The sequence below is a fragment of the Primulina eburnea genome, chromosome 15 (genome assembly GCF_022965805.1).
Source record: "Primulina eburnea isolate SZY01 chromosome 15, ASM2296580v1, whole genome shotgun sequence".
NCBI classification, from domain to species: domain Eukaryota; kingdom Viridiplantae; phylum Streptophyta; class Magnoliopsida; order Lamiales; family Gesneriaceae; genus Primulina; species Primulina eburnea.
In genome coordinates, this window is record NC_133115.1 from 15,866,969 (window position 1) to 16,011,147 (window position 144,179).

At 35.2% G+C, this 144,179-nt stretch overlaps 2 non-coding genes and 2 pseudogenes across 2 annotated transcripts; 2 read left to right on the forward strand and 2 right to left on the reverse strand.

Annotated features, from left to right (window-relative positions):
* Nucleotides 1-27,134: 27,134 nt before the first annotated feature.
* Nucleotides 27,135-51,801, forward strand: LOC140815490 (uncharacterized; annotated as a pseudogene).
* On the reverse strand, nt 48,168-48,276 carry LOC140815787 (small nucleolar RNA R71). The gene has a single exon (XR_012114432.1). It is a non-coding gene; the product is annotated as a small nucleolar RNA R71 (small nucleolar RNA).
* Nucleotides 51,802-59,342: 7,541 nt separating the features above from the next.
* On the forward strand, nt 59,343-95,376 carry LOC140815492 (uncharacterized; annotated as a pseudogene).
* Nucleotides 88,982-89,090, reverse strand: LOC140815788 (small nucleolar RNA R71). Its single transcript, XR_012114433.1, has one exon. It is a non-coding gene; the product is annotated as a small nucleolar RNA R71 (small nucleolar RNA).
* Nucleotides 95,377-144,179: the final 48,803 nt, after the last annotated feature.

The following is a 144,179-nucleotide window of genomic DNA, read 5'->3' on the forward strand; positions in this document are numbered from 1 at the left end:
CTATAAGCCTTGGGGCAGCCATGATCAGTTCATATCCCTTTGACAGCAAAACTGAATTTTCGAAGACTCAAGTGGCAAGAATGGAACGTTGCTGTCATTTTCGTGTTTTCCGGCGTTCATGGGGTTGAATGAGTGGACCAACATGATCCTAATGCATCCTATTACATGTCTAGATGTCGCCTTGGGAGCCTGGAATCGAACCAATACCTGAAACCATGGAAACAAAAGAAACCATGAAGCTTTTCATGGAACCAAAAATTCTGCATGTTAAATTTTCTGAAAATTGTTGGTACATTTCGGTTTTAGCATGAAAGTGATGATCATGACATGTAAAAATAATGATAATAGGACTTGATTGAAGAGTCAAAGAAGAATATATGCATGCCTGGTTTCGTTTTGAAAGAAAACGAAAGAACGAAACGATCAGGTGCGGAGGAGGTGGAGCGCTTTCTTTCCTAGTTTCTTCACTCGATTTCCTCTTTTTTCTAGCTATGAAACCCACGATATTTCTACTGAACTGGCTCTCAGATTTCGGTGGATAGGGGAGGAGAATATAGGTTATGGGAATAAGGGAATGGGTGCAAAATATAGGGAACCAAATCAAGACCAAGTCTCCACCATTTTGAATTTTGAATTGTTGGTTGCTATCAAATATTTGTTGGATGACTCTAGAAGGTGGTGGCCAAAATCCTCATGCTTTCTAGACTAGGATAATGGTCATTAATTAATTAATTAAGGTGGATCAAGAATTAAAAAGATTAGTATGCTAACTCAACAAAGAATGGGTCAAAGGTGAGTTGGCATTTCCCTGTTTAATCTATTAAGGGGGGGTGGCCGAATTCTTCAAAAAAAATGAAGGGAGGAATGTTGATTGTTTACTAAATTTATAACCCTTAAAAGCCTCACCTATCTTTTAAATAATTTAGTGAATTAATCCCTTAATTATGGAACTTAAATTTATTTTCTACTCACATCAAGTAACTAAATAATTCCTTAGACTTCCTTTTTAACTTAAATGAACTTACTTGCTAGCTAAAATAAATTCTGGAAATGTTTTCTAAAATCTTAAATTTTATCTCTAAACTCCAACTCCAGTCCGGCCTCACTGAAATAACTAAAATGATAAAAATCAAATTGCTGCATGAAATAATTAACTTAAGGAAAATCATTTAAATGCTCATGAAATAAAATCGTTTAAAATACTAGAATTATACATGGCTTATACGTAGTCTAAGTTACGGGTTCTACATATATAATTCTCTTCCTTAATGTCAACATTAAGGAATGTATTTTTTACATCCATCTATCATATTTCATAGTCATATCATGTTGTTATGGCTAACAGTATCCTAATAGACTTGAACGTTGCGACCGAAAAAAATGTTTCCTTATAGTCAATACATTTCCTTTGAGTATATCTTTTTGTTACCAATATTGTTTTGAAAGGCGTTAACTTCCATCTGTCCCAAGTTTCCATTTGTAAATCTATTTGCTTCCTAAGGGAACAATTCCTTCAGGTGAATCTACTAAGGATCATATTTGGTTTGAATACAGCGAGTCCATCTTGGACCACATGGCTTCAAGGCGTTTTGATGAATCAACATCTGATGATGCTTCTTTGAAGTTTTTTGGATCATATCTATGAATGAGTTCTTCTTAGATCTATTCAAAAAGCATGCTCGTCCTCTTAGGTGGCATTGAGACCCTTTTCAATCTCCTAGGAGCTCGTATATCTTCAACTAGCTATTGGGGTGTGAGTTATACTATTTTAGGAGTAGGTGCTTTTTGTATCTACTTGTGTTCTATCATCGCAGCTTTTATATCTAATAGAAACTTATTAACCAAGAAGTTGACATTACTTGAAACAAATATATTTGTTTCTTTGAGATCATAGAAATAATATCTAGCAAAAAATTTTGGATATCCCACAAAGTAGCACAAATTTGCTCATTTATCAAAAATCTCCCACTGCCTGCTTCAATTAAGCAGGACATCCTCATATTATTAAGAAAGAATATTTGAGAGGATTTTCTTCCATATCTTATATGAAGTTTAATCTAATGCCTTTGTACTGACTTGACTCGAAAACATTTCCGTAGTCTCAAGAGCAAATCTCCAAAAATATGGCGGCAATTCAGTGAATCCCATTGTAGAATGAACCATATCCATCAATGTCCGATTAAGACGTTCTGACACACCACTCAATTAAGGTGTGGCATATGGGGTCCACTATGCAAGAATCTCATTCTTCTTAAGAATTCTAAAAATTTATTACTTAAGTATTCTCCACCTCGATCAGATCAGAGTGTTTAATATTCTTTCCTAATTTTTTCTCTATTTTAACGCTGAATTCTTTGAACTTTTCAAAAGCTTCAAACTTATATTTCATTAAATACACATACTCATACATCGAGAAGTCATCAGTAACGATAATAAACTAATATTGCTCATATCTTGTTCTAACACTTAAAAGAACACATACATCTGTATGAATCAAATCAATTATGTCATGTGAACGCTCCACTTTCCGTAGAAAAATGGCTTTGGTCATCTTTCTTTTCAAACATGACTCATATGTTCAAAACAGTTTATGTCTAACATGTCAAGCATTCCCTCTCCCACTAAGTTGTGCATTCTTATTTGAAAATATGTCCTAGCCTAGCGTACCACAAGTGTGCTTTACTTAGACTACCTTTTTATTCTTTTGTTTTTTGTTGAAATGATGTCATTAGTTGAAATATCTTTCATATTTAAGTTATAGAGTTCGTTTTGTAAATTTCGTTTTCTAATTAAATGTTCTTTCTAGTCAATATTGAAAATACTTTTAGCAAATAAACTATCTTTATCAAGCATAGAAATAGAAAAAATATTTTTGACCAAGTCAGGAACATATAAAACATCTCTTAAAAGTAATTTAAAGTTATTGTTTAATAATAAGTAAATGTCACATATGGGCTTCATAGCGATCCTTGCTCTGCTGCCCATCCTTAGAAAGGTGTCACCATCACCTAGTCTTTTACTTCTTGTCATCACTTGCAAATCAGTGCATAGATGATAATCACATCTAGTTCTAATAGCCAAAATTTGAATTAATTGATATATTTACTTCAATAAAAAAACATACTTTTGACAGAACTCTTATGTGCTAGATATTCCTTGCGGCTGTGCTTCCAATGTCCAGACTTCTTACGACGAAAACAAACATCTTCTTTCTTGTCGAGATTTGTGGGCCCTAAAGAAGTGTTTGGAGCTCACTTCTTGGTGGGTTTGTGTTTCTTGGAAGGAGCAGAATGTTTCTTTATCTTCCTTTGCGAGCCTTTCTTCATCCCATATGACAAGCACACTAGGAAAACATGTTTTTCCTTTTTTTATGGTGACTTCATATGTAGTAAGCATATTGACAAACTTTTCAAAGGTGGCCTCTTGCTTTTGCATATTAAAATTTACCACAAACCCATCAAACGATGAAATCAATGACAATAGTAGAATGTTTGTGATCAATTCGTTTGGGATTACAAGGTTCAGGTCCACTAACTTCTCGATGAGCAACCATCCTCACAATGCTCATGGAATAATACCCCTTCTCGTAGGTGTGATTTCATTAGATCCTTGATAGTAACATGCCTTAATGGACGTGTTAGTGCACCTTACAAATTTTGCAGGTGACCTTAAATGTCAGTAGCATTTACAGCTTCCTCAAATTGCCTCTGCAATTCTTTTGACATAAAGCTAACACATAGTTCCTAGCTTGCAAGTGATAGTCCTACCATTTGCCAAGCTTAGAAAATTCCTCAGTATAGAGATTGGCAGTAACCTATTTTGAAAGCGCCTTTTTGAGAACATATATTATTTTCTCTGAATTTAAAACAATGCTTAAATTCCTCAGCCGTCTTGTTTATTTGGTCAAGTCAGTTTATTTTGATTGAGTATAGCAGATAGAGGATTCGTAACAATATCGTAAATATACTGAAAAAAATACAAAATAAATGTTACTAACAGTTTTAAAATATATTAAGACTTAAAATATTTTTTTTATTAATTGTTTTCCACTATTTTGATATTTTCACCATCCTTTGATAAAAACGAGAAATCTAATTTTCTTAGTGAGTATAGCCATTTGCTAAATTGTAATGGCCGAGATTTAATTATTATAATCAGACGTTGATTAATTGTCATGATAGAACTCAAATGACGAGGCCGGGCGTAGGTGCAAGAAAAATAAGATTTTGTACAGAACTCGTGGCGCCCGAGCGCCAATGCACCATAAATATGGATTTTGGACAGAAAGTCTGGCGCCCGAGCGGCAGAAAGTTACCGCCCGAGCGCCAGTGTTCCATAAGAATATCCTTCGGACAGAACTTGTGGCGCCCGAGTGGCAGAAATTTACCGCTCGAGCGCCAGTGTGTAAATCGCCGAGGCTTGGACAGAAGGCTCCGAGCTCGAGCGGTAAAGATTGACCGCTCGAGCGCGAATCATGCAAAACGAGATTTCGCCACTTGCCTTCTTGCATGCATCGTATGTGTGTATATATATATATATGTATACTTCGAGATTTCTTCAGAAAGAAGAACGAAGGATTCGAGAAAGGTTCCGGAATAGGGTTGAAAATCCTTACGCCTTTTGTGAGAAATCCGCCCGTCTGATTTTAGATCCGACTTCGGTACCGTGTTCCTATCAACACAGGCTACAACTGGACGTAAGTTTTATTACGTTTAGACATGAGTTGAATTTATGATGTTGTAAGAATTGAATAGAATTCATATATGATGTTATTGTCATGTTAGACATCATAGAATCAAAGTCAGATCGGGGAATAGACTGTTTATACAATTGTTAGGATTTTCAGAAGATATTGATTGAGATCAAACACTAGATTTGTATTGTTCTTGATTGAAGAATGAATAGATGATTATTCTTGTATGTCTGGATAGATTATTCAGTAGATATGTGAAGTCAGATCAAAGAAAGAATATCGTATGTCGATGTTTTGTATTTCAGCATCTCTGAGGATGTATTTGTTAGATATTCATATGCTGGAACAGATTAATCAGATTCAGATATGATTTAGATTATATCGGGATATTATTGATACGACTCAGATTGTATCTTGTTCAGACATTGATCAGATTGTATACTGAATTGAGTATTGATCAGAACAGATTTTGAATTGAGCTACACAGTGATACAATGTATTTGATTTTGTCATTTCAGATCGGATATGGACAGACTGGACTTCAAGACTTCGTCTTCCTCGGACGGGGACGACAAAGGTATAATTCATGTGATATTCGGGAAGAAACAACTCAATTGATATCACCATTTGAGTTGCCCAATAAATCACATACTATATTCTTGTTTATAGATTTGTTTATAGAACTTGTATGCAAATCTTGCTATGCTTTGTTTACAGATCATGTTGCATTGCATTAAAATGATTATGCTTGTTTACAGATTGTGTATTCATGCATTAAGATAGGAAAGTCTGCGAGATCATCCAGACTTCTAGACGTTCGGCGATATCACAGCTTAGGGGAAGATCACCGCCCCTATTGTAGATGCGGATACAGATCAGGCCGAAGTCTAGGAATAAGACGCACCGTCACCCCGATTGGAGAGTAGGTGATAGATCGTCTTATTCACTCCGGGATCCCTAGAGTTATAGATCGAGTCAAGTCTAGACATGATTTGATTAGGACTTCATGCTTATATGGATGTGGCTCCTAGATCATGGGACCCATCGTTATTGCTTTCAGTTGTGCTAGCATGTTTTTATGATTTAGATTGTTTATATGCATGTTTATCTGATTTGAGTTGCATGCTTAATTTCATAGATTATGAAATATATTGTGTTTATACATGATCGCATGTTTTATGAATTAGTTTGTTTATATACATGCTTACCATGTTTTATACTGGGATTTATTCTCACCGGAGTTATCCGGCTGTTGTCGTGTTTTGTATGTGTGCATGACAACAGGTGGGGCTGGATCAGGGTCGAGAAGATGACGAGAGAAGACGAGTTTAGCGTGGTGATTCCGGACTTACAGTAAATTGGATTTTACTACTAGAATTTTAGTAGTGAACCCTAGATTAGGATGTTGTACATTATTGTATTTTTAATACTGAATTGTATTTTATATACAGACATGTATAGTATTTAGATTCCATTACCTTCCGCAGTTATATAATTTAAAAAGAAAAATTTTAGACCCCGTTTTATAATTGATTAATTAGTCCCAATGATGATTAAGAACCTGATTAGCGTCCGGGTCCCCACAACAGGTGGTATCAGAGCCTTAGGTTCCAGAACAGTAGGTTCTAGAGCCGTAGGTTCTGTAGACTGAGAGAGAAGAGAATGAGCGGGGTAGATTGAATTTTCTTCCTTGCATGTGATTGCTAGCATGAGATTTATTTTAATGTTGATTGACATTGTGTGCTAGCATGAGACTATGTGTTTCTGATTTGAGATACATGTTTCCCTGATTATTTGATTTGAATGGGTATTATGTATTCTTGAATATAAATCAGATCTGATTCCTAATCAGCAGTAAGATGATCAGAGAAAGATTAGAACAGATTGGTTGTACTGGATTACTAATGTTTTGGTAATCAGATATAGCTCCCCGAAGGATTCCTGAAAAAGGCAGTACTTCGTATGATCAGATGGATAGATCAGAATCTCAGATAGATGTGTCAGAAACTCCAATGGAAACGAAGTTGAGGGAATTTCAGTTACTTCAGCCACCGATTCTGAGTGGTATTGAGACATCGGAAGATTGTCAGAACTGGTTGGATGACATAGAAATACTGGTCGATTTACTGGATTGTACCGATGAACAGAAAGTTAAATTGGTAGTTTATCAGTTACGGGAGGCTGCCAGAAATTGGTGGATTACGATCAGAGGCATCTTAAAACTACGTGGTATTGTGATCACGTGGGAAGTCTTCAAAGCTGGATTCTATCAAAGATTTTTCTCAGTTTATATCAGGAGGACAAAAGAGCGGAATTTGAGAATTTGAGACAAGGTCAACTTAATGTTGAAGAATATGTTGCGAAATTCTCTACGCTACTGCATTTTGCTCCTCATTTGGCTGGAAATGACGAAACTGTAGTGAATCAGTTCGTCAGAGGATTGAATTCAGAAATAGTTGCATTGATGAACATGCACAACCTTATCAATTTGCTGATGCTTTGAGTAAAACAAGGAGGGCGGAGGCGAGTCTGATTAGACAATTGGGAAGATTGAGCGTGAAGCAATCCCAGACACAGCAATCCCCTCTCCGATTTGAACGTGGCAGCACGAGTGGAAAGCAAGAGTTGCTTAAAGCTCGAAAGAAACCGTTCAAGAAATTAGGAGGTGGTTCCTCTAGTTCCAGCGGTTCTAGCCCGAGCTATACTGGGGTGTATTGCAGAACTTGTGGGGGAAGACATCCCACAGAGCAATGCCAGGGAGTGACTGGTACTTGTCATATCTGTAGACAACAGGGACACTTTGCTAGAGTCTGTCCCCAGAAGGGTCCTCGAAGATTTTAGAGAGCAGAGTCATTGGGGATAATGACAGAAGAACAGACCCAGAACATCATAGGTACTATTTCTTTATGATTATATTGCATATGTATTGATATGTACTAATGCATCGTTACGAGTATCTGTGACTGAGTTGCATGGATGATATGCTGTAATTGTTGGGTTTGTTGTACTGTAGTATAGATTCATTGCTTATGGGGAAAATGTTGATATTTGAGATTTCTGTAACATGTTATATACTACAGTAAGAGGAGAATGAGGTCGAGTTAGACTAGATTGTACTTGTGTTTTCAGATTTGATTGCATTATTGATATAAATATTGCTGAACAAGTACAGAACTGTTATAGATTCCTTTCAGGAGAGTATAAGATTCAGACCAGATTTAGCTGACAAACGGAGATTTTCCGATAAGGATTCTAGATGCAGAATTCCTTGGATATTCGTACGGTCTATGACTCGATTTTATAGAAAAGAACAGATGGTATCCTTATGTATTCAGTAGATGTACTGAAATCGAGTCTAGCACTGGCAGATTTGCCAGTAATGTATGAATTGGCTGATATTTTCCAGATAAGATTTCAGATTTGTTTTATACCCGGAAAATAGATTCCAGAATTGAATCTAGATTAGCTACTGTTTGTTTTATTAGAATTCAGTACAAAATGATATTGCGTGTACTGAATGACACAGAATGGATTGAAAGAGCAGTAGAAGAGTACTGACCAAGAGTTACATCTGATGTAGTGTTTTCTTTGGCATATGTCAGTATCTTCAGAGATGTTCTGATGATTCTATGCTCATTGTATCTATGAGATTTTGATATAATGGCAGCATTTGATTGATTGAATAGAATATCTGAAGATTGTATTGAATATTCTGAGAACTGCAATTATCGTATACAGAAATTATTCAGATAAGAACCCTGCTTGAAACAGTTTGTATTCAGAGTATGCGTTATCTGAAGTTAGTATACAGATTGATTTTGATATAGTTGAGGTTGTGATCAGTGACAGAGCATGATATCGATGTCAGAAAGATCAAAATTTCAGAAATGCCAGAAAGATTAGAAATTTATTTTATCTGCTTGAGTATTATTGATTCTAGATCAGTATTTAATACAGATGGTATTGTTGGGGAGCATATCTTAATTGCAGATGGAATATGGCAGTTAATCAGAATGACATGAAGATAGTGACCAGAAATCGTTATTTTATGAGTTTTCTTCAACTCACTAGATCTGTGTAGGTTCTTTCTGTTCTGAATCTGTGTAATATTACTGTTATTGTGAATCAATGTTGATACAGTATATTGTAACCAGTTGAGTGTACATCAGTTCAGAAATCAGAAGGTGCAGAATGGTATTTTGCGACTCAGAACAGAACATTAATCAGATTAACAGATATGTGATTGGTGTTGTATCAGATTGATTTTTTTTATGATATCAGATGTTTCAGAATTGGTTACAGATTTTGATATTGATAGTCAGAGCCGAATACCAGGTAGGTATTTCTTCTTTATTTTATGTTATTAACTGATTGTTTATACAGAACGGTTCGAATCTGAATTCACAGATAACGTCAGAACCGAACAGTTATGGATTCAGTTTTCATGCAGATAGTTGAGAATGTATGATATTCGAACAGACAGTCGTGATATAAACAGATTAGATCAGTGTAACAGAATTTGTACAGAAATGTTGGCAGAAAGTGTACTGATAAGTCTGAATTGCTAACAGAAGAAGACAAAAAGATAGAAATCAGAAGATTATTACAGATTTTGTATAGTTCTGAATAGAAATGGGAGTACATTTCTATGGCTTTCGTAATGAAATTACCGCCATTTTCATTAGATTATGATATGATATGATTATGATTGACAGATTATTCAATCTATATCTATCAGTTTGTACCAGATTACGTACAAACAGAACCAGATGACATAGATCAATGTCAAAGAAATAGTCAGATTGACGAGAATGCAAGAATTAGATGATATCAGATTGTGATTTGATGGAGTTGTACTTGTGATAGATTATATCATAAGCTCTCTTGTGCAGATTTATTACAGATTGACAGATAGTCAGAGTATATTATCAGATATTGACAGATAATTGTAGAGCTTTGGTACTGAATGTTAGTACTAGTTGATATAGATTATTGTCATTGTGTAACTTACTGTATGACAATAGCTATCAAGATAGTTCAGAGTGGATAGATTTAAGAAACCAATGTCGGATGATGACAATTAGTATTGGAAGATGAAGATTGAATATGTCCTAGATTAGGATACACCTATGGGATAACAACTACAAATAGTATTGTTTTGTTATAGATTGCAGATGGTCATATACGGATGTTGTATAGCCAGTAATGCGGGATTGATTCGACTAGAACGAATTGAAGAAGGATTATGATATTATAATTCTTAACTTCTGATTCCAGACCAGAATCAGAGCTTGATCAAAGAAAAATACCTCAGAATGACGTTAGTAAAACGAGTTTGGATGTTAAACTCTGTTATTTATTTCATCTATTAGATTGGGATTGATTGCTTGTGAGTTCGAGGACGAACTCAGATCTAAGAGGGGGAGAAATGTAATGGCCGAGATTTAATTATTATAATCAGACGTTGATTAATTGTCATGATAGAACTCAAATGACGAGGCCGGGCGTAGGTGCAAGAAAAATAAGATTTTGTACAGAACTCGTGGCGCCCGAGCGGTAGAAAGAGACCGCCCGAGCGCCAATGCACCATAAATATGGATTTTGGACAGAAAGTCTGGCGCCCGAGCGGCAGAAAGTTACCGCCCGAGCGCCTGTGTTCCATAAGAACATCCTTCGGACAGAACTTGTGGCGCCCGAGCGGCAGAAATTTACCGCTCGAGCGCCAGTGTGTAAATCGCCGAGGCGTGGACAGAAGGCTCCGCGCTCGAGCGGTAAAGATTGACCGCTCGAGCGCGAATCATGCAAAACGAGATTTCGCCACTTGCCTTCTTGCATGCATCGTATGTGTGTGTATATATATATGTATACTTCGAGATTTCTTCAGAAAGAAGAACGAAGGATTCGAGAAAGGTTCCGGAATAGGGTTGAAAATCCTTACGCCTTTTGTGAGAAATCCGCCCGTCTGATTTTAGATCCGACTTCGGTACCGTGTTCCTATCAACACAGGCTACAACTGGACGTAAGTTTTATTACGTTTAGACATGAGTTGAATTTATGATGTTGTAAGAATTGAATAGAATTCATATATGATGTTATTGTCATGTTAGACATCATAGAATCAAAGTCAGATCGAGGAATAGACTGTTTATACAATTGTTAGGATTTTCAGAAGATATTGATTGAGATCAAACACTAGATTTGTATTGTTCTTGATTGAAGAATGAATAGATGATTATTCTTGTATGTCTGGATAGATTATTCAGTAGATATGTGAAGTCAGATCAAAGAAAGAATATCGTATGTCGGTGTTTTGTATTTCAGCATCTCTGAGGATGTATTTGTTAGATATTCATATGCTGGAACAGATTAATCAGATTCAGATATGATTTAGATTATATCGGGATATTATTAATACGACTCAGATTGTATCTTGTTCAGACATTGATCAGATTGTATACTGAATTGAGTATTGATCAGAACAGATTGTGAATTGAGCTACACAGTGATACAGTGTATTTGATTTTGTCATTTCAGATCGGATATGGATAGACTGGACTTCAAGACTTCGTCTTCCTCGGACGGGGACGACAAAGGTATAATTCATGTGATATTCGGGAAGAAACAACTCAATTGAGATCACCATTTGAGTTGCCCAATAAATCACATACTATATTCTTGTTTATAGATTTGTTTATAGAACTTGTATGCAAATCTTACTATGCTTTGTTTACAGATCATGTTGCATTGCATTAAGATGATTATGCTTGTTTACAGATTGTGTATTCATGCATTAAGATAGGAAAGTCTGCGAGATCATCCAGACTTCTAGACGTTCGGCGATATCACAGCTTGGGGAAGATCACCGCCCCTATTGTAGATGCGGATACAGATCAGGCCGAAGTCTAGGAATAAGACGCACCGTCACCCCGATTGGAGAGTAGGTGATAGATTGTCTTATTCACCCCGGGATCCCTAGAGTTATAGATCGAGTCAAGTCTAGACATGATTTGATTAGGACTTCATGCTTATATGGATGTGGCTCCTAGATCATGGGACCCATCGTTATTGCTTTCAGTTGTGCTAGCATGTTTTTATGATTTAGATTGTTTATATGCATGTTTATCTGATTTGAGTTGCATGCTTAATTTCATAGATTATGAAATATATTGTTTTTATACATGATCGCATGTTTTATGAATTAGTTTGTTTATATACATGCTTACCATGTTTTATACTGGGATTTATTCTCACCGCAGTTATCCGGCTGTTGTCGTGTTTTGTATGTGTGCATGACAACAGGTGGGGCTGGATCAGGGTCGAGAAGATGACGAGAGAAGACGAGTTTAGCGTGGTGATTCCGGACTTACAGTAAATTGGATTTTACTACTAGAATTTTAGTAGTGAACCCTAGATTAGGATGTTGTACATTATTGTATTTTTAATACTGAATTGTATTTTATATACAGACATGTATAGTATTTAGATTCCATTACCCTCCGCAGTTATATAATTTAAAAAGAAAAATTTTAGACCCCGTTTTATAATTGATTAATTAGTCCCAATGATGATTAAGAACCTGATTAGCGTCCGGGTCCCCACATAAATTATGATCCCAAATAATATCAGTCAATCATAATTTTCAAAAGGTAGAGCCAAATTTCAACCTCTTGCATCCCTCATGTATTTGCCTCTTGTTGATGAGAGCCCAATAATATGATGTCATTTCTCTTCAAGTGTCGAGCTCAACCCATCACATGTTTTAGTCATCCAGAACTCCCCAATAACATAAGCCACACACTGACCATGAGTAGCTTTCATCATTCAATCATCGTTGATGGAAGGCAAGGAAAATTTAAGCTCTATTTAATTTTTTAATGGGCTTGATATAAATTTTAAATTTTATCCAAAGTGAGGGATTTTAATTTTGAAAATTTAACTTTTCATTAATTTTAAAATCTCGTGCCACTTTTGTTTGTATGTTTACCGGATTAATGCAAAACTTGTTATTATTAATAATAACACACATACTAATTATTTATAATATATCACATGCATTATACATAATAGAGGATGATCGATCACATTCATTCAATCATCGTTGATGGAAGGCAAGGAAAATACTGCTTTGCATTTACCAAATTATTCTTGTCTCTCGATCATCTTTGTTGGGGATCGATGTAGAGTTTAGATGGGAGGGAGAGGGGGGGGGGGGGGGGGGGGGGGTTAAACTCATTCCTTTCTTTGACGTTTTTGAAATGATGATATAATCTTATTAGACATTATAGCTTATCTTGTTCAAATATATTTCTAGCAGATCACAATAACTTGTGCGGAAACGATCTGATGGTTTGAGATGAAAACAATAAAACAATAGGCAGTAAACAGTAGTTTTTCTGAAAGTTCTAAGATGAAATCTTCTATGTCTCTCCTTCTTCTGTTTCCAGAAGGTATCACTAAAAGACTTTGGTTTTTACAGTACAACTCTTGTACCCATCCCCTTCAATAGGACTTACCCTTCGCCTACTGAAACTCTTAGTTTCACAACACAAAATAATGAACACAACAAGGTTCTGGAAAATACTCTTTTCCAGATTACAAACTCTTCTTAATAAAATATAGTAAAGTGAATAGCTTGTTAAGAGTTAACAAAACAGCATCACAAGATGATCTCAGAAGATCGGATATCTGCTATAAAGAGTGTGTTGTTTTTCTGTATATTTGAGCTTGAAAATAAAGAGTGGTTCTTGATTGCTCAAAAAAACGGTGGATAGAGAATGTGTTCTTTGATAATGATAATCGTTATTTTGAGCAATCAAGAACCACTATTTAATATATAGAAACCTTGAATCTAACATCTATAAACAAAACGACTTCTTTGACTTCTGAGTAAATCAGTTATATCACCGACAAAGGGTCATGAAAAAAGTTTCAGAATAATCACTCTTAGTTTTATACCAAAAATATAAGGCCCTTTAAATGTCTTCGTACAACATTAAATGATGCAATTAATATTAGTACTATATAAAGTAACGGTAACATTTAAGACTTGTAACGTTCAAACGAAAGACTTTAAGTTATGCTTCTTCTTAAGCTATGTTCTGCTTCTGCTTTTACAAGCCATTCAGTATTCGATAAGTACTTCTTCTGTTTTAGCCATATGAGTGATTTTGCTAATTATGTTGTCTTCTGTTTTTAATATCACGGCCTACTGGTTTTGACTCTCATCACCAAAATTAAATTAACTCTAACAATTTCCCTCTTTGTGGTGATGCCAAAACCTAGATGTTAGTGAAGATAAAGATCAACAGTTATAACAAAAAGCAGATAGAGTTTATAACAAGATAATCGATAATCAATTTAACCAAAAAGATTTTAATTGTCAGTGCCAATATCTCTGAACAAATTTTCCTCGTTCTGAGGATCTTCATTTCTGAAAGACAACTCTGCATGATGTCTGCCATCTCCAGTTCTGCCTTCTGAGGGTCTGCCATCTCCAGTTCTGTCTTCTGATTCCCCTTTTTTGGCATCACTAGCCAGAATTCGAGTGACCAAATCATCCACCCGGCCAGTAAGAGTATGAATTCCATTATTCAGCATCTCCATATATGATGCTTGATTGGAAACTAGTTCATTAAGAGCATGAAGAGATACTCAATCTTGGTATCAATAAGTTCGAGTTTCGAATCTATAGCTGCAACGTTGTTGGAGATTGAGCGAATAGATGAATCATGATCAGAGACAATTCTAGTTAACTCAGCTTGAACTGAGCAAGATGTTACTTTCACTTGTGAAAATAGATTGCCTGAAGATACTGGTTTCAACATTCATCTTGGCCAAAGATTATGTCGTGCGTGTGACTTCTAGAGATGCAGTCACAGAAGAATTTGGTAGCACTTACTTCACCAGAATGTTCAAGAGACAACTGTTTTACTATCTCCGTGAGATTTTCAAGATTTCTTTTCAGAACATCTATCTCAAATTCAAGGTCAAACTCTTCTTGTAGGGATGGAGATCTTTCTTGAAGACGCTACATGATATCTGCAATATGAGCAATGTGTGCAGCTGAACCAGAAGGAGGGACAATGTAATGCCCGGTTACTCGTACAAATAATAATAATGAGTTTATGTCATTTAAGATGTAGTTATTTAGCTCATTATGTTTTACATGTTGATTGAGGTATCGATATTGAGATTGAATATGATTTCTAGCTTGTCCATGGTGTATTGAGAATAAATATGTGTCTAAATAGTGATAGTAAGATGTGTAAGTAGAAATAATTTAATGAAATTGGTAGGAAATGAGATGAAAATATGGCAGTTTTTACGGGTTTTAGCATAATGATTTGAATATTGATCCAAATTATTTGAAGCCATAACCATTGGAAATCTAAGATGTAATGCTACAACTTTCATGTTTTGGGTTTTGTCAAAATCATTGTGGAAGACAAGCCAAAATTGCCCCGAAGTGTGTCGTGTATATCGTCATTCTTTCACTGACACATATTGGGAGAATAAACATAACGTTTTACTCAGACCTACAAATCACATGAAACCAGAATGTTTTACTCAGACCTCCAAATCACATGAAACCAGTTGGAGATTCAAGCCAAGACATAGGGCTACAACTTTCATCTTTACCACTTTTTCGGATTATGAAAGGAAGAAACGTTTTTGGAGCGTTTTTTTTATGAAACAGTGTGCAAGGCCGAAAGTTGCCCGTCCGGGCGGACCAAAAATTTTACCGAGAGTTCCTCGCCCAGGCGGTAAAAGACGTCCGGCCGGGCGCCGGCTCATGTATAAAAGATAAGTTTTGACTTTTCCAAGCAAATCCAACCATTCTTACCTTCTCTAACAACAAAAGCACAAAGGAAAACAAGGATTCTTCTCCCAAAAGCTCCCTTCTTCATTTCTTTCATCATTTTGAAGTTAGAATTAAGTTATACATCACATGAACTTCCTAAGGGTGTAACTTTTCATCTCTTTTGATTGTTATACAAGTAGAGGACATTAAAGGAGTGTTTGTCTCCTAGTATATACATAGTGATTGGTTTATAGATGTATTTGACAGTATAGGAGCGAGAAACATCGTCTCAAACCAGTAGTCGTACACTTGGACTGTAAGTTGGCATGTTCTTGAAGTAATACATGAGTAATATTATGATTTCAAATACTTCCCATTGATTATTGCTATATGTACATTGTTAGTATCTTATTGATGAAAACATAGCACCATATTCCATTGTCATGTATTAAATATGGAAGATGAGATGTTATGAGTATGAACATGAACATGAAAGGAAAATGACTGATTTTTACATGATATAAAGCTTGTTGACATCATGGGTGGTTTTAAGTCTACCAAACCTATTGGCCAATATATGTTCATGGGGCGTGGGGTTGCCAAAGGTGCTGCCTGACGTCCAACACAGTAGTAGCTATATGATAAAGCAAGCACGGTAGTACAGGTCAATTAATGAGGCTCAAGTACAAAAATGAACATGAATATATGCTATAGTATGACATGGTTTAAAGATTCATCGTTGATCACGACTTGATATGTATGTTCCTTCTACGCATATTGATAGGTATAAGTGCCAACTTATTGAGTTTTATAAACTCACGTAGCTCATGTATTACAGGATCAGGTAATGAAGATATATAGGATGCCGGTTCGCCAATGGATGCTTGTGACGTGCCTCACCTCGACAAGAACCGGGATGCCTTATTGTATAGCTTTCGCATATGTATTTTATGAATTTAATGTCAGGGTTTAAAACAAATTTTACAAGGTATATGTCTATGTGTATAATGATACAGAATATATTTGTATATAAGGATAAGATTATATGTACATATTGTTATTATTGCTTGAGTTTTGGTGTATTAAAAATTGTTATTGTTGCTTGAGTGTTGGTGTATTCAAAATATAGAGACATCATGCCAAATTTTTTTATAAACCGTCAAATTGATGCCTCTTGTGTAAATTGCTTCATTATATAGATATATCATTCAAATCATATTTTGATTACTAGTATAGAGTAAGGGTGTGACAGACAATCAGTGCAGTAGAAGGGACATCTTCTGGTTGATCAGTAGATAGAACTATTGTTTGTGCTGCAGAAGTGCCTTCAGGTGCAGTAGATTGTTCAAGTGCTGTTCCTTCTTCTGGTTCAGCTGTTTCGGTGGTTTCCATGGGCTCAACACATTGTTCAAGTGTTGTTCTTTCTTCTGGTTTGGCTGTTTCGGTGGTTTCCATGGGCTCAACAGCTGTATTTGATTCAGATGGAATATCTAACAGAGCTTCCATTTCTGCTTTATTTTCAGCAGAAAAGTTATTCAAATCTGGCAGTGAAGATGTATGAGCAGCATCTGATTTTTTCAAAGATTGTACTGCTTGTTAAACTTCTGGATTTCCTTTTGGAACCACGTCAACAACCTGAGATGCTTCTGGTGCAGTAGAAGCATGAACAATCGATTGAATTACTTGATCAACAGACGCCAAGTCATGAACAAAAATAAGTGATGAAGATTTAGAAGGCAATGTCGGAGATGCAGGAGTACTGGAGACTTTAGCTTCAGAAGGAAGCTGTAGTTTGTTCCTCAACTGGCTTTAACATGAGAATGTCTGGGACAAGACCTACTCTGTACTGCAAAGGCTGTGCAAAAGCCTGTTCCTGAGCAAGAAGTTTCTCATTCAGTACTCTCAATTGGTCAGTCAAAAGTTGAATCACATCTTGATCCTGAGCAGAAGTAGGATTCGTTGAGTCAAAATTTGACTTAAGAGTCTTCAAAACGGAATCCAGCTTCTGAAGCTTGAGCTGATCAAGAATGAAGCTTCTTCTGTTAATAGCTTCAATCACATTTTTTGTCTTAGCAGAAGAAAATACTCGCTTCTCATTTTTCACCTTTTTCCGTAAGAACCTGGAGTTCTTAAATATGTGATTGGATGGAAAAATCTAACATTGAGCCAATCATCAAAGAAAGTTATATTCTCACTAGAAGATTTTTCAGTTTCATTCAAGTGAGGATCAAATGCGGTTTGAACAGATGTCTTGGCACCAAGATCTTTTGATTCTTCAATGAGTTTTCCTTTGCCTTTGTCTGATGAGGAGGCAGGTTGCACGGGTCTAAAAGCAGAAGACCATGTGAGAGGCTCTCTAATGACAATTGGAGATGAGGGACTGAGGGTCTGAAAAGAGGAAGTGGTTGCAGGAAGGATGACTGCTGGTTTTGAGGAGGGGATAGATACTGGTTTGGACGAGGTGACTGCGGGAAAAACTTGTCTCAATGGAACAGTATCAAGATCAGCAATGGCTGCTGTCTTCTTGATACGGATCGTGGTTCTTGGTTTCTTTTTGGTCGGAGTGGCTGGAAGTGAGGCTTTGGTGGGGGCAGCAGATTCTTCAGATATGGTTTATCTGAATCAGTGAAGGAAACAATTCTTTTTCTCTTGACTTTCTTCTGAGGTTCTTGAGCCTCAGTTTGAGCATCACGATCTCCTTTTTGATTGCAACAAATTCTGCCACAGCTGGTTTTGGCCTTAAAGCAAGTACGTTGTCAGCATCGGCCATGGTGATTTGATCAGCAAAACCAGTACCTTTCCTTAAATCATGTATGATTTTGAACAAGAAGCAACTTCAATCAACTTTAGCGTCAGAAGTAATGTCCATCATCACTTGGACCTTTTCTTTGGTCAATCTATCGAAAGTGCCACCCTTGACCAGAATAGCCTTTGCAACAATATCAGCGAGTACTTGGTACTCCATTTTCAGAAGTTTCTTGAAACAAGAGAGAGAGATTTCCTCTCCAGAAGCTGAGAATGTGGTAAGAGCAGTAGACATCTCCTCCTTAGTAATAACCGAACATTCAAAGTTACCTGAGAATGGAAGAAAGAAAGTTGATCCCAGAAGTGCAGCATCGATGGTTATGGATGCATCTCCCTAAGAGTATATGATCTTTCCATCCTCAATGGTTTCCTTTGCATTGAAATCCAGGAGGGTGGTCTTGTAAATGATTGCGGCTGCTTCCAGAAATTTTCGTAGACCATATTTCTATTGTTGGGATTGGTTAGGGGAATCATCAACTACAATAGCTTGGTTCTTGAAATATTGAACACCGATGAATTAAATCGAGTTTGGTTTTCCAGCCAAGCAGAAGACACTCGAAATAATATTTCGTAGAAACCAATTAAACATTTTGTAAAGCATTTAAAATATATGCAAGTTGAATGAGTAAAAATATTTTGGTTGAAGCATTTTATCAAACACTTGGTATGCGATATTTTGGTATTTGAAGAACACATAAAATGCTTCAACAATGCTTCTTTGAAAACAGTGGAAATGAACAATAATGCAATAAACAAATAGACACGAATTTGTTTATGGATGTTCGGAGACTTCAAATGCTCCTACGTAACCCCTTCTTCCCCTTGGGAAGGTATCACTAGAAAACTTTGATTTATACAACTCTTTGTAAAAACTCACTCAGTTAGGACTTACACTAATGCCTAACTGAACTCCTAGCACTCAAGATTGTAGGAAGCACATCACAATCAGCATATTGTTTAGTGTCTCATATGCGAAGACTACAAACACATTGTTTTATGTCTTTGTGTAAAGAGTCACTCAACTAATCTTTGAAGCTCGACACTCTTGTATATGTGTGAGTGATTGTGTGTGAAGAATTTGTCATTTACAATGTACATCTCAAATGTATCCTCACACAAGGGCTTGTGCTTTCAACTAGCTGATTTCTTCATGCTAATTGTCCATGCTTTGAATCCACTTCAAAAGATCTTGTTTGATCTTCAAGATGTTGTATTTATAAGCTCCAACAATGATATATACGTTAGCCACAAGATATGAACGTTTGGAAAGTTTTTGTACTGTTTCTGAAATTGCAACGGTCAAATTCGCCTTGCTGGACATTTTCCCGACTGGTAAAATCAACTGGTCGTTCAGTTCAACTGGTCAGCACATGGTTCTGTTCAGTTGGTTAGCTGCTGGTTCGGTTCAGTTCAGCTGGTCTGGTTTAGTTGGTCAGCAGCTGTTTCAGTTCGGTTGGCCGGGTTCAGTTTCAGCTGGTGTGCTGAAATCAGCCTAACTGATTTCAGTTTGTTCAGAGCCAGTAGCTTCATCGTCATTTATCAGCATCTTAAACTTCGATTCAGACTTTGACTTTTGAAGATGATTTGTAGACCATCGTCTTATCTTTCCAACGCATACTAAATCGCTTCATTTCGATAAACGAGATGAGAGATATGATGAAAATTCCGAACTGCTCAAACCCAACTGATTGCTGCTTTCGTGCAATCAGTTCGTTATTTCAGTGATCAGTTAGACCTTGATAACATCCGAATTTGCCCAATTGACGTGAAATACGACTTGTCCCAAATTGAGTTATTTTCTGATCCTTTGTGTTGGCCGGATTGTCATTTGTATCATCTAGTTGAGAGATATAATCAAAATACCAAAGTTTGACAGAAATTCAGTTTGTGCACAATTCAGTTTCGGTTTGCTTCTTGTGTTAATAACTTCACACTATTCACTTTACTATATCTTATTGAGAAGAGTTTGTAATCTGGAAAAGAGTATTTTCCAGAACCTTGTTTTGTAAATTATTTTGTATTGTGAAACTAAGAGTTTTAGTAGGCGAACTGTTCTAGGCATCATTTTTTCTTTTTTGGTTTTTAACTTTTTTTAGGGACTACATTTTTATGAAAAAATTCTTAAGTAGTTAAAAATAATTAAACTTAAAATAATTTAAAACAAAATAACATAAAATAATAAGATAGAGAAAAGTAAGCTATGATATCACTACTGGAATCTCGTTTTCTCTTTCTCGACGAGGAGCGAAAGTTTTAAAAAATTTGTTTTGACATTTAAAACATTCCTTGGGCGTCTATTCAGGTCCACGATCAGAAAACAAATTTCTCTTATAAATCACACTTGACATCTAAATGAAATTTGCGCGAGTGTTGATCGCTGAAATTTCAGAAATTCGATGAGATGGCGGCTATACTGCAGCAGTTGGGCGGCGACATCACGACAATGATGTGGTGGAATATGGTCGGCTGAATCCTTTTGTGAGAAAGAAGAGAGAGCGTTTTTGTGTTGTCAATTTCGAGGACAAAATTTGGTGTACAAAAACTTATGTATAAAAGTTATGTGTATAATTAAACTATTGATTGCACATATATAAAAGTCTCTTTCACATATAATCAAAACTCTCTTTTTATCATGATACTGGTTTTCATTATTCAAAAACATTCATGTTTATTTTTTAAACTCTTGAGAATATAATTCATCATTTAATTATTATCAGCTTTTGATAATACAATATACTATATACATACATACACATATATGCATATATTATATTTTAAATTAAATAAATTTTATTTAATTACTCAAGTTATTATTAATTTATTTATTTATTCTAGACATTTCTAGAATGTTTCACGAGAATTTTGCATTTATTAGTCACTACTACTAATTTATTATTTAATTAGTATACTATAAATTTTCTAAGTAAATAATTATGACCGTTATAATCTCAGTCGATGATCAGACAACGTCGATGTATCGGTGGTACAAATCTTGTTCACAAAACTAAAATTTAGAAGGAAAAAATTTCCACTAATTTATTTTTAGTAAGTGCCAGTTTTGTGAATTGCTTCATTAAAATATGCAGTTGCACTTTCTTCACTTAATTAGTAGTTAAGCTAACTTCCACAACTTATATTACATGATACCAATTTTTAGACTCCTTTATAAACAATATGTTTGATCTTCATTAAGTTTCAGTCACAAAATTCAATTATTTGAATTTTAATATCTCAATGGGAACACAAAATCCAATACTTGTATGACCTTCAATGGTTTAGGGATACAGCTGGCGTGGGTTCGCAATTTCACATGATTTATAACAACATTTGTTCATATTCGGGCTTAGCCTAATTTGCCTCATTTCTTCCATCAACCATTTGATAAAGAATGTCAGAACCTAAGTCGGATTAAATCATTTGGATCATGGTAAGAGTGATATGAATCCTCGTATGAAAGAAAGACAAACACGATTAATTGGAATCACAACCTCAATTCAATAACGTTTAAAAGATCCTTGTTGTGTTGTCCCGACCTTTTGAATCAAGTATTGCGTGATATTCTGTGAGGCCCGGGGCCGAAGAGGGCGGGGGGTGATTGCCGGTGCCATGAGGTTGCACGGACAATAAGCGGCTCCGGCAGGCTTCTAGGTGGAGGGAACATGAATGAACCGATCCTACACCGGAATGAGAGGGATTCCGAGACTGTTCAATGTAATGGACTGTACAGTTGAAGAGGGCTTAAAAGATTTGATATGTACTGTAGAGGTCCGTATTTCGTATTCATAATTTTGCGGAATTATTAAAATTTTTCTAAATAAATAAATTTATTGCCCAATTTATAAAATAAACATGTAAATAACATAACCTTAAAATAATAGCGGAAGTCAACATTGTATTTCAAACAGCAATTTAAAAATAATCCAACATGTTAAAAATCGAGTTTGAATGATAAAAGGTGCATAAACTAAATCATGAGGTCCTCGGGTTTTACTACTGTTGTTCCAAGATCGCTCACTGGTCTCCGCCCGCAGTCTCGACCTCATCAATACCTACAACAATCAAGTCTAGTGAGTCTAAAGACTCAACATGTATATGTCGTGAATAACAAGTAATTATATCTTAAAATCGTATGCAACTTAAAAACAAAGTAGCGTAAAGCGTACGGTGAAAATCGTATCATAAATAATTATAACTACGTGCATATCTGAAAATCATACGTAAAAGCTTTGCTCGATAGAGTTCTGTCATATCATATCATAATTTTCTGGTAGAGATAATGTTTCTAAGCAAGTGGCCCATAACATAGCGTAAGCGTCTGATCAGACTAAACCACAGTATACTGGGCGGTAGAGATCAATCACGGCCCTTGGACTGGATGTCCGTACCCATACATAATCATAAACCGGTCGTAAGTCACCGGGCGGAGAGGTCCTCGGTTGCGCCTACGGACTTCCAAACCCATAAGCATAAGGTGGCCACAAGACATATAGCATATATCTCAAAAATAAACATTTTATATTTTTATGCACGTAATATAATTATAATCTTATTTTTACCGGATGAGTTGGATCGTTCCCAGGCTTGCTGCGACTTACTTCTAATATGTGACACATGCAATAAATCTTATCTTTGACAAAATTTTAACAATAGAATCAAAAACGAGACGATTCGGACCAACAACTTGATTTTTAACCATGGCTTCGTACCAACTCGAACCAACATTAAACCGACGTTTAACCATGATTAAAAATACCCCAAACATACTGAAAGATATGCATTATAACTGTAAAACACGAAAATAGGTGAAAGGAGTCCAAAAACATAAAACGCTCTTTCGAGATTCATTTTGTCACCTTTCACCGTAAATTCTCGTACGACCTCTAAACTCGACCAAATCACGAACGGCCAAAAACATGACCTTCCTAAATCATTGAGGTACTGTCCAGTCCAAGGCCATGGGCTAAAAGCCAACCAAGAACTCGGAAAAACCTCCTGAACCGAAATGAAAGTTGCTGTCAAAATACAGCAGTAGCATTTTATGTGTTTGTGGAGTAAACTCTGAAAATAATGACCATGGGCTTGAACCATCGACCAGAGACTCATACCAACATCCTAAGGCATGGCTTGGACCATGGCTAAGGGCTAAAAGCCAATCACAAACCAATCAAACACTTAGGACAATGAAACATGACAACCGAGAATTTAAATTCTGTGCAGTGGTGTATCTTGAATTGTTTTGTTGTCTTGTATCGTTCCAATGGCCATTTGATTGACCATGGCTCGACCTAGACATGTTGGAGTGTTGTATGAACCGTGGCTATAGGTTAGAAGCCAGCCACAATCCATCCAAACACATAGAACCCGAAACTCATCACCCATACCAGAAAAATGAACCATGGGCCATGTGTGTGTTTTGTTTTAAAAATTCGATGGGACCATGAACCAAGCTTTGAAAGAACACCTTGGTCACGTCCTAGAAATGATAAGGAAGGGTTCTAACCATGGCTACAGTCCCTAGGACAAACATGATTCGAACTCCCATCCCAAACAACCAATTGACAGAATTTTTGACAAAATCTGCACTTAATGGAATTGTTGCTGTCCATTCTTTATACTGAGTGTATGGACTGAAACAAATGGACTGACAACACTCTAACACCCTCTGAAGCATGCCTATATGAAAGCCTTGACAGCCTGGAACCGAAGCAATCACCTGGACTCAGCAAAAACAACTCAACCGTGAAGATAAATACCAAAAGAGCATAGAAAATCTGTGCAGATTTTTTTGTTTTGAATGTTGCGTCCATAAATTCGTTTTGCCTCATGAATCTTGAACATATAATGTTTAAAAATATTTATAGGACTTGATTGAAGAGAAAAGAAACAACATATACATGCCTGGAAGTTGTTTTGAATAAAACAAACCAATACGACGAATACGAGCGGCGGCGGCGGAGTTGGATTTCCTTTCTTGTTCTTGTGCTGTTCTTAAACAATTTAAACTGCTGTTTTCTGATGTTTTTCGAAGGTAATAGTGTGGATTTTCTAGACACTGAATATGAGTGTTATAGGAGATGTTAAAGGTGCCATAATATATATTAAGTTGGGGGTTACAAGTCAAGAAGTTAAATGAGTTTTGAATTGCTTCTTGCTCCCTTAGGTTGGCCGATTCATCTTCTTATTTTTCTGCTGCATGTTCACGATTTTAGCAGCCAATTCTTTCTGATATTTTCGAGCCTATGGTGTAGGATATGTGGGTAATGAAGATGAATGTTATAAGTGGTGTTAAATGGGTCATAACATACATTAAAATGAAAGTTACAAGTGAAGGAGGTGAATGGTTTTTGTATGTCTTCTCATTCCTTGTTGCCTTGGTTTCTTTCTTATTCCTATTGCATGTGTACGTTAGTTTTGCTTAGAAAATGGTTTGAGGAGAATGATGTGGGTTCTAGTATTTAATTTACTAATATTTAGTGAATTACAAAAATGGGAAATGAATACACCATGAAGTGCAATTAGAGATGGTTTGACTTGAGAGTTACCAACCTTTGAAATATTTTAAATGTTGGACCCAAAATTATTATTACTAATTTTCATGGTATTTTATTGTTTAAATATTGTATTTTTAATTACTTAAAGTTTAGCACTCTCATTATATATTTTAGTGAATTTACACATTAAATTTTGGTTAGATTATTGCATGACATTCATGACCTCAAATTTAAATATTCAAAAGCTATGATTAATTTCTTGACTATATTATACCTAGATTAATTTATCCCTACTTGTTTACATATTTTAATTTAAGCTTTAATTAAATATTGAACCTAATAGGATTTATTTACTTACTTGACTCCAATTAATTTAATAAATCTTAAAACATTCTTTTTCTTTAAACTAAATTATTCCTTGATTTAAATTAAATTTAGGAATATTTTTCTTATTATTAATCTTAATTCTAATTTTCAAACTCCGGTCTGTCCTCGCGTATTTAACTGAAAAGATAAAACTAAACTTTTGCATTTAAAATAAATAGTTATGACTTGTCAAATATCAAAATGAATTAGACCCTTCATATATATATATATATATATATATAATAATTTTTAAATTTAAATAGTAATAATTATTCATGGCTTATACATAGTCTGATTTTCGGGTCGTTACATGTACTACTCATATCAAGAAGGTTTATCTTCTTTTCGATAGCTCATCACATAAGAACTCCAAAGTTAAGCGTGCTTGATTTGGGGTAATTTTGGGATGGGTGACCCCCTGGGAAGCTTCTCAGGGTGCGTGTGAGTGATGACATAAGCACGTTGGAAAGACCCGTCTTGAGACAGTAAGGACAATCGTCGAATCTGGGGCATTACAGTTGGTATCAGAGCCGACCTCTCTTAGTACGATGTGGTTCGGGGACGAACAAAGCGGAAATTGGTGGGCATGTGAGGCCCGAGGCCGAAGAGGGCGGGGGGTGATCGCTGGTGCCATGAGGTTGCACGGACAATGAGGGATTGTGAGGGATTCAGAGACTGTTCAATGTAATGGACTGTACAGTTGAAGAGGACTTAAAAGATTTGATATGTACTACTCATATCAAGAAGGTGCATCTTCTTTTCGGTAGCTCATCACACAAGAACTCCAAAGTTAAGCTTGCTTGATTGGAGGTAATTTTGGGATGGGTGACCCCCCTGGGAAGTTTCCCAGGGTGCGTGTGAGTGAGGACATAAGCACGCTGGAAAGACCCGTCTTGATACAGTGAGGACAGTCGTCGAATCTGGGGCGTTACATATTCACCTCTAAACAACGAAAAGCATAGCAACAAATAATCACATGAAAACAATCGACACTCGAACGAACCTTCAAAGAACTCATCTTTGACAATCCGCGTATGAACGATCAACAAACGCCACAAAGCATAAAATTTGATAAGTTTGATTTTTGATACAAAGCAAGAAACGTTTTTGTTGTTTGAGAGAAAACTCAAGAACAAGGTAATTAAATATTCAATAATCTGAAAAAGTGTGCAAAAATTCATCCAAATATTGCTTACAAAATGAAAAGATAAGTTCGCAAACTATCTAGGACTCAAACTAAGGTAAAACTATATTTTTCCGCATTCCGAGCGCCATTAGGCGCTGCCCCAACCGAAGGCTTAGCGCCTAGACGCCTGTCTGTAGCGCCTGGTGCTACAGGCACGCAAAGGTAGCGCCTAGGCGCTACAAGCCTTCTTCCTAGCGCTGCAGCGCTTCCCCGGCACTGGTCCACCCACATTACTCCGCACTTAATCGCATTCATTTGACCTTCAAGATCACTCGTATGCATCACGACTCCTTTGAAGCTTGGAACCTTGCTTGTAAGCTCCTCTCGATTGATTATAAATCCATGCGCTTCTTCCGGCAACTCTAAAGGATCCCACGCTTTCCTCGGAGCTTGACCTACCATGATCGCATCAAAGAGCGCCTAGTAGCATCACCCCATGATCCCCTATTATCATTAATAGTGTCTGCAAGAACCTTAAGTTATAATTAATATATAGTACGGTCCCATCAACTCATATACACCGATAAAATCTGCAACTATTGGTATATCGAGAGTTGTAAATAAATTTGACAACTATGTGGTATATCTTTGTGTAATAATAATAGTGCCATGATATGTGCAACTGAGGAACCATCTTTTCAAAATGCACATGTCTTACTATAGCTTGAGATTCTTTGTACTATTAAGTCATCGGATCACATAGGATATCTTCTTCTGTGGTGAGCGATGAATCCCCGACTATAATGCATTAAATCCTATATATTTCGAAACTACACCCAACTCCGCCACCTAATGTCCATCAATGGAGTCAGTAAGCGGATCAAAGGCATGATAATACGTAGAGACTCCAGGTTGTCCCAGGTCAAATGGCTAACGGTGTAAGACCATAACCACAGACTATTTCACTCCATAAGTGATAACCACTAGGAAAGTTCGATGGATGATTGTTTAATGCATCATCAAATAATCATTCATCCCTATGAATGAACATCTCCATGCCCTTACCAATGAAATATGACGTTTATATCACAGACGCTAGTCTCATTTTGACCAGTGACGAATTAGCTTGTAGGATGATCGATTGTGGTGTAGCTTCTGATTGATATATATGCTCTTAAGTATGGAGGGTCATATATTTTTATGTTTTTGAAAACTTGAAATTTTCAAATTTTATCCTTATTTATTTTTTAATGTTTGTGTTATTTGATTCATTGATTGATTTAATACAAGTAAAATTACAATAAAAATATCAACCATCTTTGTATGCTTAAACTCTTACTTGATCTGCTTAAACTTGTATGTTAAAATTTAGAGTTTAACCATAACATGTCACGCTTCAAGTTTTCGATAACTTGCTTGAAACCTAGGTCCGGATCTATCATAGTATCAGTTCAATACATGGGTCTAGACTATGTATTGAAAATTTTTACGAGACTGTCTCACATATTAATTTTGTGAGACATATTTTCAACTTGGTCCAATCTAAGAAATATTTTTTTTATGTCAAAACATTACTTTTAACTGTAATTATGAATCGGGTCGACTCTTTTAACAGATATAGATCTATGAGACCGTCACATAGAAAACTTACTTGATATTGATGTGCATAGACCTCACAAAAAATCCCACCAAGGTGTAAAATACTTTGTGGGGCATAGGGTTTCCTAATATGAAAATTTTAGGCAATACTGCCAAAAGATACATGTATATATATATATATATATATATATATATATATATATATATATATATATATATATATATGTACACATTCATTAATAGATCTATATTTTTTCCAATACATGGGTCGCGCTATATTTGCATACTGGATTATGTTGTATATGACATTGGGTAATATGAACTCCAGCCACACTTTTCCTAATTTAATTGGATCATTGTTTGTCTCTTACTTTGGTGCTAATTATGATTAGATAGATGACGATCACTTGGAGACGCAGTGGGTGATCTAACTTAAAGTAATCTTATTAAATTTACCAACAATTATTAGATATAGAAGATCAATCAATCAAATAACAATAAATGGTAAAAGGGCCGATTTGAAAATAAATGAACTACCAGTCATTGAATATTATTCTCCTCTGGCTTAAACTCGAACAAAATAGCAAGGGTCGGGTCGATTTTCTTCCCTTTCATCAAATTAAAATACTCCAAAATAAGGCTAATTAAGATCTCGATTTTATCCCCATTTTTTTATATAGGATTATTAAATTAAGACAAATTACATATATAATTTGATCTGATGGCTGGGCTAGTGGGCTTCCGTACAAAAAGTATTAGAAGCATCGAACACGTTTAAGCCCATCTTTGCCTTAGCCAATCACTTTTCAACACTCGTAAATTTCATAGTGATAATCATTGACTTTTCCACACATATATTTTTAATCATAAGAGTCGTATATATAATTTTGAAAAAACCTCTAAAATCAGTTAATTCAGTGGGTTTAAATGTTTAATTAATTGTGATTTTGTTCCTCCAAGGAAGACAGTCTTAATTTCATAATATATATTCTTCTAAAATTTTAAGTTTTATTTTTTCCTTGTGAGTATTGACCTCACGGTAGATATTGTTGACATAGCATCGTGTTAAATTATAATAATTGTTCCTGTTGAGAGAATGAACGAAACATATAATTTTAATTATTTAGGTTGAACAATTGTCACTAGTTATATTTTACACACCGAATATTGTTGACGTGTTTTATCCATATTATTCCAACGAAAAAGGATTAAACTCGCTAAAGAAACGAAATTATCGAATTAAAACTTAACATTAACTGGTTAGAGTATCAAAATCATACGGTTCCTAGTATTTTCATATGATTTAGCCACCCCATAAATTGTTAATCGAAGAGTTTGAGTCAGACTTGTAGTGCCCCTAATTTTACTCCGCGTGACCAAATTTCGAGCTTTTCTACGTTGATAGGCTACGGGTCAAGAAAGGTGGTCTCTTCTAAGTGAAACAAACTATTACTATTTAATAAAATATTGGAGTTTTTAATTATATTATACATAGAAATTGTCATTTTTTTAGCTGTCATATTTGAATAATTTGTTACCTAACGCTATAATAATGACACTTGTCATCTTTAAATAAATTTTTTGGTATCATATTACAGAGTAGAGGGAGTAATAAACTCTTCTGAAATTTTTTTTAGACTTTGAGCTCTTTTTAATAGTTTTAGGCTATTAAAAAACAATTAGCTTTGTTGGATCACTGGAAAGTGAATACGAAACTATCCGACTTGACTACTGATAAACTCTCTTTACAACTGACAATTAACAAGAAACAACTAGAAAATAGTATGAAAAAAGGTAAGGCGCGTAATGAAACAAAGAAAATATTTTATGGATGTTCGAAGATAATACTCTTTCGTGACATCTTCTTCTACATAGGAAGGATTACATCGAAAAACTTTGATTTTATGTAATGTAATAATTCATTTTAGCTATGACTTATCACTATCTAAACTGAAATTCTTAGTAATCACTTTACAAGATCTGTACGTTTAGAATAATCGATTCACCATAAAATAATACAAAATAAACCAATGGTCAGCTTGACGACTTTAGTTAGTGGTGTAACACATATTGATCTTTGAAGATATGATAAAATCTGGTAGGTGTGTTCTGTGTGAGCAACTAAAAATATAAAAACTTCGAGTGTGCTAGGAAATCTTGAATGAATAGAGGTTGAAAGATGCGTAAAAGTTTTTTATTTATTGATTTCACTTGATAAGTTTTTGTATCTATTATTAAAATGTTCCCATTACTTTTGTGATTTTAAGCTCCTAGCTTCTGAAAAAATTGATAGGTTATAGACGAAATATGTAATTTTCGGTCAATGAGAGCTGGTAATATATTATGTTATCATTCTATATCTGCTAGTTGTTGAACAACTTGACTTGCAATATTTTTTTCTCATATTTGACAAATTGCACTGTAGTTGGAGTTAAATGGTTTGAACATATATACTACGTATAGGACTTTGATCTATTAAGATTTACAAATGATATCTTGCAGCTAGAGTTCATAAGTAGTGCGTCTTAACTTCCTTTTTTGAATGGCTTAAAATCTTGATGTTGTTATTTGTCAATCATCAAAACTTAGGTTATACAAAATATTCTAAAAATTTCACCTTTTTGGTGATGGCAAAACCAAGCAGCAAGTTTATAAAAAAATTAAATGAAAAAGTTTAAACGAGATAGGATGAAAGGAATTAATTTCATTGATCAAAAGAAATGTAATTGTTACAAGCTAGTGTAAAGAAAATTCAAATACACCTACAACAAAAACAAATCTATAACCTTCCTTCGTTCTTCTTAGCCCTGTCTTTTTCTTTCTACAGCTCTTTTGGACTCTTCATACTTAGCACGCCTTTTCTGTTCTTTACGCTTCTTGTAATCAATCATTCCTCCTTTTTGGCATCACCCTTATGCATAAACTCTAGAATTTCTTGCATTTGGATGCCAGCGGTATTTTGAAGATGTTATATCCATTTATCCACATGATGTTGCATTAATTCTAGTGAAATGACCGGACATTTCAACATTTATATTCACTTATTCATGATTCTTTTATTTAAGCTGGTCGGCGGTTTGATTGTGACACTGTGTGCTGATGGCTTTAATATTAAATAATGTTAGAGTTCTGAAGCTATCAAATTCCACAGTATGTGCAAAGTGTTTGAATATTAAATGATATTAGAGTTCTGAAGCTATCAAATTCCACAGTATGTCCAAAGTGTTTGGATTATAGAGAGCACAGTGACTAGGCAACGATGCAATTGGCCCAATACTAGGTTTGATGAAACGTCTCATACTTTTTAACTTTAAAATCCTACTCTTTTTTTTTAAATACTTTCGAAATTCACCATTTCAAAAAATTTAACATTTTCATAAATCAAAATAATTTTATATTTAAAATATCAAGTGCATAAAATCCCTAAATCGTCAATTAAGAAAAATCCAACTTCCACCTTTTAACATGATCAAAACTAACTTCAAAATAAAGTATAAAAATCTCTAACAAATCATTAACATAATCCTTTAATAAATGTCTCTCAGGAGTGTACTGCCGGACTCGATCCACTCAAGCGTCATCTCCTCCCTCAATATCATCATCACCTCCTGCATTCAAACCTAGTCAGTCTAATGACTCAACACATTCTAAACATGAGTAAAAAATAATACATATACAAGCACATGCATTAAAATCATACTTTTATTTAAAATAAACTTTTAAGCATAAATAAATCATAAATCGTGAAATCGTAAAGCTTTCAATCATTTATTATTTTCGGTGAAGTTTGATCCTTGAAAGTGACTAGCCTTTATCCTCTAGTCGACTGATCAGTTTTAGCTCACCACTGAGCATGGGAACGAGCACTAGGCACCCATGTAAAATGAAAATACATTCGTTGGGTTCCCTCTAGAACCTTCTCCGGTAAACAGGCTCCCTCTGGGGCCTTCTCCCACACGATATTCTCAAAAATCATATATCGTATCCTCTTTGTCATAGTCAATTCACATTCTTAAAAATATTTTTCTTTTTTATTTTAATCACAAAACATCAACATTTGAAAAATATCATTGAAGAACCTAAAGGGGGGGTGAATAGGTTCTTTTAGGCCCTTTAGCGTTTTTAAAACGAGTTTGCAAAAATTGCAAGCGGAAGACTTGAGGGACAATCACAAATAAAATGAATGCGTAAAGTAAGTGCGTAAAATAAATGCGTAGTAAAGTAAATGCGTAAAGTAAAGAGGGATAGAGATGTTTATGGAAGTTCGACGAAGAATCGTCTACGTCTCCCCTTCTCGATGAGGATCGAGGTATCACTATATCGACTTGGCTTTAGGAGCTCCAAGCTAGCTTTTACAACCACGCCTCGATGCGTCTACTTGGCCTTGAGGGCTCCAAGGATAGCCACGAACTTTACAACCCACTCGAGAGTATTACTCTTTTTCTACAACTCTTTTGATATTACAACTCTTTTAATCAACGCACACAAGAGATAGTAGAAAGCTTTGTAAGAGACAAGAGAGAGTGGAGTGGGATGATTGAAAATGCATCCTCAAAGGCCTATTTATACTAGTCTTGGACGCCAAGGTTCGGATCTTCTGTTTATGCTTCGGAACGTCCGATGTGATTGAAATCAATTTGCGTAATTCTGGGATGACTTCGGATCGTCCGTTCTTGACTTCGTAGGGTCCGAACATATGCTTCGGAGGGACCGATCCAGCTTCGTTTCTTCCGAACAGTTCTTTCAGACAGTGTATGACAGCTTCGGAAGGTCCGAACTCAAGTTCGTACCGTCCGAACATTCCCGCGTTTCCAGAGATTTGAAATCTTCAACACTTCGTAGCGTCCGATCATGTCCTTCGTAGCGTCCGAAATCTTACTCAATCAACAGTCAGATCAATTTGTCTCCGCATTCAAGTGATTTGATTGCTTGTGTTCGGAACGTCCGATCACGTCTTCGGACCGTCCGAACTGGCTCCTCGCAGCTTCCGAACAGCTTCCACTTTGCTTCTGATCGACACCTTTTCGGAACGTCCGAACCAACTTCGGATCTTCCGAACGTAACTTTGTTCTTAATTTCCTGCATGCCTCAATATAAAACATTAGTACATTTTTAAGCCAAGTTTTGGTATCATCAAAACAAAAACTTTGGGATATGTTACAGCATTAAAAACATTAATCTCATCCTCGAGATTTGTATGCGTTTAAGGCGTAACAATCTCCCCCTTTTTGATGATCACAAAACTTGGTTAAAAATTGAGAAACAATAATCAACATAATCTAAATTATTATTAAATAACTCCCCCTTAATCAAATAACAAGTCTAAGAGGTTGAATTAAGGCGAATTTATTTAATAACCATTTAAAAGCAATTTTAACCAAATAAATTCTCCCCCTTTTTGTGATAAGCAAAAAGACATAAGCATAAAGAGAGACAAATAAACAGGTAAAATATCCACTAATAAATGCAAGTCTTTTATACAATGATGCATAAAGATAAAATAAACAAAAATAACAAAAACATAATCTAAGAATCCGCATCCCGCGACTCTCTATGTCTCCTCATCTCAGCCTCGATGGAATCAAGACGCGAGGAAGTCTCAGTATGATGACGCTCTAAGGTAGACTCCAAAAGGGAGAAACGAGTGTCGAAACGAGTCTCCAATCGCTCGAGATACTCGAAAATCCGATCGTAGGGTCCAGAGGGAGCAGGCGGAGTGAAGCCATGAGGAAGGTCATCCATGGTCATCAAAGGAGTACTAATAGGGTCGGGAACACGCTGATGGGATGAAGAGGGAATATCAACCGAAGGGGTAGGAGTGGTACCCGTAGTAGGGGGACCAGCGGGAAATCCTCTCGTCTGAACGTGAGGAGGAAGGAGACCGAAGGGAACATGAAAGTGTTCGGTCGGACGATAGGACGCAAAGATGCGATCCTTGTCGATGACCCAAGAGGATAAGACGGGATTCCAAGAGAGTCCCATCTTAACAACAGTATCATGGTCGATAGTCTCGCGAGGAGAAATAGATAAGGATTCTTCATCTGTAAAGTCAATGCCCAGATGGGCTAGAATCCGGTTAATGAACCGGCCAAATGGAAAAGAGACGCGAGTAGAAGAAGCCGCGTACTCCATGGCGTACATAAGAAAACGGGGAAGGTTAAAAGGACGCTGGGAGACTAAATAATAGAGAATGTACAGATCGAGATATTTGCAAGTGGAGAGGTCTCCACTGCGAGGAACAATAGAAGAAGTGATGAGCTTCAGAACAAGCTGAAGCTGAGGAGGAAGGTCCTTCGCATGAGGACGGTCATCGGCAGGAGTAGGCGGACGACCGAAGATGGTGGTCAAGGCAGTGACTCGATCAAAAGTAGGGTCATTCTCAGTCCAAGACTGAGAAAAGAACTCACTCGGTCCGTCTCGAGGAAGATCGAACCAAGTGGAGAGGTCGGCGGTAGAAAAAGAAATGAACCGACCCTGAACAATGGTAACAACACGAGTGTCATCACCACCAAGAACTAGGGAAAAGTTCGCATAGAACTGATGTATGAGAGAGGGGTAGATGAGATCGGGTACGGAAGGTAGAAAGAAGTTTCCCCAACGTTGAGACTCAATAAGAGTAATCAACGTAAAGGAATTTGCACGGAAGTATTCGGTGTGAAGGGTACGACCAGGCAGAATGTTACGGGTTTCGAATTCAGGTGGGGTCGGACGAGGATTGGGTGGTTGGGTAAGATCATGATGAAAGGCACCGTGACGAGGGCGAACATTTCGGCCAGCTGCGTTACGGCGCGGAGGCATAGTGAGTAGTGAGTGTTTTGTGTGGGGAAAGAAAGAGAGGAGTGAATGAGCAAGTAAATCAGAGGATCCGAACGCCTATTTATAGGCCATTTTCGGACGGTCCGAACATGAGTTCGGAAGGTCCGGAATTTGAACGGAACGGTTATCTGGCAGTCAGTTCGGACGATCCGATTCGCAATCGGAAAATCCGATCATAGAACGGAGGCTACGAAGCGTAAACAGAGGGTCCGAAGTCTGACAATCAGGCATGGGAAGGCGCGAACATTAAATGACATCGGAAGGAGTTCGGACGATCCGATGTTTGTTCGGATGGTCCGAAGAGGGAATCGGAGGTTCTGGAACCTATGGTCAGGTTCGGACGATCCGAACACGTTCGGTGGATCCGAGGTGAAACGGAGCATCCGAATAGGAGCGGTGATTCCGAAGTAGCCAAGATGAGGAACACCTAAAATTTAAAATATTTAGCACATAAATGAATGTTGAGCCATAATTATGGATAAATACAATTAATTTGTATTATCCGACATTATAATGCTCACATTAATAATACTCCCCCTCAATTTAACAAATATGTACGAGAGTATTCGACTAGTGTTTACAACTCAATCATGCCAAGTTCACCACGCAAACGAGTAAAAGTAGATTCATCTAGTGGTTTTGTAAAAATATCAGCAATTTGATTCTTGGTGTCAACATAGTGAAGTTCAACATCATTTTGCTCAATGTGATCACGAATGAAATGATGTCGAATGTCAATATGTTTAGTACGAGAATGTTGAACTGGATTCTTTGTTAGACATATGGTGCTTGTATTATCACAAAAGATTGGAATTTTTGAAAAAGTAACACCATAGTCGAGTAATTGATACTTCATCCAAAGAATTTGTGCACAACAACTACCGGCAGCCATATACTCGGCTTCGGTCGTTGAAAGTGCAACACAGTTTTGCTTTTTAGAAAACCATGACACCAAGCAATTTCCCAAAAAGAAACAAGTTCCACTAGTGCTCTTTCTATCCACCTTATATCCTCCAAAGTCGGCATCACAGTAAGCTTTTAAATCGAAAAATGAGTTCTTAGAATACCATAATCCGAGATTTGGAGTATTTGAAAGATATTTGAAAATGCGTTTTAAGGCGAATAAGTGTGATTCCTTTGGACATGATTGAAATCGTGCACACAAGCAAACACTAAACATAATGTCAGGTCTACTAGCAGTCGCATAGAGTAGGGAGCCAATCATGCTACGAAATAACTTTTGGTCAACAGGTTTACCTCCCTCATCTTTGTCGAGTCTGACTGTCGTGCTCATAGGTGTGGATGAGGCTTTGGAAGACTCCATCCCAAACTTTTTTAGCATCTCCTTGATGTACTTCCCTTGGTTGACAAAGAAACCATCCTTGCATTGCTTGATTTGGAGACCAAGGAAGTAGTTGAGTTCGCCCATCATGCTCATCTCAAAGTGATCCTGCATAAGCTTAGAAAAATCTCTACACAAGTGTTCATTAGTAGCACCAAAAATAATATCATCTACATATATTTGTACTATCAGCAAATCATTATTTTTAGTCAAGGTAAATAAGGTAATATCAACTTTACCCCTACAAAAACCATTAGACAGCAAAAAGGTAGATAATTTCTCATACCAAGCTCTAGGAGCTTGTTTCAAACCATACAAAGCCTTATCAAGTTTATACACATAATCAGATAAGTGCACATCTTCAAAACCAATAGGTTGCTCAACATACACTTCTTCTTTCAAATCACCATTAAGAAAAGCACTTTTAACATCCATTTGAAACAATTTAAAGTCTCTAGAGCAAGAAAAAGCAAGTAGCATGCGAATGGATTCTAGTCTAGCAACAGGGGCATAAGTCTCATCATAATCAATTCCCTCTTCTTGACTATATCCTTTAGCTACTAGCCTAGCTTTATTTCTAGTGATTGTACCATGCTCATCTAACTTGTTCCTAAATACCCATTTAGTTCCTATGACAGGTCTATCAGTGGGTCTAGGTACAAGATTCCAAACTTTATTCCTTCTAAATTCATTTAGTTCATCTTGCATAGCAATAATCCAAGAATCATCAAGTAAAGCTTCTTCTATGTTCTTAGGCTCTATGTGAGAAAGAAAAGCAAGATAATTGCACATATTAGAAGAGCGAGTAGATACTCCCTTCGATGGGCTACCAATGATGAGGTCCATGGGATGATCCTTGTGTGTAGTCCACTCCTTCGGAAGAGGTGCGTCCTCTTGATCTTTAGGAACATCATCTAGGCTTGTGGACTCCAACTTTTCGCCAAGGATATCTATATCATCATCATCAGAAACAACAGTTCTAGGCAAGCAAGGGTTAGTTTCATCAAATATGACATGAATAGATTCTTCAACTAGTAAAGTACGTTTATTAAAGACTCTATATGCTTTGCTAGAAGTAGAGTAACCAAGAAAGATACCTTTGTCCGATTTAGCATCGAACTTACCCAGGTTGTCCTTACCATTGTTGTGGATGAAGCATTTTGATCCAAAAGCGCGGAAGTAAGAAATGTTAGGCTTTCTCCCTCTCCATAGTTCGTATGGAGTTTTCTTGAGAATTGGCCTTATTGATACGCGATTGATGATGTAACAAGCAGAACTCATTGCTTCAGCCCAAAAATATTTTGGTAGAGAATGCTCACATAGCATGGTCCTTGCAATCTCTACTAGGGTCCTATTCTTCCTCTCAACGACACCGTTTTGTTGAGGAGTTCTAGGACAAGAAAAGTTGTGACCAATGCCTTTGCTTTGACAAAAAATTGAAAAATTTTCATTTTGAAATTCCGTTCCGTGGTCACTACGGATTTGTTTGATCAAAAGATTTTTCTCATTTTCAACCTTTTTGACAAAAATTTTGAAATGATCAAAGGCATCATTTTTGTGGGCTAAAAACAATGTCCAAGTAAAACATGAAAAATCATCTACAATGACAAAAGCATAAGATTTTCCTCCTAGACTAGTTGTCCTCGAGGGACCACATAAATCTAGGTGAAGTAATTCAAGGGGCATAGAAGTGGATACAAAATTTTTATTTTTAAAAGATTCATTTGTGTGTTTACCAAGTTGACAAGCATCACAAAAAGAATCTAATTTTAAATTCAGCTTTGGCATTCCGGAAACTAGGTCAAGTTTTAAAAGTTTTTTTATGGTGCTCATCCCAACATGACCAAGTCGTCTATGCCAAAGAATGTTGTCATCAACATTTAATGTTACAAGGCTTTTTATTTTTGAAAAAGATGAAATCTTTAAATCGACCTTGTAAACATTTTCACTTCTATAACCTTTGAAACTAATGGTTTTGTCAGTTGTGAGTGATACAGTGCAATCGTGTGGTGTGAATTTGACTTCATAACCCCTATCGCACAATTGACTAATGCTTAGGAGGTTATGTTTAAGCCCTTTCACAAGAAGTACATCATCAATAATAGTAGAGTTAGATATACCGATTGAGCCGATGCCTTCTATGATCCCTTTGCTGTTGTCTCCGAAGGTCACCGATCCCTTTTCTTTTGGTCGAATGGATTGTAGCAGCTTCTTTTCTCCCGTCATGTGTCGAGAGCATCCACTGTCAAGATACCAAGTGCTCGATGACTTGTCTCCCCTTTGTCCCTACAAGGTTGAGATACAGTTTGATAGTTGGTACCCGTTTCTTTGGGTCCTTTGGGGTTAGTAGTAGTTGGGGATTTGGGGATCCATTTCCAATAACTATTCTTGTTGTGTTGGTGTCTAAGTTTCTTGCATTTAGGTCTTATGTGGCCTATCTTACAACAGTAAGTGCATGTTGGTGGTGTTCTTGGTTTTGCCTTTGCGATAAGACTAGCGAAGTTGACTGATTTCTTTTCATATCCTAGACCTCCTTTGTCGAAGTTACACCTTTGCATGCTCAAGAGGTTTTCTAGTTTACCGCTACTCACATTGAACTTGTTGAAGGCTTTCTCTAAGTCTCTTAGGTTTGTCTTGAGCTTAGTGTTGTCATGCATCCTAGCTTCTAGTTCAGTTTTAAGTTGCTTATTCTCATTTCTAAGTGACTTAGCCTTATTGTACATACTAGTGTAAGCGGAGAGTAATTCATCGTAAGAGGGTACCTCGTCGTCATCCGAGTCGGTCAGATGATCTTCCTTCGCCATGAAGCATAGGGTAGACTCCTCTTCGTTGTCACTGTCGCTCCACGTGGCTAGAAGGGCCTTTTTCTTGTCTTTGCTGGCCTTCTTCTTGGAGGGACACTCGTTTGCATAGTGACCCTTTTGTTGACAGTTGTAGCAGGTCACTTCCTTCTCAAACTTTTTGTCTTTCTTGTTGAAGTTGGAACTCCGCATGAATCTTTTGAACTTTCTAGTGAGGAGTGCCATTTCTTCATCGTCGCTATCTTCAAGTTGACTGGTCAAGGCGATCCCTTTCTACTTTATCGTCATCTTTCTTTGTCTCCTTCCGGGTAGATACTTCAAGTTCATGGGTCTTTAGGGTCCCATGAAGTTGATCAAGGTCGTAGGATGCCGCATCTCCCTTGTTGGATTCAATGATAGCCGTGCGCTTTGCATCCCATTCCGCCGGTAATGCTCGAAGGGCTCTCCTCCACACTTGTTTAGTTGGGTAGTTCTCACCAAGTTGGGCAAGCTCATTGATGATTTGGGTGAGCCGCCGGAACATGGTGTCGATATCCTCCTTGGGTTCCATCTCAAAGGTCTCGTACTTGAGTTGGAGAAGGTCTATCTTCGTTTCTTTGACTTGATTGGTTCCCTCGTGGCAAATCTCCAATTTGTCCCAAATCTCTTTGGCGGAGGTGCAAGCCGAGATTCGGTTGTATTCATTCATATCTAGAGAACAATGAAGAATATTCATAGCTTTAGCATTTTGAGAGATAAGTTTCATATCGTCCTTGGTGAAGTCATCCATTCCCTTAGGAATTTCCTTATTATCCACCGTTTTCATGGGGATATAGGGACCTTTCACCGTTATTTTCCAAAGGTCGTAATCGACGGATTGGATGTATAGAGATATTCTATTTTTCCAATATCCGTAATTAGTACCATTGAAAAGAGGGGGACGATTTGTGGATTGTCCTTGGGCATACTCGCTTGCTAGATTGGCCATTTAAAAGATTTTGAAAAACCTGGCTCTGATACCACTTGAAGAACCTAAAGGGGGGGTGAATAGGTTCTTTTAGGCCCTTTAGCGTTTTTAAAACGAGTTTGCAAAAATTGCAAGCGGAAGACTTGAGGGACAATCACAAATAAAATGAATGCGTAAAGTAAGTGCGTAAAATAAATGCGTAGTAAAGTAAATGCGTAAAGTAAAGAGGGATAGAGATGTTTATGGAAGTTCGACGAAGAATCGTCTACGTCTCCCCTTCTCGATGAGGATCGAGGTATCACTATATCGACTTGGCTTTAGGAGCTCCAAGCTAGCTTTTACAACCACGCCTCGATGCGTCTACTTGGCCTTGAGGGCTCCAAGGATAGCCACGAACTTTACAACCCACTCGAGAGTATTACTCTTTTTCTACAACTCTTTTGATATTACAACTCTTTTAATCAACGCACACAAGAGATAGTAGAAAGCTTTGTAAGAGACAAGAGAGAGTGGAGTGGGATGATTGAAAATGCATCCTCAAAGGCCTATTTATACTAGTCTTGGACGCCAAGGTTCGGATCTTCTGTTTATGCTTCGGAACGTCCGATGTGATTGAAATCAATTTGCGTAATTCTGGGATGACTTCGGATCGTCCGTTCTTGACTTCGTAGGGTCCGAACATATGCTTCGGAGGGACCTGATCCAGCTTCGTTTCTTCCGAACAGTTCTTTCAGACAGTGTATGACAGCTTCGGAAGGTCCGAACTCAAGTTCGTACCGTCCGAACATTCCCGCGTTTCCAGAGATTTGAAATCTTCAACACTTCGTAGCATCCGATCATGTCCTTCGTAGCGTCCGAAATCTTACTCAATCAACAGTCAGATCAATTTGTCTCCGCATTCAAGTGATTTGATTGCTTGTGTTCGGAACGTCCGATCACGTCTTCGGACCGTCCGAACTGGCTCCTCGCAGCTTCCGAACAGCTTCCACTTTGCTTCTGATCGACACCTTTTCGGAACGTCCGAACCAACTTCGGATCTTCCGAACGTAACTTTGTTCTTAATTTCCTGCATGCCTCAATATAAAACATTAGTACATTTTTAAGCCAAGTTTTGGTATCATCAAAACAAAAACTTTGGGATATGTTACAGCATTAAAAACATTAATCTCATCCTCGAGATTTGTATGCGTTTAAGGCGTAACAATCATTTTAACAGTAAAAATTGCACAATTTTACCATAAATCATAAAATCTCATATTTTCATCATAAAGTTTTTAAAATATCATTTAACATATGTTATGATCCCTCGGGACACTGCCAACCCTTTTCGTCCTACCCAGGTGTAAAATGATTGTTTTGTCCTTGTATCCTAAAATTCTCGATTTTAAATTTTTTATCACTTTTATTGACTTGAGATTATTCCAAATAATTATTTAAGCTTAAATTTGACTTCTGACATTTGTATTTAACGTAAAATCGAGGATTTCGATTTAATTCCTTAATTACAAATTCGTAAAGCGTTTCAATTCCGAATTAATCCCAACTTTAATATTTTCTTTTCAAACTTTAAACATAAACTTTTTATTCCTAAAATACCCTCATGAACCATGAACTGATGCACGTGGACCATGGTTCGAGTCAACTCTTTTCCTAAGCCATAAACTGAACCCCCATACTTCCAACTCGAGCCACTGACCAAATTCATCGAGCCATGGCCGAGCCACCTTGAACCATACCCTGATCAGACCCCCTATGGACCCTACTGAACCCTCTTGGACCAGCACCGAGCCTCCCGGCCCTCAACCAAGCAGCACACACCCATGCGCGCAAGCCCTAGATCGCGACCCTCTTCTTCTCTTTTTTTCTTTTCTTCGATCCACCTTGAACCAGCAGCCCGGGAAACCAACTAGGACTCTACTGGACCCTATTGACCAACCCTAGCCAGCCCCCAACCAAGACGTGAGCTCCCTTGCATGTAGCTTCACCAAGCGCGCATAGGGAAGAGTCCTAGTTCACATGGACTATTCCCTAGCCGCTGCACTCGAGTCCTAGCCATGCTAGGACTCTTCCCAACCCTTGAACACGTCTAGCACGACCCCCTGCTCAAGCCCAAGTCAAGCCGCATGCTCTCCTTCCCTTAGCCGAACCATTACATGCCAAAATTCCATGAAAACCCTAGGATACTACCCCTCACCATGCACTACACCTTCTAGCTCTTTTTCAACCCTTGTCTCGGCCCTAAACGACACTTGTTCCAGCCCTTTAATGTACTATGTTGGCAGTGTACTCGTCGAAAACCATAACACATTCATATACACAAGAATCTTCAAAACCTTGAAAATAATCGTCAAAACGATATGAAATTTGAAATCAAATATTTTTCATGCAAAAATACATAAAACATGCATATTATGATTCGAATGATGCGTACAAAAAAATTTAGAAACGTGCCTTTGCATTTTAGAATGCTCGAATGTACGATCGTCGGCGTGGGGTGCGAAGAAGGACGAACAGACGACGAATAAATCCTTGTTTTCTCCTCCTCCTAATTTTCAAAACTTTTGTGTGTTTTCAACAGATAGCCCTCAAAAGACCTAGGATTTTTATTTCATAGATTTTAATTTGCATGATAATGAGCTTTGGGGTTTAGGAGAAATTGAGCCTACTAATCCTAGGTAAATTAGGTCTAATAACACATATTTAATTGAAAAATAAAAGTTTATAAAAATTAGTTTTCAAAAATAATACTTTTAATCTTTTAAAAATCCTTCGTTTGCACAAAACCGGCTTCCCGGATAAAATCCTCACTAGCTTGAGTATAGGTAATATCTTCATCTATTTCATATGTGAATTCTCCGGAGAGACTAGCAGTTCAAGCACTTCTTCCACAATTTCTGGTCCTGGTTGGACCTAATCAGTTTGAATTGTACCTGCACTATGGACAATTATTTCATTTTGGGTCAAAATTTCAGGAGAAGAAATCTCTCTCTGAGAGAAGTAATGGGAATTTGTTACAAATTGGGATTTTCTTTAGCATGCACACCTTAATTTGTGGTGGTTTGATATGGAATAATTGGAGCAAATGGGTGGAGCGTTAAATGATTAAATTAAAATTAGGACGAAAACCTTACCACTTCATTCACAGAGATTAAGGGAATCTCTAAGAGATCTTCAGAATGAGCCTAGTTGGTTGTGAAGTTGATGACTATTCTTCTGTCTGGATTCCCAACTCAAATTCATAGGCTTTAAGACAGGAAACAAGTCGTGCATCTTGAGTTTGTTGAGATATTTGGACTCCCTCATAGCCACCGTTTTTACATCTCAATTTATCTCATGACCTTCAAATCAATTTCCCGATTAGTGTATTATTTACCAAAAAATGTTAGTTCAATAAAAATACTGCTAAATCATTCATCAAACTCATTAGATGTCTCACCAGACTTCATTTTGGCATTATCAAATTTCTAGATCAAAATAGTTAGCTTGTTCTCTTCGGTTTGATCATTTTCCTCGCATATATATTTGGGTCATTTTCTCCCAGATTTATTTGGCGGTTGAACATGTCTTAATCTTGTGGAACATGTTCTTGTCGAGAGTTTTGTATATGATGTTTTTGATCAGATTGTGAAGTTTGACATTTTTTTTTATCTTCACCCGTCTATTCAGACATATGTTTTTCCACCATTTGTAAAGCACCATCGAATATGGTTATAGCTGTATTGGCTTTCAAAATCTTCATTGAACCATAGTATGACACACCACATATCATTATCTTGAGCCAATAAATGTGCATACGTTCGTATTTCCAATCGTCATAAAATTCTTTACAAAACATTGAAATTTTATTAAAAGATGTCAGTAAAAAAAAACATAAGAGTTCAATAAAAACCCTATATAATTCAACTTGTTGGGATTATATTAGAGTTTAGATGATGGGTGAATAAACTCTTTTAAATTTTTTAGAAACTTTGAGATGTTAGTAATAATTTTATACTGTTAAAAATTATTCTCGAACGACTAGCTTTATTAGACCGCTGGAAAATGAACAAGTGTGAAAATAGTCTTACTTGACTAGTGATAAACTATTTAATGAAATTGAAAGTTATTTAAGAAATGACTTGAAAAAGTCATATGCAAGAATGTAAAGTGCGTAATAAAATGATACATATATTTTATGGATGTTTGGAGATAACACTCTTACGTCACTTCTTTTTCTACTTAAGAAGGATTTTACTAAAAATACTTAGTTTTACGTCTTGTAACAACTCATTTCAGTTAGGACTTATCACAGCCTAGAGTTCAGAAGTACTGCGGCTTAACTTCCTTGCGTGAACAACTTAAATTCTTGATTTACTGTCTGAACATCTTGAAATGACCCAGCAGTCCGAAATCTGATATTACAATTAAAGAGCGGTTGGATAATGAAATAGCTTGATGCTATTATTTGTCAATCACCAAAAACTTAGGGTATAAGAAATATTCAAACAAAATATTAAATGAAATTATTTTCAAAAATATTATTAATTTTTATTTATTTTAAACAAAGTTAATGTTTCCCCAACACATGTGTCATTTTCCTCGCCAAAATTACTATTCTTACTTAATATTGATTAAAGTTGAGGCTATATATTACTAACTAATTTTAACTGGTTTGGTGCATTTTTATTTAAAATCATAGTTATACAGTCATTATATAATTTTATTGATAATTTTTTTGTTTTCCTAAAATAGTTTTTTTAAAATAGTTTAATTTTATCTATGTCTATATTTTTAAATTAAATCTATCTTTATCTATATTTTTTAAAAAAATTAATTTGAAAATAATAAACTATCATGTTTAGATTAGGGGTGGAAAAAAATATCGATAGTTTTAGTGCATCGTATTTACCGTACCGCAAAATAACACACATATTTAATTTAAAGGTATATCGACTATTTTGGTACGGTATGATATCGTAAAGAACTTTTCGGTATCGGCATCGGTATAGAATTTAAAAAATTTTGGTATTTTGGTATATACCGAAATAATGAATTTTTTTTATATCTACTTATATTAGAGTGTGAATTTGGGTTGCTTGGCCAGTTTTGGCCCGGTAACAGGTTAAGCCCAAACACGTGTCAAGGGATTTTTCTTCTACCAGACTACCACAACAGCAAAGACCGCACATTATAGTGAGGGCATAAGGTCCAAAATTAACACGACGTAATTCAACTGCCTGCAAATCTAGGGAAAATGGATAATAGCTAATTAAATTGTTTTAACTGCTTAAATTAATAACGTGTGATATGTTATATGGTTTTAAAGTAGTTTTCTACTTGATTGCTTAAAAATGTATTTTTTAATAATTGTTTTTAATTATTTAAAATAAGTTTGATGATTTTTGTTATTTTTGAAAATAAGGAGTTTTGAGGTGATTTTATACGTCGATACGTGATTTTTATCGATATTCGATTTTCATAAAAAATACGAACTTTTTAACAACTGGACTAATAATTTCACGAACTTTCCTAAACGAAATAATTTTTATATTGGGCTTATTGGGCCTTGTATAGCTTTTTAATGGTCCCAAGCTAGCACACTTATTATTTATCAAATAATAAAGCCCAAAACCCAACCCCTTTTTATTTAATATGCACGCCTCCCACCCCTAACCACACAAGACTCATAGCACTCTCAAACTTCATGGAACACAAGATTTTTACAAGAGGAAGGCATCGGTTTTTACAAAGAAATTTTAGCCAAGGTCGCATGTCGTCGTTCTTCGCATCGTCAACGTATTTTCGTTCGTTATATATGCAAAGTCACGTCATATTTATTCATTTTCTCATCTATCACACCCTAATATGTATTTAATTGTGATTTGCATGAAAAACAAGTTTCCCTTTTTAATTTATTTCTTTTTTATGCAAATACATGTGTTTAAAGTATGATTTTTGCATCAAAACATGATATATGTTTACATGAAGGGGCTGCCATGATTAGGGATCAATATGTAACATTTTTACACAAGTTAAGGGTCCTAGAATGCACGTTGATAGGAGGCACTTGAATTTAAAACAAGCTGGAAACCGAATTATTGCTTGTGTGTCAAAGGTTCGCATTTAAGGGAACGACCATGCATGGCTTGGCTTTGGCTCAACCAGGGCTGGGTTGGGACGTGGTTGGGTCATTAGAGGAGTTCTAGCCATGCTATGACTCGAGTGATAAACATAAAAATTGTATATTAATTAAATGTTTTATAATATAAATATATAGTTTTTGTTTTATTAAATGTTTAAATATTATATGTTTTATAATAAATTGTATAAAATATAAGTTGTTGTGTAATTATAAGTTTTTACTATTTTTACAGGTTCGATAAAAGAAGAATAAACTTGGCATTGCAAATGGGATTAAGATGATTCTTGGACCTGTAGAAAGTTGATGTTAATATCTACAATATTGATGGCAAGCATGAGATAAAAATCCTTTCACAATTGGGATCAAATTAAGCAACAATTAAAGTTACCAAATGAGTGGCAGTTTTACCATGCTCTAGTATTTTGACCATATCTCTCAAATTACTTGGTCAAATATTCTGAAAAAAATACCACAACTAGACAACTCAATTATCCACATGTTTCATTTTATGTGAAGAAGCAAATTCGAAGAAGAAGATCTTCAAAAGTGATGTGTAATATAATATTAATTTCTTGGAACACCAATGAAGACTTTTGTGTAAAAAATAATATTTTATTTGTAGTTGTCTCCCCAAATTTGGCTATAAATAGGGGTGTATTGTAATGTATTGGGATATCCCTCATTCTATGAACAAACCTTTGAGTTCATAATATTTCTCTCTATATTTTTCCTTTATTTCTTCATTTAAATACAATTAGCATGTTAATTTCATATTCAAAGTTTTACACTTTGAATAATGAATAGCTAACTTCCTAAAGTTGAGATGATAAGGTGAAACTCTTGGCATGATAATAAGGTTATTAAAAGGTAAGAATTTATGTTTTATATTATTTAATCATTATTTATTGTTTATGTTATATTTATTTCTTTAAGCATTTTTATACCCTATTTATAAGTGGGAGTTTTGATTTATTGTTGCTATATGTTACACTAAATTCTTGGAACCATTTAAATGTTAGTTTGGTATTACCAACCATTTAAAGTGGATGCCTTGATTTATTATATATAAATATATTATAATATTAAATTCTTGGAACCATTTAAATGTTAGTTTGGTTTTACCAACTATTTAACTTGGATTCCTTGATTTACTATATATAAATATATCATAATAATATTTTCTTGGTACCATTTAAATGTTAGTTTGGTTTTACCAACCATTTAAAGTGAGAACCTTGATTTAGTGTTTACAAATATATATAGCACAATAAATACTTGACCACATTTATAAGTTTTGATATATATACTTATAAGATAATAATATATAACATAATATAAATATGATTATTTAATATATTGGAACCATTTTATTAAGTGGATTTCAATATTGTTCATTAATGTTAATTTTATTAAAATGCCAAGAGTGGATCCTTTAATCTCAACTACTTAAATTAAAATTTGAACAATTAAAATTTACCCATTAAAGATTCAATTAAAATTAAAAAGAAACAAAAACAAAAACAAAAAGACATTGTAGTGGACTTGTAATTACCTTTGCTTCCCTGTGGATACGATATTCGGACTCACCGAATTATACTACTTGTGGACAACCTGCTCTTGGGAGTGCAATAATCAAAGTCGCAACAAGTTTTTGGCGCCGTTGCCGGGGAAGTATAATTTAATTTCAAGTCTATTTAATTTTGTTTATAGTTTATTTTTATTTATTTGAATATTTATTGCTTTTGTGTGTTTTTATTCTTTTGCATTTGCATTTGCATGAGCATTTGGTCACGTACACTTAGTGGTCGACTCATTCGAAATAACCCTTTATTTTTACAAAACATGGCGGAAGAACCCATCCAAGAAAATGAAGATGAAATTCAATCTCAACATGATCATGATAGACGAAGAACTCTTAGAGATCACATGAATCCTACACGTACTAGTGCACCTTCATGTCTAGTTTATCCCCCTGATGCATCTCATTTTAATTTTAAGCCTGGTATTATCCAACTTTTACCCAACTTTCATAGCTTAGATTCTGAAAATCCATACATGCATTTACGAGAGTTTGAAGAAGTGTGCAACACATATAATGATCTAAATTGTAGCATGAACACCATTCGACTTAAGCTTTTTCCTTTTTCTTTAAAAGATAAAGCTAAAACTTGGCTACAAAATTTTAGATCGGGATCCATTCGAACTTGGGATGAATTGCAACAACAATTTTTGAAAAAGTTTTTTCCATCTCATAGAACAAATTCTTTCAGAAGGCAAATCATCACTTTCACTCAAAAACAAGGAGAAACTTTTTATCAATGTTGGGATAGATACAAAGAATTGCTTAATCTTTGTCCACATCATGGTTTTGAAATTTGGAGAGTTGTTTCTCAATTTTATGAAGGCTTAACACCTAAAGATAGGCAAATGGTTGAATTTATGTGTAATGGAACATTTGAAGATAAAGATCCAAACGAGGCAATTGAGTATCTTGATTCATTAGCTGAAAATGCTCAAAATTGGGACACTATAGGTACAATCGAACCATCAAACAAGATTCACTCTCCTACATCTGGTGGAGGTATGTACACTCTCAAAGATGAACATGATCTTCAAGCTAGATTTACTTCTTTGGCAAGAAAAGTTGAAGCACTTGAATTGAAAAAAAATGGTCAATTAAAATCTGTTCAAGAAATTGCGTGTCACATCTGTGATACAAGTGATCATTTTACAAAAGATTGTCCCACTTTGCCCTCTTTTAAAGAATGTCTCCATGAACAAGCCAATGTTTTGAACAATTTCAAAAGGCCAAATTTTGAACCATTTTCTCAAAATTACAATCCAGGTTGGCGAAACCATCCAAATTTTAGTTGGAGGAATGATAATGCTGCACAATTTCCGCAACCACATTTTCAAAATCAACAAAATTTTCAAAATTATGCACCTTATGTTCCTCCACCGAAAAGAAATTTGGAAGATACATTGAATTCTTTCACTGCAAAGCAAGAGTCTATCAATACTCAAACTGCTCAAACCATGACAGATTTGAAAGATACTCTTGCTAAATTTGCATCTGCACTTAATGTTCATGAGAAAGGTAAATTTCCTTCACAACCTTTGCCTAATCCCAAGGATCATCATTCACAAATTGGAACTTCTGGAACTCAACCGATGGATCAGGTAAAATCTGTTATTACCCTTCGAAGTGGTAAGGTTGTGGAAAAATCCATTCTTGAACCTTGTGAAGATGATGATAAATCAACTTCAAAGGGTAAGGAAGTGGAACCCATAACTTGCGAAGAGGAGGTTCAACAGACAGTGTCACCACCATTCCCTCATGCATTGAAAAATACAAAAAAATCAAATTTGAATTCTGATATATATGATATTTTTAAACAAGTAAAAGTTAATATTCCTTTATTAGATGCAATAAAACAGGTACCATCATATGCTAAATTTTTGAAAGACTTGTGCACTGTGAAAAGAAAATTGAATGTGAAAAAGAAAGCATTTTTAGCCGAACAAGTAAGTGCAATCATTCAAAATAATAATACTTTGAAATACAAAGACCCTGATTGTCCTACTATTTCATGTATTATTGGAGAACGAAAGATTAAAAAAGCCTTGCTTGATCTTGGAGCTAGTGTGAATTTACTTCCATATTCAGTTTATCAAGAACTCAATCTAGGCGAGTTAAAACCTACTTCGGTAACACTTTTACTTGCCGATAGATCTGTTAAAGTGCCAAGAGGTATGGTAGAAGACGTGTTGGTCCAAGTTGATAACTTTGTATATCCTGTCGATTTCATAGTTTTAGATACACAACCTATCGAAGCTTGTAATGCAATTCCTGTAATTTTGGGTCGTCCATTTTTAGCAACTTCTAATGCTCTTATAAATTGCAGGAATGGAATAATGAAGTTGTCATTTGGTAGCATGACCTTGGAGCTCAATGTTTTTAATCTTTGTAAGCAACCACATGACAAAAGAGATGAAAGTGAAGATGAAAATCTTATTGAAACTCTTGTGGAAGAAAACATTCAAGAAGGGAGTACTCGTGATCAATTAGATATTTGTTCAATTGAAACTGTTAAAGAAAATATTGAAATTGATCTTGATGATTTTATCAGGTATCACTCGTTAACAGGATCAGAGAAAGAATTTGAGGCGAAATATGAGAACAAAGACGAACCACCCATATTGGAGTTAAAACCCTTGCCAGAAGAATTGAAGTATGCATTTCTTGGAGAAGATGAAACATATCCAGTGGTAATTTCTTCCAAACTAGAAAGTGATCAAGAAGGTAAATTAGTTGATATGCTTAAAAGACATAAAAATGCAATTGGTTGGACACTGAAAGATCTCAAGGGCATTAATCCACTAATTTGCACACACAAAATTCATTTAGAAGAAAATGCTAAAACATCTCAACAACCACAAAGGAGATTAAATCCACACATGAAAGATGTTGTGAAAACTGAAGTTCTCAAACTACTTGATGTTGGGATTATCTACCCTATTTCTGATAGTAAGTGGGTAAGTCCAACACAAGTAGTTCCAAAAAAATCTGGCATCACAGTGAAAAAAAATGAAAAAGGTGAATTGTTAACAAGTAGAGTCCCATCTAGTTGGCGGATGTGTATTGACTATAGAAAATTAAATGATGCCACTAGAAAAGATCATTTTCCATTACCATTTTTGGATCAAATTTTAGAAAGAGTAGCTGGTCATCCCTACTACTGTTTTCTTGACGGATATTCAGGCTATTATCAAATTCCCATTGCACTCGAAGATCAAGATAAAACTACATTCACATGTCCTTTTGGAACATTTGCATTTAGAAGGATGCCATTTGGATTATGCAATGCCCCAGCAACATTTCAAAGATGTATGCTAAGCATTTTTTGCGACATGGTTGAAAATTGTTTGGAAATTTTCATGGATGATTTAACTGTCTTTGGGAATACATTTGATAATTGTCTTGAAAATTTGGAAAAAGTTTTAAAAAGATGCGAGGAAAAAGGTCTTATTTTAAATTGGGAAAAATGTCATTACATGATTACTTCTGGAATTGTTTTGGGACATGTCGTGTCATCTCATGGAATTGAAGTTGATAAAGCAAAAGTTGATGTCATTGCCAATTTACCCCCTCCAAAAATCATTAAAGAAATTCGATCATTTTTGGGACATGCTGGATTTTATAGGAGGTTTATAAAGGACTTTAGTTTAATCTCTAAACCCATTTGTAACCTCTTAACAAAAGACACTGCATTTGAGTGGACTCAAGAATGTCAAAATGCTTTTGATAAAATCATTCGACATTTAACATCAGCTCCTATCATGCAACCTCCTGACTGGTCTTTACCATTTGAAATCATGTGCGATGCGAGTGATTATGCAGTCGGTGCAGTACTGGGTCAAAGAAGAAACGGTAAGCCTTATGTGATATATTATGCAAGTAGAACTTTAAACAATGCTCAAATGAATTACTCCACAACTGAAAAAGAACTACTTGCTGTAATATTTGCATTAGATAAATTTCGTTCTTATTTGATTGGATCAACGACTTTTGTGTTTACTGATCATTCTGCTATTAGATATTTGTTGACGAAACAGGATGCAAAGCCACGACTGATACGATGGATTTTGTTGCTCCAAGAATTTGACATTGTGATCAAAGATAAAAAAAGAACCGAGAATGTCGTAGCCGATCATTTATCGAGACTAGTAACAGGATCATCTTGTGAAATGACACCAATTAATGATAATTTTCCTGATGAACATCTATTTTCAGTTACTACTACACCTTGGTTTGCTAATATAGTAAATTGTCTTGTGACAGGAAAAATGCCACCGCAATGGAGTTCCCAAGATAAGAGAAAATTTTTGAATGAGGTAAAAAACTTTTATTGGGATGATCCGTATCTGTTCAAGTACTGTCCAGATCAAATTTTTCGACGTTGCATACCCGACAATGAGGTAAGTAGTGTCATTAAATTTTGTCATTCAGAAGCATGCGGAGGACATTTTTCTTCAAAGAAAACGGCTGCAAAAATTTTGCAGTGTGGATTTTATTGGCCCACTTTGTTTAAAGACACCCACGAAATCTGTAAGATCTGTGAAAATTGTCAAAAATTGGGTGCAATTTCAAAAAGAAACATGATGCCTTTGAATCCTATCATTGAAATTGAAATCTTTGACTGTTGGGGAATTGATTTTATGGGACCTTTTCCACCGTCGTTTGGATACTTGTATATTTTAGTTGTAGTTGATTATGTTTCCAAATGGATAGAGGCAATTCCATGTCGAACAAATGATCATAAAATCGTCATCAAATTTTTGAAAGAAAATATTTTTAGTAGATTCGGAATTCCTCGAGCTATGATAAGTGATGGGGGAACTCACTTTGTTAATAAACCATTTGCTTCATTAATGAAAAAATATGGTATTACTCACAAAGTAACAACTCCTTATCATCCTCAAAAAAATGGACAAGTTGAATTAGCTAATAGGGAGATAAAGCAAATTTTGGAAAAAACTGTTAACTCAAATAGAAAAGATTGGTCTCTGCGACTTAATGATGCACTGTGGGCATATCGAACAGCTTTTAAAACATCATTGAATATGTTTCCCTATAGGTTGGTTTATGGAAAACATTGTCATTTGCCTGTGGAATTGGAACATAAAGCTTATTGGGCGATCAAAACTTTAAATTCAAGCATGGATGATGCCAACAAATTGCGTAAATTGCAACTTAATGAACTTGATGAACTCAGAAATGATGCGTATGAGAATTCAAGGATTTATAAAGCAAAAATCAAATCATTTCATGATAAAACAATTCTTAGAAAATCTTTTGAGATTGGTAAAAAAGTTTTGCTTTATAATTCTCGACTTCACATATTCCCAGGAAAATTACGATCAAGATGGACAGGCCCATATGTTGTAAAGCATGTGTATCCTTATGGAGCTGTGGATATTGAAAATCCTAAAAATGGTGATGTTTTTAAAGTGAATGGACAAAGGCTTAAACCATTTTTGGAAAATGAAATCTTTCAAGAAGAGTTTATTTCCCTTTCTGATCCTTAAATTTTTATGTTGCATTTAATTTTGTTTGTTTTTATTTCAGGTTTCCTTAATCTTTTTATTTTCCCGGTTAAATGGCGGATAATGGTACTCCGTGACTCTCATAGTCGGTGAAATCAGTTTCCCACAATTGCTGATACAAAAATAAAAAAAAATCATTTCTTTTCTTTTCAAAATGGATGAAATTCTCTCAAAAATTTGTAAATATTTTCCCTCTGTTTCTGAAAATGTTCTAAGAAAAATTTATGCAGGAAGGTGTGAAAGATTGAGATTGCTAATGCAAAAAGGAATTCCAGAAGATATTCGTCTTGTAATTGAATCTAAGGTCCGATTAGGAGGAGAAGTTCCACAATCATTGCTCATTCGGTATTTGCCTGGATTAGGAAAAAGCACTTATGCGAAAAAACGAAGGGCAAAAAGTTTAGGGGTTTGTCATAAGTGTGCAAGATGGACTTGTGACAAACGATGCAGATCTTTGGGATGTGTTTCCGATAACAGAGAAGATAAAATTGGTTTCATTAAGAATGGGCTGAGTAAGGAGTCTTTGGATAACATCTTATTGACTCTTGAGACGCATTCTAGTGGACATGTGCATATTGAACTTCTCCGTTTATGGAAACAATTTCAAGATAAGCGTCATAGTCTTGGGAATCTGACTAAAAAAGACCCTGTTTGCCAATTTATAAGAAAATTGGATGTGAAGCATATCCTCGACTCATAGAAGGCGTTGAAGCCGTTTCTGGACGTAAAACCAGAGGAAAATTGTGAGCCACAATCACACTACTGTTTATATGCATGTATGTCATTATTGTTTTTACTATTTATTCTGTTTACAGCTGTGACCCATAGTTTTGTCTTGATAACATATTACCCCTATAAAATCTCTCATCTTTCTCTCTATTTTCGCAGAAAAAAAAAGAAAGTAAAAACATGGCTGGATCCTCTGCACAAACATTGAAAAATATTTGTGTATTTTGTGGGTCGAGTCCTGGAAAAAATGAAGTGTTTGTAGAAGCAGCGAATAATCTTGGAAAGATATTGGCTGAGAGAAAAATTCACTTGGTATATGGGGGAGGTAATATTGGGTTAATGGGATCTGTTTCAACATCTGCTCATCTTGGAGGTAGTCAGGTTTTGGGTATTATTCCTATAGCTTTAGCTGAAGGAAATATTACAGGTGTTACGATTGGGGAGGAATTAAAAGTCTCTTCTATGTATGAAAGAATCACTCAAATGATTGAAAATTCTGATGCTTTTATCGCACTACCAGGTGGTTTTGGTACATTAGAAGAAATTTTTCACACTGTTTCTTGGGCACAACTTAATATCCATAATAAACCTGTGGGCTTGTTGAATATCAATAATTATTATGACAGTTTGTTGACATTTCTTGATAAAGCTGTGGAACAGAATTTCATTTCAGAAAATTCACGACGGATGCTCATCTGTGCTTCGACTGCCGATCAATTAATTGATGATTTGGAAGCTTTTGTTCATAAGCCAGATCCGATGATAACAAAGATCAATTGGTCGCAATCAAGCAGTAAGAAAAGGAAGTTGGATCATTGATTCAAAAGTCGTGGATTGGTTTGCATTTGTTTCAGTTTATTATCTTCAATAAAATTCCAGGTGATATCTCTTTCATTATGCACTCTTTATTACTAGTTATTTTGACATTAGGGACAATGTCATATTCTGATTGGGGGGAGAACAAACTTATATAAAAAACATTTAAAAAAAAATTAAAAAATTAAAAAAAATATATTATTTTAAAATAAAATCATGTTTATTGTTTGTATCTTAGTAATTTTTGCAAAAATGTTATACATTACATGTTTGAAAGATTTAAATTAGAATATGCATTAATCTATTTAAGAATGTTTAAATTTTTATTTGAAAAAAAAATGTCAATTTTAATATTCTGATCAATATAAAATGATTTATGAAATCTTTTTGAGTGATTAACCATTGTGATAAAATCAGGTATTAAAGTATATGGCCCAAGATATACCTTATAAGAGTGCCTAAAATTTTAAACTCACACATATTTTGTGAGTGAGTGGAGAGGACTGAGAAAACAGCTTTCGAGCCTTTATTGATCATGAGAGAGACTATCTACTGTTTAGATCTTGAGTTCTTATTTTGAAAAAAAAAATGATATTTCCTGAAAAAAAAAAGAAAAAAAAAGAGAAAAATACAAAAAGAAGATGTTGAAGATCTATGTAATTTTTAAGTTATATGCTGCGACCCATTTTTCTCTCATAAGAATAAAAAGAAAAAAGAAAAAAAAAAAGAAAGAGAGAAATACATTGTACAAATTAAATAAATATGTGGTCAAAAAGCATAAACTTAGTCTGATTCCATGATGTAAAAAAAAAAAAAAAATCAGGAAAAAGAAAATATATAATAAGAACAAATGGATTTTAACTCAATGGATTTTCTATCTTTTGATTAGTTTGGCTCGTTTGTCTGTCTGCATTCTGTAAACCATTTTCCTGAGCATTCATCTGTATTCCAACTCCATGAGAGAAATCGTTGCCATAAATAGAAACATTTATTAACCTGTAAGGATATGGAGTTGAAACTCTTACTAGGAATTTCTGAAGGCCGTGTACACTTAACTACCTGAAATAAGCTTTGAATTAATCATCTCAAATTATTCCATAAATTATAATTATGATGATCTTGATATAACTTTGACAGTTTTCAAATTTAATTTAAACACTTAGATAGTTTTGATTACATTTCTATTTAAATTAATCAATATGTTTTGTATTACTATTAACGCTCAAATTGCTAGGGACTAGCAATAAGCTGGTTGGGAGGTGTGATAAACATAAAAATTGTACATTAATTAAATGTTTTATAATATAAATATATAGTTTTTGTTTTATTAAATGTTTAAATATTATATGTTTTATAATAAATTGTATAAAATATAAGTTGTTGTGTAATTATAAGTTTTTACTATTTTTACAGGTTCGATAAAAGAAGAATAAACTTGGCATTGCAAATGGGATTAAGATGATTCTTGGACCTGTAGAAAGTTGATGTTAATATCTACAATATTGATGGCAAGCATGAGATAAAAATCCTTTCACAATTGGGATCAAATTAAGCAACAATTAAAGTTACCAAATGAGTGGCAGTTTTACCATGCTCTAGTATTTTGACCATATCTCTCAAATTACTTGGTCAAATATTCTGAAAAAAATACCACAACTAGACAACTCAATTATCCACATGTTTCATTTTATGTGAAGAAGCAAATTCGAAGAAGAAGACCTTCAAAAGTGATGTGTAATATAATATTAATTTCTTGGAACACCAATGAAGACTTTTGTGTAAAAAATAATATTTTATTTGTAGTTGTCTCCCCAAATTTGGCTATAAATAGGGGTGTATTGTAATGTATTGGGATATCCCTCATTCTATGAACAAACCTTTGAGTTCATAATATTTCTCTCTATATTTTTCCTTTATTTCTTCATTTAAATATAATTAGCATGTTAATTTCATATTCAAAGTTTTACACTTTGAATAATGAATAGCTAACTTCCTAAAGTTGAGATGATAAGGTGAAACTCTTGGCATGATAATAAGGTTATTAAAAGGTAAGAATTTATGTTTTATATTATTTAATCATTATTTATTGTTTATGTTATATTTATTTCTTTAAGCATTTTTATACCCTATTTATAAGTGGGAGTTTTGATTTATTGTTGCTATATGTTACACTAAATTCTTGGAACCATTTAAATGTTAGTTTGGTATTACCAACCATTTAAAGTGGATGCCTTGATTTATTATATATAAATATATTATAATATTAAATTCTTGGAACCATTTAAATGTTAGTTTGGTTTACCAACCATTTAACTTGGATTCCTTGATTTACTATATATAAATATATCATAATAATATTTTCTTGGTACCATTTAAATGTTAGTTTGGTTTTACCAACCATTTAAAGTGGGAACCTTGATTTAGTGTTTACAAATATATATAGCACAATAAATACTTGACCACATTTATAAGTTTTGGTATATATACTTATAAGATAATAATATATAACATAATATAAATATGATTATTTAATATATTGGAACCATTTTATTAAGTGGATTTCAATATTGTTCATTAATGTTAATTTTATTAAAATGCCAAGAGTGGATCCTTTAATCTCAACTACTTAAATTAAAATTTGAACAATTAAAATTTACCCATTAAAGATTCAATTAAAATTAAAAAGAAACAAAAACAAAAACAAAAAGACATTTTAGTGGACTTGTAATTACCTTTGCTTCCCTGTGGATACGATATTCGGACTCACCGAATTATACTACTTGTGGACAACCTGCTCTTGGGAGTGCAACAATCAAAGTCGCAACATCGAGCATAGTGGTTGGGAAGGATTCCTAGCAAGCTAGGACTCTACCCGTGGCTTATCTGGAGGCTCAGCTGTGCGCAAGGGAACAGGGCTCGGCCATGGTGGTCTAGGCTAGGCTAGGCTAGGTGTCTATGGTCCTGAGAGGGTTCACGAGGGTCTGGGCTTGGGGTTGACTCGAGGGTGAAGGTTCTAGCAATAGTTCGAATAGTCCTAGTTGGTTTTACTTCTCGCGCGGCTCGGGTCCTTCGCACCAAGGGCTGCAACGAGATAGGGTTGGTCCAGTGGGTCCATGAGGGTTCCTAAAGGGTCTCATCAGGGGTTGGCTCAAGGTGGCTCGGGCTTGGCTCGTGGAAACCGGGAATTGGCTCATGAGTTTTAGCTTATGGTTCGGCCTTGGGGTTTTTAAATGGTTAAGGTTTGAAACGTGGTTCAACGGGGGTCGAATCATGGTTCAGGAGGGCTAATTAAATATAAAAAGCCTATGTTTAAAATTTGGGAATTTTATAATAAAGTTTGAATTTAAGTCGGGATTAAAACGCATTACTAATTTATAATTAAGGAATAAATAAAAGCCATGGATTTAAGCTAAATAAAAATATGAGAAATTTAAATTAAGCCTAAATAATTATTTGGGATGGTTTAGAGTCAACGAAAATAATAAAAAATCAAAATCATGAAATTTTACATTTAAGGCTAAAACGGCATTTTACACATGTAAAATAGTAAACGTCGTGGAAGTATCCTGAATGCTGTAAAATATGTCAATATGATTATTTTAAATGTTTATGGAATTTTATGGTGAAACGTTAACGCTAAAAGATATGTTAACATTCTTGGTTTAAAAGAAAAACGATTCATACATGTTTAATTTTATAAAGTTATGAAATTATAAAATGTTGAAGGAAGTGAAGTAATTGTGACTAATACGATGATACAATTATACATAAGGCCAATGCTCAGTTGACGGGTGAGAGTGTCGCTGATATCCCCGTCGGCTAGTACTGTGGTTACATGTAGATGGATCCATCGACCCCTAATACGAATGTCACAATTAACGACTTGAATTCAAAGAAAAAAAGAATACGTAAATGTATATGATGAATATGAATATTTTTATGATGTTATGAAAAATATTTATGTTTGTATTTATGCATGATTATGAAAATGTTATTTTACGTAAAAGTATTTTCACTATCACACGTGAGTATATACGTAGTATTTGTTATCAAGAATATGGTTTGCTGAGTCGTAAGATTCACTAGGTGTGATCGATGCGTGTGAGTTTGATAATAATGATAGTGGAGGTTTTGATGGTTGATCTTGCTGAACGGAAGGTGCACATAACCCGAGGACCAGTACTAGATTTTCCGCATTTATGATTATGACTTATGATTTTAAGTTTAAGTTAAAGATACTTTGACGAATTTTATTATTCTTTTGAGTGGGTTTTGATAGGTTGCTAGTTTTAGCTTTATTGCTAAGTTAGGATTTACAAACGTTTGACGATTTTATGTTTTGAACTATTTCCTTTGGATTTTTAAATATAGTTGGATGTTTATTTTTAAAATGGTGTCAAAAATATTTTAAGTAAATATATATGTATTTCGGCCGAGATAATTGAGCATAAAAAAATTCTAGTACTTTTTAAGAAAACGAATAGTGGACGTTTCAGTTGGTATCAGAGCAATGTTCCTTTAAAGGGTTGTGCCACCATCAGTGCCGGGAAGCTCAGTCGTCAATCCTCAAATTTGTAAGTTTATATGCTTTATATGATTTTTATGTTGATACATTCATGATTACATGAATTATATGTTTATGTCACATGTTTAATAGCTTTATGAGAATATATGTTTTATATGCTTAAACTTGCTAAAATGAATTAGTATATGTTGTATGATTAGGAAATTTAGATTTAAATGCATGTTGGTTACATTATAATTTTGAAAACGTTCGGATATAATGCCTCCTAGACGCGCACCTAGTACTGATAGGCAGACAGAGAATGTTGAGGATCGTCATGTTAATGCACCCCCGCCTCCTCATGGAGATGCTGCTACGCGTGCACTGGAGGGCATGGCTCGTTTCTTTGAGTAGCAGTTTCAGCAGGCTCCTAGGCCACATCACGATATCTGTGATCAGTTCCGGAGACTAGGGCCGAAAGAATTTCTGCACCACTGACCCATTTGCTGTTGAGGCATGGATTCGAGCACTTGAGGTGCACTTTCGCTATTTGCATATGGGAGATGCTGATCGCGTGAGGTGTGTTACATATATGTTTAGGGATGATGCTTAGTTACTGCTGATGTTCGAGGACGCTTGAAGAGGGAATTCATGACTCTCCGTCATGGAGACACTTCTGTGGCTGTTTGTGAGGAAGTTCGATAGGTGCTGTCAATTTGTGCCCATCATTGCTAGGGATGCTGCTAAGAAGCTTAGACAGTTTCTGGATGTTCTATGACCTACCATACGTCGTGACGTGATGATGATGCGTCCCTTGAATTATGCTGCTGCTACTACCTATGCATTTCAAGCCGAGCAATCTTTGAAATACATTGATTTTGAGATGCAACGCAAAAGACAGCAACACCAGCAGAATTCTCAGCCAAGTAAAAAGCCATACACGGACTTCCTAGACCTCAAGGGCCACAAAAGCCCCAAGGTCAAGTTAAGAATCCAGGACCACTAAAGCCACCACAACGTGGAGCATCGAAACCTGCAGAGGGAGCACTGTGCAAGAAGTGCAATCGCGTACATTATGGACAATGCATGTGGGGAACTTTTAGATGCTTTATTTGCAAGGAGGAAAAGCATAAGGCTGCTGATTGCCAAAAAATAAAGCATCTACTGTGGGAAGAGCTTACGTTATGCATGCCTAGGAGGCTGGAGAGGAGGCAGACACGACCCTTATCACTGGTGACCTGGTTATTTAACGTTTTTATATTGTCTTTATTACATGAAATGTTAAATTGGTTATTAGAATTGATTTGGGATTATGGATAACCTAGTGGAAATTAGGTTTCATGCTCTACCTTAGTTGGAATTAAGGATGAAATGGAAATTGTAGAAATTGGATTTGATTTTGAGCCTTAATTTATGTAAATGATGTAATAATTCCAAATAAAAATTTATGGCCAAAAATTGAGAAAAATCATAACTGTGTGCGTGATTGGGTATTTCCGAAATTTTGGAAGGGCTAATATGTATTATCGAAAATTTTGGGGGCAATAATGAAAATTCTCGAAAATTTAAGGATCAAATTCAGATTTTCGAAATATAAGGACTGAAATGCAATTAACCGAAATCTAGGGGATAAATTTTAATTTCTGAAACTATAAGGACCAAAAAAGTGCAATTCCAAAATTGGAGGGTCCAAAATTGAAATTTCCGAAAAATTTAAGGGTCAATTTGTAATTTTCGAAAAACATTTCTCGAGACTAAAATGCAAATTTCGAAGAATTGAAAGGTCAAAATGCAATTAATCAGAAGTTATAAGGGGGAATTGTGATTTTTCCTAGAAACAATAGGATCCAATCAATCATATTCATGACATATTTGGGAAATTAATGACACATATTCCTTAAGCTTCAACACAACTAATCTAAAAACGCTTTCAACACATAGAGGATATACATTCTAGGTATAGCTACCTATGCACTATTAGACTCGGGGAGCTATACACTCTTTCATATCCGAGGCTTTGTTAAGCGACTGAATATTACACTGAGGATATGGGATTGGGTTTCATAGTTTCTATTCGTTCCGGTGACCAAATGATCACGTCTAGCATTGTGAAGAATCTGGAGCTTCGTTTATATGAAGATGTGGTTCGGGCAGATCTTATCGTACTCACTATGCCTGAATTTTACATCATACTTGGTATGGATTGGTTATCGACAAATGGAGCTTCGATTGATTTTCATCAGAGATCAGTGTCTATTCGACCGCCTAGTGGGAAATCTTTTTTCTTGAGGCGGCGAGGAACAAGCAAATGCTGCACATTATCTCTTGTCTGTGTGGGAGGAACTTATGAGACGAGGATGCCAACCTTTTAGCATTGTGTCAGTGATGTGAAAGGGGATCGGTTACGGTGACCGGAATGCGCAACGGAAGTTCAAAAAATCAAATTTTACACAAGAAATTTCGGGCCACCATGTTCTTTGTGTAGCAAAATACAATAAAACACAAAGATGACATTCATAGTGTGTTTAGAAATGTACCTATCAATCTTAAAAGATTGATGATGGCTACAACTTAGTTGATATACAACTAAGCTCTTCAATGGCAAGACAATCTTCAAGCTTCCTTTGAGCCCACCTTGCTCAAATATTAAGCCCACCACCAACTAGCTAGAGCCACTCTAATTTTGCACTAGAAAAATAGAGCATTTTTCAAAGAGAAGTATTTTTCATCCTCAACACTTGAAGAAGAAAAATTGAGAGAAAAACTTGGAGAGAATGTGTGTGTATATTTCGGCCATTGCATGTGGTAAATGGGGGAAGGGAGACTTGTCTTGGTCTTGCAAAAAGTAGAGACAAAAGTAGCATGCCAAGCCTTGATAGTTGCAAAAGTTGTCTCCAACCCTTCACCTCCCATGCATGCATATATTATATGGTTTTAACAAATTAAAAACCATGGACTAAATTTAATTATCTCAAACATATTGAGACTAATTAAACCTTACTTGAATTTACCCAAGTCCCACTAGTTAATAATAATTAAATTGAGCTCTACAAGACTCAATATGATTTAATTAATTCAACACTTGAATTAATTTAATTATTTGGACTATACTAGGTCCACTAGTATTTAATTAATTCAACGCTTGAATTAATTAATTTAGTCCATAATAATGTTTATGAAAATCACAATTTTCAATACATTATCACTTGGCAACTTTTAATTTAGGAACACTTCCATAAATTAAAATTTACATTTCTCTCATAGAAGTCATTACTTCTATTTTCCTTACACTTATAACTCATTTATAAGTCGTTCAACACATTGAACTAGTTTCTCCTTTATAGAAGTCATACTTCTAATTTTCCTTACGCTTATAAACTCCTTTATAATCCGTTCAACACATTGAACTAATTTTACTTCTCAACGGGATCTAGAAAAGCCAGCACTTGTGTGGCCCTCAATGGTTCATTGATACAAATAGCCGTGGGTTCACATCTCCATGTGATTCGGACTAAACATGTCCTTATATGAGCATACCCCAATTGCTCCATTCTTACTTATCAACCCCTTGATAACAAGAACGTCAGAACTCAAGTCTGATAGTACCCAACCAACCATGTTAAACGCCCTAGCAACATCGCTTACATGATTCCCTAGGTATCAAATGATAGTGCCTGCAAGAACCATTCAATTATGGTTAGCGTACAGTACGGTCCCTTCAACTCATATATCCCGACCGATTCGACAACCATTGGTTTATCGAGAGTTGTCAATGAATCGATACTATGTGTCATGTGGTAGTTGCATCGATGGTGTAATCTATGAAACCCCTTTCATAATTACCACCATACTCTAATCAGAGATTTAATCTACATACACATGAGAACACATAGGATATCCATACCCGAAGGTAAGCGGTGAATCCCCGACTACAATGCATCGACTCCTATATGTTTCGACAGAACACCCAACCTTGCCACCTGATGACCCTATGAGAGTCGGTAATCAAGCCAAAGTGTAATTCTAGCACATAGAGTCTCAATGTTGTCCTGGGTCATAAGGACTAATGGTGTACAACCATAAACTAGGACCTTTCCACTCGATAAGTGAGAACTACTTGGAAAGTCCTTTATGGAGGGTTGTTCAGTACACTCTACCTGAGTGATAGTAATATTTCATCATTCATATGGAATTCTCACGGAGGAGAGGGACTAGCAGTTCAAGCACTTTTCCACAATTTCTGTCCGGTTGGACCTAATCAGTTGAAATGTACCTGCACTATGGACAATTATTTCATTTGGGTCAAAATTTCAGGAGAAGAAATCTCTCTCTGAGAGAAGTAATGGGATTTGTTACAAATTGGGATTTTCTTTAGCAGCACACCTAATTTGTGGTGGTTTGATATGGAATAATTGGAGCAAATGGGTGGAGCTTAAATGATTAAATAAAATTAGGACGAAAAACCTTACCCACTTCATTCACAGAGATTAAGGGAATCTCTAAGAGATCTTCAGAATGAGCCTAGTTGGTTGTGAAGTTGATGACTATTCTTCTGTCTGGATTCCCAACTCAAATTCATAGGCTTTAAGACGGAAACAAGTCGTGCATTGAGTTTGGAGATATTTGGACTCCCTCATAGCCACCGTTTTACATTCAATTTATCTCATGACTTCAAATCAATTTCCCGATTAGTGTATATTTACCAAAAAATGTTAGTTCAATAAAAATACTGCAATCATTCATCAAACTCATTAGATGTTCTCACCAGAATTCATTTGGATTATCAAATTTCTAGATCAAATAGTTAGCTGTTCTCTTCGGTTTGATCATTTTCCTCGCATATATATTTGGGTCATTTTCTCCCAGATTTATTTGGCGGTTGAACATGTCTTAATCTTGTGGAACTGTTCTTGTCGAGAGTTTGTGATATGATGTTTTTGATCAGATTGTGAAGTTTGACATTTTTTTTATTCTTCACCCGTCTATTCAGACATATGTTTTTCCACCATTTGTAAAGCACCATCGAATATGGTTATAGCTGTATTGGCTTTAAAATCTTCATTGAACCATAGTATGGACACACCCATATCATTATCTTGAGCCAATAAATGTGCATACGTTCGTATTTCCAATCGTCATAAAATCTTTACAAAAACATTGAAATTTTATTAAAAGATGTCAGTAAAAAAAAACATAAGAGTTCAATAAAAACCCTATATAATTCAACTTGTTGGGATTTATTAGATTAGATGATGGGTGAATAAACTCTTTTAAATTTTTTAGCAACTTTGAGATGTTAGTAATAATTTTTATGTTAAAAATTATTCTCGAACACGACTAGATTTATTAGACCGCTGGAAAATGAACAGTGTGAAAATAGTCTTACATTGACTAGTGATAAACTATTTAATGAAATTGAAAGTTATTTAAGAAAGAACTTGAAAAACGTCATATGCAAGAATGTAAAGTGCGTAATAAAAATGATACATATATTTTATGGATGTTTGGAGATAACACTCTTACGTCACTTTTTTTCTACTTAAGAAGGATTTTACTAAAATACTTAGTTTTACGTCTGTAACACACTCATTTCAGTTAGGACTTATCACAGCTAGAGTTCAGAGTATGCGGCTTAACTTTCCTTGCGTGAACAACTTAAATTCTTGATTTACTGTCTGAACATCTGAAATGACCCAGCAGTCCGAAATCTGAATTACAATTAAAGAAGCGGTTGGATAATGAAATAGCTTGATGCTATATTTGTCAATCACCAAAAACTTAGGGTATAAGAAATATTCAAACAAAAATATTAAATGAAATTATTTTCAAAAATATTATTAATTTTTATTATTTTAAACAAAGTTAATGTTTCCCCAACACATGTGTCATTTTCCTCGCAAAATTACTTCTTACTTAATATTGAATTAAGTTGAGGCTATATATTACAACTAATTTTAAACTGGTTGGTGCATTTTTATTTAAATCCATAGTTATACAGTCATTATATAATTTTATTGATAATTTTTTTGTTTTCCTAAATAGTTTTTTTAAAAATAGTTTAATTTATCTATGTCTATATTTTTAAATTACACTACTTATCTATATTTTAAAAAAAATTAATTTGAAAAAATAAACTATCATGTTTAGATTAGGGGTGGAAAAAAATATCGATAGTTTAGTGCATCGTATTTACCGTACCGCAAAATAACACACATATTGAATTTAAAGGTATACGACTATTTGGTACGGTATGATATCGTAAAGAACTTTTCGGTTCGGCATCGGTATAGAATTTAAAAAATTTTGGTATTTTGGTATATACCGAAATAATGAATTTTTTTATACTATTATATTAGAGTGTGAATTTGGTTGCTTGGCCAGTTTTGGCCCGGTACAGGTTAAGCCCAAAACACGTGTCAAGGGATTTTTTTCTACCAGACTACCACAACAGCAAAGACCGCACATTATAGGGAGGGCATAAGGTCCAAAATTAAAACGACGTAATTCAACTGCCTGCAAATCTAGGGAAAATGGAGAATAGCTAATAATTGTTTTAACTGCTTAAAATTAATAACGTGTGATATGGTTATATGGTTTTAAAGTAGTTTTCTACTTGATTGCCTTAAAAATGTATTTTTTAATAATTGTTTTTATTATTTAAAATAAGTTTGATGATTTTGTTTTTTAAAATAAGGAGTTTTGAGGTGATTTTATACGTCGATACGTGATTTTTATCGATATTCGATTTTCATAAAAAATACGAACTTTTTAACAACATGGACTAATATTCACGAACTTTCCTAAACGAATAATTTTTATATGGGCTTATTTGGCCTGTATAGCTTTTTAATGTCCCAAGCTAGCACACTTATTATTTATCAAAAATAAAGCCCAAAACCCAACCCCTTTTTATTTAATATGCAGCCCCCCACCCTAACCACACAAGACTCATAGCACTCTCAAAATTCATGGAACACAAGATTTTTACAAGAGGAAGGCATCGGTTTTTACAAAGAAATTTTAGCCAAGGTCGCATGTCGTCGTTCTTCGCATCGTCAACGTATTTTCGTTCGTTATATATGCAAAGTCACGTCATATTTATTCATTTTCTCATCTATCACACCCTAATATGTATAATGGTTGTTGCATGAAAAACAAGTTTCCCTTTTTAATTTATTTCTTTTTTTGCAAATAATGTGTTTATTAAGTATGATTTTGCATCAAAACATGATATATGTTTACATGAAGGGGCTGCCATGATTAGGATCAATATGTAACATTTTTACACAAAGTTAAGGGTCCTAGAATGCACGTTGATAGGAGGCACTTGAATTTAAAACAAGCTGGAAACCGAAATTTTGCTTGGTGTCAAAGGTTCGCATTTAAGGGAACGACATGCATGCTTGGCTTTGGCTCAACAGGGCGGGTTGGGACGTGGTTGGGTCATTAGAGGAGTTCTAGCCATGCTATGACTCGAGTGATAAACATAAAAAATTGTAATTAATTAAATGTTTTATAATATAAATATATAGTTTTTTGTTTATAAATGTTTAAATAATATGTTTTATAAATTGTATAAAATATAAGTTGTTGTGTAATTATAAGTTTTTACTATTTTTACAGGTTCGATAAAAGAAGAATAAACTTGCATTGCAAATGGGATTAGATGATTCTTGGACCTGTAGAAAGTTGATGATTAAATCTACAATATTGATGGCAAGCATGAGATAAAAATCCTTTCACAATTGGGATCAAATTAAGCAACAATTAAAGTTACCAAATGAGTGGGCAGTTTACCATGCTCTAGTATTTTGACCATATCTCTCAAATTACTTGGTCAAATATCTGAAAAAAATACCACAACAGACAACTCAATTATCCACATGTTTCATTATGTGAGAAGCAAATTCGAAGAAGAAGATTTCAAAAGTGATGTAATATAATATAATTTCTTGGAAACACCAATGAAGACTTTTGTGTAAAAAATAATATTTTATTGTAGGTCTCCCAAATTTGGTATAAATAGGGGTGTATTGTAATGTATTGGATATCCCTCATTCTATGAAAAAAACCTTTGAGTTCATAATATTTCCTCTATATTTTTCCTTTATTCTTCATAAATACAATAGCATGTTAATTTCATATTCAAAGTTTTACACTTTGAATAATGATAGCTAACTCCTAAAGTTGAGATGATAAGGTGAAATCTTGGCATGATAATAGGTTATTAAAAGGTTAGAATTTATGTTTTATATTATTAATCATTTATTATTGTTTAGTTATATTTATTTCTTTAAGCATTTTTATACCCTATTTATAAGTGGGAGTTTTGATTTATTGTTGCTATATGTACCTAAATTTGGAACCATTTAAATGTTAGTTTGGTATTACCAACCATTTAAAGTGGATGCCTTGAATTATTATATTAAATATATTATAATATTAATTCTTGGAACCATTTAAATGTTAGTTTGGTTTTACCAACATATTAACTTGGATTCCTTGATTTACTATTATAAATATATCATAATAATATTTCTTGGTACCATTTAAAGTTAGTTTGGTTTTACCAACCATTTAAAGTGAGAACCTTGATTTAGTGTTTACAAATATATATAGCACAATAAATACTTGACCACATTATAAGTTTGATATATATACTTATAAGATAATATATATAACATAATATAAATATGATTATTTAATATATTGGAACCATTTTATTAAGGATTTCAATATTGTTCATTAATGTTAATTTATAAAATGCCAAGAGTGGATCCTTAATCTCACTACTTAATTAAAATTGAACAATTAAAATTACCCATTAAAGATTCAATTAAATTAAAAAGAAACAAAAACAAAAACAAAAAGACATTGTAGTGGACTTGTAATACCTTTGCTTCCCTTGTGATACGATATTGGACTCACGAATTAACTACTTGTGGACAACCTGCTCTTGGGAGTGCAAAATCAAAGTCGCAACAAGTTTTTGGCGCCGTTGCCGGGGGGAAGAGTATAATTATTTCAAGTCTATTTAATTTTGTTTATAGTTTATTTTATATTTGAATATTTATTGCTTGGTGTGTTTTATTCTTTTGCATTTGCATTTGCATGAGCATTTGGTCACGTACACTAGTGGTCGACTCATTCGAAATAACCCTTTATTTTTACAAACATGGCGGAAGAACCCATCCAAAGAAAATGAAGATGAAATTCAATCTCAACATGATCATGATAGACGAAGAACTCTTAGAGATCACATGAATCCTACACGTACTAGTGCACCTTCATGTCTAGTTTATCCCCCTGATGCATCTCATTTTAATTTAAGCCTGGTATTATCCAACTTTTACCCAACTTTCATAGCTTAGATCTTGAAAATCCATACATGCATTACGAGAGTTTGAAGAAGTGTGTGCAAACACCTAATGATCTAAATTGTAGCATGAACACCATTCGACTAAGCTTTTTCCTTTTTCTTTAAAAGATAAAGCTAAAACTTGGCTACAAAATTTTAGATCGGGATCCATTCGAACTTGGGATGAAATTGCAACCACAATTTTTGAAAAAGTTTTTTCCATCTCATAGAACAAATTCTTTCAGAAGGCAAATCATCACTTTCACCAAAAACAAGGAGAACTTTTTATCAATGTGGGATAGATACAAAGAATTGCTTAATCTTGTCACATCATGGTTTTGAAATTTGGAGAGTTGTTTCTCAATTTTATGAAGGCTTAACACCTAAGCTAGGCAAATGGTTGAATTATGTGTAATGGAACATTTGAAGATATAAGATCCAAACGAGGCAATGAGTCTTGATCATTAGCTGTGAAAATGCTCAAAATTGGGACACTATGGTACAATCGAACCATCAAACAAGATTCACTCTTACATCTGGTGGAGGTATGTACACTCTCAAAGATGAACATGATCTTCAAGCTAGATTACTTCTTGGCAAGAAAGTTGAAGCACTTGAATTGAAAAAAAATGTCAATTAAAACTGTTCAAGAAATTGCGTGTCACATCTGGATACAAGTGATCATTTTACAAAAGATTGTCCCAACTTTGCCCTCTTTTAAAGAATGTCTCCTATGAACAAGCCAATGTTTTGAACAATTTCAAAAGGCAAATTTTGAACCATTTTCAAAATTCAAATCAGGTTGGCGAAACCATCCAAATTTAGTTGAGGAATGTAATGCCTGCCACAATTTCCGCAACCACATTTTCAAAATCAACAAAATTTCAAAATATGCACCTTATGTTCCTCCACGAAAAGAAAATTGGAAGATACATTGAATTCTTTCACTGCAAAGCAAGAGTCTATCAATACTCAAACTGCTCAAACCATGACAGATTTGAAAGATACTCTTGTAAATTTGCATTGCACTTATGTTCATGAGAAGGTAAATTTCCTTCACAACCTTTGCCTAATCCCAAGGATCATCATTCACAAATTGGAACTTCTGGAAATCAACCGATGGATCAGGTAAAAATTATTACCCTTCGAAGTGGTAAGGTTGTGGAAAAATCCATTCTTGAACCTTGTGAAGATGATGATTAAATCAAACTCAAAGGGTAAGGAAGTGGAAACCATAACTTGCGAGAGGAGGAGTTCAACAGCAGTGTCACCACCATTCCCTCATGCATTGAAAATACAAAAAAATCAAAATTGAATCTGATATATATGATATTTTTAAACAAGTAAAAGTTAATATCCTTTATTAGATGCAATAAAACAGGTACCCATCAATATCTAAATTTTTGAAGAACTGTGCACTGTGAAAAGAAAATTGAATGTGAAAAAGAAAGCATTTTAGCCGAACAAGTAAGTGCAATCATTCAAACAAAAATACTTTGAAATACAAGACCCTTGTGTCCTACTATTTCATGTATTATTGGAGAACGAAAAAGATTAAAAAGCCTTGCTTGATCTTGGAGCTAGTGTGAATTTACTTCCATATTCAGTTTATCAGAACTCAATCTAGGCGAGTTAAAACCTACTTCGGTAACACTTTTCTTGCCGATAGTCTGTTAAAGTGCCAAGAGGTATGGTAGAAGACGTGTTGGTCCAAGTTGATAACTTTGTATATCCTGTCGATTTCATAGTTTTAGATACACAACCTATCGAAGCTGTAATGCAATTCTGTAATTTTGGGTCGTCCATTTTAGCAACTTCTATGCTCTTTAAATTGCAGGAATGGAATAATGAAGTTGTCATTTGGTAGCATGACCTTGGAGCTCAAGTTTTTTAATCTTTGTAAGCAACCCCATGACAAAAAGGAGATGAAAGTGAAGATGAAAATCTTATTGAAACTCTTGTGGAAGAAAACATTCAAAGAAGGGAGTACTCGTGATCAATTAGATATTTGTTCAATTGAAACTGTTAAAGAAAATATTGAAATTGATTTGATGATTTTATCAGGATCACGTTAACAGGATCAGAGAAAGAATTTGAGGCGAAATATGAGAACAAAGCGAACCACCCATATTGGAGTAAAACCCTTGCCGAAGAATTGAAGTATGCATTCTTGGAGATATTGAAACATATCCAGTGGTAATTTCTTCCAAACTAGAAAGTGATCAAGAAGGTAATAGTTGATATGCTAAAGACATAAAAATGCAATTGGTTGGACACTGAAAGATTCTCAAGGGCATTAATCCACTAATTGCACACACAAAATTCATTTAGAGAAAAATGCTAAAACATCTCAACAACCACAAAGGAGATTAAATCCACACATGAAAGATGTTGTGAAAACTGAAGTTCTCAAAACTACTTGATGTTGGGATTATTACCCTATTTCTGATAGTATAGTGGGTAAGTCCAACACAAGTAGTTCCAAAAAAATCTGGCATCACAGTGAAAAAAATGAAAAAGGTGAATTGTTAACAAGTAGAGTCCCATCTAGTGGCGGATGTGTATTGACTATAGAAAATAATGATGCCACTAGAAAAGATCATTTTCATTACATTTTTGGATCAAATTTTAGAAAGAGTAGCTGGTCATCCTACTACTGTTTTTCTTGACGGATATTCAGGCTATTATCAAAATTCCCATTGCACTCGAAGATCAAGATAAAACTAACATTCACATGTCCTTTTGGAACATTGCATTTAGAAGGATGCATTTGGATTATGCAATGCCCCAGCAACATTTCAAAGATGTATGTAAGCATTTTTTGCGAATGGTTGAAAATTGTTTGGAAATTTTCATGGATGATTTAACTGTCTTGGGAATACATTTGATAATTGTCTTGAAAATTGGAAAAATTTTAAAAAGATGCGAGGAAAAAGGTCTATTTAAATTGGGAAAAATGTCATTACATGATTACTTTGGAATGTTTTGGGACATGTCGTGTCATCTCATGGAATTGAAGTTGATAAAGCAAAAGTTGATGTCATGTCCATTTACCCCCCCAAAATCATTAAAGAAATTCGATCATTTTTGGGACATGCTGGATTTTAAGGAGGTTTATAAAGGACTTTAGTTTAATCTCTAAACCCATTGTAACCTTTAACAAAAGACACTGCATTTGAGTGGACTCAAGAATGTCAAAATGCTTTTGATAAAAATCATCGACATTTAACATCAGCTCCTATCATGCAACCTCCTGACTGGTCTTTACCATTTGAAACATGTGCGATGCGAGTGATTATGCAGTCGGTGCAGTACTGGGTCAAAGAAGAAACGGTAAGCCTTATGTGATATTATGCAAGTAGACTTAAACAATGCTCAAATGAATTACTCCACAACTGAAAAAGAACTACTTGCTGTAATATTGCATTAGATAAATTTCGTTCTTATTTGATTGGATCAACGACTTTTGGTTTAATGATCATTCTGCTATTGATATTTGTTGACGAAACAGGATGCAAAGCCACGACTGATACGATGGATTTTGTTTGCTCCAAGAATTTGAACTGTGATCAAGATAAAAAAAGAACCGAGAATGTCGTAGCCGATCATTATCGAGAATAGTAAACAGGATCATCTTGTGAATGACACCAATTAATGATAATTTTCCTGATGAACATCTATTTTCAGTTACTACTACAACTTGGTTTGCTAATTAGTAAATTGTGTGACAGGAAAAATGCCACCGCAATGGAGTCCCAAGATAGAGAAAATTTTGAATGAGGTAAAACTTTTATTGGGATGATCCGTATGTTCAAGTATGTCCAGATCAAATTTTTCGACGTTGCATTCCGACAAGAGGGAAGTAGTGTCATTAAATTTTGTCATTCAGAAGCATGCGGAGGACATTTTTCTTCAAAGAAAAACGGCTGCAAAAATTTGAGTGTGGTTTTATTGGCCCACTTGTTTAAAGACACCACGAAATCTGTAAGATCTGTGAAAATTGTCAAAAATTGGGTGCAATTTCAAAAAGAAACATGATGCTTTGAATCCTATCATTGAAATGAAATCTTTGACTGTTGGGGAATTGATTTTATGGGACCTTTTCCACCGTCGTTTGGATACTTGTAATTTTAGTTTCAGTTGATTATGTTTCCAAATGGATAGAGGCAATCCATGTCGAACAAATGATCATAAAATCGTCATCAAATTTTTGAAAGAAAATATTTTTTAGTAGTTCGGAATTCCTCGAGCTATGATAGTGATGGGGAACTCACTTGTTAATAAACAATTTGCTTCATTAATGAAAAAATATGGTATTACTCACAACGTAACAACTCCTGATCATCCTCAAAAAAATGGAACAAGTTGAATTAGCTAATAGGGATAAAGCAAATTTTTGGCAAAAACTTTGTTAACTCAAAATAGAAAAGATGGTCTTGCGACTAATGATGCACGTGGGGCATATCGAACAGCTTTTAAAACATATTGATATGTTTCCCTATAGGTTGGTTTATGGAAAAAACTTGTCATTTGCTGTGGATTGGAACATAAAGCTTATTGGGCGATCAAAACTTTAAATTCAAGCATGGATGATGCCAACAAATTGCGTAATTGCAACTTAATGAACTTGATGAACTCAGAAATGATGCGTATGAGAATTCACAAGGATTATAAAGCAAAAATCAAATCATTTCATGATAAAACAATTCTTAGAAAATCTTTTGAGATTGGTAAAAAGTTTTGCTTTATAATTCTCGACTTACATATCCCAGGGAAATTACGATCAAGATGGACAGGCCCATATGTTGTAAAGCATGTGTATCCTTATGGAGCTGTGGATATTGAAAATCCTAAAAATGGTGATGTTTTAAAGTGAATGGACAAAGCTTAAACCATTTTTGAAAATGAAATCTTCAAGAAGAGTTTATTTCCCTTTCTGATCTTAAATTTTTATGTTGCATTTAATTTTTGTTGTTTTTATTCAGGTTTCCTTAATCTTTTTATTTTCCCGGTTAAAGGCGGATAGGTACTCCGTGACTCTCATAGTCGGTGAATCAGCTTCCCACAATTGCTGATACAAAAAAAAAAAAAAAATCATTTCTTTTCTTTTCAAAATGGATTGAAATTCTCTCAAAAATGTAAATATTTTCCCTCTGTTTCTGAAAATGTTCTAAGAAAAATTTATGCAGGAAGGTGTGAAAGATTGAGATTGCTATGCAAAAGGAATTCCAGAAGATATTCGTCTTGTAATTGAATCTAAGGTCCGATTAGGAGGAGAAGTTCCACAATCATTGCTCATTCGGTATTTGCCTGGATTAGGAAAAAGCACTTATGCGAAAAACGAAGGGCAAAAAGTTTAGGGGTTTGTCATAAGTGTGGAGATGGACTTGTGACAAACGAGCAGATCTTTGGGATGTGTTTCCGATAACAGAGAAGATAAAATTGGTTTCATTAAGAATGGGCTGAGTAAGGGAGTCTTTGGATAACTCTTATTGACTCTTGAGAAGCATTCTAGTGGACATGTGCTATTGAACTTCTTCGTTTATGGAACAATTTCAAGATAAGCGTCATAGTCTTGGAATCTGACTAAAAAGACCACCTGTTTGCCCATTTATAAGAAAATTGGATGTGAAGCATATCCTCGACTCATAGAAGGCGTTGATGAGGCCGTTCTTGGACGTAAAACCAGAGGAAAATGTGAGCACAATCACACTACTGTTTATATGCATGTATGTCATTATTGTTTTACTATTTATTCTTGTTCCAGCTGTGACCCATAGGTTGTGTCTGATAACATATTACCCCTATAAAAATCTCTCATCTTTCTCTCTATTTTCGCAGAAAAAAAGAAAGTAAAACATGGCTGGATCTCTGCACAAACATTGAAAAATATTTGTGTATTTTGTGGTCGAGTCCTGGAAAAAAAGAGTGTTTGTAGAAGCAGCGAATAATCTTGGAAAGATATGGTGAGGAAAAAATTCACTTGGTATATGGGGGAGGTAAATTGGGTTTGGGATCTGTTTCAACATCTGCTCATCTTGGAGGTAGGCAGGTTTTGGGTATTATTCTATAGCTTAGCTGAAGGAAATATTACAGGTGTTAGATTGGGGAGGAATAATAAAAGCTCTTCTAGTATGAAAGAACACTCAAATGATTGAAAAATTCTGATGCTTTTATGCCACTAACAGGTGGTGGTTTTGGTACATTAGAAGAAATTTTTCACACTGTTTCTTGGGCACAACTTAATATCCAAATAAACCTGTGGGCTTGTGGAATATCAATAATTATTATGACAGTTTGTTGACATTTCTTGATAAAGCTGTGGAACAGAATTTCATTTCAGAAAATTCACGACGGATGCCTCATCTGTGCTTCGACTGCCGATCAATTAATTGATGATTGGAAGCTTTGTTCATAAGCCAGATCCGATGAATAACAAGATCAATTGGTCGCAATCAAGCAAGTAAGAAAAGGAAGTTGGATCATGATTCAAAAGTCGTGGATTGGTTTGCATTTGTTTCAGTTTATTATCTTCAAAAAATTCCAGGTGATATCTCTTTCATTATGCACTTTATTACTAGTTATTTTGACATTAGGGAACAATGTCATATTTGATTGGGGGGGAGAACAAAAACTATATAAAAACATTATAAAAAAAAATTAAAAAATAAAAAAAATATATTATTTTAAATAAAAATCATGTTTATTGTTGTATTAGTAATTTTTTGCAAAAATGGTATACATTACATGTTTGAAAGATTTAAATTAGAATATGCATTAATCTATTAAGATGTTTAAATTTTTATTTTGAAAAAAAAATGTCAATTTTAATATTCTGATCAATATAAAATGATTTATGAAATCTTTTTGAGTGATTAACCATTGTGATAAAATCAGGTATTAAAGTATATGGCCCAAAGATAACCTTATAAGATGTGCCTAAAATTTTAAACTCACACATATTTTGTGAGTGAGTGGAGAGGACTGAGAAAACAGCTTTCGAGCCTTTATTGATCATAGAGAGAGAACTATCTACTGTTTAGATCTTGAGTTCTTATTTGAAAAAAAAATGATATTTCCTGAAAAAAAAAAGAAAAAAAAAAAGAGAAAATAACAAAAGAAAAGATGTGAAGATCTATGTAATTTTTAAGTTAATGCTGCGACCCATTTTTCTCTCATAAGAATAAAAAGAAAAAAGAAAAAAAAAAAAAAAGAAAGGAGGAAATACAATTGTACAAATTAAAAAATTGTGGTCAAAAAGCATAAACTTAGTCTGATTCCATGATGTAAAAAAAAAAAAAAAAATCAGGAAAAAAGAAAATATATATAAGAACAAATGGATTTTAACTCAATGGGTTTTCTATCTTTTGATTAGTTTGGCTCGTTTGTCGTTGCATCTGTAAACCATTTTCCTGAGCATTCATCGTATTCCAACTCCATGAGAAGAATCGTTGCCATAAATGAAAACATTTATTAACCTGTAGGTATGGAGTTGAAAATCTTACTAGGATTTCTGAAGGCCGTGTACACTTAACTACCTGAAATAAGCTTTGAATTATCATCTCAAATTATTCCATAAATTATAATTATGATGATCTTGATTAAACTTGACGTTTTCAAATTTAATTTAAACACTTAGATAGTTTTGATTACATTTTATTTAAATTAATCAATATGTTTGTATTCTATTAACCTCAAATTGCTAGGGACTAGCATAAGCTGGTTGGGGGGATGTGATAAACATAAATTGTACATTAATTAATGTTTTATAATATAAATAATAGTTTTTGTTTATTAAATGTTTAAATATTATATGTTTTATAATAAATTGTATAAAAATATAAGTTGTTGTTTATATTATAAGTTTTACTTTTTTACAGAGTTCGTAAAAGAAGAATAAAACTTGGCATTGCAAATGGGATAAGATGATTCTTGGACCTGTAGAAAGTTGATGTTAATATCTACAAATTGATGGCAAGCATGAATAAACATCCTTTCACAATTGGGATCAAATTAAGCAACAATTAAAGTTCAAATGAGTGGCAGTTTTACCATGCTCTAGTATTTTGACCATATCTCTCAAATACTTGGTCAAATATTCTGAAAAAATACCACAACTAGACAATCAATTATCCACATGTTTCATTTTTAGTGAAGAAGCAAATTCGAAGAAGAAGACCTTCAAAAGTGATGTGTAATATAAATTAATTTCTTGGAACACCAATGAAGACTTTTGTGTAAAAATAATATTTTATTTGTAGTTGTCTCCCCAAATTGGCTATAAATAGGGGTGTATTGTAATGTATTGGGATATCCCTCATTCTATGAACAAACTTTGAGTTCATAATATTTCTCTCTATATTTTTCCTTATTTCTTCATTTAAATATAATTAGCATGTAATTTCATATTCAAGTTTTACACTTTGAATAATGAATAGCTAACTTCCTAAGTTGAGATGATAAGGTGAAACTTTGGCATGATAATAGGTTATTAAAGGTAAGAATTTATGTTTTATATTATTTAATCATTATTATTGTTTATGTTTATTATTTCTTTAAGCATTTTATTACCATTTATAAGTGGGAGTTTTGTTTATTGTTGCTATATGTTACACTAATCTTGGAACCATAAATGTTAGTTTGGTATTACAACCATTTAAAGTGGATGCTTGATTTATTATATATAAATATATTATAATATTAAATTCTTGGAACCATTTAAATGTTAGTTTGGTTTTACCAACCATTTAACTTGGATTCCTTGATTTACTCTATATTAAATATATCATAATAAATTTTTTGGTACCATTTAAATGGTAGTTTGGTTTTACCAAACATTTAAAGTGGGAACCTGATTGTTAGTGTTTACCATATATATAGCACAATAATACTTGACCACATTTATAAGTTTTGGTATATAACTTATAAGTAATAATATATAACTAATATAAATATGATTATTTAATATATTGGAACCATTTTATTAAGTGGATTTCAATATGTTATTAATGTTAATTTATTAAAATGCCAAGAGTGGATCCTTTAATCTCAACTACTAAATTAAAATTTGAACAATTAAAATTTACCCAATTAAGATTCAATTAAAATTAAAAAGAACAAAAAACAAAAACAAACAAGACATTTTAGTGGACTTGTAATTACCTTTGCTTCTGTGGATACGATATTCGGACTCACCGATTATACTACTTGTGGACAACCTGCTCTTGGGAGTGCAACAATCAAGTCGCAACATCGAGCATAGTGGTTGGGAAGGATTCCTAGCAAGCTAGGACTCTACCCGTGGCTTATTCTGGAGGCCTCAGCTGTGCGCAAGGGAACAGGGCTCGGCATGGTGGTCTAGGCTAGGCTAGGCTAGGTGTCTATGGTCCTGAGAGGGTTCACGAGGGTCTGGGCTTTGGGTTGCTCGAGGGTGAAGGTTCTAGCAATAGTCGAATAGTCCTAGTTGTGTTTACTTCTCGCGGGCTGGGTCCTTGCACAAGGCGTGCAACGGATAGGTTGGTCCAGTGGGTCCATGAGGGTTCCTAAAGGTCTCATCAGGGGTTGGCTCAAGTGGCTCGGGCTTGGCTCGTGGAAACCGGGAATTGGCTCATGAGTTTTAGCTTATGGTTCGGCCTGGGGTTTTTAAATGGTTAAGGTGAAACGTGGTTCAACGGGGGTCGAATCATGGTTCGAGAGGCTAATTAAATATAAAAAGCCTATGTTTAAAATTGGGAATTTTATAATAAATTGATTTAAGTCGGATTAACGCATTACTAATTTATAATTAAGAATAAATAAAGCCAGGATTAAGCTAAATAAAAATATGAGAAATTTAAAAGCCTAAATAATTATTTGGGATGGTTTAGAGTCAACGAAAATAATAAAAAACAAAATCATGAAATTTTACATTTAAGGCTTAAAACGGCATTTTACACATGTAAAATAGTAAACGTGTGGAAGTATCTGAATGCTGTAAAATATGTCAATATGATTATTTTAAATGTTATGGAATTTTATGTGTGAAACGTTAACGCTAAAAGATATGTTAACATTCTTGGTTTAAAAGAAAAACGATTCATACATGTTTTAATTTATAAAGTATTGAAATTATAAAATGTTGAAGGAAGTGAAGGAATTGTGGACTAATACGATGATACAATTATACATAAGGCCAATGCTTAGTTGACTGGTGAGAGTGTCGCTGAATCTCCGTCGGCGTAGGTACTGTGGTTAATGTAGATGGATCCATCGACCCCTAATACGAATGTTCCAATTAACGACTGAATTCAAAGAAAAAAAGAATACGAAAGTATTGATGAATATGATATTTTTATGATGTTATGAAAAATATTATGTTTGTATTTATGCATGATTATGAACATGTTATTTTACGTAAAAGTATTTTCACATCACCCGTGAGTAATACGTAGTATTTGTTTCAAGAATATGTTTTGCGTGAGTGTAAGATTCACTAGGTGTGATCGATGCGTGTGAGTTTGATAATAATGATAGTGAGGTTTTTGATGGTTGATCTTGCTGAACGGAAGGTGCACATAACCCGAGGACCAGTACTAGATTTCCGCATTTATGATTGACTTATGATTTTAAGTTAAGTTAAAGATACTTTGACGAATTTTATTATTCTTTGAGTGGGTTTTGATAGGTTGTAGTTTTAGCTTTATTGCTAAGTTAGGATTTACAAACGTTTGACGATTTTATGTTTTGAACTATTTCCTTTGGATTTTTAAATTAGTTGGATTGTTATTTTTAAAATGGTGTAAAAATATTTTAAGTAAATATATATGTATTTCGGCCGAGATAATTGAGCATAAAAAAAAATTCTAGTACTTTTTAAGAAAACGAATAGTGGACGTTTCAGTTGGTATCAGAGCAATGTTCCTTTAAAGGTTTGTGCCACATCAGTGCCGGGAAGCTCAGTCGTCAATCCTCAAATTTGTAAGGTTATATGCTTTATTGATTTTTATGTTGATACATTCATGATTACATGAATATATGTTTATGTCACATGTTTAATAGCTTTATGAGAATATAGTGTTTATATGCTATAACTTGCTAAAATGAATTATATATGTTGTATGATTAGGAAATTTAGATTTAAATGCATGTTGGGTACATTATAATTGAAAACGTTCGGCATATATGCCTCCTAGACGCGCACCTAGTACTGATAGGCAGACAGAGGATGTTGAGGATCGTCTGTTAAGCACCCCCCGCCTCTCATGGAGATGTGTACGCGTGCACTGGAGGGCATGGCTCGTTTCTTTGAGTAGCAGTTTCAGCAGGCTCCTAGGCCACATCACGATATTGTGATCAGTTCCGAGACTAGGGCCGAAAGAATTTCTGCACCACTGACCCATTTGCTGTTGAGGCATGGATTCGAGCACTTGAGGTGCACTTTCGCTATTTGCATATGGGAGATGCTGATCGGGGTGAGGTGTTTACAATATGTTTAGGGATGATTGTTAGTTACTGCTGATGTTCGAGGACGCTTGAAGAGGGAATCATGACTCTCCGTCATGGAGAACTTCTTGGCTGTTTTGTGAGGGAAGTTCGATAGGTGCTGTCAATTTGTGCCCATCATTGCTAGGGATGGCCTAAGAAGCTTAGACAGTTTCTGGATGGTCTATGACTACCATACGTCGTGACGTGATGATGATGGTCCCTTGATTATGCTGCTGCTACTACCTATGCATTTCAAGACGAGCAATCTTTGAAATACATTGTTTGAGATGCAACGCAAAAGACAGCAACACCCAGCAGAATTCTCAGCCAAGTTAAAAGCCATACACGGGACTTCCTAGACCTCAAGGGCCACAAAAGCCCCAAGGTCAAGTTAAGAATCCAGGACACTAAAGCCACCACAACGTGGAGCATCGAAAACCTGCAGAGGGAGCACTGTGCAAGAAGTGAAGGAATCGTACATTATGGACACTGCATGTGGGGAACTTTTGCTTTATTTGCAAGGAGGAAAAGCATAGGCTGCTGATTGCCCAAAAAATAAAGCATCTACTGTGGGAAGAGCTTACGTTATGCATGCCTAGGAGGCTGGAGAGGAGGCAGACACGACCCTTATCACTGGTGACCTGGTTATTTAACGTTTTATATTGTCTTTATTACATGAAATGTTAAATTGGTTATTAGATTGATTTGGGATTATGGAAACCTAGTGGGAAATTAGGTTTATGCTCTACCTTAGGTGGAATTAAGGATGAAATGGGAAATTGTTAGAAATGGATTTGATTTTTGAGCCTTAATTTATGTAAATGATGTAATAATTCCAAATAACAATTTATGCCAAAATTGAGAAAAATCATAAATTTGTGCGTGATTGGGTATTTCGAAATTTGGAAGGGCTAATATGTAATTATCGAAAATTTTGGGGCAATAATGAAAATTCTCGAAAATTTAAGGATCAAAAATTAGATTTCGAAAATATAAGGACTGAAATGCAATTAACCGAAATCTAGGGGATAAATTTTAATTCTGCAAATATAAGGCCCAAATTTTACAACCACGCCTCGATGCGTCTACTTGGCCTTGAGGGCCTCCAAGGATAGCCACGAACTTTACAACCCACCTCGAGAGTATTACTCTTTTTCTACAACTCTTTTGATATTACAACTCTTTTAATCACGCACACAAGAGATTAGTAGAAAGCTTTGTAGAGACAAGAGAGAGTGGAGTGGGATGATTGAAAATGCATCCTCAAAGGCCTATTTATACTAGTCTTGGACGCCAAGTTCGGATCTTCTGTTTATGCTTCGGAACGTCCGATGTGATTGAAATCAATTGCGTAATTCTGGGATGACTTCGGATCGTCCGTTCTTGACTTCGTAGGGTCCGAACATATTGCTTCGGAGGGACCGATCAGCTCGTTCTTCCGAACAGTTCTTTCAGACAGTGTAATGACAGCTCGGAAGGTCCGAACTCAAGTTCGTACCGTCCGAACATTCCCGCGTTTCCAGAGATTTGAAATCTTCAACACTTCGTAGGCGTCCGATCATGTCCTTCGTAGCGTCCGAAATCTTACTCAATCAACAGTCAGATCAATTTGTCTCCGCATTCAAGTGATTTGATTGCTTGTGTTCGGAACGTCCGATCACGTCTTCGGACCGTCCGAACTGGCTCCTCGCAGCTTCCGAACAGCTTCCACTTTGCTTCTGATCGACACCTTTTCGGAACGTCCGAACCAACTTCGGATCTTCCGAACGTAACTTTGTTCTTAATTTCCTGCATGCCTCAATATAAAACATTAGTACATTTTTAAGCCAAGTTTTGGTATCATCAAAACAAAAACGTTGGGATATAGTTACAAAGCATTAAAAAACATTAATCTCATCCTCGAGATTTGTATGCGTTTAAGGCGTAACAATCATTTTAACAGTAAAATTGCACAATTTTACCATAAATCATAAAATCTCATATTTTCATCATAAAGTTTTTAAAATATCATTTAACATATGTTATGATCCTCGGGACACTGCCAACCCTTTTCGTCTACCCAGGTGTAAAATGATTGTTTTGTCCTTGTATCCTAAAATTCTCGATTTTAAATTTTTTATCACTTTTATTGACTTGAGATTATTCCAAATAATTATTTAAGCTTAAATTTGACTTCTGACATTTGTATTTAACGTAAATCGAGGATTTCGATTTAATTCCTTAATTACAAATTCGTAAAGCGTTTCAATTCCGAATTAATCCCAACTTTAATATTTTCTTTTCAAACTTTAAACATAAACTTTTTATTCCTAAAATACCCTCATGAACCATGAACTGATGCACGTGGACCATGGTTCGAGTCAACTCTTTTCCTAAGCCATAAACTGAACCCCCATACTTCCAACTCGAGCCACTGACCAAATTCATCGAGCCATGGCCGAGCCACCTTGAACCATACCCTGATCAGACCCCCTATGGACCCTACTGAACCCTCTTGGACCAGCACCGAGCCCCCCGGCCCTCAACCAAGCAGCACACACACCCATGCGCGCAAGCCCTAGATCGCGACCCTCTTCTCTCTCTTTTTTTCTTTTCTTCGATCCACCTTGAACCAGCAGCCCGGGAAACCAACTAGGACTCTACTGGACCCTATTGACCAACCCTAGCCAGCCCCCAACCAAGACGTGAGCTCCCTTGCATGTAGCTTCACCAAGCGCGCATAGGAAGAGTCCTAGTTCACATGGACTATTCCCTAGCCGCTGCACTCGAGTCCTAGCCATGCTAGGACTCTTCCCAACCCTTGAACACGTCTAGCACGACCCCCTGCTCAAGCCCAAGTCAAGCCGCATGCTCTCCTTCCCTTAGCCGAACCATTACATGCCAAAATTCCATGAAAACCCTAGGATACTACCCCTCACCATGCACTACAAACTTCTAGCTCTTTTTCAACCCTTGTCTCGGCCCTAAACGACACTTGTTCCAGCCCTTTAATGTACTATGTTGGCAGTGTACTCGTCGAAAACCATACACATTCATATACACAAGAATCTTCAAACCTTGAAAATAATCGTCAAAACGATATGAAATTTGAAATCAAATATTTTTCATGCAAAAATACATAAAACATGCATATTATGATTCGAATGATGCGTACAAAAAAATTTAGAAACGTGCCTTTGCATTTTAGAATGCTCGAATGTACGATCGTCGGCGTGGGGTGCGAAGAAGGACGAACAGACGACGAATAAATCCTTGTTTTCTCCTCCTCCTAATTTTCAAAACTTTTGTGTGTTTTCAACAGATAGCCCTCAAAAGACCTAGGATTTTTATTTCATAGATTTTAATTTGCATGATAATGAGCTTTGGGGTTTAGGAGAAATTGAGCCTACTAATCCTAGGTAAATTAGGTCTAATAACACATATTTAATTGAAAAATAAAAGTTTATAAAATTAGTTTCAAAAATAATACTTTTAATCTTTTAAAAATCCTTCGTTTGCACAAAACCGGCTTCCCGGATAAAATCCTCACTAGCTTGAGTATAGGTAATATCTTCATCTATTTCATATGTGAATTCTCCGGAGAGACTAGCAGTTCAAGCACTTCTTCCACAATTTCTGTCCTGGTTGGACCTAATCAGTTTGAATTGTACCTGCACTATGGACAATTATTTCATTTTGGGTCAAAATTTCAGGAGAAGAAATCTCTCTCTGAGAGAAGTAATGGGAATTTGTTACAAATTGGGATTTTCTTTAGCATGCACACCTTAATTTGTGGTGGTTTGATATGGAATAATTGGAGCAAATGGGTGGAGCGTTAAATGATTAAATTAAAATTAGGACGAAAACCTTACCACTTCATTCACAGAGATTAAGGGAATCTCTAAGAGATCTTCAGAATGAGCCTAGTTGGTTGTGAAGTTGATGACTATTCTTCTGTCTGGATTCCCAACTCAAATTCATAGGCTTTAAGACAGGAAACAAGTCGTGCATCTTGAGTTTGTTGAGATATTTGGACTCCCTCATAGCCACCGTTTTTACATCTCAATTTATCTCATGACCTTCAAATCAATTTCCCGATTAGTGTATTATTTACCAAAAAATGTTAGTTCAATAAAAATACTGCTAAATCATTCATCAAACTCATTAGATGTCTCACCAGACTTCATTTTGGAATTATCAAATTTCTAGATCAAAATAGTTAGCTTGTTCTCTTCGGTTTGATCATTTTCCTCGCATATATATTTGGGTCATTTTCTCCCAGATTTATTTGGCGGTTGAACATGTCTTAATCTTGTGGAACATGTTCTTGTCGAGAGTTTTGTATATGATGTTTTGATCAGATTGTGAAGTTTGACATTTTTTTTTATCTTCACCCGTCTATTCAGACATATGTTTTTCCACCATTTGTAAAGCACCATCGAATATGGTTATAGCTGTATTGGCTTTCAAAATCTTCATTGAACCATAGTATGACACACCACATATCATTATCTTGAGCCAATAAATGTGCATACGTTCGTATTTCCAATCGTCATAAAATTCTTTACAAAACATTGAAATTTTATTAAAAGATGTCAGTAAAAAAAAAACATAAGAGTTCAATAAAAACCCTATATAATTCAACTTGTTGGGATTATATTAGAGTTTAGATGATGGGTGAATAAACTCTTTTAAATTTTTTAGAAACTTTGAGATGTTAGTAATAATTTTATACTGTTAAAAATTATTCTCGAACGACTAGCTTTATTAGACCGCTGGAAAATGAACAAGTGTGAAAATAGTCTTACTTGACTAGTGATAAACTATTTAATGAAATTGAAAGTTATTTAAGAAATGACTTGAAAAAGTCATATGCAAGAATGTAAAGTGCGTAATAAAATGATACATATATTTTATGGATGTTTGGAGATAACACTCTTACGTCACTTCTTTTTCTACTTAAGAAGGATTTTACTAAAATACTTAGTTTTACGTCTTGTAACAACTCATTTCAGTTAGGACTTATCACAGCCTAGAGTTCAGAAGTACTGCGGCTTAACTTCCTTGCGTGAACAACTTAAATTCTTGATTTACTGTCTGAACATCTTGAAATGACCCAGCAGTCCGAAATCTGATATTACAATTAAAGAGCGGTTGGATAATGAAATAGCTTGATGCTATTATTTGTCAATCACCAAAAACTTAGGGTATAAGAAATATTCAAACAAAATATTAAATGAAATTATTTTCAAAAATATTATTAATTTTTATTTATTTTAAACAAAGTTAATGTTTCCCCAACACATGTGTCATTTTCCTCGCCAAAATTACTATTCTTACTTAATATTGATTAAAGTTGAGGCTATATATTACTAACTAATTTAACTGGTTTGGTGCATTTTTATTTAAAATCATAGTTATACAGTCATTATATAATTTTATTGATAATTTTTTTGTTTTCCTAAAATAGTTTTTTTAAAATAGTTTAATTTTATCTATGTCTATATTTTTAAATTAAATCTATCTTTATCTATATTTTTTAAAAAAATTAATTTGAAAATAATAAACTATCATGTTTAGATTAGGGGTGGAAAAAAATATCGATAGTTTTAGTGCATCGTATTTACCGTACCGCAAAATAACACACATATTGAATTTAAAGGTATATCGACTATTTTGGTACGGTATGATATCGTAAAGAACTTTTCGGTATCGGCATCGGTATAGAATTTAAAAAATTTTGGTATTTTGGTATATACCGAAATAATGAATTTTTTTATATCTACTTATATTAGAGTGTGAATTTGGGTTGCTTGGCCAGTTTTGGCCCGGTAACAGGTTAAGCCCAAACACGTGTCAAGGGATTTTTCTTCTACCAGACTACCACAACAGCAAAGACCGCACATTATAGTGAGGGCATAAGGTCCAAAATTAACACGACGTAATTCAACTGCCTGCAAATCTAGGGAAAATGGATAATAGCTAATTAAATTGTTTTAACTGCTTAAATTAATAACGTGTGATATGTTATATGGTTTTAAAGTAGTTTTCTACTTGATTGCTTAAAAATGTATTTTTTAATAATTGTTTTTAATTATTTAAAATAAGTTTGATGATTTTTGTTATTTTTGAAAATAAGGAGTTTTGAGGTGATTTTATACGTCGATACGTGATTTTTATCGATATTCGATTTTCATAAAAAATACGAACTTTTTAACAACTGGACTAATAATTTCACGAACTTTCCTAAACGAAATAATTTTTATATTGGGCTTATTGGGCCTTGTATAGCTTTTTAATGGTCCCAAGCTAGCACACTTATTATTTATCAAATAATAAAGCCCAAAACCCAACCCCTTTTTATTTAATATGCACGCCTCCCACCCCTAACCACACAAGACTCATAGCACTCTCAAACTTCATGGAACACAAGATTTTTACAAGAGGAAGGCATCGGTTTTTACAAAGAAATTTTAGCCAAGGTCGCATGTCGTCGTTCTTCGCATCGTCAACGTATTTTCGTTCGTTATATATGCAAAGTCACGTCATATTTATTCATTTTCTCATCTATCACACCCTAATATGTATTTAATTGTGATTTGCATGAAAAACAAGTTTCCCTTTTTAATTTATTTCTTTTTTATGCAAATACATGTGTTTAAAGTATGATTTTTGCATCAAAACATGATATATGTTTACATGAAGGGGCTGCCATGATTAGGGATCAATATGTAACATTTTTACACAAGTTAAGGGTCCTAGAATGCACGTTGATAGGAGGCACTTGAATTTAAAACAAGCTGGAAACCGAATTATTGCTTGTGTGTCAAAGGTTCGCATTTAAGGGAACGACCATGCATGGCTTGGCTTTGGCTCAACCAGGGCTGGGTTGGGACGTGGTTGGGTCATTAGAGGAGTTCTAGCCATGCTATGACTCGAGTGATAAACATAAAAATTGTACATTAATTAAATGTTTTATAATATAAATATATAGTTTTTGTTTTATTAAATGTTTAAATATTATATGTTTTATAATAAATTGTATAAAATATAAGTTGTTGTGTAATTATAAGTTTTTACTATTTTTACAGGTTCGATAAAAGAAGAATAAACTTGGCATTGCAAATGGGATTAAGATGATTCTTGGACCTGTAGAAAGTTGATGTTAATATCTACAATATTGATGGCAAGCATGAGATAAAAATCCTTTCACAATTGGGATCAAATTAAGCAACAATTAAAGTTACCAAATGAGTGGCAGTTTTACCATGCTCTAGTATTTTGACCATATCTCTCAAATTACTTGGTCAAATATTCTGAAAAAAATACCACAACTAGACAACTCAATTATCCACATGTTTCATTTTATGTGAAGAAGCAAATTCGAAGAAGAAGATCTTCAAAAGTGATGTGTAATATAATATTAATTTCTTGGAACACCAATGAAGACTTTTGTGTAAAAAATAATATTTTATTTGTAGTTGTCTCCCCAAATTTGGCTATAAATAGGGGTGTATTGTAATGTATTGGGATATCCCTCATTCTATGAACAAACCTTTGAGTTCATAATATTTCTCTCTATATTTTTCCTTTATTTCTTCATTTAAATACAATTAGCATGTTAATTTCATATTCAAAGTTTTACACTTTGAATAATGAATAGCTAACTTCCTAAAGTTGAGATGATAAGGTGAAATTCTTGGCATGATAATAAGGTTATTAAAAGGTAAGAATTTATGTTTTATATTATTTAATCATTATTTATTGTTTATGTTATATTTATTTCTTTAAGCATTTTTATACCCTATTTATAAGTGGGAGTTTTGATTTATTGTTGCTATATGTTACACTAAATTCTTGGAACCATTTAAATGTTAGTTTGGTATTACCAACCATTTAAAGTGGATGCCTTGATTTATTATATATAAATATATTATAATATTAAATTCTTGGAACCATTTAAATGTTAGTTTGGTTTTACCAACCATTTAACTTGGATTCCTTGATTTACTATATATAAATATATCATAATAATATTTTCTTGGTACCATTTAAATGTTAGTTTGGTTTTACCAACCATTTAAAGTGAGAACCTTGATTTAGTGTTTACAAATATATATAGCACAATAAATACTTGACCACATTTATAAGTTTTGGTATATATACTTATAAGATAATAATATATAACATAATATAAATATGATTATTTAATATATTGGAACCATTTTATTAAGTGGATTTCAATATTGTTCATTAATGTTAATTTTATTAAAATGCCAAGAGTGGATCCTTTAATCTCAACTACTTAAATTAAAATTTGAACAATTAAAATTTACCCATTAAAGATTCAATTAAAATTAAAAAGAAACAAAAACAAAAACAAAAAGACATTGTAGTGGACTTGTAATTACCTTTGCTTCCCTGTGGATACGATATTTGGACTCACCGAATTATACTACTTGTGGACAACCTGCTCTTGGGAGTGCAACAATCAAAGTCGCAACAAGTTTTTGGCGCCGTTGCCGGGGAAGTATAATTTAATTTCAATTCTATTTAATTTTGTTTATAGTTTATTTTTATTTATTTGAATATTTATTGCTTTTGTGTGTTTTTATTCTTTTGCATTTGCATTTGCATGAGCATTTGGTCACGTACACTTAGTGGTCGACTCATTCGAAATAACCCTTTATTTTTACAAAACATGGCGGAAGAACCCATCCAAGAAAATGAAGATGAAATTCAATCTCAACATGATCATGATAGACGAAGAACTCTTAGAGATCACATGAATCCTACACGTACTAGTGCACCTTCATGTCTAGTTTATCCCCCTGATGCATCTCATTTTAATTTTAAGCCTGGTATTATCCAACTTTTACCAACTTTCATAGCTTAGATTCTGAAAATCCATACATGCATTTACGAGAGTTTGAAGAAGTGTGCAACACATATAATGATCTAAATTGTAGCATGAACACCATTCGACTTAAGCTTTTTCCTTTTTCTTTAAAAGATAAAGCTAAAACTTGGCTACAAAATTTTAGATCGGGATCCATTCGAACTTGGGATGAATTGCAACAACAATTTTTGAAAAAGTTTTTTCCATCTCATAGAACAAATTCTTTCAGAAGGCAAATCATCACTTTCACTCAAAAACAAGGAGAAACTTTTTATCAATGTTGGGATAGATACAAAGAATTGCTTAATCTTTGTCCACATCATGGTTTTGAAATTTGGAGAGTTGTTTCTCAATTTTATGAAGGCTTAACACCTAAAGATAGGCAAATGGTTGAATTTATGTGTAATGGAACATTTGAAGATAAAGATCCAAACGAGGCAATTGAGTATCTTGATTCATTAGCTGAAAATGCTCAAAATTGGGACACTATAGGTACAATCGAACCATCAAACAAGATTCACTCTCCTACATCTGGTGGAGGTATGTACACTCTCAAAGATGAACATGATCTTCAAGCTAGATTTACTTCTTTGGCAAGAAAAGTTGAAGCACTTGAATTGAAAAAGAATGGTCAATTAAAATCTGTTCAAGAAATTGCGTGTCACATCTGTGATACAAGTGATCATTTTACAAAAGATTGTCCCACTTTGCCCTCTTTTAAAGAATGTCTCCATGAACAAGCCAATGTTTTGAACAATTTCAAAAGGCCAAATTTTGAACCATTTTCTCAAAATTACAATCCAGGTTGGCGAAACCATCCAAATTTTAGTTGGATGAATGATAATGCTGCACAATTTCCGCAACCACATTTTCAAAATCAACAAAATTTTCAAAATTATGCACCTTATGTTCCTCCACCGAAAAGAAATTTGGAAGATACATTGAATTCTTTCACTGCAAAGCAAGAGTCTATCAATACTCAAACTGCTCAAACCATGACAGATTTGAAAGATACTCTTGGTAAATTTGCATCTGCACTTAATGTTCATGAGAAAGGTAAATTTCCTTCACAACCTTTGCCTAATCCCAAGGATCATCATTCACAAATTGGAACTTCTGGAACTCAACCGATGGATCAGGTAAAATCTGTTATTACCCTTCGAAGTGGTAAGGTTGTGGAAAAATCCATTCTTGAACCTTGTGAAGATGATGATAAATCAACTTCAAAGGGTAAGGAAGTGGAACCCATAACTTGCGAAGAGGAGGTTCAACAGACAGTGTCACCACCATTCCCTCATGCATTGAAAAATACAAAAAAATCAAATTTGAATTCTGATATATATGATATTTTTAAACAAGTAAAAGTTAATATTCCTTTATTAGATGCAATAAAACAGGTACCATCATATGCTAAATTTTTGAAAGACTTGTGCACTGTGAAAAGAAAATTGAATGTGAAAAAGAAAGCATTTTTAGCCGAACAAGTAAGTGCAATCATTCAAAATAATAATACTTTGAAATACAAAGACCCTGGTTGTCCTACTATTTCATGTATTATTGGAGAACGAAAGATTAAAAAAGCCTTGCTTGATCTTGGAGCTAGTGTGAATTTACTTCCATATTCAGTTTATCAAGAACTCAATCTAGGCGAGTTAAAACCTACTTCGGTAACACTTTTACTTGCCGATAGATCTGTTAAAGTGCCAAGAGGTATGGTAGAAGACGTGTTGGTCCAAGTTGATAACTTTGTATATCCTGTCGATTTCATAGTTTTAGATACACAACCTATCGAAGCTTGTAATGCAATTCCTGTAATTTTGGGTCGTCCATTTTTAGCAACTTCTAATGCTCTTATAAATTGCAGGAATGGAATAATGAAGTTGTCATTTGGTAGCATGACCTTGGAGCTCAATGTTTTTAATCTTTGTAAGCAACCACATGACAAAGGAGATGAAAGTGAAGATGAAAATCTTATTGAAACTCTTGTGGAAGAAAACATTCAAGAAGGGAGTACTCGTGATCAATTAGATATTTGTTCAATTGAAACTGTTAAAGAAAATATTGAAATTGATCTTGATGATTTTATCAGGTATCACTCGTTAACAGGATCAGAGAAAGAATTTGAGGCGAAATATGAGAACAAAGACGAACCACCCATATTGGAGTTAAAACCCTTGCCAGAAGAATTGAAGTATGCATTTCTTGGAGAAGATGAAACATATCCAGTGGTAATTTCTTCCAAACTAGAAAGTGATCAAGAAGGTAAATTAGTTGATATGCTTAAAAGACATAAAAATGCAATTGGTTGGACACTGAAAGATCTCAAGGGCATTAATCCACTAATTTGCACACACAAAATTCATTTAGAAGAAAATGCTAAAACATCTCAACAACCACAAAGGAGATTAAATCCACACATGAAAGATGTTGTGAAAACTGAAGTTCTCAAACTACTTGATGTTGGGATTATCTACCCTATTTCTGATAGTAAGTGGGTAAGTCCAACACAAGTAGTTCCAAAAAAATCTGGCATCACAGTGAAAAAAAATGAAAAAGGTGAATTGTTAACAAGTAGAGTCCCATCTAGTTGGCGGATGTGTATTGACTATAGAAAATTAAATGATGCCACTAGAAAAGATCATTTTCCATTACCATTTTTGGATCAAATTTTAGAAAGAGTAGCTGGTCATCCCTACTACTGTTTTCTTGACGGATATTCAGGCTATTATCAAATTCCCATTGCACTCGAAGATCAAGATAAAACTACATTCACATGTCCTTTTGGAACATTTGCATTTAGAAGGATGCCATTTGGATTATGCAATGCCCCAGCAACATTTCAAAGATGTATGCTAAGCATTTTTTGCGACATGGTTGAAAATTGTTTGGAAATTTTCATGGATGATTTAACTGTCTTTGGGAATACATTTGATAATTGTCTTGAAAATTTGGAAAAAATTTTAAAAAGATGCGAGGAAAAAGGTCTTATTTTAAATTGGGAAAAATGTCATTACATGATTACTTCTGGAATTGTTTTGGGACATGTCGTGTCATCTCATGGAATTGAAGTTGATAGAGCAAAAGTTGATGTCATTGCCAATTTACCCCCTCCAAAAATCATTAAAGAAATTCGATCATTTTTGGGACATGCTGGATTTTATAGGAGGTTTATAAAGGACTTTAGTTTAATCTCTAAACCCATTTGTAACCTCTTAACAAAAGACACTGCATTTGAGTGGACTCAAGAATGTCAAAATGCTTTTGATAAAATCATTCGACATTTAACATCAGCTCCTATCATGCAACCTCCTGACTGGTCTTTACCATTTGAAATCATGTGCGATGCGAGTGATTATGCAGTCGGTGCAGTACTGGGTCAAAGAAGAAACGGTAAGCCTTATGTGATATATTATGCAAGTAGAACTTTAAACAATGCTCAAATGAATTACTCCACAACTGAAAAAGAACTACTTGCTGTAATATTTGCATTAGATAAATTTCGTTCTTATTTGATTGGATCAACGACTTTTGTGTTTACTGATCATTCTGCTATTAGATATTTGTTGACGAAACAGGATGCAAAGCCACGACTGATACGATGGATTTTGTTGCTCCAAGAATTTGACATTGTGATCAAAGATAAAAAAGGAACCGAGAATGTCGTAGCCGATCATTTATCGAGACTAGTAACAGGATCATCTTGTGAAATGACACCAATTAATGATAATTTTCCTGATGAACATCTATTTTCAGTTACTACTACACCTTGGTTTGCTAATATAGTAAATTGTCTTGTGACAGGAAAAATGCCACCGCAATGGAGTTCCCAAGATAAGAGAAAATTTTTGAATGAGGTAAAAAACTTTTATTGGGATGATCCGTATCTGTTCAAGTACTGTCCAGATCAAATTTTTCGACGTTGCATACCCGACAATGAGGTAAGTAGTGTCATTAAATTTTGTCATTCAGAAGCATGCGGAGGACATTTTTCTTCAAAGAAAACGGCTGCAAAAATTTTGCAGTGTGGATTTTATTGGCCCACTTTGTTTAAAGACACCCACGAAATCTGTAAGATCTGTGAAAATTGTCAAAAATTGGGTGCAATTTCAAAAAGAAACATGATGCCTTTGAATCCTATCATTGAAATTGAAATCTTTGACTGTTGGGGAATTGATTTTATGGGACCTTTTCCACCGTCGTTTGGATACTTGTATATTTTAGTTTCAGTTGATTATGTTTCCAAATGGATAGAGGCAATTCCATGTCGAACAAATGATCATAAAATCGTCATCAAATTTTTGAAAGAAAATATTTTTAGTAGATTCGGAATTCCTCGAGCTATGATAAGTGATGGGGGAACTCACTTTGTTAATAAACCATTTGCTTCATTAATGAAAAAATATGGTATTACTCACAAAGTAACAACTCCTTATCATCCTCAAAAAAATGGACAAGTTGAATTAGCTAATAGGGAGATAAAGCAAATTTTGGAAAAAACTGTTAACTCAAATAGAAAAGATTGGTCTCTGCGACTTAATGATGCACTGTGGGCATATCGAACAGCTTTTAAAACATCATTGAATATGTTTCCCTATAGGTTGGTTTATGGAAAACATTGTCATTTGCCTGTGGAATTGGAACATAAAGCTTATTGGGCGATCAAAACTTTAAATTCAAGCATGGATGATGCCAACAAATTGCGTAAATTGCAACTTAATGAACTTGATGAACTCAGAAATGATGCGTATGAGAATTCAAGGATTTATAAAGCAAAAATCAAATCATTTCATGATAAAACAATTCTTAGAAAATCTTTTGAGATTGGTAAAAAAGTTTTGCTTTATAATTCTCGACTTCACATATTCCCAGGAAAATTACGATCAAGATGGACAGGCCCATATGTTGTAAAGCATGTGTATCCTTATGGAGCTGTGGATATTGAAAATCCTAAAAATGGTGATGTTTTTAAAGTGAATGGACAAAGGCTTAAACCATTTTTGGAAAATGAAATCTTTCAAGAAGAGTTTATTTCCCTTTCTGATCCTTAAATTTTTATGTTGCATTTAATTTTGTTTGTTTTTATTTCAGGTTTCCTTAATCTTTTTATTTTCCCGGTTAAATGGCGGATAACGGTACTCCGTGACTCTCATAGTCGGTGAAATCAGTTTCCCACAATTGCTGATACAAAAATAAAAAAAAATCATTTCTTTTCTTTTCAAAATGGATGAAATTCTCTCAAAAATTTGTAAATATTTTCCCTCTGTTTCTGAAAATGTTCTAAGAAAAATTTATGCAGGAAGGTGTGAAAGATTGAGATTGCTAATGCAAAAAGGAATTCCAGAAGATATTCGTCTTGTAATTGAATCTAAGGTCCGATTAGGAGGAGAAGTTCCACAATCATTGCTCATTCGGTATTTGCCTGGATTAGGAAAAAGCACTTATGCGAAAAAACGAAGGGCAAAAAGTTTAGGGGTTTGTCATAAGTGTGCAAGATGGACTTGTGACAAACGATGCAGATCTTTGGGATGTGTTTCCGATAACAGAGAAGATAAAATTGGTTTCATTAAGAATGGGCTGAGTAAGGAGTCTTTGGATAACATCTTATTGACTCTTGAGACGCATTCTAGTGGACATGTGCATATTGAACTTCTCCGTTTATGGAAACAATTTCAAGATAAGCGTCATAGTCTTGGGAATCTGACTAAAAAAGACCCTGTTTGCCAATTTATAAGAAAATTGGATGGGAAGCATATCCTCGACTCATAGAAGGCGTTGAAGCCGTTTCTGGACGTAAAACCAGAGGAAAATTGTGAGCCACAATCACACTACTGTTTATATGCATGTATGTCATTATTGTTTTTACTATTTATTCTGTTTACAGCTGTGACCCATAGTTTTGTCTTGATAACATATTACCCCTATAAAATCTCTCATCTTTCTCTCTATTTTCGCAGAAAAAAAAAGAAAGTAAAAACATGGCTGGATCCTCTGCACAAACATTGAAAAATATTTGTGTATTTTGTGGGTCGAGTCCTGGAAAAAATGAAGTGTTTGTAGAAGCAGCGAATAATCTTGGAAAGATATTGGCTGAGAGAAAAATTCACTTGGTATATGGGGGAGGTAATATTGGGTTAATGGGATCTGTTTCAACATCTGCTCATCTTGGAGGTAGTCAGGTTTTGGGTATTATTCCTATAGCTTTAGCTGAAGGAAATATTACAGGTGTTACGATTGGGGAGGAATTAAAAGTCTCTTCTATGTATGAAAGAATCACTCAAATGATTGAAAATTCTGATGCTTTTATCGCACTACCAGGTGGTTTTGGTACATTAGAAGAAATTTTTCACACTGTTTCTTGGGCACAACTTAATATCCATAATAAACCTGTGGGCTTGTTGAATATCAATAATTATTATGACAGTTTGTTGACATTTCTTGATAAAGCTGTGGAACAGAATTTCATTTCAGAAAATTCACGACGGATGCTCATCTGTGCTTCGACTGCCGATCAATTAATTGATGATTTGGAAGCTTTTGTTCATAAGCCAGATCCGATGATAACAAAGATCAATTGGTCGCAATCAAGCAGTAAGAAAAGGAAGTTGGATCATTGATTCAAAAGTCGTGGATTGGTTTGCATTTGTTTCAGTTTATTATCTTCAATAAAATTCCAGGTGATATCTCTTTCATTATGCACTCTTTATTACTAGTTATTTTGACATTAGGGACAATGTCATATTCTGATTGGGGGGAGAACAAACTTATATAAAAAACATTTAAAAAAAAATTAAAAAATTAAAAAAAATATATTATTTTAAAATAAAATCATGTTTATTGTTTGTATCTTAGTAATTTTTGCAAAAATGTTATACATTACATGTTTGAAAGATTTAAATTAGAATATGCATTAATCTATTTAAGAATGTTTAAATTTTTATTTGAAAAAAAAATGTCAATTTTAATATTCTGATCAATATAAAATGATTTATGAAATCTTTTTGAGTGATTAACCATTGTGATAAAATCAGGTATTAAAGTATATGGCCCAAGATATACCTTATAAGAGTGCCTAAAATTTTAAACTCACACATATTTTGTGAGTGAGTGGAGAGGACTGAGAAAACAGCTTTCGAGCCTTTATTGATCATGAGAGAGACTATCTACTGTTTAGATCTTGAGTTCTTATTTTGAAAAAAAAATGATATTTCCTGAAAAAAAAAAGAAAAAAAAAAGAGAAAAATACAAAAAGAAAGATGTTGAAGATCTATGTAATTTTTAAGTTATATGCTGCGACCCATTTTTCTCTCATAAGAATAAAAAGAAAAAAGAAAAAAAAAAAGAAAGAGAGAAATACATTGTACAAATTAAATAAATATGTGGTCAAAAAGCATAAACTTAGTCTGATTCCATGATGTAAAAAAAAAAAAAAAATCAGGAAAAAGAAAATATATAATAAGAACAAATGGATTTTAACTCAATGGATTTTCTATCTTTTGATTAGTTTGGCTCGTTTGTCTGTCTGCATTCTGTAAACCATTTTCCTGAGCATTCATCTGTATTCCAACTCCATGAGAGAAATCGTTGCCATAAATAGAAACATTTATTAACCTGTGAGGATATGGAGTTGAAACTCTTACTAGGAATTTCTGAAGGCCGTGTACACTTAACTACCTGAAATAAGCTTTGAATTAATCATCTCAAATTATTCCATAAATTATAATTATGATGATCTTGATATAACTTTGACAGTTTTCAAATTTAATTTAAACACTTAGATAGTTTTGATTACATTTCTATTTAAATTAATCAATATGTTTTGTATTGCTATTAACACTCAAATTGCTAGGGACTAGCAATAAGCTGGTTGGGAGGTGTGATAAACATAAAAATTGTACATTAATTAAATGTTTTATAATATAAATATATAGTTTTTGTTTTATTAAATGTTTAAATATTATATGTTTTATAATAAATTGTATAAAATATAAGTTGTTGTGTAATTATAAGTTTTTACTATTTTTACAGGTTCGATAAAAGAAGAATAAACTTGGCATTGCAAATGGGATTAAGATGATTCTTGGACCTGTAGAAAGTTGATGTTAATATCTACAATATTGATGGCAAGCATGAGATAAAATTCCTTTCACAATTGGAATCAAATTAAGCAACAATTAAAGTTATCAAATGAGTGGCAGTTTTACCATGCTCTAGTATTTTGACCATATCTCTCAAATTACTTGGTCAAATATTCTGAAAAAAATACCACAACTAGACAACTCAATTATCCACATGTTTCATTTTATGTGAAGAAGCAAATTCGAAGAAGAAGACCTTCAAAAGTGATGTGTAATATAATATTAATTTCTTGGAACACCAATGAAGACTTTTGTGTAAAAAATAATATTTTATTTGTAGTTGTCTCCCCAAATTTGGCTATAAATAGGGGTGTATTGTAATGTATTGGGATATCCCTCATTCTATGAACAAACCTTTGAGTTCATAATATTTCTCTCTATATTTTTCCTTTATTTCTTCATTTAAATATAATTAGCATGTTAATTTCATATTCAAAGTTTTACACTTTGAATAATGAATAGCTAACTTCCTAAAGTTGAGATGATAAGGTGAAACTCTTGGCATGATAATAAGGTTATTAAAAGGTAAGAATTTATGTTTTATATTATTTAATCATTATTTATTGTTTATGTTATATTTATTTCTTTAAGCATTTTTATACCCTATTTATAAGTGGGAGTTTTGATTTATTGTTGCTATATGTTACACTAAATTCTTGGAACCATTTAAATGTTAGTTTGGTATTACCAACCATTTAAAGTGGATGCCTTGATTTATTATATATAAATATATTATAATATTAAATTCTTGGAACCATTTAAATGTTAGTTTGGTTTTACCAACCATTTAACTTGGATTCCTTGATTTACTATATATAAATATATCATAATAATATTTTTTTGGTACCATTTAAATGTTAGTTTGGTTTTACCAACCATTTAAAGTGGGAACCTTGATTTAGTGTTTACAAATATATATAGCACAATAAATACTTGACCACATTTATAAGTTTTGGTATATATACTTATAAGATAATAATATATAACATAATATAAATATGATTATTTAATATATTGGAACCATTTTATTAAGTGGATTTCAATATTGTTCATTAATGTTAATTTTATTAAAATGCCAAGAGTGGATCCTTTAATCTCAACTACTTAAATTAAAATTTGAACAATTAAAATTTACCCATTAAAGATTCAATTAAAATTAAAAAGAAACAAAAACAAAAACAAAAAGACATTGTAGTGGACTTGTAATTACCTTTGCTTTCCTGTGGATACGATATTCGGACTCACCGAATTATACTACTTGTGGACAACCTGCTCTTGGGAGTGCAACAATCAAAGTCGCAACATCGAGCATAGTGGTTGGGAAGGATTCCTAGCAAGCTAGGACTCTACCCGTGGCTTATCTGGAGGCTCAGCTGTGCGCAAGGGAACAGGGCTCGGCCATGGTGGTCTAGGCTAGGCTAGGCTAGGTGTCTATGGTCCTGAGAGGGTTCACGAGGGTCTGGGCTTGGGGTTGACTCGAGGGTGAAGGTTCTAGCAATAGTTCGAATAGTCCTAGTTGGTTTTACTTCTCGCGCGGCTCGGGTCCTTCGCACCAAGGGCTGCAACGAGATAGGGTTGGTCCAGTGGGTCCATGAGGGTTCCTAAAGGGTCTCATCAGGGGTTGGCTCAAGGTGGCTCGGGCTTGGCTCGTGGAAACCGGGAATTGGCTCATGAGTTTTAGCTTATGGTTCGGCCTTGGGGTTTTTAAATGGTTAAGGTTTGAAACGTGGTTCAACGGGGGTCGAATCATGGTTCAGGAGGGCTAATTAAATATAAAAAGCCTATGTTTAAAATTTGGGAATTTTATAATAAATTTGAATTTAAGTCGGGATTAAAACGCATTACTAATTTATAATTAAGGAATAAATAAAAGCCATGGATTTAAGCTAAATAAAAATATGAGAAATTTAAATTAAGCCTAAATAATTATTTGGGATGGTTTAGAGTCAACGAAAATAATAAAAAATCAAAATCATGAAATTTTACATTTAAGGCTAAAACGGCATTTTACACATGTAAAATAGTAAACGTCGTGGAAGTATCCTGAATGCTGTAAAATATGTCAATATGATTATTTTAAATGTTTATGGAATTTTATGGTGAAACGTTAACGCTAAAAGATATGTTAACATTCTTGGTTTAAAAGAAAAACGATTCATACATGTTTAATTTTATAAAGTTATGAAATTATAAAATGTTGAAGGAAGTGAAGTAATTGTGACTAATACGATGATACAATTATACATAAGGCCAATGCTCAGTTGACTGGTGAGAGTGTCGCTGATATCCCCGTCGGCTAGTACTGTGGTTACATGTAGATGGATCCATCGACCCCTAATACGAATGTCTCAATTAACGACTTGAATTCAAAGAAAAAAAGAATACGTAAATGTATATGATGAATATGAATATTTTTATGATGTTATGAAAAATATTTATGTTTGTATTTATGCATGATTATGAAAATGTTATTTTACGTAAAAGTATTTTCACTATCACACGTGAGTATATACGTAGTATTTGTTATCAAGAATATGGTTTGCTGAGTTGTAAGATTCACTAGGTGTGATCGATGCGTGTGAGTTTGATAATAATGATAGTGGAGGTTTTGATGGTTGATCTTGCTGAACGGAAGGTGCACATAACCCGAGGACCAGTACTAGATTTTCCGCATTTATGATTCTGACTTATGATTTTAAGTTTAAGTTAAAGATACTTTGACGAATTTTATTATTCTTTTGAGTGGGTTTTGATAGGTTGCTAGTTTTAGCTTTATTGCTAAGTTAGGATTTACAAACGTTTGACGATTTTATGTTTTGAACTATTTCCTTTGGATTTTTAAATATAGTTGGATGTTTATTTTTAAAATGGTGTCAAAAATATTTTAAGTAAATATATATGTATTTCGGCCGAGATAATTGAGCATAAAAAAATTCTAGTACTTTTTAAGAAAACGAATAGTGGACGTTTCAGTTGGTATCAGAGCAATGTTCCTTTAAAGGGTTGTGCCACCATCAGTGCCGGGAAGCTCAGTCGTCAATCCTCAAATTTGTAAGTTTATATGCTTTATATGATTTTTATGTTGATACATTCATGATTACATGAATTATATGTTTATGTCACATGTTTAATAGCTTTATGAGAATATATGTTTTATATGCTTAAACTTGCTAAAATGAATTAGTATATGTTGTATGATTAGGAAATTTAGATTTAAATGCATGTTGGTTACATTATAATTTTGAAAACGTTCGGATATAATGCCTCCTAGACGCGCACCTAGTACTGATAGGCAGACAGAGAATGTTGAGGATCGTCATGTTAATGCACCCCCGCCTCCTCATGGAGATGCTGCTACGCGTGCACTGGAGGGCATGGCTCGTTTCTTTGAGTAGCAGTTTCAGCAGGCTCCTAGGCCACATCACGATATCTGTGATCAGTTCCGGAGACTAGGGCCGAAAGAATTTCTGCACCACTGACCCATTTGCTGTTGAGGCATGGATTCGAGCACTTGAGGTGCACTTTCGCTATTTGCATATGGGAGATGCTGATCGCGTGAGGTGTGTTACATATATGTTTAGGGATGATGCTTAGTTACTGCTGATGTTCGAGGACGCTTGAAGAGGGAATTCATGACTCTCCGTCATGGAGACACTTCTGTGGCTGTTTGTGAGGAAGTTCGATAGGTGCTGTCAATTTGTGCCCATCATTGCTAGGGATGCTGCTAAGAAGCTTAGACAGTTTCTGGATGTTCTATGACCTACCATACGTCGTGACGTGATGATGATGCGTCCCTTGAATTATGCTGCTGCTACTACCTATGCATTTCAAGCCGAGCAATCTTTGAAATACATTGATTTTGAGATGCAACGCAAAAGACAGCAACACCAGCAGAATTCTCAGCCAAGTAAAAAGCCATACACGGGACTTCCTAGACCTCAAGGGCCACAAAAGCCCCAAGGTCAAGTTAAGAATCCAGGACCACTAAAGCCACCACAACGTGGAGCATCGAAACCTGCAGAGGGAGCACTGTGCAAGAAGTGCAATCGCGTACATTATGGACAATGCATGTGGGGAACTTTTAGATGCTTTATTTGCAAGGAGGAAAAGCATAAGGCTGCTGATTGTCCAAAAAATAAAGCATCTACTGTGGGAAGAGCTTACGTTATGCATGCCTAGGAGGCTGGAGAGGAGGCAGACACGACCCTTATCACTGGTGACCTGGTTATTTAACGTTTTTATATTGTCTTTATTACATGAAATGTTAAATTGGTTATTAGAATTGATTTGGGATTATGGATAACCTAGTGGAAATTAGGTTTCATGCTCTACCTTAGTTGGAATTAAAGGATGAAATGGGAAATTGTAGAAATTGGATTTGATTTTTGAGCCTTAATTTATGTAAATGATGTAATAATTCCAAATAAAAATTTATGGCCAAAAATTGAGAAAAATCATAACTTTGTGCGTGATTGGGTATTTCCGAAATTTTGGAAGGGCTAATATGTAATTATCGAAAATTTTGGGGCAATAATGAAAATTCTCGAAAATTTAAGGATCAAATTCAGATTTTCGAAAATATAAGGACTGAAATGCAATTAACCGAAATCTAGGGGATAAATTTTAATTTCTGAAAATATAAGGACCAAAAAGTGCAATTTCCAAAATTGGAGGGTCCAAAATTGAAATTTCCGAAAAATTTAAGGGTCAATTTGTAATTTTCGAAAAAAATTTCTCGAGACTAAAATGCAAATTTCGAAGAATTGAAAGGTCAAAATGCAATTAATCAGAAGTTATAAGGGGGAATTGTGATTTTTCCTAGAAACAATAGGATCCAATCAATCATATTCATGAAATATTTGGGAAATTAATGACACATATTCCTTAAGCTTCAACACAAATAATCTAAAAACGCTTTCAACACATAGAGGATATACATTCTAGGTATAGCTACCTATGCACTATTAGACTCGGGAGCTATACACTCTTTCATATCCGAGGCTTTTGTTAAGCGACTGAATATTACAACTGAGGATATGGGATTGGGTTTCATAGTTTCTATTCGTTCCGGTGACCAAATGATCACGTCTAGCATTGTGAAGAATCTGGAGCTTCGTTTATATGAAGATGTGGTTCGGGCAGATCTTATCGTACTCACTATGCCTGAATTTTACATCATACTTGGTATGGATTGGTTATCGACAAATGGAGCTTCGATTGATTTTCATCAGAGATCAGTGTCTATTCGACCGCCTAGTGGGAAATCTTTTTTCTTTGAGGCGGCGAGGAACAAGCAAATGCTGCACATTATCTCTTGTCTGTGTGGGAGGAAACTTATGAGACGAGGATGCCAACCTTTTCTAGCATGTGTCAGTGAAAGGGGATCGGTTACGGTGACCGGAAGCGCAACGGAAGTTCAAAAAATCAAATTTTACACAAGAAATTTCGGCCACCATGTTCTTTGTGTAGCAAATACAATAAAACACAAAGATGACATTCATAGTGTGTTTAGAAATGTACCTATCAATCTTAAAAGATTGATGATGGCTCCAACTTAGTTGATATACAACTAAGCTCTTCAATGGCAAGACAATCTTCAAGCTTCCTTTGAGCCCACCTTGCTCAAATATTAAGCCCACCACCAACTAGCTAGAGCCACTCTAATTTTGCACTAGAAAAATTAGAGCATTTTTCAAAGAGAAGTATTTTTCATTCCTCAACACTTGAAGAAGAAAAATTGAGAGAAAACTTGGAGAGAATGTGTGTGTATATTTCGGCCATTGCATGTGGTAAATGGGGGAAGGGAGACTTGTCTTGGTCTTGCAAAAAGTAGAGACAAAAGTAGCATGCCAAGCCTTGATAGTTGCAAAAGTTGTCTCCAACCCTTCACCTCCCATGCATGCATATATTATATGGTTTTTAACAAATTAAAAACCATGGACTAAATTTAATTATCTCAAACATATTTGAGACTAATTAAACCTTACTTGAATTTACCCAAGTCCCACTAGTTAAATAATAATTAAATTGAGCTCTACAAGACTCAATATGATTTAATTAATTCAACACTTGAATTAATTTAATTATTTGGACTCTACTAGGTCCACTAGTATTTAATTAATTCAACGCTTGAATTAATTTAATTTAGTCCATAATAATGTTTATGAAAATCACAATTTTCAAATACATTATTCACTTGGCCAACTTTTAATTTAGGAACACTTCCATAAATTAAAATTTACATTTCTCTCATAGAAGTCATACTTCTATTTTTCCTTACACTTATAAACTCATTTATAAGTCGTTCAACACATTGAACTAGTTTCTCCTTTATAGAAGTCATACTTCTAATTTTCCTTACGCTTATAAACTCCTTTATAATCCGTTCAACACATTGAACTAATTTTACTTCTCAACGGGATCTAGAAAGCCAGCACTTGTGTGGCCCTCAATGGTTCATTGATACAACTAGCCGTGGGTTCACATCTCCATGTGATTCGGACTAAACATGTCCTTATATGAGCATACCCCAATTGCTCCATTCTTACTTATCAACCCCTTGATAACAAGAACGTCAGAACTCAAGTCTGATAGTACCCAACCAACCATGTTAAACGCCTAGCAACATCGCTTACATGATTCCCTAGGTATCAAATGATAGTGCCTGCAAGAACCATTCAATTATGGTTAGCGTACAGTACGGTCCCTTCAACTCATATATCCCGACCGATTCGACAACCATTGGTTTATCGAGAGTTGTCAATGAATCGATACTATGTGTCATGTGGTAGTTGCATCGATGGTGTAATCTATGAAACCCCTTTCATAATTACCACCATACTCTAATCAGAGATTTCAATCTACATACACATGAGAACACATAGGATATCCATACCCGAAGGTAAGCGGTGAATCCCCGACTACAATGCATCGACTCCTATATGTTTCGACAGAACACCCAACCTTGCCACCTGATGACCCTATGAGAGTCGGTAATCAAGCCAAAGTGTAATTCTAGCACATAGAGTCTCAATGTTGTCCTGGGTCATAAGGACTAATGGTGTACAACCATAAACTAGGACCTTTCCACTCGATAAGTGAGAACTACTTGGAAAGTCCTTTATGGAGGGTTGTTCAGTACACTCTACCAGGAGCACCTATCTGCATGATCGGACATCACAATGTCTCCTACCAATGAAACATGGTACTCACATTGCAGATACTAGTCTCTAACTCGAGCGGCCTATATCCTTCTTAGCGGCGGCTGAATCGACTAGGAACTGTTTAGAATATACAGTATTCCAAATATGAGTTTCATGATACTCATCATATGAGCATCTCATATTCTTTCTACTATTTGTATATTCAAGGACTTTATCTATGCAACTAGCATGGGTATACAGATAAAGAAGTGCCAAAATAATAATTTCAAATATTATCAAAATAAAGATCGTTTATACATAGAGTTTCATTGTGAACACTCGGCCAACACTTTGCTCGACGGGCACCTACTCTAACAATCTCCCACTTGCACTAGAGCCAACTACCCATATGCTTCAAACCCATCGATTCACGATGCTTCTCGAACAATGGTCTAGGTAAAGGCTTAGTTAGCGGATCAGCAACATTATCTGCGGAGTCGACTTTGTCAATCATGACATCTCCTCTTTCCACAATCTCTCTGAGGATGTGGTACTTTCTCAATACGTGTTTGGACTTCTGATGAGACCTCGGCTCCTTTGCTTGAGCAATGGCTCCCGTGTTGTCACAAAACACCGGGACAGGAGCAACCCTATTGGGAATGACGCCCAACTCTTGGACGAAATTCCTTATCCAAACAGCCTCCTTTGCTGCAGCTGATGCAGCAATGTATTCTGCCTCAGTGGTGGAATCCGCTGTACTGTCTTGCTTGGAACTCTTCCAAGAGACAGCAGCACCATTGAGCATGAATATGAATCCAGAGGTTGACTTTGAGTCATCAATATCGCTTTGGAAGCTAGAGTCGGTATAGCCTTCCAATTTTAGTTCTCCACCCCCATAGACCAAGAACAATTTATTGGTCCTCCTCAAGTACTTGAAGATGTCTTTCACAGCTTTCCAATGTGGAAGACCAGGGTTCGATTGATATCTACTCACTACACTTAGTGCGAAAGCCACGTCAGGACGTGTAGATATCATCCCATACATGATTCTACCAATTGCAGATGCATATGGAATGTGTGTCATCGCCGCTATCTCTGCATCAGTCTTGGGAGACATAGACTTGGATAGGGACACGCCATGACACATTGGTAGATGTCCTCTTTTGGACTCATCCATCCAGAACCGCTTCAGGATGGTATCAATGTATGTAGATTGAGTGAGACCAAGCAATCTTTTTGATCTATCTCTATAGATCTGTATACCTAATACAAAAGATGCTTCACCCAAGTCTTGCATTGAGAACTTACTTGCTAACCATATCTTAGTTGATTGCAACATTCCTACATCATTCCCAATGAGTAGAATGTCATCAACATACAGCACCAGGAATGTCACAGCACTCCCACTGACCTTCTTGTACACACAGGGTTCCTCAGGATTCTTAGTAAAATCAAACTCTTTGATTGTACTATCGAATCTAAGGTTCCAACTCCTAGATGCCTGCTTTAGACCATAAATTGATCTCCGAAGTTTGCATACCATATGCTCACTTCCGACAGATGTAAACCCTTCAGGTTGAGACATGTAAATTTCTTCCTTAATATCCCCATTAAGAAAGGCTGTCTTAACATCCATCTGCCATATCTCATAGTCATACCATGCAGCTATGGCTAGCAAAATCCTTATGGACTTGAACATTGCAACTGGAGAAAATGTTTCCTCAAAGTCAACTCCTTGTCTTTGAGTATATCCTTTTGCCACCAATCGCGCTTTGAAGGTCAATACCTTCCCATCCGCCCCAAGTTTCCTCTTGTAAATCCATTTACACCCTATGGGAACAATTCCCTCAGGTGGATCCACGAGATTCCACACTTGGTTCGAATGCATGGAATTCATCTCAGATTCCATTGCTTCAAGCCACTTGGATGAATCGGCATCGGATAATGCTTCCTTGAAGGTCCTTGGATCACATCCAAGGTTAGGCTCATCATGGTCCTCTTCAAGAAGCATACCATACCTTATAGGTGGTCTCGAGACTCTCTCGGATCTTCTAGGAGCTTGTATCTCCTCTCTTGGCTCTTCGGGTGTGGGTTCTACAACTGTGGGTGTCTCTCGAACCTCTTCGAGTTCTATCATCTCGCCTTTTCTATCCAATAGAAATTCCTTTTCCAAAAAGGTTGCATTTCTAGAAACAAACACCTTTGTTTCTTGGGGATGATAGAAGTAATATCCAACCGAATTCTTTGGATATCCCACAAAGTAACATAAAATGGATCGACTATCCAATTTATCTCCCACTACCTGCTTCACATAAGCAGGGCACCCCCATATTCTAAGATAAGAATATTTGGGTGGTTTACCCATCCATATCTCATATGGAGTCTTGTCAACTGCCTTTGAATGGACATTGTTCAACAACAGTGCCGCTGTCTCAAGCGCATATCCCCAAAAGGATGGAGGCAACTCTGTGAACCCCATCATAGACCGAACCATGTCCATCAAAGTCCGGTTACGACGCTCCGAAACACCATTCAACTGCGGTGTAGCGGGCGGAGTCCACTGCGAGAGAATCCCATTCTCCCTAAGATACTCTTGGAACTCGGCACTCAAGTACTCACCACCTCGATCCGATCGAAGTGTCTTGATGCTTCGTCCCAATTGCTTTTCTACTTCACTTCTGAATTCTTTGAACCTTTCAAAGGCTTCAGACTTGTATTTCATCAAATACACATACCCATACCTCGAAAAGTCATCGGTAAAGGTGATGAAGTAGGCATGTCCATGCTTAGTGGTGATGCTAAGCGGACCGCACACATCGGTATGGATCAAATCCAATAACCCTTTGGCTCGCTCCACATGGCCCTTAAAGGGAATTTTGGTCATCTTTCCTTTTAGACAGGATTCACAAGTCGTGAGAGAATTAATATCAGACATATTAAACATGCCCACTCCCACTAGCTTGTTCATCCTTCTTAGGGAAATATGTCCTAATCGAGCATGCCATAATTGTGCCGAATTTAGAGTATCTTGTTTGCGCTTGTTTGTTGTTGTTATATCTTGAACATTGTTAAGTGGAATATCTTTTAATTTTAAGGTGTAGAGATCGTTTTCAAGTTCTCCGGTACCAATTAAACATTCGTTCTTGTAAATGTTGCAAACACCTTTGCTAAATAAACAAGAAAATCCATCTTTGTCCAACATAGAAATGGAAATAATGTTTTTCACCAAATCTGGTACAAACAAAACATCCCTCAAAACAAACTTAAAATCATTGTTCAAATGCAAGTAAACATCTCCTACAGCCTTGGCAGCAACTCTTGCTCCATTGCCCATCCTCAAGAAGGTCTCACCTTCCCTGAGCCTCCTACTTCTTCCCATCACCTGCAAATCATTACAGAGATGTGAGCCACATCCGGTATCCAATACCCAAGAAGTAGAGTTAATTGAAATGTTTACTTCAATATAGAACATACCCTTTCAAGAACCCTTCTGGGCAAGATATTCCTTGCAATTACGCCTCCAATGTCCAGGCTTCTTGCAGTGATGACAAATATCAACAGTCTTATTAGCTTTATTTAATGTAGCTACCACAACGGGACTCGGAGCTTGCCTCTTCAAGGGCACGTTCTTCTTGGGACGTTGGAAAGAACGCTTCTTCCTCTTCCCACGTGGATCGGTCTTCGTACCAGATGAAGAACCCACATAAAGAACCGACTTCTCTTTCTTGATGGTGGACTCAAAAGTTACAAGCATGTTCACCAACTCCTCAAGGGTCGGCTCCATCTTGTTCATATTGAAATTCACCACAAAAGGATCAAATGAGCTAGGCAGCGATAACAGCAACACGTCGGTGGTCAACTCCGAAGGCAACATCAAATCCATGCCAACAAGCTTGTCCAAGAGCCCAATCAACTTTAGGCCATGCTCATGGACCGAGGCCCCATCTCGCATGCGCAAAGTGATTAGCTCCTTGACGGTAGCATGCCTAAGAGGCCGAGTCTGCTCACCAAAGAGCTCCTTGAGGTGCAAATGAATGTCAGCAGCACTCTTTGCACCCTCAAAACGCCTCTGCAGCTCATCATTCATAGAAGCCTGCATATAACACTTGGCCTTCAAGTCATGGTCACACCAATCCTTGTAGGTATGCAATTCCTCAGGAGTGCAGTCAGTCGGAGCCTTATCAGGGGGCGACTCAGTCAGTGTATATGCAATCTTTTCCGAGTTCAAGACGATTTTTAGGTTTCTTAGCCAAGTGAGGTAGTTAGGTCCGGTTAACACATGTTTTTCGAGTATGGCAGAAAGCGGATTGCGAATTGAAGACATTGTCAAATAGTACTGAAAAGTAAACAGATAAATGTTAATGACTATTTTAAAATATTTAGTAAGATATAAAGTATGGACTTTAACTTTATAAATGTTTACTCCCACTGTTTTGACATCTTTCACTACCCTCTAGTGAAAACGGGAAACTTCTTTCCTCAGTAGGTACGTAAGGTCCAATTAGCGAATCATGATCCCGAATAATATCAGCCAATCACAATTCCTAAAAGGTAGTTTCCAATTGCTTCACAATGCAACCCTCTACGTAAACTTTTGTCTCACGTTTGATTAGGACCCAATAATATGACGTCGTTCATCTTCACGTGTCAAGCCTTACCCATCGATGTTGAACCTTAATGGACGGTCGCCATGAGTTCCCCCAATAATATGAGCCGAAATCATGGGAGTTCCACGTAGTTCACATCACCATGTCAATGGATGTCACAGCTTTGCGATACACAAAGCTCCCCCAATAATATGAGCCGAGCCCCGAGTACGGGTAGCGTTCATCATGCACCCATTGTCGATGGAAGACAAGGAAATTATAAACAAATTTATAATTCCCCTTTTCAGACTTGATATTAATTTTGAATCTTATTAAAAATGAGGGTTTTTAATTTTGAAAGGTCTCATCATTAATTTTTATTTTAAAAGCTCGACATGTTTGATCGTATGTTTGCCGGATTCATGCAACTTTGTTATTATCATAATAATAACGCACATACTCATTATTTATAACATATCATGCATATATTATAAATAGTAAACAAAACAAGGATGATCAATCGCCACAATACTAACGGACCGTGTGAGCTAAACACGGGCCTAGGTCCAATCCTAGGGAAATGCATGGGATGCAAATGCAACTATTACATTAGCTTCCAATATTTACAAGTCTTCGATCTTCATAATCATCATGGCCACCATCTTCCAATCTTGATCATCCACTATACTAATATTTACAAATAAATATCCATGGCAAATAGGGATACATCTCATGGGGTGGGAACGGGCCATAAACCAAGCCCACTTTAAATTTGATAATTATTACAATCATTCAACACAAAATATCCTAGCATACACCTAGCAAATTGGGCTTGGGCTTTTGATCATCCTTCATGCATAATATCACATATCATACACCATCAATTAATTATCACAATAATTAATTGATCCAATATTATATATCTTGATCCAATCACTAACCGCCACAATTATAAACTAAATTAACAAAGTATACAAACACTTTTGTCTACTTTCAAATTAATTTATTTATTTAGCTAGAGCCACTCTAATTTTGCACTAGAAAAATTAGAGCATTTTTCAAAGAGAAGTATTTTTTATTCCTCAACACTTGAAGAAGAAAAATTGAGAGAAAACTTGGAGAGAATGTGTGTGTATATTTCGGCCATTGCATGTGGTAAATGGGGGAAGGGAGACTTGTCTTGGTCTTGCAAAAAGTAGAGACAAAAGTAGCATGCCAAGCCTTGATAGTTGCAAAAGTTGTCTCCAACCCTTCACCTCCCATGCATGCATATATTATATGGTTTTTAACAAATTAAAAACCATGGACTAAATTTAATTATCTCAAACATATTTGAGACTAATTAAACCTTACTTGAATTTACCCAAGTCCCACTAGTTAAATAAATAATTTAAATTGAGCTCTACAAGACTCAATATGATTTAATTAATTCAACACTTGAATTAATTTAATTATTTGGACTCTACTAGGTCCACTAGTATTTAATTAATTTAACGCTTGAATTAATTTAATTTAGTCCATAATAATGTTTATGAAAATCACAATTTTCAAATACATTATTCACTTGGCCAACTTTTAATTTAGGAACACTTCCATAAATTAAAATTTACATTTCTCTCATAGAAGTCATACTTCTATTTTTCCTTACACTTATAAACTCATTTATAAGTCGTTCAACACATTGAACTAGTTTCTCCTTTATAGAAGTCATACTTCTAATTTTCCTTACGCTTATAAACTCCTTTATAAGCCGTTCAACACATTGAACTAATTTTACTTCTCAACGGGATCTAGAAAGCCAACACTTGTGTGGCCCTCAATGGTTCATTGATACAACTAGTCGTGGGTTCACATCTCCATGTGATTCGGACTAAACATGTCCTTATATGAGCATACCCCAATTGCTCCATTCTTACTTATCAACCCCTTGATAACAAGAACGTCAGAACTCAAATCTGATAGTACCCAACCAACCATGTTAAACGCCTAGCAACATCGCTTACATGATTCCCTAGGTATCAAATGATAGTGCCTGCAAGAACCATTCAATTATGGTTAGCGCACAGTACGGTCCCTTCAACTCATATATCCCGACCGATTCGACAACCATTGGTTTATCGAGAGTTGTCAATGAATCGATACTACGTGTCATGTCGTAGTTGCATCGATGGTGTAATCTATGAAACCCCTTTCATAATTACCACCATACTCTGATCAGAGATTTCAATCTACATACACATGAGAACACATAGGATATCCATACCCGAAGGTAAGCGGTGAATCCCCGACTACAATGCATCGACTCCTATATGTTTCGACAGAACACCCAACCTTGCCACCTGATGACCCTATGAGAGTCGGTAATCAAGCCAAAGTGTAATTCTAGCACATAGAGTCTCAATGTTGTCCTGGGTCATAAGGACTAATGGTGTACAACCATAAACTAGGACCTTTCCACTCGATAAGTGAGAACTACTTGGAAAGTCCTTTATGGAGGGTTGTTCAGTACACTCTACCAGGAGCACCTATCTGCATGATCGGACATCACAATGTCTCCTACCAATGAAACATGGTACTCACATTGCAGATACTAGTCTCTAACTCGAGCGGCCTATATCCTTCTTAGCGGCGGCTGAATCGACTAGGAACTGTTTAGAATATACAGTATTCCAAATATGAGTTTCATGATACTCATCATATGAGCATCTCATATTCTTTCTACTATTTGTATATTCAAGGACTTTATCTATGCAACTAGCATGGGTATACAGATAAAGAAGTGCCAAAATAATAATTTCAAATATTATCAAAATAAAGATCGTTTATACATAGAGTTTCATTGTGAACACTCGGCCAACACTTTGCTCGACGGGCACCTACTCTAACAATCTCCCACTTGCACTAGAGCCAACTACCCATATGCTTCAAACCCATCGATTCACGATGCTTCTCGAACAATGGTCTAGGTAAAGGCTTAGTTAGCGGATCAGCAACATTATCTGCGGAGTCGACTTTGTCAATCATGACATCTCCTCTTTCCACAATCTCTCTGAGGATGTGGTACTTTCTCAATACGTGTTTGGACTTCTGATGAGACCTCGGCTCCTTTGCTTGAGCAATGGCTCCCGTGTTGTCACAAAACACCGGGACAGGAGCAACCCTATTGGGAATGACGCCCAACTCTTGGACGAAATTCCTTATCCAAACAGCCTCCTTTGCTGCAGCTGATGCAGCAATGTATTCTGCCTCAGTGGTGGAATCCGCTGTACTGTCTTGCTTGGAACTCTTCCAAGAGACAGCAGCACCATTGAGCATGAATATGAATCCAGAGGTTGACTTTGAGTCATCAATATCGCTTTGGAAGCTAGAGTCGGTATAGCCTTCCAATTTTAGTTCTCCACCCCCATAGACCAAGAACAATTTATTGGTCCTCCTCAAGTACTTGAAGATGTCTTTCACAGCTTTCCAATGTGGAAGACCAGGGTTCGATTGATATCTACTCACTACACTTAGTGCGAAAGCCACGTCAGGACGTGTAGATATCATCCCATACATGATTCTACCAATTGCAGATGCATATGGAATGTGTGTCATCGCCGCTATCTCTGCATCAGTCTTGGGAGACATAGACTTGGATAGGGACACGCCATGACACATTGGTAGATGTCCTCTTTTGGACTCATCCATCCAGAACCGCTTCAGGATGGTATCAATGTATGTAGATTGAGTGAGACCAAGCAATCTTTTTGATCTATCTCTATAGATCTGTATACCTAATACAAAAGATGCTTCACCCAAGTCTTGCATTGAGAACTTACTTGCTAACCATATCTTAGTTGATTGCAACATTCCTACATCATTCCCAATGAGTAGAATGTCATCAACATACAGCACCAGGAATGTCACAGCACTCCCACTGACCTTCTTGTACACACAGGGTTCCTCAGGATTCTTAGTAAAATCAAACTCTTTGATTGTACTATCGAATCTAAGGTTCCAACTCCTAGATGCCTGCTTTAGACCATAAATTGATCTCCGAAGTTTGCATACCATATGCTCACTTCCGACAGATGTAAACCCTTCAGGTTGAGACATGTAAATTTCTTCCTTAATATCCCCATTAAGAAAGGCTGTCTTAACATCCATCTGCCATATCTCATAGTCATACCATGCAGCTATGGCTAGCAAAATCCTTATGGACTTGAACATTGCAACTGGAGAAAATGTTTCCTCAAAGTCAACTCCTTGTCTTTGAGTATATCCTTTTGCCACCAATCGCGCTTTGAAGGTCAATACCTTCCCATCCGCCCCAAGTTTCCTCTTGTAAATCCATTTACACCCTATGGGAACAATTCCCTCAGGTGGATCCACGAGATTCCACACTTGGTTCGAATGCATGGAATTCATCTCAGATTCCATTGCTTCAAGCCACTTGGATGAATCGGCATCGGATAATGCTTCCTTGAAGGTCCTTGGATCACATCCAAGGTTAGGCTCATCATGGTCCTCTTCAAGAAGCATACCATACCTTATAGGTGGTCTCGAGACTCTCTCGGATCTTCTAGGAGCTTGTATCTCCTCTCTTGGCTCTTCGGGTGTGGGTTCTACAACTGTGGGTGTCTCTCGAACCTCTTCGAGTTCTATCATCTCGCCTTTTCTATCCAATAGAAATTCCTTTTCCAAAAAGGTTGCATTTCTAGAAACAAACACCTTTGTTTCTTGGGGATGATAGAAGTAATATCCAACCGAATTCTTTGGATATCCCACAAAGTAACATAAAATGGATCGACTATCCAATTTATCTCCCACTACCTGCTTCACATAAGCAGGGCACCCCCATATTCTAAGATAAGAATATTTGGGTGGTTTACCCATCCATATCTCATATGGAGTCTTGTCAACTGCCTTTGAATGGACATTGTTCAACAACAGTGCCGCTGTCTCAAGCGCATATCCCCAAAAGGATGGAGGCAACTCTGTGAACCCCATCATAGACCGAACCATGTCCATCAAAGTCCGGTTACGACGCTCCGAAACACCATTCAACTGCGGTGTAGCGGGCGGAGTCCACTGCGAGAGAATCCCATTCTCCCTAAGATACTCTTGGAACTCGGCACTCAAGTACTCACCACCTCGATCCGATCGAAGTGTCTTGATGCTTCGTCCCAATTGCTTTTCTACTTCACTTCTGAATTCTTTGAACCTTTCAAAGGCTTCAGACTTGTATTTCATCAAATACACATACCCATACCTCGAAAAGTCATCGGTAAAGGTGATGAAGTAGGCATGTCCATGCTTAGTGGTGATGCTAAGCGGACCGCACACATCGGTATGGATCAAATCCAATAACCCTTTGGCTCGCTCCACATGGCCCTTAAAGGGAATTTTGGTCATCTTTCCTTTTAGACAGGATTCACAAGTCGTGAGAGAATTAATATCAGACATATTAAACATGCCCACTCCCACTAGCTTGTTCATCCTTCTTAGGGAAATATGTCCTAATCGAGCATGCCATAATTGTGCCGAATTTAGAGTATCTTGTTTGCGCTTGTTTGTTGTTGTTATATCTTGAACATTGTTAAGTGGAATATCTTTTAATTTTAAGGTGTAGAGATCGTTTTCAAGTTCTCCGGTACCAATTAAACATTCGTTCTTGTAAATGTTGCAAACACCTTTGCTAAATAAACAAGAAAATCCATCTTTGTCCAACATAGAAATGGAAATAATGTTTTTCACCAAATCTGGTACAAACAAAACATCCCTCAAAACAAACTTAAAATCATTGTTCAAATGCAAGTAAACATCTCCTACAGCCTTGGCAGCAACTCTTGCTCCATTGCCCATCCTCAAGAAGGTCTCACCTTCCCTGAGCCTCCTACTTCTTCCCATCACCTGCAAATCATTACAGAGATGTGAGCCACATCCGGTATCCAATACCCAAGAAGTAGAGTTAATTGAAATGTTTACTTCAATATAGAACATACCCTTTCAAGAACCCTTCTGGGCAAGATATTCCTTGCAATTACGCCTCCAATGTCCAGGCTTCTTGCAGTGATGACAAATATCAACAGTCTTATTAGCTTTATTTAATGTAGCTACCACAACGGGACTCGGAGCTTGCCTCTTCAAGGGCACGTTCTTCTTGGGACGTTGGAAAGAACGCTTCTTCCTCTTCCCACGTGGATCGGTCTTCGTACCAGATGAAGAACCCACATAAAGAACCGACTTCTCTTTCTTGATGGTGGACTCAAAAGTTACAAGCATGTTCACCAACTCCTCAAGGGTCGGCTCCATCTTGTTCATATTGAAATTCACCACAAAAGGATCAAATGAGCTAGGCAGCGATAACAGCAACACGTCGGTGGTCAACTCCGAAGGCAACATCAAATCCATGCCAACAAGCTTGTCCAAGAGCCCAATCAACTTTAGGCCATGCTCATGGACCGAGGCCCCATCTCGCATGCGCAAAGTGATTAGCTCCTTGACGGTAGCATGCCTAAGAGGCCGAGTCTGCTCACCAAAGAGCTCCTTGAGGTGCAAATGAATGTCAGCAGCACTCTTTGCACCCTCAAAACGCCTCTGCAGCTCATCATTCATAGAAGCCTGCATATAACACTTGGCCTTCAAGTCATGGTCACACCAATCCTTGTAGGTATGCAATTCCTCAGGAGTGCAGTCAGTCGGAGCCTTATCAGGGGGCGACTCAGTCAGTGTATATGCAATCTTTTCCGAGTTCAAGACGATTTTTAGGTTTCTTAGCCAAGTGAGGTAGTTAGGTCCGGTTAACACATGTTTTTCGAGTATGGCAGAAAGCGGATTGCGAATTGAAGACATTGTCAAATAGTACTGAAAAGTAAACAGATAAATGTTAATGACTATTTTAAAATATTTAGTAAGATATAAAGTATGGACTTTAACTTTATAAATGTTTACTCCCACTGTTTTGACATCTTTCACTACCCTCTAGTGAAAACGGGAAACTTCTTTCCTCAGTAGGTACGTAAGGTCCAATTAGCGAATCATGATCCCGAATAATATCAGCCAATCACAATTCCTAAAAGGTAGTTTCCAATTGCTTCACAATGCAACCCTCTACGTAAACTTTTGTCTCACGTTTGATTAGGACCCAATAATATGACGTCGTTCATCTTCACGTGTCAAGCCTTACCCATCGATGTTGAACCTTAATGGACGGTCGCCATGAGTTCCCCCAATAATATGAGCCGAAATCATGGGAGTTCCACGTAGTTCACATCACCATGTCAATGGATGTCACAGCTTTGCGATACACAAAGCTCCCCCAATAATATGAGCCGAGCCCCGAGTACGGATAGCGTTCATCATGCACCCATTGTCGATGGAAGACAAGGAAATTATAAACAAATTTATAATTCCCCTTTTCAGACTTGATATTAATTTTGAATCTTATTAAAAATGAGGGTTTTTAATTTTGAAAGGTCTCATCATTAATTTTTATTTTAAAAGCTCGACATGTTTGATCGTATGTTTGCCGGATTCATGCAACTTTGTTATTATCATAATAATAACGCACATACTCATTATTTATAACATATCATGCATATATTATAAATAGTAAACAAAACAAGGATGATCAATCGCCACAATACTAACGGACCGTGTGAGCTAAACACGGGCCTAGGTCCAATCCTAGGGAAATGCATGGGATGCAAATGCAACTATTACATTAGCTTCCAATATTTACAAGTCTTCGATCTTCATAATCATCATGGCCACCATCTTCCAATCTTGATCATCCACTATACTAATATTTACAAATAAATATCCATGGCAAATAGGGATACATCTCATGGGGTGGGAACGGGCCATAAACCAAGCCCACTTTAAATTTGATAATTATTACAATCATTCAACACAAAATATCCTAGCATACACCTAGCAAATTGGGCTTGGGCTTTTGATCATCCTTCATGCATAATATCACATATCATACACCATCAATTAATTATCACAATAATTAATTGATCCAATATTATATATCTTGATCCAATCACTAACCGCCACAATTATAAACTAAATTAACAAAGTATACAAACACTTTTGTCTACTTTCAAATTAATTTATTTATTTAGCTAGAGCCACTCTAATTTTGCACTAGAAAAATTAGAGCATTTTTCAAAGAGAAGTATTTTTTATTCCTCAACACTTGAAGAAGAAAAATTGAGAGAAAACTTGGAGAGAATGTATGTGTATATTTCGGCCATTGCATGTGGTAAATGGGGGAAGGGAGACTTGTCTTGGTCTTGCAAAAAGTAGAGACAAAAGTAGCATGCCAAGCCTTGATAGTTGCAAAAGTTGTCTCCAACCCTTCACCTCCCATGCATGCATATATTATATGGTTTTTAACAAATTAAAAACCATGGACTAAATTTAATTATCTCAAACATATTTGAGACTAATTAAACCTTACTTGAATTTACCCAAGTCCCACTAGTTAAATAATAATTTAAATTGAGCTCTACAAGACTCAATATGATTTAATTAATTCAACACTTGAATTAATTTAATTATTTGGACTCTACTAGGTCCACTAGTATTTAATTAATTCAACGCTTGAATTAATTTAATTTAGTCCATAATAATGTTTATGAAAATCACAATTTTCAAATACATTATTCACTTGGCCAACTTTTAATTTAGGAACACTTCCATAAATTAAAATTTACATTTCTCTCATAGAAGTCATACTTCTATTTTTCCTTACACTTATAAACTCATTTATAAGTCGTTCAACACATTGAACTAGTTTCTCCTTTATAGAAGTCATACTTCTAATTTTCCTTACGCTTATAAACTCCTTTATAAGCCGTTCAACACATTGAACTAATTTTACTTCTCAACGGGATCTAGAAAGCCAACACTTGTGTGGCCCTCAATGGTTCATTGATACAACTAGTCGTGGGTTCACATCTCCATGTGATTCGGACTAAACATGTCCTTATATGAGCATACCCCAATTGCTCCATTCTTATTTATCAACCCCTTGATAACAAGAACGTCAGAACTCAAATCTGATAGTACCCAACCAACCATGTTAAACGCCTAGCAACATCGCTTACATGATTCCCTAGGTATCAAATGATAGTGCCTGCAAGAACCATTCAATTATGGTTAGCGCACAGTACGGTCCCTTCAACTCATATATCCCGACCGATTCGACAACCATTGGTTTATCGAGATTTGTCAATGAATCGATACTACGTGTCATGTCGTAGTTGCATCGATGGTGTAATCTATGAAACCCCTTTCATAATTACCACCATACTCTGATCAGAGATTTCAATCTACATACACATGAGAACACATAGGATATCCATACCCGAAGGTAAGCGGTGAATCCCCGACTACAATGCATCGACTCCTATATGTTTCGACAGAACACCCAACCTTGCCACCTGATGACCATATGAGAGTCGGTAAACAAGCCAAAGTGTAATTCTAGCACATAGAGTCTCAATGTTGTCCCGGGTCATAAGGACTAATGGTGTACAACCATAAACTAGGACCTTTCCACTTGATAAGTGAGAACCACTTGGAAAGTCCTTTATGGAGGGTTGTTCAGTACACTCTACCAGGAGCACCTATCTGCATGATCGGACATCACAATGTCTCCTACCAATGAAACATGGTACTCACATTGCAGATACTAGTCTCTAACTCGAGCGGCCTATATCCTTCTTAGCGGCGGCTGAATCAACTAGGAACTGTTTAGAATATACAGTATTCCAAATATGAGTTTCATGATACTCATCATATGAGCATCTCATATTCTTTCTACTATTTGTATATTCAAGGACTTTATCTATGCAACTAGCATGGGTATACAGATAAAGAAGTGCCAAAATAATAATTTCAAATATTATCAAAATAAAGATCGTTTATACATAGAGTTTCATTGTGAACACTCGGCCAACACTTGGCTCGACGGGCACCTACTCTAACAGTCAGTACAGCACATGCTCCTATCAGTCAGAAGTTAGAAGATGTTGATATTGTCAGAGACTTTCCTAGTGTCTTTCCTGAGGACGTTTCTAGCATTCCACCTGACCGTGAGGTCGAATTTTCTATTAAGTTGATGCCGCGTGCTGTACCTATTTCTAAAGCACCTTATCATCTAGAACCCGCTAAAATGAAAGAATTAAAAGAACAAATGCAATAATTTCTGGACAAGGATTTTATTCACCCTAGTTATTCTCCGTGGGACGCACCAGTATTATTTGTGAAGAAGAAGGATGGTAGTATGATACTTTTTATTGATTATCGACAACTGAATAGAGTCACTATCAAGAATAAGTATCATCTGCCAAGAATTGAAGACTTATTTAATCAGTTGCAAGGAGCATCGATATTCTCGAAGATTGATCTTCGTTTTGGATACCATCAGTTGAAAGTGAAAGAGTCTTATGTTCATAAGACATCGTTTTGGACTAGATATGGGCACTACGAGTTTATGGTCATGTCATTTGGGTTGACCAATGCACCAACGATCTTCATGGATCTCATGAATCGCGTATTTATGTCGTATCTAGATCAGTTTGTTATAGTCTTCATCGAAGATATTTTGATATATTCGAAGAATAAGGTGGAGCATACTCGGCATTTGAGGACAGCACTGCATGTACTGCAAGATAGGAAGTTGTTCGCAAAATTCAGCAATTGTGAGTTTTGACTTGATAGAGTGACATTCTTAGGCCATATCATTTCTAGTGATGGAGTCGAGGTTGATCCAAGTAAAGTCGAGGCAGTGAAAGAATGGCCAGTACCGAAGAGCGTAACCAAGATCCGAAGTTTCTTAGGACTATCTGGCTATTATCGAAATTTATTTCAGTGATTCTCATCTATTGTGGTACCCATGACCGCCTTGACAAATAAAAATACAAAGTTTTTATGGGGATCCGAGTGCCAAGACAGTTTTGACAAGTTAAAGCAAGCCTTGATTTCAGCGCTAGTGTTATCTATGAAAATCGAGGCAAGGAGAGTATGTTCTTTACACCGACACCTCTAAACTTGGTTTGGGTGCATTTCTGATGCAAAACGATTGTGTTATAGACTATGCGTCGAGACAGTTGAAAGTTCACGGGAAAAACTACCCCACTCATGATCTTGAGCTTGCAGCGGTAATTTTTGCACTGAAGATTTGGACACATACTTATATCGGGAGAATTGAAAGATTTTCACCGACCATAAAAGTTTGAAATAATTCTTCACCCAAAAAGAGTTGAATATGAGACAACAAAGATGACTTTAATTAGTGAAAGACTACGACTGTGACATTAGCTACCATCCCAGAAAAGCTAATGTAGTGGCAGACGCATTGAGTCGAAAGGCAACAGTTATTACTCAATTATCACTTCAGAAACCTTTGTAGTCCGAGATATAGCAGTTTGAGCTTACAGTATATGATAGGGGAGAGGCTCCTAACCTTGCCACCTTGACAGTACAGCCGACTTTGAGATATAAAATCCGTGCGGGATAGTCTACTGATGAGCAATTGAAAAAGTGGAGATTGAGATATGAAGCCAAGGGCCGGAAGTTGTATTCTGAGATGGATGGTATAGTTCGTTATCGAGATCGTTTATGGGTTCTTAGTGACGACTCTTTGAGGGAGCTCATTATTAAAGAAGCTCATGATATGCCATATTCCATTCATCCTGGAAGCACGAATTGTACAAAGATCGCAGTTGTTACATTGGTGGCTGGCCATGTAGCGCGATATCCTACGATTTGTGACCGAGTGTTTGACATGTCAACAAGTAAAATCAGAGCATCAGAGGCTAGCGGGAAAGCTTAAGCCACTTCCTATTCCGGAGTGGAAATGTGAAAATATCATTATTGACTTTGTTGTGGGATTGTCGAGGCTATTAAAGGGTTTAATGCTATATGGGTGATAGTGGATCGTCTTACGAAATCAGCGCATTTTCTACCTATCAAGACGAAATTTACCATGACACAGTATGCTGAGTTATATATTCGAGATATAGTTCGTCTGCATGGGATTCCCGTATCTATTGTTTCTGATAGAGATCCGAACGTCATATTTCTGGAAGAGTCTGCATGCAGTAATGGGCACTAAATTATCATTCAGCACCGCATTCTATCCTCAAACCTATGGTCATTCAGAGAGAGTTATTCAAATTTTGGAGGATCTACTTCGAGCTTGTGTGATCGATTTCAAGGAAGTTGGAAACCGAAATTACCTCTAGTAGAGTTCACCTACAATAATAGTTATCTATCATCTATATAGATGGCTCCTTATGAGTCACTATATGGAAGGAAATGTAGATCACCTATTCACTGGATCGAGGTTAAAGAAATAGGAGAGTTTGGTCGGACCTGATCAAGCAAACAGCGGAGCTAGTAGTCAAAATTCTAGATAGAATGAAGATTGCACAAAGCCGACAGAAAAGTTATGCCGACAAGCGACTAAGAGACCTAGAGTATGCAATGGGAGACCACGTATTTGTGAAAATATTAACTATGAAGGGTGTTATGCGATTTGGTAAGAAATGCAAACTTAGTCCAAGATTCATAGGCCTGTTTGAGATTTTCGAAAGGATTGGAACACTAGCTTATAGAGTGCCACTGCCACCGATGCTTTCTGGAGTACACAATGTGTTCAATATCTCGATGCTGTGAAAATACATGTCGAACCCATCCCATTAACTAAATCATGAACCTCTGCAATTAACTCCAAAGATGACTTATGAAGAAAGATATGTCCAAATCTTAGGCAGACAAGAAAAAAGACTCCAAAACAAAGTCATTCCAATGGTTAAGGTCAAGTGGCTAAATCACTCGGAGGAAAAAGCTACTTGGGAAATCGAGAGGGACTTGAGGAATTGTTTTCCGGAGCTATTCGCAAAGTTCTGATTTTGAGGACGAAATTTTGTTCATGGGAGGGAGGAATTTTAAGGTCCAAAATTAAAACGACGAAATCCAACTGCGTTCAAATTTAGGGAAAATAAATAATATCTAATTAAATTATTTAATCGATTAAATTAATTAAGTGTGATATGTTTTTATGGTTTTAAAGTAGTTTTCTACTTGAATGCTTAAAACTGTATTTTTTAAGCTAATTCGAGATGCGATCGAGGAATGGAGATTGAGAGCTGAAAAATGGAAAATATTTTTTTTAAAATAATTGTTTTTAATTATTTAAAATAAGGTTGATGCGTTTTGTTATTTTTGAAAATATTGAGGTGATTTTATACGCCGAAACGAGATTTTTATCGGTATTCGATTTTCATCAAAAATACGAATTTTTTGACAACTCGGCTAATAATTTCACGAACTTTCCTAAACTAAATAATTTTAAATGCACTATTGGGCTTATTGGGCCTAGTATAGCTTTCTAATGTACCCAAGCTAGCACAATTATTATTTTTCAAATAATAAAACCCAAAACCCTACCCTTTTTTTTATTTAATATGCACGCCTCCCACCCCCTAACCACACAAGACTCCTAGCACTCTCAAACTTCACGGCACACCCAATTTTTACAAGAGGAAGGCATCGGTTTTTACAAAGAAATTTCAGCCAAGGTCGCTCGTCGTCGTTCTTCCCATCGTCAACGTGTTTTCGTGTGTTATATACGCAAAAGTACGCCATAATTCTTCATTTTCTCATCACTCCCTAATATGTATTTAATTGTGATTTGCATGAAAAAAAGTTTCCCTTTTAAATTTTTTTCGTTTTTATCCAAATACATGTGTTTAAAGTATGATTTTTGCATCAAAATATTATATATATTTACATGAAGGGGCTGCCATGATTATGGAACGTTTTTACGCGAGTTAAGAGTCCTAGGATGCACGCTGATAGGAGGCACATGAATTAAACACAAGCTGGAAACCGAATTATTGCTTGTGTTTCAAAGGTTCGCGTTTAAGGGGAACAACCATGCATGGATTGGATTTGGCTCGACCACGGCTGGGTTGGAACGTGGTTGGGTCAGTAGAGGAGTCCTGGCCACGCTAGGACTTGAGCACAGTGGCTGGGAAGGAGTCCTAGCAAGCTAAGACTCTACCCGTGGCTTATCGCGAGGGGCAGCTTTGTGCAAGGGAACATGGCTCCACCAGGGTGGTCAGAGCTAGGCTGGGCTTGGTTTCTAGGGGCCTGAGAGGGTTCACGAGGGGCTGAACTTGGGGTTGGCTCGAGGGTGAAGGTCCTAGCAAGGGTTTGAAGAGTCCTATCTACTTCTCGCGCGACTCGGGTCCTTCGCACCAGGGGCTGCAGCGAGCTAGGGTTGGTCCAATTGGTCCAAGAGGGTTTGGTCAGTTGTTGGCTCAAGGTGGCTCGGGCTTGGCTTGTGGAAACCGGGAGTTGGCTCATGGGTTTTAGCTTAAGGTTCGGCCATAGGGTTTTTAAATGGGTAATGATGGAAACGTGGTTCAATGGGGGTCGAATCATGGTTAACGATGGCTAATTAAATATAAAAAATCTATGTTTAAAATTTTGGAATTTTATAATAATGTTTGAATTTAAGTCGGGATTAAAACGCATTAAGAATTTATAATTAAAGAATAAATAAAAAAACCATGGATTTAAGCTAAATAAAAATTTGAGAAATTTAATTTATGCTTAATAATTATTTGGGATGGTCTAGAGTCAAAAACGTTCATTTTACACATGAAAAATAGTAAAAGTAATGGCAGTGTTATGAATGCTGTAAAATATGTTAATATGATTATTTTAAATGTATATGAAATTTTATGGTGAAACGTTAACTCTAAAAGATATGTTTCATGTTTGGTTTAAAAGAAAAATGATTTATGCATGTTTAATTTTATAAGTGATGAAAATATGAAATGTTGAAGGAAGTGAAGTAATTATGACTAATACGATGATACGTAAGGCCAAGACTCAGTTGACGGGTGAGACTGTCGCTGATGTCCCCGCCGCCCAGTACCGTGGTTACATGTAGATGGATCCATCGACCCCTAATACGAAATTCACAATTAATGATAAGAATTCAACGAAAAAGGGAATACGTAAATGTATATGATGAATATGAATATGTTTATGATGTTATGAAAAATTTTTATGTTTATATTTATGCATGATTATGAAAATATTATTTTACGTAAAAGTATTGTCACTGTCAGATGTGATTGTATACGTAGTATTTGTTATCAATATTATGGTCTGCTGAGTCATTAGACTCACTAGGTGTGATCGATGCAGGTTAGTTTGATAATAATGATATTGGAGGTAATAATGATATTGGAGGTCTTGATGGTTGATTTTACTGAACTGAAGGTCCACATAACCCATGGACCAACAGTAATTTTCCGCACTTATGATTATGACTTATGATTTTAGTTTATGTTAAAGATAATTTTACGAATTTTATTATGTTTTTATGTGGTTTTAGAGAGGTTGCTAGTTTTAGCTTTATTTCTAAGTTAGGATTTGAAAACGTTTGACGATTTTATGTTTTGAACTATTTCTTTTGAATTTTTAAATATAGTTGGATCTTTATTCTTAAAATGGTGTCAAAAATATTTTAAGTAAATATATATGTATTTTGGCCGAGATTATGGAGCATAAAAAAAAATTCTAGTACTTTAAGAAAACGAGTAGTGGACGTTTCAGAGGGTTTTCTTCATTCTCCGCCTATTTGTTTTCCTCTTGTCTTGCTTTGTTTTGGAGTCTCGGTTTTCTTCTTCCCACGTGGCAGCGAGCAAAGGTCAACAAAGAAGGTTTACTTGGTCTGTTGTCTGCATCCTCCTCCTGGCAGTTCCTTCGGTGCCAAGTCTACTACGTGACGTTCCCCTTCTTACCATCGGAAAGCACCAGCTATGTTAGCTTTCTTACTTATTTTTTTCTTCTATTTTTTAGTTTTCCTTACAATCTTGGGTTTGTTCGTGGTTTACAAGGATTAGTTCATCTGACCTCATGAGCTTTCACTATAAATCTAGCTCGTATGTGGCCTTATTTTCACCATCTTGATTGAAACGAGAAAATCAAAAAACATTTCATGGAATAGGTCAATTTTTACATGTAGGATGGAAATATTCTCAGGGGATCGCATGCTCCATTATCACTATGTGGTTATTGACTACATATTAGGCGAAATAGATGAAAATTTCATAAACTTTCATAGGCTATCATTCGAAAGATTAAATGTAAAATTTTGTTTAGTCTTTTTTTTTTGAAAAAAAATGGCAATCATATATTCAACATGGGCATTAACTTAAGACATCAACATCTGCGTTCTGGAGCTGCTTTGTTTTTGATTGGTTATTTTCTTGTCTTGTTTTTGTAGAAATAATAACATTGACCATACCTGCATTTTGTTTGTAGGATCATATGATTATGATATAAACTTCTTGGTTTTTTTCAGGATGGTATCTAATACTTTCCTAGGTTCATCTCAAATATCAAATGCAACGGAACATGAAACACAACAGTCCACAACTCGAAAACAACTAAGGAAGCCTCCTAAATCTCCTAAACAATCCAAGAGTAAATTTTTGGAGCATTGTATAAAGGGAGGAAGGAAATTGAGTGATGAATGCAAATATAGCAAAGTTGAGATCACAACAGCTTATGAAAATACTAGTTGGTTAAAAAACCACTTAGTAAGGAGGTGTAAGTCAAGTCCACTCTACGAAATGAGTGGGGATGATAAAAGTCAAACTATATTGACGACTTAGACTAAGGGGCAAGGAAGTGCCTTGCTTCCTCATACTTTTAATAAAAAAAAAGTGAATTGAAAGTTGCAAAGTACGTGATTGTCGATGAAGTGTCTTTTAGGACTGTCGAAGGGAAAGGGTTTGTAGAATTATTGCATGGATTACAACCAAGATTCTTAATTCCTTGTCGAAAAAAAAGTTGCATGTATGGTTTACGATCTTTTCTTAGCTGAAAAAGCTAAGATAAAAAGTGTGATCAGTGACAAAAAGGAAAGTATCACTAGTGATACTTGGACTTCAATTCAAAACATAAATTACATGGTAGTGACAGCTCACTTCTTGGATATTGATTGGAAGCTGCATAAAAGAATAATCAACTTCAAAAAAATCACTATTCATTCTGGAAAAGAAATTGGGAAGATGCTTGAGGTTTGTCTGAGAGAGTGGAAGATTAAAAAGTCTTTTCAATTTTAGTTGACAATGCTTCTTCTAATGACACTACAATTGATTACTTGAAAAGAAAAATGAAAAGTGAAAATTCATTGTTGTTTGAAGGGAAATACTTGCACATGAGGTGTGCTTGTCATATAATTAACTTAATTGTTAAGGATGGCTTGAAAGAGCTTAATGTTTCAATTAAAGCTATAATAAATACAGTTGTTTTTATGCATTCTTCCCCATCAAGATTGAATAAATTTAGGGAGTTTTTCATGCTAGCCAAGTTTTCTAGTACATCAACAGTACCTATGGATGTCAAAACGAGATGGAATGCAACTTATAAAATGATTGAAGTTTCATTAAAGTATAAAAGGGTGTTCAAAATGATGACTGAAGAATGATTGTCTTTTATGAATTATTTTCGTGAACAAGATGATAAGGGTAAAGAAAGTATTGGGCCTCCAATTGCTGATGACTGAGAGATAGCAAAGGCTTTTGTACATTTTCTGAAAAAGTTTTATGATGTCACTTTGGAGCTAAGTACATCAAAAAGTTCGGCCTCTCAATTGATTTATCAATCAATGATTGTACTACAAGTTGAGATGGAAACAATGAGACATGATGATTCAGATCCAATTCTTAAAGAGGTAGCATGTGCAATGAAGTTAAAGTTTGACAAGTCTTGGGGATATTGGAATAGCATGAACCCTTTGATATTTATTGGTAATATTTTCGACCCGAAGAACAAACTTCAAATGATCAGAGTCACTGTCAGAAAATTGGGAGGTACTCTTACAAAGATCAAAGAATTTTTTGATAATGTCAAACAAAACTTGGTAACTTTGTGGTCAGAGTATAAGGGAATAAATAATATATTGAATGTAGAGGGTCAAAGTATGCAAATAGAGTGTGATAATAGAGATGGAAGTATTGGTAGTGGTGGTCTTTTGATGAATTGTTTGATAATTTGGAAGCACAAAGTGAAGAAGAACATGTTCAAGTGATATCCAATGAAGTAGATAAGTATTAGGCCAATGAGATTGAATAACGATCTAATCAATCTTTCAATCTTTTGGAGTGGTGGAAAGGAAGTGAAACTAGGTACCCAATCCTTTCAATGATTTCCAAAGATATTTTTTCAAACCATGCTCAACCGTTGCTAGTGGGTCCGCTTTTAGCTTGGCCAAAAGAGTTGTGGATCCTTTTAGGAACAGTTTGATTCCTAAAATGGCAGAGGCATTGGTGTGTACTAGTGATTGGCTAAGAGCGGAGGAGTTTTCTTTTTGGAAAGATCCAACAGGCGTTGACCTTAAACTATATAAGGAAATTGAAGAAATTGAAAAAAGTAATACTTTTTTATTTAGTTAAGTTTAAATTTATATAATGTCATTGTTAATCTAACATGAATACTAACGTTTCTTTTAACAGCTGCAAATGTCACTCAAGGCCGTGCCAACACTTCATCTTCCTCCACCACTTTGGATTAACTTGAAGAGTATGACTATATTTCTGTTTACTTATTTCAATTCTAATATTTTTAACTAAATGTAGTTTTTTACTTTTTCAGGTCCTTTGATATGGAGGATTTCAACAAAATTTAATTAATAAGACTATATTTATGTTTACTCATTTAAATTTGAATATTTGTAAAATTTAGTTTTTAACTTTTGCAGGTCCTTTGAGATGGAGAAGTTTGAAAAAAAAATTACAGTGAGTAAGAAAATATTTACGTTTACTCATTTAAATACCAATATTTGTAAAATTTAGTTTTTAACTTTTGCAGGTCTTTTGAGATGTTGGAGTTTCAAAAAAATTGCGACGCTATTTTTTGCAACTAATCTAGAATCTTTTAGAATAACAATTTGTGATATATGTGATGTCATTTTGTTTTGAAAATACTCTGCTTATCTTGTAGAATTTTTGCTTATTGAGTCGCTCTTTTGAAACATATCTATTATAAAACTTTATTGTTAGATCTGTGGCGTTTATTTTCTTTTTAAAGTAGATATGACTTGTGTAGTTGAATATTTGCCACATTCGTCCATAGACCTGTTTTGTTTTGAGATATTTATGTTTTCTTGGAATTCATTTGGATAAATCATGTTATTTGTGGTCGCCAAGTGAAATTTGAGGTATGATTATGATTTTTGATTGGTAGGACAGATGATTAAAAGTCATTTTTTTTGTGATTGTGATGAGAGTAACAATTTTGTTTTTTAAATTTTCTGTATAAACGGTATTATACCGATACCGTACCAAAATTGTGGTATACCGAATTTTTTTGTAATAACGGTATGTAATTTATGTCATACCGTCATTTCAATGTACCGACATGACTCGGTATACCAAAATTTCGGTACGGTATCGGTATTCATTTTCGATACCGAAAAATTTCGATAAAGTATACAGTATTATTTTAAAAAATCGGTATACCGTGCCGAATCAGGCCAAGTTTAGATCATTATTCAACGTGTAAATAGGAATTAGTTTGAATAAATGAAAAATTACAAATAAATAAATTGTTAACGAATATTCTAATAAATTAATCTCTAAATTTCCTTATGAAATTCAAGTTCCGATTATAGTCGAACAAAGAAAGACAGGAGAGATGCATTATAAATATATTAAATAATGTTGAGAGTTTAAATATTATATACATGTACATATTAAATGTAGCTTGAATGGAGATGTTGAGTATCTGAAAACTTATAATATAGCATGTATTTTAAATTACGACGGTCATAAATGACGACAATTAATTAAAATGTATTTTAAATTACGGTGGTCATAAATGACGACGATTAATTAAATTTGACCTAGATGATATAGGGACAACGAGTGAATTATTTAAGTTTATATTTGGGATTATGGATTTGAAATCAATGAATAATAAATGTAATATTAAATTTATGTATTATTTATTTACACATTAGTTATCCAAATTAGAATGATTCTCAAATACCTCTATTATTAGATAAATTTAAAATTTATCTTAATTAACATGAAATACTACTAAAATATGTAAGAGATATATTTGAAGTTTATGGTTTTCGCTTCTCTAAATTTATAAAAATGTATATAAAATCCATATATTTGAAATCCATCGATCTTAATTCAACATAATTAAAACAAAGTTAAGAATTTGAAAGTTTACAAGAATATATATGAACACTGTGCCAAAAATCACTTTTTACTTCAGATAATATCTGAAGTAATAGGGTACTTAAGTGCCGAAGTATATGGACGTGAAGTAATAGATGTACCTTTTACTTCGCATAATACCCGAAGTTGTAGTATTGAAAATACCGAAGTCTTTTGGCCGGTTTTGGGAGAAAAACCGGTCCAGAATTGGACCGGTGTCGAAGTAATAAATGTGTTTTACTTCATCGATTATAGTGAATAATGAAGTAGTATATCATATAACTTCCTCTTAATTATTAATTAGCGACGGAATTCATGTTCAAAACCGTCGCTATGTTGCGACGGAATTCATGTTCAAAACCGTCGCTATTTTGCGACAGAAGTAATGTTAAATACCGTCGCTAGTGTGCGACGGAATTCATATCAAAAACCGTCGCTACTTAGCGACGGGGTTCATATGAGTCCCGTCGCTAATATGTTAGGTAAATTAAAAAAAAATTTAATAAATCTGTGTTATGAATTGGTGCGGTAAATATAAAAAATTAATAAATCTGTGTTATGAATTGGTACAATCGTATAAAAGATAAAAATTTTAAGTATCGTAAAGTGGTAAAATCGTGTAAAAAATAAAAATTTTAAGTGTTGTGAAATTGTAAAATCGTGTAAGTGATAAAAATTTTAAGTGTTGTGAAGTTGTAAAATTGTGTAAGTGAGAAAAAATTTTAATTGTTGTGAAGTGAAGTGGAAGAAATTGGAGAGAATTTGTATGTATTTATAGAGAGTGGTGGAAGAAAATAGAGGGAAAAATAGGCGGGATTGAATTTTTTTGAAAATGGCGACGGTCTTAGTAAAAACCGTCGCAATATTTTAAATCGGCGACGGTTAAAATGGAGGGAAATATATCCGGGGTGGAATTTTTTTGAAAATGACGACGGTGTTCTTTTAACCGTCGCAAAATTTTTAATCGGCGACGGTTGACTTTAACCTGTCGCTACTTTTAGCGACGGTCAAATAACAACCGTCGCTAAATATAGCGACAGTTTTTAAAAAACAGTCGCTAGTTTTAAATATACACGGTTTTTATTTGACCGTCGCTAAAATTAGCGACGGGTTAAATTAAACCGTCGCCGATTTAAAATGTGGCGACGGTTTAAAAAATCCGTCGCATGTTTTAATCTTTTTACTTCACTAGGTCGTATTTTCATTATTTTTTACTTTATCAAAATTGATATGCCGAAGTAAAATATATAAAAAAAATACAGTGAAGCCCGTGTTTTTAAACATCCGAAGTAAAATATATTATTTTACTTCGCTTGTGTTATTAATGAAGTTATTGGTAATATATTACTTCGTAATTTATTTTTGCCGAAGTAACGCCTGGCGAAGTAAAATGTCATTTTTCACATAGTGGAAATTATGTGGGAACTATAACTCGTTTATCTTATTTTATCAAAACTTTTTTTGACTTAAATACTATAACAAGTTAATGCTACATTTGTAGCTTCTACTATATATCAGTGCCTTTTGTCAACGTTTGTTGTGTTAAGTAATTTTTATCTAAAAATTTTATAGATTATATTAAAAATTAAAACTAAGCACATTATTTTTTAAAATATATATATATATATATATATATATATATATATATATTTATATATTTGAAAAATTATGGAGTTTATAATATTTTTTTGGTAGGATGAAGTATTTGTCGCTTCATTAAAAATTATAGTTGATTGTATTTGTATAAATACAATATTTAAAATCACATATTCGTCACGTGTTGATACTAGGTGCCGAGTAAATTATTTGTGTCTTGAACTTTATTGACTCTTGTGTAATAAATAATATTTTACGTTTTAACAAATTATGAAATTTATTTTATCTGTCTACTATTACAAGTTGCATATATAAAGACGTTGAATATGCTATAGTACATGAGGTCGTACATGTCACATTGATCTTGAAACACATTTAAGTTGTCGTATATTCTAAATTCGTTCTTAGTCGATTTAGCCACCTAAAATAAAGATAAAGATCACTCAAATTTGGGACTAACATCTGTGATGTCAAATGCAACGTTTCATTAATGTGAACATGAAGATGTCCAATCATGCAGATGTGTGATCATATGATGAGTCACTGTATAACCCTACGTTGGACTTTCCAAATAGCTATTATTTATCGAGTTGATAGTCTGCAGTTAAAGTTTTACATCATTAGTCATTTGACTCGTTTACCGACTGTGTGAGGGTCATCAGGTGATAATATTGGGTGTAGTTTTGACATACATAAAAGCAGATTCATTTAAATAAAGAACTCACCATTCACCTACGAGTGTGGATATCCTATGTGATTTGATGAGTTAATAGTGCAAACAATCTCTACATGGTTGGCGGGTCCAACCTGGGTTTAAGGCAAGTTTGGGGCGTCGAAGGTTCAAAAAATAGGCGGGGTAACAGGGCATGTCTCTGGTTTGATCAAATTTTCCCTGTTGTAATCTCTAATCAATACCAAAATTTGACAAAATCTAGATTCTCTACTGCTTCGCCCCAGTTGTAGTGCAGTTGTAATCCTTGCAATGCCTCCCAGAAGACAAGGATCTTTTCGAAGACCTCATCTTCTATTGCGGCCTTATGTTTTTCCGCAGCCATGTCCATGAATTCCTCGGACATATCTGGAACTCTTGAACTGCTTGCATCGGCCATTACTTTTCTTTTTGGATGATAGTTGTTGTTGGAATGATTGCAAGGAAAGCGGATGATTATTTATAGAGGCAAGGGGATAAAAACCACCGTTGATCTATGAATGTGTAAAGGGTTAGGATGCATATTCGGAAATTGTGCCGGAAGATGAAAAGACGTGCGCAATTATCGAGGTGTCAGACTTATTCATTTCCTGAAATACGAAGCATTTTCAGGCAGGAATTAATGCTGACACCTTCATCATAATGATCGTGACATCTAGAGAAGCTGGATAACAATTTATTCGGGCCCGGAAGACACACCATTTCGACGTGACATCTCATATATAGGACACTTGAAGGCTCCGATGCTATTATTTGCTGCAAATTATTTTAGACTAATCGGGACAGCGAGTGAGACTCTAGCCCGACTATTTTAGGGATGGGTGGTAATACCCTTGAAAGGGCCCGGGTCATGGTTGACCCGGGAAGTTTCGTTGCATGGCCCGTATGAAAACCGAGAGGCCGGGTATTTCCTACATAACCGTCGAGTGAAATGATTAACTAGGGCCCGGGTTCTCATGTCAGAGCCGAGGGCTCAATACCCAAGTAACCTCGTTGGGAGGTCCGAGAAAGGGACTGGACAGGAAGTCAACATCCCTTCTTCTTGGAGTGTCCGCAAAGCTATTGGGAAGAAAGGGACTGGACAGGAAGTCAACATCCCTTCTCCTTGGAGTGTCCGCGAAGCTATCGGGAAGAAAGGGACTGGACAGGCAGTCAACGTTCAAGGGTACAAGTGGTAGGTACGCCCGCGTATCGAGGTAACTCTAGTTTTCCTTCCTATAAATAGCAGGTATAGTTGTCATTTACGGGGTCTGAAAAATTCTTCATTCTCAAGCATTCATACATATTGCTTTAAGTTTCTTCCTTGACAAGTCTGCTGACTTAAGAATCAGAGTGGTCACGCCGGACACCCTTCCGGCGCCCATTCACGAGTTCTTTTCTTATCTGCAGGTGTTGAAAAAGCCATTATCCACACTCAAATTCCCAAACACTATAAATTATTGATTTGGCCCGTTGGAGCTTCTGACCCAGCTCATTCCATTTCAACGAGACAGCATCTTGTGTCTTGAAATTATTTGTGTCTTGAACTTATTGACTCTTGTGTAATAAATAATATTTTACGTTTTAACAAATTATGAAATTTACTTTATCCGTCTACTATTACAAGTTGCATATATAAAGACGTTGAATATGCTATAGTACATGAGGTCGTACATGTCACATTGATCTTGAAACACATTTAAGTTGTCGTATATTCTAAATTCGTTCTTAGTCGATTTAGCCACCTAAAATAAAGATAAAGATCACTCAAATTTGGGACTAACATCTGTGATGTCAAATGCAACGTTTCATTAATGTGAACATGAAGATGTCCAATCATGCAGATGTGTGATCATATGATGAGTCACTGTATAACCCTACGTTGGACTTTCCAAATAGCTATTATTTATCGAGTTGATAGTCTGCAGTTAAAGTTTTACATCAATAGTCATTTGACTCGTTTACCGACTGTATGAGGGTCATCAGGTGATAATATTGGGTGTAGTTTTGACATACATAAAAGCAGATTCATTTAAATAAAGAACTCACCATTCACCTACGAGTGTGGATATCCTATGTGATTTGATGAGTTAATAATGCAAACAATCTCTACATGGTTGGCGGGTCCAACCTGGGTTTAAGGCAAGTTTGGGGCGTCGAAGGTTCAAAAAATAGGCGGGGTAACAGGGCATTTCTCTGGTTTGATCAAATTTGCCCTGTTGTAATCTCTAATCAATACCAAAATTTGACAAAATCTAGATTCTCTACTTCTTTCCTCACAATATACAAAATCTTCCACCACCTTTTGAAGGGGTTACGAGCTCTATCCACTCAACAACCATTCACTGTCGCTCTCCCGTTGTGCCATCGTCGGAATCTTACCTTTTTTCGTTGATTTATTCTCAATGAAATTTTTGTCTAGATTTCTATTTTAATCATACGACATTCAAGCGTGATTTGATTGTCAAATTACAAAAATTTTGAGCTTTCGTTGCGTTTTGATTACGAGAAAACGATACTTTAACATATCACACTCTTATATAACCAATTATTACACTCCAACATTTTCAACGAGGAGTAGTATGACCACAAAGTTAATATTTATAAATGGTATTTCATAGTATAGTATAAATCATGACATGTACGAAAATCAGTAATGAAAAATGCATTTGAGGCAAGATATACTCCCGAACAGGTGTTGTTATATTATAATTATTTATAACAGTCAACTATATGTAAATATTTAAAGTTTTATAATGAGAAATTGCATTTATGGTTATGTATGTTTAATTTTTGGCAAAAACTTATGTGAGACAGTCTCACGGGTTGTATTTGTGACACAGATCTCTTATTTGGGTCATACATGAAAAAATATTACTTTTTATGCTAAAATTATTACTTTTTATTGTGAATATGGGTAGGATTGACCCGTCTCACAGATTAAGATCCGTGAGACGGTCTCACATGAGACCCACTCTTAATTTTTTTTTATTTCGGTATTTTATGTTGATAAATTTCGGTTTTAATCCATCATTTTTTTCTGCGATTTTTGTCCTATTTCAATATGGCATTGATGTGGAACTAATGCGAAGTTGATATGATGCTTACGTTTGTACATTAATATTTTCGATAAAAAAAATTGATCAAATTATCAGAAATTAAAAGATATATAATTAAAATTTAAATTTTAATAATCAAATCACGTACAAATATATAAGAAAAATGCAATTTTTTATTACAAGTTGGTGTACTCATTTCTTACAGTCGTGGAATGGCATCGATTTCAGAGCCAGAGGAATTTGGGAAAGGACACACTTTAGTCACCCCAGATATTGTTCCAATTTTAGTCAACAAAATTATTTACAATTTATTCAAACAACGTAACATAGCATCCATCAATTTGAACGAAGAAAATATATTATTTAATTTGAAAAATAATGTTAGTATTTCTGATGTTTGCTTACCAAGTTGGACTGTACTACGAAGCAGTTGGCTTTTGTTGAATATGCAATTTGGCAGGCAGCACACTCCATGCTACATATTCAATAATAACAAGTTTACTTAAAAATTATCTATCTTATGTACAAGAGAAAAATCCGAAAAATAATCAATCTCGAATTATATATATATATATATATATATATATATATATATATATATATATATATATATATCTCTAAAAATATTTTTTTTTACCTAGTATTACATATATTTTGAAATATATATAATACATCATGTTATATTTTTTTGTTGGACTAATCACGTTCATGAGATGTTGAAAATGTGGCGCACACATGATATTGTATATAAACATAATTATATATATTATTTTTCATTTATTCTTCGAATAAAGCTGCTTCGATATTCTAAAAAAGTAATAATGATCCATCCATGAGCTGCAAATTTTGAATTAGGCATTCTTATGTTTTTCCCATTATTTTTTGGTTTATATAGTTTTAAATGAACAATGAGTAAAGCTTATAATTTTATTTTTATAGCAAAATTTACCATCATTAATAAATTATTCTTAAAAAGTTGATCTGTGAATTTGTTTAATTAGTTAATTTTTTTATAATAACCAGTGAAATTTCAATCTTTGTATCGAAACTTTATTTATTGTATAGCACTACGTTGACAATTATTATCACCACAAAAGCAATATATGTAGGGATATAAATAAACCAAGTCGCTCACGAGTTACTCGGACGTGGGGACCCGGACGCTAACTCATTTCTTAATCATCTTGGGATTAAATTGATCAATTAATTAAACTAGGTCGAATTTTTTTTAAAAAAAAAATACACAAGTGTACGAATTGTTGCAACATGTAATAATCCATCTTATTTAATTTATAATATCAAGTTTATTATCTACAACATGATCCAAAGTACAAACTTGTTCAGAACAAAGTCATAACAACACATTCTACATCTAGGCCCAGATCACCACTCTAATCTCGATCTTTCATCCTCTTCTCGACCTTGATCATGTCCCACCTATTGTCATGCACACATACAAACACAACAACAGCCGGATAACTCCGGTGAGAATATCATTCCAGCATAAACAATGTATACATGCATATCATGCAATCGTATATAAGATTATAAAACATTTGTCAAACAACATGTATCGTAATCCAGAACCTAGGAGAACATAAATCAATACAAATCATAAAATCAAACTCTTTTATTTTTAATCTTTGACTCGATTCTTATCTAGGGATCCCGGTTTGAATAAGAACACAACAAGTCTCACATCTACTCTCCCCTTCTAGATGATGGTACGTTCTTATTCCTAAACTTCGGTACACTATATCGAGTATCTACAATAGGAGCCGATCTACTCCTAAACGCATCGATATAAACTAAACGTCCAGTGATTTGGCACCTCTGCCAAAGACTCTTTGACAATATCTATCTTCTATTCTATGATTTTCTATAAATCAATAGAACAAGCACATACATTCAAAGAGTTCAAATAATCAAAACAATAGCAAGTAAGTATGTGGTTTTGGAAAACTCAAGTTATATCTTACTCGAGTTATCAATCCCGGTTTAATATTGCTTTATACATTTCTTTTCTCGGGGTTTGACTTTGGCTCGTTCTTCTGTCGAATCGAAGTTGAATTCTCGACTTCACGTTTGCAATACCAATCTGGAATGACATTCGAGAAGTACAATATCACATACAACTCAAAGTAAGACTTGATCTGATAAATACTCAATCAAGTTAACTTTCGACAGTATAACGGTACAATCTCGAAATACCCCGGCAATACAAACAACAAACGACCAATCTCAACAAGTCATAATAAATCAAAAAAAAAATTCCAATACCAAATCTGTATAACCACATTCGAATATAACTGGAAAATGATAACAATTGTATACGGTATCCGTTCTTAGATCCGGTTTCGATTATACGATTACAATAATCTCAAGAACACATAATATCAGTCATATCATAATTCCTTCAACATCAAACTTTCAAACCATGTAAGAACATAAGAAAACGTACATCCTTTTGATGTTCTTGATGAGAGGAACACGAAACTAACTTCGGATTAAAAATCGGACGGTCGGATTTTGCACAATCAAGTTTCTAAAATGAAATGCATAAGAATTCTCCCATGGAAGGTCTCAGTTCTTGCTGCATCTCTGAGGGAAGTGATAAGTTTACATACTAAATGCATGGCAAATACATGTGGCTCATTTCTTTGTTCAGCACGTCTCGCGCATATGCGCGTCCAATACCGACGCATATGCGCGAGTGTGAGGCCCGGGGCCGAAGAGGGCGGGGGGTGATCGCCGGTGCGATCAGTTACACGGACAATGAGTGGCTCCTGGCAGGCTTCTAGGTGGAGGGAACATGAATGAACTGACCCACACGGGAATGAGAGGGATTCCGAGACTGTTCAATGTAATTGACTGTACAGTTGAAGAGGGCTTAAAAGATTTGATTGGTACTACTCATATCACGAAGGTGCATCTTCTTTTCGGTAGCTCATCACATAAGAATTCCAAAGTTAAGTGTGATTGACTTGGGGCAATTTTGGGATGGGTGACCTCCTGAGAAGTTTCCCAGGGTGCGTGTGAGTGAGGACATAAGCACGCTGGAAAGACCCGTCTTGATACAGTGAGGACAGTCGTCGAATCTGGGGCGTTACAAGTGGTATCAGAACCGACCTCTCTTAGTACGGTGTGGTTCGGGGACGAACCAAGCGGAAGCTGGTGGGCATGTGAGGCCCGGGGTCGAAGAGGGCGGGGGGTGATCGTCGGTGCCATCAGTTGCACGCACAATGAGCGGCTCCTGGCAGGCTTCTAGGTAGAGGGAACATGATGAAAGGGGATCGGTTACGGTGACCGGAAGCGCAACGGAATTTAAAAATCGAATTATACAAGAGAAATTTCAGCCACCCCATTAAATTGTGTAGCAAATACAATAAAACACAAAAATGACATTCATAGTGTGTTTAGAATTTTACCTATCAATCACAAGGATTGATGTATTGCTCCAACTAAGGTGTAAACACCTTAGCTCTTGAATGGTAGAAACTATATTCAAGCTTTCCAAGTTCTTGAATCTTTCCTTCAAATGAGGCCCACCACCAACTAGGTAGATCCCCTTTTATTTTGCACTAGAAAAATAAAAGGATTTTTCAAAGAAAAGTATAGGCTTTCCTAAACAATTGAAGAAAGAAAAATTGGAGAGGATGAATAGTATTTTCGGCCACTATTCATGTTAGGAGAGAAGGAGAGATATTTTTTTGGTTGTGGAAAAAGTTAAAGTAAAAAAGTTGCATGCCAAGCCTTGGTTATACAAAAAGTTGTCTCCAACCTTTCACCTCCCTTGCATGCTTTTCTATTTGGGTTTGTAACAATTACAAAGCCCATAGACTTTTATTTAAATGTCCGAAACACATTTGAGACCATGTAACCATCGCTTGATTTTACTCAAGCCCACTAGTCTAATAATTAATTTTAATTGGGCTCTACAAGACCCAATATTGTTTAATTAATTCAACACTTTAATTAATTTAATTATTTGGACTCTACTAGGCCCAATAGTGTTTAATTAGTTCAACACTTGAATTAATTTAATTTAGTCCATAATAATGTTTATGAAAATCACAATTTTCAAATACATTATTTGTTTGGCCAACTTTTAATTTAGGAACACTTCCATAAATTAAAATTTACATTTCTCTCATAGAAGTCATACTTCTATTTTTCTTTACGCTTATAAACTCATTTATAAACCGTTCAACACATTGAACTATTTTCTCCTTTATAGAAGTCATACTTCTAATTTTCCTTACGCTTATAAACTCCTTTATAAGCCGTTCAATACATTGAACTATTTTTAACTTCTCAACGGGATCTAGAAAGCTAGTACTTGTGTGGCCCTCAATGGTTCACTGATACAACTAGCCGTGGGTTCACATCTCTATGTGATTCGGAGTAAACATGTCCTTATATGAGCATACCCCAATTGCTCCATTCTTCTTTATCAACTCCTTGATAACAAGAACGTCAGAACTCAAGATTGATAGTACCCAACCAATCATGTTAAACGCCTAGCAGCATCGCTTACATGATTCCCTAGGTATCAAATGATAGTGCCTGCAAGAGCCATTCAATTACGGTTAGCGTACAGTACGGTCCCTTCAACTTATATATCCCGACCGATTCGACAACCATTGGTATATCGAGAGTTGTCAGTGAATCGATACTATGTGTCATGTCGTAGTTGCATCGATGGTGTAATCTATGAAACCCCTTTCATAATTACCACCATACTCTGATAAGAGATTTCAAACTACATATACATGAAAACACATAGGATATCCATACCCGTAGGTAAGCGGTGAATCCCCGACTACAATGCATCGACTCCTATATGTTTCGACATAACACCCAAACCTTGCCACCTGATGACCCCAAGAAAGTCGGTAATCAAGTCAAAGTGAAACGCTAGCACATAGAGTCTCAATGTTGTCCCGGGTCATAAGGACTAATGGTGTACAACCATAAACTAGGACTTTTCCACTCGATAAGTGATAAGTGGAAATTCCTTTTATGGAGGGTTGTTCAGTGCACTCTACAAGGAGCACCTATCTGCATGTTCGGACATCACAATGTCCCCTACCAATGAAACTGGTACTCACATCGCAGATACTAGTCTCGAACTCGAGCGGCCTATATCCTTCTTAGCGGCGGCTGAATCGACTAGGAACTGTTTAGAATATACAGTATTCAAAATATGAGTTTCATGATACTCTTCATATGAGCATCTCATATTCTTTCTACTATTTGTATATTCAAGGGCTTTATCTATGCAACTAGCATGGGTATACAGATAAAGATTTTCCAAAACAATAATTTCAAATATTATTAAAATAAAGATTGCTTATACATAGAGAGAGTTTCATTGTGAAAACTCGGCCAACACTTGGCTCGACGGGCACCTACTCTAACACATGAATGAACCGACCCACACAGAAATGAGATGGATTCCGAGACTGTTCAATGTAATGGACTGTACAGTTGAAGAGGGCTTAAAAGATTTGATTGGTACTACTCATATCACGAAGGTGCATCTTCTTTTCGGTAGTTCATCACATAAGAACTCCAAAGTTAAGCGTGCTTGACTTGGAGAAATTTTGGGATGGGTGACCTCCTGGGAAGTTTCCCAGGGTGCGTGTGAATGAGGACATAAGCACGCTGGAAAGACCCGTCTTGATACAGTGAGGACAGTCGTCGAATCTGGGGCGTTACCGCGAGACCTACTGTCTCTACGCATAACGTTTCCTCTTCTCGTGCATATGCGTGCCCCGTCCTCACGCATATGCACTAGACTCTCTATCTCGGCATTTAGGAAAACACCATCTCGCGCATATGCGCGAGACTTACTGTCTCGGCATGTGCTTCTCGCGCATATGCGCGCCTCATCTCGCGTATGTACGCGAGGTTTGCTGGACTCCACACACACATACCCTTGTCCACGTCTTCCTCGGGCTTTTCCTTCAACAATCATATCCATTTATCAATTAAATAATATCGAATTACAATAATATAATCTCGGGCCTTTCATCGGAGCACAACTCGGTAAAAATTTCATTCGAGCTTATGGAACCGAGCTCAAACTAGATCTTAAGTTCTACAATTTTATCGAGACGATATCAAGATTCAAAATGTTCGGCTCATATGCAAGCGAGCATGTTCGCGAGTTTGAGCTCGAGTTCGAATTCAATCCCGCTTCGAGCCCGAGCTCAACTAGTTTTTTGGGCCATGAGTTTTTGTCTCACATTGCTAGTGAAAAGTAAGACATTGAAATGTTATAAATGAGAAGCATACCCTTAATTCTTCATTTCTTAGCTGGCGTTTAGGCTAAAAATGCTCGATGATCTATAAAACGAGTTAAAAATTAGCTTGTTTAACGAGCTCGAAAATAAGTTTCCTTAACGAGCCGAACACGAGCTCGAACTAGGATCATTAAACATCATAAAAGAGCTATAAATGAACTGAGCTCGAGCTATTAACGAACCAAATTTAGTAATTTTCATATGAGTCGTGCTCGAACCTGATAATAAATCTCGAATTGAGCTTGAGCCTATTATACCCTAAACGAGCCAAGCTCGAGCATGCGTATTCGACTCGGCTCGATTTGTTTATCTAAGATATGAGATATATTTTGTTTAACAGTAAGACGCGTAAGACAGTGTATGACCGTAAATTTGTGTTTATCATAATTAAGTGTTATATGAAATGTTACAACATTTCAGACAACATGCATCGGAATATAACTTTGTAACACAAATCCGAAAAATAATCAATCTCGAATTATATATATATGTTGAAATAATATATTTTAATATGGAAAAGTAATAGTTGAATATTTGAATGTTGAAAATAAGAGTTGTAAAGTTAGAAATTTGTGTGTGATGATGTAGGTAATGATGTATTTTATTTTTGGATTATGTGTAATGAAACTCTATAAATAGATCTCTCATTTGTGAAGAAAATCACAATTGAGTAGAGAGAAAAATATTATAAAGTGTGTAGTTTGGTAAATTTTGAGAGTTTGAGATTTTTACTTTTTACCATAAATTTTTACTTTTTCACAACACGTTATCAGCACGAAGCTCTAAAAGTCCTACATACTATTCCAAGCTCCAAACAGAAGAAAAAAGGTAACAAAAGTAATAATATTTATTTTACTGTTATTTATTTATTGTGTATTTATTTAATATACAATATAATGTTATTATTAGAAATAATAAAAATAAATTTTTCATAAACTTGTTATAAATCCTGGGATGATGTTAAGACGACATCCCACACTCCCGGTAAGGGATACGACAAGTATAAAAGCCTATAAGGTTTTTAAACAAAATAAATTATGACACTCATTATAATATTATGATATGATATACATAATTATTTAAACATGTCTAATATTATATACATCATATTATTACCATAAAATTATACAAATACATACATTTATTTTTTGTACACCAACGGTCATAAACGGTAACAAACGGCTAGTTTTTGCCCTATAAATATCATCTCACAAACACATTCAATCACTCCAACTTTCTCTTCTTCTCTAAAAATTATTCATCATCAAATTTTTCGAAGAAAAAAGAAGATGGCTTTCTCAAGGATATTTTTAATTATTTTGGTTATCATACTCACGAGTCTTGTATTTATCGGAGAATATCATCTTCTTGCGTTTTCTTTATTTTTACAAATACTTGTACTTGTTGTTTATCCGTTACTTTGTATTGCAATATTTATTAACTAATAAAATGCATCGTAATTTTTTTTAGTACCACCATGTCAAATTTAACAAAGCTCGAATTTATTGCGCTCGACATCACGGGAAAGAATTATATGCCATGGACTCTAGATGTAGAAATGCATCTTGAGTCATTGGGTCTAAGCGAAACCATTAAAGAAAATGGCATATGCATGTCACAAGAAAAGGCAAGAGCCATGATATTTTTGCGTCGACATCTCGACGATGGATTGAAATGTGAATATCTGACTGAAAAAAATCCCATGGCTTTGTGGAAGGGATTAAAAGAAAGATTTGAACATATAAGGGAAGTTATACTTCCGACCGCCCGGGATGAATGGAACACACTGAGATTCCAAGATTTTAAAAAAGTCAGTGATTACAATTCGGCGATGTATAGAATAATCTCGCAATTAAAATTTTGTGGACATGAGGTCACAGAATCTGAGATGCTTGAAAAAACATTTTCCACATTTCATGCATCAAATATTACTCTACAGCAAAAATATAGAGTACGTGGATTTGCGAGATATTCTGAGCTCATCGCCTGTCTTCTTGTGGCGGAAAAGAACAACGAGCTATTAATGAGAAATCATCAGTCCCGACCCACTGGATCAACAGCATTTCCAGAAGTAAATGCTGTAAGTAAAAATGAATTTATACCTGGAAACCAAAATCAATTTCAAAGACAAGGTTTTGGTCGAGGTCGAGGTCGTGGACGTGGACGTGGACGTGGACGTGGAATTGGTCGTGGTCGTGGACGCGGCCGTGGTTTTGAAAATAATAGAGATAGTTATAACTCATCTCAAAAGAGCGTCCCAAACCATCCACAGAAAAGACATCATGAGAATACAAGTGTTAATGAGAATCACTCAAAAAGATATGAAAGTTCTTGTTACAGATGTGGTACTCCAGGACATTGGTCCAAAGTTTGTCGAGCCCCTGAGCACCTTTGTAAACTTTATAAAGAATCATTAAAGGGGAAAGAAAAGGAGACCAACTTCACTGAACGCAGTGACCGTTTGAGTGATTCAACTCATCTTGATGCTGGTGATTTTATGAATGATTTCTCTGGAAATGATCAACATGTTGGTGGGATAGAAATGAACAATTTTGATGCTGCAGATTTTCTCAATGATTTTTCTGAAAATGAACAATATAGTGGTAGAATATAAATGTACAATAATTTGTTTTTCATGTATTCATATAATAATGTTTTATTGTACAATTATGATATGTGTTATATTTATATATGTATTGTCAGTAATTTTATTTCATTGCATATTTTTTTGAAGTTCAAATATGGAAAATGCTATGAGCAAAGCTGAAGTTTGCATACCCGATAGTGGTACAACGCACACTATCCTCCGAGATAAAAGATATTTCTTGGAACTAAAACCAACAAAAACAACGGTGAACACAATATCAGGTCCTGTAGACTTGATTAAAGGATGTGGTAAAGCACAATTTTTGTTACCTAATGGTACAAAATTTTTGATCAATGATGCTTTATATTCACCACAATCGAAAAGAAATTTGTTGAGTTTTAATGATATATATTCCCATGGGTATGATACTCAAACAATGAATGAAGGGAATGAGAAATATATGTGTCTTATCACATATAAATCAGGAAAGAAATATGTGATTGAAAAACTATCAATGCTCCCTACTGGATTGCATTATACACATATAAGTCCCATTGAATCAAACATGGTAGTTGATAATTCCTCGATATTAACCAATTGGCATGATCGATTGGGACATCCTGGTTCAACAATGATGCGAAGAATTATAGAAAATACACATGGTCATCCACTGAAAGACCAGAAGATCTTTCAGAATAATAAGTTTCAATGTAAATCATGTTCTCTTGGAAAACTTATTATAAGACCATCACCAGTCAAAATCCAAACTGAATCACCAATGTTTCTTGAACGTATTCAGGGTGATATTTGTGGACCAATCCATCCACCATGTGGACCATTCAGATACTTTATGGTATTGATTGATGCCTCCAGCAGATGGTCACATGTATGTTTATTGTCAACTTGAAATGTTGCATTTGCAAGATTACTTGCTCAAATAATAAAATTGAGGAATCAATTTCCCGATTATACAATCAAGAAAATTAGACTTGATAATGCTGGTGAATTTACTTCCCAGACTTTCAATGATTATTGTATGTCTATGGGAATCATTGTTGAGC